This window comes from Bicyclus anynana, chromosome 7 (assembly GCF_947172395.1).
Source record: "Bicyclus anynana chromosome 7, ilBicAnyn1.1, whole genome shotgun sequence".
In the NCBI taxonomy this organism is placed as follows: domain Eukaryota; kingdom Metazoa; phylum Arthropoda; class Insecta; order Lepidoptera; family Nymphalidae; genus Bicyclus; species Bicyclus anynana.
In genome coordinates, this window is record NC_069089.1 from 397,463 (window position 1) to 509,593 (window position 112,131).

Sequence of the window (112,131 nt, forward strand, 5' to 3'; positions counted from 1 at the left end):
TATCAACTATGAATGTACATTTTGAAATTATCCTCTATACCAATAAAATAGTATGTTGCATAAGACGCGAGTCATCATAATTCATAATGAATAAATTCAATCTCCATTATTTATTGGAACGGTACTTGAGACTGGCAGCATTAAAATTAGTGACCCACGCATTGCGGTAAAGTCGCGAACGTTCGGCTAATGTATTATTGGCTAAAGTTTCCGTACCCTGTCCTTGTCTTACATATTCCTTCTGTATATTTCTGTTTTGCTTATGTGCTATGTGAATGCTTATTGGTCACAGACAATTGCGTTTCTAGAACGTTCCATTCAAACTGAAACGTTATTGGTTGATGCGAGGTATTTCAAAAAAATCTCGACTCTGGTTGGTCGACTATCTAATCGATAGGTTTGCGCGCCAAAACATGTGTTTATTCAAAATACAAAGCGAACTCGGTGGAAACACGACCTCCGTGGCGCAGTGGTATGTGCGATGGACTTACAAGACGGAGGTCCTGGGTTCTTTTATAATTTCTTAATTTGCCCAGGTCTTGCTGGTGGGACGCTTGGGCCGTGGCTAGTTACCACCCTACCAGCAAAGACGTACCGCCAACCGATTTAGCGTCCCGGTACGATATCGTGCAGAAACCGAAAGGGGTCCGCTTTCCATCTTAGATTATATCATCACTTTCAATCAGGTGAGATTGCAGTCAAGGGCTAACTTATAAAATACTAGCGGACGTCCGCGACTTCGTCCGCGTGAAAATCGATGTAAAAAAATAGGTAACAAAAAAGTGGTTTAGCCTAAGTATCGATCATAATATATTGCCATCCAACCAAAATCTTTCAAAATATATTCAATAGCGGACCCGGTCATGCTTCGGTTTTACTTATGTGCACTTTTTCCCTACCCCTACCCTAACCTACCCCTACCTTACCCTACTCCTACCCTTACCCTACCCTACCCAAACCATACCCCTGCCCTACCATACCCTACCCCTAACACTACCCCACAAATTGACTCTGAAATTCTGAACCTTAAAACACGATCGACGTCAAGTTTTTTTTTTAATTTTTTTTTATTGTTCACTAGTTAGCCCTTGACTACAATCTCACCTGATAGTAAGTGATGATGCAGTCTAAGATGGAAGCGGGCTAACTTGTTAGGAGGAGGATGAAAATCCACACCCCTTTTCGGTTTCTACACGACATCGTACCGGAACGCTAAATCGCTTGGCAGTACGTCTTTGTCTGTAGGGTGGTAACTAGCCATGGCCGAAGTCTCCCACCAGCCAGACCTTGACCAATTAAGAAATACGTTAGTTTATTATCTCATTCGTGATATATATAATATTCTACCATCATATTTTGAACTGAAAATACTGATTACACTTTTAACTTGTTATTTTTCGGTATATTATAATCTATTGGAAGTGAAACGGCCTGACTGACTGACAGACAAAAAATAACATAAAAGTGTTTTAGGCTTCAGCATCGATCACATTATAATGCTCTCCAACAAAAATTCTTAAAATATAGGTATTCAATAGCGGACCCGGTCAAGCTTCGGTATTATTACTTATTTGCACTTCTTACCTACCCCTACCCTACCCTACTCCCACCCTACATCTACCCTACCTCTACCCTACCCTAAGTATACCCTATGTCTATCCTACCCCTACGCTAACCTACCCAAACCCTACCCTACCCAAATCTTACCCCTACCCTACCCTACCCCTACACCCTACTCCTAACCCAAAATTCAAAATTCATTTATTTCAAGTAGGCTCAGTTTACAAGCACTTTTGACACGTCAGTTGACTATTTGTAAAGATTCTACCACCGGTTCGGAAGGCAGGTTCTGCTGAGAAGATACCGGCAAGAAACTCAACAGTTGCTCTTTTGAAACACCTACACCTAACCCTACCCTTACCCTACCCTATCCTACCCCTATCCTACCCTATCCTACCCCTACCCTATCTGGACCCTACCCCTACCCTAACGTCATTCAATTGTTTTGCCTTCACTAACTTTTAAACTTTATGATATGGTATTAAAGTGAGGGCCTTAGAGTAAGCCTTTTTACGCTACCTTTAGGACGTCTAACGGTGTCGAATTAAAAAATTCATCACTACTACATATTTTAAAATTAAAACAATACAGATGTAAACTTTCAACCAATATTTCACCACTTTAGAGGTTGAACTTTAAAAATTCTTGAATCACATTATATTTCGTATTTCTGTTATGATTTATGATCAAATTTTAAAAACTGTAACTCTTAAAATGAACGACTTACTATACAAACTTTCAACCCATATTTTACCACCTTCTATTTTTATTTCAGGGTCAAAAAGCCCTATGTTTGCTCCAAGGTCCCATTTACTATTATACTAAAATTCATCTTGATCAGTTCAGCCGTTTAGCTGTGAAAAGGTAACAGACATGCAGACAGAGTTACTTTCGCATTTATAATATTAGTAGGGAAGCAGGGATACAAGTTAGCCCTTGCTACGCTCACCTGATGGTAAGTGATGATGCAATCTAAGATGGAAGCGAGCTAACTTGTAAGGAGTAGGATGACAGTATATCTTCTCTCCGGGCCCGCAGGGCCCGGGGGGGAGACGCGACCAGAGCATATGCTCTCTGCGCGTGGTTCTCTACCGCGTTCTATATAGATAGAGCGGTCATTGGATTTGCCTCCGGTTGGGGGCATTTGTGGTTTCTTCTGCTATTTATTTTTTTAGTTTTGACCTCTTGGTTTTTCGTGGTGTGGTTGCCTAGGCGGCAACCTCGCCATGGGGCCTCATCTGGGCTATTGGGTTATTATATCCCTCGGGTATGCCCTTTTCTCAGGCGGGCGAGCATGATATGGCGCAATATCCCTGATGTGGGCCATTTGCGACGCGTCAGTTTTGGCAAAGACTCGGTTAGCTTGGGATTTTATTTCCGAGTCTATGTCCTCGATACGCAGGTCCCTGGCGATAGTGCGGTTCCTGACGTACCGACTGAGGGGCGTTCGCTATCTGTCTCAGGGCCTGGGATTGCTCTGAGGGTCCACCTGTTGCTCTCCTTCGCGAGCGAGTACCAGGCTGGTGCTGCGTAGGTCAGGATGGGGCGTATGTATGTCTTATACACCCCCAACTTCATCCGTAGCGGAAGGCACGAAGAGAGCGCTGGTCGAAGGACGTGTGTGGCCACTTTCGCTTTATTTGCAACATTTGGAGTAGGATGAAAATCCACAGCCCTTTTGGTTTCTACACGACATCGTACCGGAACGCTAAATCGCTTGGCGGTACGTCTTTGCCGGTAGGGTAACTAGCCACGGCCGAAGCCAGGGCCGGACCGTCCATACGGCGAACGGAGCGGTCGCTCCAGGCGCCAAACCCTAGGGGGCGCCGAAATGGTAAAGACAAGATCGAAAAGAAATTTATGTGATGAATTTACGTGCGCGAAAGGCGCCATAATTGGATCTCGCTCCATTCTAAAATTTACCTCGATCCGGCGCTGGCCGAAGCCTCTTACCAGCCAGACTTGGACCACTTAAGAAAATCTCTATCGGCCCAGCCGGAGATCAAACCCAGGACCATCGTATATACACCTCATACCTCTGCGCCACGAAGACCGTCATAAAAAACTGGTTGTTTATTTAAACTAAGTAGGTTAGTACTCAAACAACAATTCAAATTAATTAATATTTTATTGATGATTGAACATCCCCAATTATATGTACATACGACAGAATTTTTCAAACACGACGCGTGCGAATGAGAGCTAAGCATTTAGCACTCATTAGCACGCCTTGTGTTTTAAAATGTGCTGTATTGTTTTACTAATATAAAAAAAATCGAACGCAGAAAGAATCCGTGGGTTCCATTCCACATCTGGAAAATATATTATGTGTGCTAGGTAAGCAACGGTGTTTCCAGTGCCTGGGTCTAATTAATTAATTATAATATGTAGTATTTAAATTGATAATTTAAAAAAAGATATACCCATAACACAAGCTATACGCGTACTTTATGGCTAAGTAGTGAGTGGTAGTGATGTGTGTATTGTAGTATATATTTAAAAAAAATGGTTATTATAGTACGCGCGTTAACAACTGAGTCTTAGGGCCATAAATCATTTCTCTATATCTATCTCGCTTGCACTTATGGGTCTTATGGAGCCGTCTAGTGAAGGGTGTAACAATGAAAGACATATTATCGATAAGTAAAGTTTATTATCGTATCTTGTTCACAAAATTAAAAAAATTAACAATATTTGATTTAATATAATACATATTTCATATTATATAATTATTAACTAAATAAAATTAATCTTCATCTGAGTCTTCATCATCAGAATCTTCGTCTTCTGCCAAATTTATTATAAGCGGCGCGTGATCTCTAATTAGAGCTTTTTGTAAATCTTTGTTTTGAAGTTCTTCGGCATGCCTAACACATTTGGCCCAGTCTTCTCGTGTGACATTTTCTATGGCTCGGTGGAGGTGATTTTCGACATCTGCTATCTTGAAGGTATTATTATTCTTCGCAACTTCTCCCTTTACTTGTGCCCAAATTAATTCTATTGGGTTATATTGACAGTGATATGGAGGGAGCCTTATTACTTCATGACCTCGTTCATTTGCCAGATGGTCTAAAGCATAGACCTTCTGCGGGTTACTGGCTTTTACTTTTCTTATTAATTCTTCAATAATTTCGTTGCTGGAATATGGAATCTATTTCTTTGTCAACCATTCTTGAATTTCAGCTTTCCTCGTGTTTCTTGTGGGTATCTTTTCCAACTGTATCGAATGATAGCTTGCGTTATCGACAATTATAACTGAGGGCTCTTCAAGTAGATTCAGGAATTCGGAAAACCATGCCATATATGTTTCGCCATCCATTTCTGTGTGGTAATCAGCATCCTTTGATTTCACCGCTTTAAATATTAGCTTCGCATCTGGAACAGGAATACGTTGTGAATCAGTGTTCGAGCTTGAGGGCTAATATCGCCATGTAATTTCTTCAGATCAACGTTAGAAAATAAAGTATCCATAGTGCGCAACGAGTAACACATGAATGTATTTATTTAATTGCAGTAAACACATTTATAGCAAAAAAAATACGCAATGCAATTACATTAGAAACCGACCAATCAGAATCGTCCAAATCATTATTGACTCATCATTAGCACGTGCGCAGGTAGCCGTTTATCGATAATTAGGGTGCGCAGGTAGGCGCGCTGCACATTCCTATCTTTTTTGACTTTTATGACCGGACGACTCAGATGATAACGCGCATACTATAGCTAGCGGACGCCCTTAGCATTAATGGCATAGAGTAGTATAATACATGATTAATGGGTAGTATCTATTAATCGATCCGGCCCTATCGCAGAATCCGTATATATATATACTACCTTCCTATTCGTCTTTGTAAGTCCAGCGGTTTTCGAAATAGCGTGATGAGTGACCTTTCGCATTTATACATTATGATTTGTCATTATATATTTTTTTAGATAAAGATAGCATAAAGTGCATTTATTAACTCACCGTTTTGTATTTACATCTGCGCTAAAATGGACCTTAATTAATTTCGTTCAGTCTAGGATTGCAATGCAAATCTTTCAAGTAATAGAGCAAGGCAAGAAAATTTGTGGTCGTGAGCGTGTGATGGCTTAGTGGAACATAGCATAATAACTTTAACTGATCTATATTCTACTTCTATATCATTATAGGCTAAAAAAGCTAGAACTCAGAGCTATAAATTCAGTTTATAATATTTAAAAAAATAATTAAATAATTCTCTCTATTTTTATCTGTGCTCTTTTAAATATCTGTGCTGTGTTTCTCTGTCTGTTCTGTGGTTTCTCACTTAATTTGACGTTTGTGGTTTCTATGTTGAAATTGTAAAGACAAAATATATATTTTTAAAACAATCTTAATAATCTAACAATGCCAAATCTTCACGTATGAATTGAATTTCTGTGTTCATTTAGTTTCAGTGTTAACTAACGATCAATTACAATGGCGAGGTCGCCAACCGACGACCCGAGATTCAACGATAACACTTGGAATTACCATGTGGAAACCGGTGATAACTGTGCACCTGGTGGAATGAGTGAGATTAAGCCGACAGCGCTGCCGTCCAGCCCCAACGTGCCTGCGGAGAACATGTACGGAAGGAGCACTTTCAGCGGGGATGTTTACAACAAAAGTAGAGACGATAGTTCATTCAGCCAAATCCCGAACGCTAATCGTGTTAACCGTCAGGCCTACGGCAACGCTATGCTCAATTTGGGCAACGGACAGATGGTCAGAGTTTTTTACGACGAAAATAACCAACAGCTAATCTTCCCCATGTCTGGTCAGTATGAACTTTTCAATCACAACCAAGGTCTAGTCGACGTGCCTATACAAACTGCGCCGTCGCACCTCTTCACACTGAACCAGGAGTTCACTATAAACAACGCTCACGTGCAACCATCTGCGACCATACAACACAGTACTTTGAATCAGGAAAATATAAATCAGCAATCAAATGTACAGACGTCTAACTTCTTGAAGGAAGTTTTAGGTAACTGGGAGCCTAACTTGAGTGGTACATATTCCCCATTTGGTCAAAACTATCCATTAAATCATCCTGACGCTCCAACCATATCAAATAATAGTACTTTAGAAAATTTGACTCACATGAAGCCTGAAAACTCACCAAAGAGACATGAGAATGGTCCTCTTGCAGACACATGTACCAAGAAGCGCATAGTTGCTGAAGTTAAGCCCATGCGTCCCAGCTACTCTGATGTGTTAGCCAAAAACACAAAAAACACTCCCCCTGATACAAAAAAAGCCAAACCTCAAAATTCTGTTGAAAATAAAACTCCCACCAAACTTATCAAAACTGAGAAACCACTCAACACAAAACAGATTAACAATGATAGTAAAAAATCAGACAAAAAGTTACATGCAACAATTTCATCGGGAAGTGAATCGGGTGACTTCAATGGGGACGACTCAGAGAAGCAACAAAAGATTAGCAAAAAGTCCAAGAACAAACGTAACAACATGTCTCGTAAATGGTCATCACTGGACGATATAGCAACAGAAGAGGGCTTGAACCAGGATAATAGCCAATTTGTGTTCATTAAAAATGACGAGAAACAGAAGAAGGACAAAAAGATTGACAAACCAAAGAATGTTGAGAGTAACATAGAAGAAAATGAGTTTAATTTAGACGATGAAGATGAAGAGTCATCACAGTTTGTCCTACAGGAAGGTCAAATTGAAAGCACCAAGTCCAAGAAGAAAAAAGAAGCCAGACCCCATCACAAGAACTCCAAAAGTGTTCAGGACAAAAAGAAGAGCAACCAGACTAAAGCGAGGAGGAACAAGCCAGGATACATGGGTGTAGTGCAGACCTATGTGGAGCGATGGGGAGGCGCAAGCTGGAAGGCAGTTGTGTGGTTCTTATATCTACTGTCGGACATCTGCCGGATGAGTCTCCATTTATCCTTTGACTTGTAAGTATGTTTAAAATCATTTATATTAAACATAAAGGTCTTCAGTTGGGCCATAAGATAAAGTTACTGACTACCCAGCTTTCTCCATACCACAGCCAATATTTTTAGGTAACTGCACATTTATAATATTAAGAAAAATAGCTGATTGCCTATGACTCTATTTAATTGGATTTAAGATTTTTAATATCCTACAAATGTAGCCTAAGTGCATTCATTCCACATTTATTTATTACACTGTCTCTGTTCCAAATGTCATCAAATTAATATCCAGGACTGGGGTAGACTGTGCTTATAATACAAATGTGATTGCAGACTTTAAAATCTTAACCACTGTAGGGATTTTAAAAATCCCTTCACCACTTGATAAGTGGGTAAAACAGGCTATATTTTATCACTGTATTACCCACAGAAATGGTAACTGTGCAGGGTGAATCCCATGATATCTGATAGTCAATGTGATGTCACTTACAGGGCACCAGAGTTCAAAGTGGTTATCTACACCCTTATTTTAGGCCAATGTGGATCTATTGTATTACTTTGTTGTTATATTATTATTTTGTGTTTTATTATTCTTATCATTTGTTTTGGAATTGGTTAAAGAGCAAGCATGCAGGTCACCTGATGTAATGTGGTTATCCCAATTATACAGCATTGCTATTGCAGGGCTTAAACAAATATGTTTGTGACTATTATTATATAACAGCTTATTAAGGATTAAAATTAAGGTAAAACAGTAAAAGGAAAATGATTGTACAATTCACAGTAAACAATTAATAAATTTGTTGTATCTTACAAAAAACAAGTTTGAAGGAATTAGTAATAAACATTGTCTAACAGAAATAAGAATGGTTTCCAAACTTTCAAGATAAGGGAACTGATGTGAAATCAAAAGAGAGAGGATTATTACAACTAAAGTGTTTTTCAGATAGAATTGGTTCAGTTGCTTTATGACATTCATAATACATACTATTAATGAGAATTGCAGCAAACTTTCAAGAGTGAAACGAACTGTCACCATACCCATGCTATCTGAAAAACACTATACACTGCTATATTTTTTTTTAAAGAATGTTTGCCATGTTTTGAGCAAAATTCTCAATCCCCTCCAACTAGTTGAGTAAGACTGTATTAGGTCCATAGTCCAATGGGATGGGTATCGAACCACTACCCCTCAGTGATGAGCCCAGCCCCTTTGCCATTGAGGCTAAATTATACTGGTCGCAATTTGTTTTTCTCTTCACAACATATGCTGTTGATGCAAGCTAGGTCTACTAAAGAAGTGGGAAGTTTGTTTGAATTAGGCATTTATTTAGCTATACTATCAGATTTGTATTGAGAGGAAAATAGCAAAATAATCATTATATTGTTTTTCCTCTTTCCTTACTTCCTCATAGTGAAACATTCATCTATGAGTATCACAATCGGCAAGAGTATCACAATGTGTAATTTTCTTCTATTTTTTTCCTAGGCTGTTTCCGCACTTGGCCACTAAAGATTGGCCATTGGGCCATGAGATGCTGGTCCCCACTGGAGTCACTCCAGCCTAAAAACTGTGTAATGTTCCAGATGTACATCTGTGTTCACTCAGACCTACGTCAGTTCTCAAGCAGTGTGGCGCAGCAGTAAGGACTGGCTCACCAAGCTGGGGAGCAACAAATTCTTTGTGTATATTGACAAGAAATTCGGCAATACACGCTTTGCATTTTGGAGAAAACTTAAATGGTTTAAAAAAGGTATGGACGACTCAGTTTACATGAAGAGGCAGCAGTTATAATTGTCTCAACAAGTGAAATGCGTTGGTCAGACGAAATCCGCGCCACTCTCGACATTAAGGTACATGAGGCAAGTCGCGAAAAGCCGAGCCACATGGTGCGGGTCACGACCCTTAGTAACGAGGAGTACGATGTAAGGAGGACAAAACTGCACATTGTGTATTTTGCATGGTATAGAGGTATGATTTTAAGGGAACAGTGAATAGATATTCTCTAGGCAAGCACATTCCACCACTACATTCACATTTACCACCAGATAAGTGTGTGGTCAAATCCAATATTCATATAAAAAAGTGTTGCTCTGTGTATAGGCAATGGTTTTGTACTTACCATCATTAGGCCTAAAACGCGCATCGTAACATTTCGAGATGATAATAAGACAATTATTGACCAATAGCGGTGCAAACTATTGGTTGCAATGTCTTTTTTTCTTTTCACATGGTATATGTATCACTGATGGATGTTTGGCCTACATGTGGCCCACATGCATAGCTTACAATGTGGGCTATGTGCTTAATCTGAATTGTATTCCAGAAACTGAGTCGGACAGCGGCAATGACTCCACTAAGCTGAACGCAAACATACCACTGCCAGCCACTGGGGACGAAGCTATGAAGAGATTGTTAGCGTGCAAAGGAAAAGATCCATATAGGTAACTTTTCGTTTTTTTTATTCTTTGCAAGTTAGCCCTTGACTGTAATCTCAAATGATGATAAGTGAGGATGCAATCTAATGAAGCAGACGGACTTGTTAGGAATAGGATGAAAATTCACACCCCTTTCTAAAGGACATTGTACTGGAACGCTAAGTCGCTTGGCGGAATGTCTTTGTCGGTAGGGTGGTGACTAGCCACGGCCGAAGCATCCCACCAGGTTAAGTAGTTACTAACTAGGTTAAGCACTATACGTACAAATTATAACAGATTTGTTCCAAGTTGTCAGGGTAGGCAGTTTGTTTATGCATCTTCTTCTTCTTCTTCTTTTCTTCCTGGGCCTTATCCGCACTTGGCCACTAAGGTTTGGCCGTTGTACGTAGGTCCCTTCGGTGCTGGTCCCCGCCGGAGTCACTCCAGCCAACCGAGCTCGCTCCAGAAGCTTAGCAGGCCGCCCAGGTCGCCGAACGCCTCATGGAGTGTTGCTGGGGATCCAATGTGTGCTGCGCGTTGTTCAGATACACCTCTGCATCTAAGCATAACATGTATCGGGGTTTCCTCTTCCTCCATGCATGCTCTGCAAAGAGGGCTGTCGGTTATACCTAGAACCGAAAGGTGTTTGTTTAGTGAACAGTGTCCTGTCATTAGTTCAGTAACAGTTTTAAGTTTGCTACGGTTTAGTTTAAGTAGTTTTGTGGTCAAACGTGAGTCGAGTCTTGGAAGAACCTGTTTTGTGTGTTTGCATTCATTAGTGTCTGACCATGACTGATCGTGTGACATTCGTGTCTCCTTGCGGAGCCATGTTTTGTACTCACTGTAGGGTATTGGTACCATTGGAAGTGGTCCAGCAACCTTCAGTGTTGTGCCTTTGCGTGCCAGTTCGTCTGCCCTGTCATTACCTGTGTTGCCGTTGTGACCCTTCACCCATTTTAGTGTAACGTTGTTTGTTTTTGTTAAGTTGGTTAGTGCTAAATGACAGTCTGAGATAAGTTTTGAAGAGGTCGTGTGCTTTTTTAGAGCTTTTAGTACTGCCTGACTGTCACTGCAAATGTTAATGTTAAAGTTTGTTACCTTTCTTGCGTTCATTGCTATGGCCGCAATTGTGATTCCAACGCACTCCGCCTGGAAAACGGAGTTGTTCTTACCCAATGCTTGTGTGATGTTTATGTTGAATTCTGGGCAGTGGACTCCAGTACCTGTTCCTAAATTTGTTTTTGATCCATCTGTGTACACTTCTACTGTGTTCACATTCGGTCTTGTTTCCGCGTCATCTATGATGATTTTGTATTTCTTGTCCATCAGGTGTTGTTTTCCCGTTTTGTCGCATAACCACTCTAATTGTGGATGGTTTGCCTTTTCTTTCGTTAATAGGCTTGCGTGGCCTGTGTTTGTGTCTTTCCATTGCCCACTAGATTTTAGCCTGAGGGCTGTCAATACTGCTTCCTCTTTGATGCGGAGGTGAAGGGGTGGTATTCCCAGTATTACCTCTAATGCGGTTGTGGGTGTTGTGCTCATGCTGCCTGTTATTGCTAGACATGCTTGCCTCTGGAACTTTTGTAGTTCTTGCTGACTTGTTATTAGGAGTGTCCTAGGCCACCAGATTACGCAGGCATAGGTCATGGAGCTTCTTACAACTGTTTCGTAGAGCCATTTCACTATGTGAGGTTTAAGGCCCCAGGTCTTCCCTATCATGCGTTGGCATTGGGTCAGGATTGTAGTTGATCTTTGGATCTTTGTTTCTATGTGTTTTTTCCAGTTCAGTTTTTGATCCATTATTACCCCTAAATATTTTACCTCAGTGGATAGATTTAGGGTTGTATTGAATAGTTTTGGTAGTCTATTGAGGTCGGGCTTCCTCTTGTTTGTGAAAAGTATCAGTTCCGTTTTCTTAGGGTTTACAGATAGTTCGTTGTCTGTGCACCATTTTTCTATTAGTTTGAGTGCATTTTGCATTATGTTGCACAGTGTGTTTTCATGTTTTCCGCTGATAAGGATTGTTATATCATCAGCGTATCCTATCGTGGTGTACCCTTTGGCGTTTAATTTCCTTATCAGGTCGTCCACCACCATGTTCCACAGGAGCGGCGATAAGACGCCACCTTGGGGGCAGCCTTTGGCCACTAGGCCGTGTGTTTTGCCGTTTATGTCTATTTGTATAATTCTTTGTTTTAGGAGTGCGTTTATCCATCTCCTCAGAGTCAGAGGTACTTTGTATCTTTCCAAGGATTGGTCTATGCTCGTAAAAGTTGTTCTGTCGAAGGCGCCTTCTATGTCAATGAAGGTCGCCAGTGTCGCCACCCTGTTTTCTAGGTTATGTTCGATTTTGCTCACTACAGCATGTAGTGCTGTTTCCGTCGATTTTCCTGTGCTGTAGGCATGTTGGTTATTGTGAAGGGGCGTTGAGCTTAGCACCCCATCGCGTAAGTATCTGTCTCCCAGCCTTTCTAGGGTTTTCAGTAGAAACGATGTTAGGCTGATTGGTCTGAAGGATCTTGGGTTTGTGTAGTCAGTCTTACCTGGTTTAGGTAGGAAAATTACTTTAACCGTTCTCCATGTTTGTGGGATGTATCTGTATGCTAGGCATGCTTTAAATAGTGCCGCTAGCAATGGTATGAGGTGTTTTGACCCCCACTGTATGAGCGCAGGGAAGATTTCGTCCGTTCCTGGCGATTTAAAGGGGTGGAAGGAGTTAATTGCCCATTTTAACCTGTCGTTTGTGACAACGTTGTTAGCTAGGTCCCAGTCGTCATCTGTTGGTGGTGCTTGGTTTTCATCATTCCATGTTGGACTACTTATTATACTGCAGCCCGGGAAGTGTGTATCAATCAAGGTTCTACTTATTTCTTGATCTGTGTTTGTATATGTACCATCTGCTCTCTTTAGTGAGCCTAGTGTAAGTGAGTGGTCTTTTATTAAGATTTTCCTCACTTTATTTGTGTTGTCATAGGATTCGATGTTTGTGCAGAATTTCCGCCACGCTTTTGTGTCTTTCTGCCTTACGATGTGTTTGTATTCATTCTGGTTGTCTTTGAAAGAGTCCCAGTCTGTGGGTTTCCTAGTGTTTTTGGCTTTGTTGTATAATTTCCTCAAATGTTTCCTTCTGTTTTCCAGCTCTGGGCCCCACCAGCTGTGTAGTGGGGTTTGTTTCGTTGAGTGTATCTTCAGAGGGCACGCCTCTTCGAAACTGCTTCTCATTTGTTTCGTTACTTTGTCAACTAGGTTGTTTATTTCATTTGTACTGTTTAATTTTGCCAACGTCACGTTGGCTTGTGTGCCAGTTAAAAGGCGTTTGTAGGTATGTATGTTTGTCTTCCTTGGGTTTCTCCATGGGGTGTCTTGTTTTTTGTTAAGGTTTATTTCAAAGCTTATTCTGCGGTGGTCGCAGAGTGATAGCTCTTTACAAACGTGCCAATTGTTTACTCTGTCTTCAATGTTGTTTGATGCAAGGGTGATATCCACAATTGTTTGGTATCTGCTTGAGACGAAGGTTGGTTCCTTGCCCCTGTTTAGAATGTTAAGATTAGTGGTTAATAGGTATGAGATTAACTGCTCACCTCTCTTGTTGTTGTCTTCACTGCCCCATAGGGAGTGATGCGCGTTTGTATCCACAGCTATTATGAGGTCAATGTTGCTCTCTTCACAGTATTTGATGAGGTCCACGACCTGCTGTGGTGGTAGTTGTTCTTCTATTGGTAGGTATAGCGATGCCAGGACAAGCGGCCTGGCTGACGCCTGCGATGGTTGAGGCGTTCCATTTTGTATTCTTACTGTTGTTAGGTCTCTGTAACAGTATTGTGTTAGTAATGTCGCCGCAATGCAGCGAGGTATATATATGCATGTTCTAGGCTTTTCGCTTTGGCTGTTATAGAATAACTTACCGCTGCAGTTGCTGAGTCCGCATACAGTGTTTCCCCGGATCCACGGCTCTTGGATCAGGGCTATGGTGTCAGCGTTGACCTCCAGCTGTCGCCGTAGAGCCGCTACAGCCAGGTGTTTGTGCTGGAGGTTGGCCTGCAGCACTTGTATGGTACTGAAAATGAGATCAGTTATGGTGGGCCCCAGGGGCCCACTCTTGTAAAAGGATGTTTAAATGGCTCGTCAAGCTGTCCGAGTCATCGGAATGCACCTCCTCCGACCCTCGGCAGCCTTCCCATGGTGTCCCATCCGAGGGGGGTGGTGCACTAGGTCCGGGTGCCGCGAGGTCGGGTTCCGTGATCCTTGACCTGGGTTTATCAAGAGTTTCTGTAACAGAGGCTTCTGACTTCGTGTCAGTAGCCTCTGTTACAGTAGCTTCAGTGTCCATTTGGGGGGCAGGGGGGGGATCCCACCCTGGTGGTACCTCACTCAGTTCTTCATTTCTGAAGAACCGGAGGTAAATGGACCCTGTCATGTACGCAATCCTTCGTTCATTGGTCAGGATCGTCTTGATTTGCTCCTGAGGTATTCCTAGGACTAGGAACACTCCAGGAGGTCTACTGTTAGTTCTCTTGTAGTTATATAAAGACCATGACTTGACATCATAAGCCGGATTTTGACGGCTGAGGACACGGTGTAGTGTACCGATGTCCCCATCGTAGTCAGGCACAAAAAGTGCCGTCTTAATCCGACTTGGGATGTCGCACTGCCTTCGTATAACTACGGTGTGCTTCTCCCGTGGCGACCGCAGCCGTGGGACGACTGCATGTAACCACTGGAGTGATGGCTCGTCCTTACACCACAGTTTTAGGACGCCCTCACTTAAGAGGGCCTTTCCTGTGAAAACTGGGGCGTGTGTAAGAGGCAGACCCGGTATAGGGTCTCGGAGGCAGGTCTCAATTATCTCTTTCGAGATTTGACTTTGAATACCTGCCGCCTCTTGCGCTGTGAAATCCGTTTTAGGTTCCAGGGCAATTGCTACGCTAAGGTGCGGCTGCGCCGCACTCGCGTACGTTACCCCGGAACGTCTATCCGTTTTAAATCTTTTAGATTGTCCCCGCGGCGAGATCGTGTCGTCGAGCCTATCCCGCTTTTTGCCGGACTGGCTCGTTGACGACGATGTCGCAGGGTTCCCGCCCTTACCGGCCTCACTACCAGTTGGGTGTGGCCGACGTTGGGCGGGGATGTTTGGTCTAGATGCGTTTCTGTTTGTGGTGTCGAATTTTCCCTTGGCAGGTCCTGGCCGGGGCACACCTGTGGTTTGGCTCGTCCCCGGACGTGGGGCGACAGCCTCCGCGGGTGGGCAGCCACCGGATGTCGGCTGCTGCCCAGTCCCGCTTAGACTGTAAGGGCCCCCCGTTCGGTTATTTCCCGCCACCTGGGTGTCCCTGCCTGGACCTGTCAAAGGCCTATCCGACGCCTCCCCTACTGCTAATTCTGTTTGTCCGTCTGTCCGCTTTGTTTTTCTCTTCTTGTTTTTATTTTTCCGCCTTTTGTGCCTGGGCACCACTTGGGTCCAGGCGGAGTCAGGGATAGAAGACGGGAGAGCGACAGCCAGTGAGGAGGTGTTTATGGTCGTGTCCAATTTGTCGGTCGGGGTCTGTCGTGTGGGCTTAAATTGTGGGGTCCATTGTTCGGGTGTTTTGGTGGGTTCATTGAAAGCTTGTCCGTCGGTCCGTTGGGCATTACAGAGTTGTTGGGCGTGCAGAGCACGAGGCGGTACCTTGCCCCCCCCAGAGTACGTGGGGCAGACCGCAGCCGCACTTCCAGCCGAGGCCGGTTGTGACGGCGCGGTGAGGGACTCCCCGTTTCCGGGACCCTCCTGGGTAGGTTTATAAACATTGGGTGCCGTCTCCATTGTGGTTTTTTAGGGTGAGTAGATTGTGTAGTATATTGTGTGTAGCAGTGTGTGAGTAATAGCGAATGTGTTATGATGGGGACGTATAGATGGAAAGGATAGAGGTTATTTTTTTCGGCTTAGGTTTTAGTAGGATCATGGGATTGGGTTATGGGCACCTTGCCAGAGTTGGGGGTGTTCTCTGGCCCGACCGTTACGGATCAGTCTTTTAGAGGCGATTTAGACCTCACGGCCACTGGTTGCCGCTTCATTGGCTCGAGAGCCAATGGTGTGTCAGGTTATTTACCGCCGCCTGAGGATCGGCGTTGACCTTTTACAGCAGGTGGGTCTTCTCCTGCTAACCCTCCTCCTTTTGCATCCGGGCTTGGGACCGGCATCGGCGGAGTTTATGCATCTACAAATTGCCTGATTGTGAAGCCTCAATAGCTCAACGGTAAGGGCAGTGGGACTCATCATCGAAGGGTGGTGGTTCGATCCCGATGGTCTATTGTCGTACCCACTCCTGGTACAGTTTTTCTCGACTAGTTGGAGGGGAATGGGAACATTGGTCATATTCAAAAGATATGGCAAATATTCTTTATAAAAAACAAAAAATGCAAGACACTGTTTATATGGGGCTTCCTCTGCTGGGGGACAACCTGTCTTTTAAACATCACTTTCTCACAAAACTATGCTCATAGACGGACGACTGATCGCATGAGACAAATAGACAAAATAAATGTACAGATGCAAACTTCACGATTCCTTTCCAGCATCCTAGGAGTGAGCGTAACGTGCACGGACGAGGAGATCAAGCGCTACTACCGCAGGCAAGCGTTCCTGGTGCACCCCGACAAGAACCAGCAGCCTGGTGCAGAGGAGGCCTTCAAGATATTGCAGCATGCCTTCGACCTCATCGGAGAGCCGGTGACTAACTTACTCATATTTATATTAATAATAATAATAATAAAACATTTTTATGGAGGTACAAAACAATTTCCAGTGGTCTAACCCCCTATCCTTGGGTGCAGAAGGTTCGGTCGGTATTCATACTCACCATTCGGCCGTCTAATAAATAATAGGCTAGTTGACACTTTTTTAAAATGGTCTTAAATAGTTAATTATAGACTAAAAAAAAATTCATATTTTTTTGAGATGTGGTTTCATGAAAATTTTAATTTATAAATATGTTTTTGACTATACGAGCCAAAACGCCTGTCGGCCATGACAGTCAGACAGACAGATAGTATATTTCAACTGTTTCATGACGTCACTATAATATATCCCATACAAATGGAGCGTTTGACAAAAATATTAGTTAACAATTAACAATTAGTTCGACGTTTAGTACATCAAGTGTGTTAGTGACGTTACAAAATGGACGACAGCCTTTTTGACGTTTGGAAAATTTGAAAAAATACGTGATATTTAAATTAAGTTTTATATGAAATCCTTAACTTTTAGTAATTGATATAGATGTATTTTGTGCCCTTATTCCATGTACTACACGAAATTAATATTGTTTTTATATTAAATTTGATACGAGTCAACTACCCTATTTACTTCAAAATATAAGTGGAATGGAATCACAAAAGTCGTATTTTATGTAGGATTAAACAAAAAAAAGCATATTTATAATAGTAGTAGTAATGTACAGTAATGTTTGGTTGCTATACTTTAGAACCTAACCAATCTGGCACTTCATTAGCGTACGTATCTTCAGTAACGTTCAATACGTCCGACAAATCGGCACCTTACGTCGCGTTTGCGATGTGACGTCGTCAAGCAGGCGAGTATTGTACTCAACTTATCCTGTGCATGTGTGCACATATACAATGGTCTGGTTCAAGTCGAGTAAACGGAAAGACAAGACATAATAGGGATGGTGACTAGGTTAACTAATTTATACATAAAAAGCTAAAATTTACTGAAAGTAATTACTATTTTACTTACATTAGCATACTCCTAATTTATATACAATTTAAAAAACTGTCATCATCCCTATTATTAGATAATCCACCCTCTGGTATTGAGTGTCGTATGCAGTGTCGTACTAGCGAGACTCAGCTGTGTGTGTGGCAGGAGCGTCGCTCGGCGTACGAGCAGCGCGCGCGCGAGTCGCGCTCGGCGGAGGCGGCGTGGGGCGAGCTCAGCGTGCTGCTGGCGCAGCTGCACGACAAGATGGAGTACGCCGCCAACACCATCAGGTGCGCGCCGTCGATGCTCGTCTGCTGGACGACGACTTCGCTTTGGTTGTTTATCTGTACTAATAATGTAAAGAGGAAAATTTTGTTTGTTTGTTTGTAACGAATAGGCTCAAAAATTACTGGACCGATTTTAAAAATTCTTTTACCATTCTAAAGCTACATTATCCACAAGTAACGTAAGTTAAATTTTATTTAGAAAAAAATAGGGTCCTGTAAGGTGTAAAAAATCAACCAGAAAAGTTACTTATTTTGCGTACGCTACCTAAACTATAAAAGATAGAACCATAGAATGTTTTAATTAAAATATCTACAAAGAAGTCCGCAACACACTATATCTAATCTATAGTGAGGCACAACAAACATTCTTTTTATTTAAAAATCTTGGACTTTTTTGGACTACATTTAAACGTTTTTATTTTACTAATAGAGCAGTTATAGCCCAGTGGATATGACCTCTGCCTCCGATTCCGGAGGGTGTGGGTTCGAATCCGGTCCAGGGCATGCACCCCCAACTTTTCAGTTGTGTGCATATTAAGAACTTAAATATCACGTGTCTCAAACGCTGAAGGAAAACATCATGAAGAAACCTGCATACCAGAGAAATGTCGTCATTGGGCCAGCGTGGTGGACTAACCCCTCTCATTCTGAGAGGAGACTCGAGCTCAGCAGTGAGCCGTATATGGGTTGATGACGACGATTTTACTAATGCTATTAATCCTTATCATTCATCACTAAGTACAGCTTATATAAATAATATTTAGCCTGTGAATGATTAAAATTGGCCGTTTGGTTTTGAAGTTATAGCGAAATTAAAATACTATAATTTCTGCTGCACGGCCCAGAGGTAGGGTAGTTAAAAGTTTACATGTGAACGAAGTCGCGGGCGCCCGCTAGTATAACGAAATATTAACTGGATGACCCAACTGCAGATGCACCAACTGCGGGCGGCGCCACAAGCGCGTGCTGACGGAGCGGCCGTGCTACGCCGCGCGGTACTGCGCGCAGTGCAAGATACGACACTCCGCCAAGGAGGTACGCTCGACAATATTCAAAATCAAAATCAAAATTCATTTATTTCAAGTAGGCTCAATTTACAAGCACTTTTGACACGTCAGTTGACTATTTGTAAAGATTCTACCACCGGTTCGGAAGGCAGGTTCTGCTGAGAAGATACCGGCAAGAAAATCAACAGTTGCTCTTTTGAAATGAAAAAGTCATACAGTACTATAATTTACAATTGATAACAATTACAATTTCTTATAGTTTTACTTCCTGTGTGAAGGTGGAAGCTGATCCAATGGCCTCCAAGCACCTTTATCGTTAAGGAACTCATCAATAGTGTAACCTCGACTAAGTAAATGTTTTTTAACACATTGCTTAAAGTTGTGCATTGGCAAGTCCATCACAGTCTTGGGGATCTTGTTATAGAAAAATACACCCAAACCTACAAAAGATTTTTTAACTCTTTGGAGACGATACGCAGAAATAACTAATTTATGCCCGTGTCTAGTAAGACGTGGGTTTAAATCTCCTTTTCGTTTGTACAAATTAATATTTTGTCTATACTGCTAAATATATACTGACAGGCTACTGTTAATATGCCTATTTCTTTAAACTTTTGACGAAGGGACTCGCCTGATTTTAGTTGATATATTGCTCGAATTACTATTCTCAATTGTTGTTAGTAGTAAGTTGTTTAAATATAATGATGACATAAACGCCCCGTTTCAGGTAAATTCTTGTCAGTTGTCACCCCTTTCCTTTGCTTCATCACTCCTTTACAGCAGTTATTAAATATTTACATCTCTTATTTCTCTTATAACATGATGAGCCATGTAATCCAATCAACAATCAGTTATCTTCGTAATAAGTTTCTTGGTAAAGATTTTTTCAATGATAACTTTAAAGGTTTCTAATAAAGGGTTGCCACGAAGCTAACAGTCTGATAAAACTTGATTCCTCATAATACTGTTTGGTTTACATACATTCCTTTTGTAATCTGGTCTTGCTTTGGACAGTGTAATGTCCACGTTTAAAAACGTAAAGTTAGAAGGGACCAACCAAGTTCCCAAGGTGCTGGTATGGCGACCTCGCACTACAAAGCGCAGCAGCGTTGGTCGACCCCCACCAGGTGGACTGACCTATGTCCTGCAGTAGACGTCCACTGGCTGATGTGATGATGATGCTAATGCTGACGAGTGGGTGTTGTGCGCAGGGTGACATCTGGGCGGAGTCCAGCATGCTGGGGCTGTTGGTGATGTACTACGCGTGCATGGACGGCGCCGTGTACCAGATCACGCAGTGGGCCAGCTGTCAGGTGACTGTTCACATCTTAGGTGGTTGAGCTTTGCGGTCATTTATTGGCTAATCAGTCTAATTATACAAGGGTGGTATTCACAAACAAAATTGTTTGCCTGTCTGTCATTTTTTGAGGGAGACAAGCTTATATTGGGTATATTGTGATGTGACGGGTAGCAGCGATAGTGATTGAATCATTATTTTGTGGTAGAGGAAACATCTCGAGCAGGTCCTAGGACTTGTGACCTTGAGAGTCGGCTTAAAGGATTCCTTCCGACTTGCAAACACTCCCCTTTCCTGCCCAACATGTTCTCTATGCCCACACTAAACAATTTATGATAAAGAATTACAACACAAAACATTATCAATAATTACATTACAAAACATTATTGCACAAAATCACGCGATTGGCAGCGTGACGGCGACTACGCTGCCTAACAAACAAGTGACCTCAAGTTATCAAATACCCTCTTATTTATACCAACACTGATATATACTCCACCCTACAATAACAAAAATAGTTAATGTTAATACCAACTGTAATCGAGGAACTTGTAACATTGTCTTAGACTAAAGTAAGAGTTGGTGGCTATTTTTTATGCCGTTCAACTATACAAAAAGGCGTTTTTATGGAGTTCTTTACACGACGAACACGATAACAACTATCAAACATCTATTCTTTAAGGACAGTTTTTGTAAACGCATTATATCATTGATACATATACTTCGACAGAAAAGTAATGTCTAACGAAGCAGGTCCTTATGTAATTAGTCTGAGATTGGCTTAATCTACGTGTCATTATCAAGAGAATTCAATAAAAGTGATCGCAAACTTATTCGTTTATTTACTCCGATAAAAATTCTCAAGAGTTACGAAAGATGGTCCAAATGTGTATGGAGCCCAGCCCTGGTCAGTGTATAAATACTGATATAAATAACTAAATATTGAACCATTTTTGTTTATTCTCAAGTTATAGAGAAAGAATCAAGAAATCTATAAGTTTACTTTTTATTTAACAAACTTAACTCATCTTCTCCAAGAAATGAGACACTAATACAGGTAACAGAAGCAACAGAAAAAGTCAAAACTACATCCAGTTTTGATTTTTTCTGTTGTCAGATGTTAAAAATGACATTTAAGAAATAGAAGAGGAAAGGTGCCATCTTGTAATATATCGAAAACTGTATCTCGTTCTTATTATTTAGTGCGATTTACTGATTTATGTTATTTTTTATAAAATTATTTTTTTGGTATATTAATTTTCGTGATATATGGTATATAATACATAAATCTGGTCTGAAATTGACCACCTCTTTTAAATCTAGTTCAACACTTATGCACCTAACTAGTACGACCTAGTTCACAAAGCTATTGGGGATGGATTTACTGGTCTTTCCGCCTCTGCCTACTGCCTCAACAACAAGTGACGTATGGTGTCTATAGCGTGTAAGGAGGGAGATATTATCATTCCTGTGGGAACAGGGGAGTTTCCACTACGCTGCCCCAATGCGAATTGACCCAGAGTGACGATGGTCAATTTTTTAACGGACAACATCAGGTGTTAATGATAATGCCTGGCACCGACCACACAAGTGGACTAAACCATCTTCAGCTTTCCCTCTCAACGTCTGTTTGTCTCGGTCGATTACACTTTTCGTAACGCATCCACCAGCTTACTTAGATTTATATTTGTATTGGGTGCAGAAGAGGAACCTGAAGCAGCTGCGGCCGGACTGCCACGTGGTGCAGTACCGCATCGTGCTGGGCAGCAAGGCGGCGGCGGCCGACCCGCTGCCCGGACAGCGACCCGCCACCGGGTAACTATCACTCATCATCAGTAACACGTGGTGCAGTACCGCATCGTGCTGGGCAGCAAGGCGGCGGCGGCGGCGGCCGACCCGCTGCCCGGACAGCGACCCGCCACCGGGTAACTATCACTCATCATCAGTAACACGTGGTGCAGTACCGCATCGTGCTGGGCAGCAAGGCGGCGGCGGCCGACCCGCTGCCCGGACAGCGACCCGCCACCGGGTAACTATCACTCATCATCAGTAACACGTGGTGCAGTACCGCATCGTACTGGGCAGCAAGGCGGCGGCGGCGGCGGCCGACCCGCTGCCCGGACAGCGACCCGCCACCGGGTAACTATCACTCATCATCAGTAACACGTGGTGCAGTACCGCATCGTGCTGGGCAGCAAGGCGGCGGCGGCGGCGGCCGACCCGCTGCCCGGACAGCGACCCGCCACCGGGTAACTATCACTCATCATCAGTAACACGTGGTGCAGTACCGCATCGTGCTGGGCAGCAAGGCGGCGGCGGCCGACCCGCTGCCCGGACAGCGACCCGCCACCGGGTAACTATCACTCATCATCAGTAACACGTGGTGCAGTACCGCATCGTGCTGGGCAGCAAGGCGGCGGCGGCGGCGGCCGACCCGCTGCCCGGACAGCGACCCGCCACCGGGTAACTATCACTCATCATCAGTAACACGTGATGCAGTACCGCATCGTGCTGGGCAGCAAGGCGGCGGCGGCGGCGGCCGACCCGCTGCCCGGACAGCGACCCGCCACCGGGTAACTATCACTCATCATCAGTAACACGTGGTGCAGTACCGCATCGTGCTGGGCAGCAAGGCGGCGGCGGCGGCGGCCGACCCGCTGCCCGGACAGCGACCCGCCACCGGGTAACTATCACTCATCATCAGTAACACGTGGTGCAGTACCGCATCGTGCTGGGCAGCAAGGCGGCGGCGGCCGTCCCGCTGCCCGGACAGCGACCCGCCACCGGGTAACTATCACTCATCATCAGTAACACGTGGTGCAGTACCGCATCGTGCTGGGCAGCAAGGCGGCGGCGGCCGTCCCGCTGCCCGGACAGCGACCCGCCACCGGGTAACTATCACTCATCATCAGTAACACGTGGTGCAGTACCGCATCGTGCTGGGCAGCAAGGCGGCGGCGGCCGTCCCGCTGCCCGGACAGCGACCCGCCACCGGGTAACTATCACTCATCATCAGTAACACGTGGTGCAGTACCGCATCGTGCTGGGCAGCAAGGCGGCGGCGGCCGTCCCGCTGCCCGGACAGCGACCCGCCACCGGGTAACTATCACTCATCATCAGATTCACTGTTGAGCACGAGTCTCCTCTCACAATGAAGAGGGGTTAGTCTCCGACCACCACGCTGGCCCAATACAAATTGGTAGACTTCACACACCTAGAAATTTGAGAAAATTAAGGTTTCCTTATGTATTTTTTCCTTAGTTGTTTGAAGCACGTGATTTTTAATTGCTGATGGATATAACTAAACAATTGGAAGTATATACCCTGGTCTATGGTCTCTGAGTCAGGCTACATGTGCTAGCTGGTATTTACTTAAAAATAAACAATTTGTCCCCAGCCCCGACCCAAACCTCGAAGAGTTTCTGAACAACCTGTACAGCAAGGCGGGCGCGCCGCCCGCGCCGCCGCCCGCGGACAGCGCCGACGCTAAAAAGAGACGCAATAAAAAACCTAAAGCTTAAATAAATCTCTCGTTATCAAAAAAGAAATGTTTTGATTAAAAATCGATAGTCCTTTTCGTCATCACTAAAAGACGTCAGCCTCTCTGACCATGTTACATATGAATTCTCTTTTTATAATCGCTAACTCTTCGTAAAAAAGCGAACGTGTAGACCACATACTCGTAACTGAAGTAAACTTTTAGCTCCCTCTCAACGTCTGTTCGCCTCGCACGATTACATTTTTCGTAACGGACTCACCAGCGCACCCTCTAAGACAAGCGTGCTTAAAGAAGTTTTACTTCAAAAATGTATGGAAATGATAATAATATATGCGATTGATAACCTGACCTGAGTCATTCCCATACAGTTTTTTTAGTTGTCGAAGCATTAGCGATTGTAGAAATAGAATCGATGTGTCACAGATTCTTGAACGGCTGTAGGCATCTTAAATTTTAAAGGTGTCTATGTCACCTGCGTGGTGACAATTCGACGCAATTACTTTGTTATCTATGTTGTCTATGTTGTGTTGTTGGTATATAACAATGATTAACTTTAGTCCATAATATGTTAACTATCGATATTTAATCGACAATATACCTTCAGTATAATCATCTCAGTGAGCCACTTTTGACAGATCACAAAAATAATGCTCATGTAATTTTTAGATTTGATGTAAAACTAATTAAAAAAAATACAGTGCATATAACCCACTTCTTCCATAAAAAAGAATTGAATTGAACCTCCTTCTTTTTGGAAATCTTTGACAGGGATTTGACAGAAATATAGTGAAATGTCAAAAGTGGTCCTATTATAGCGTTGTACTGTTATAAAAAATCTCCCACATTGACTTGTTTTTGCGCGAAATCTGTAAATCGAACACTTGTTTCGTACTCTAATATCTGTGAAAAAATGCCTTCAATAAAATACTGTATTGTGTTATATATATTGACATAAATATAAAAAGGATGAGTAGTAAGTAAAAATCCAAAAGCATTTTACCTACAGTCTGCTTGGAAATATGAAAAGCCTGGATTGCGCTAAAAATACTTATGTAGTCATCTTTGCTATGTAAAAGCTATGGGCTCAAAATGGCTAGAACTCAGAGCCGTATAGCAAGTTAAAAAAATGGCGAGGGTTTTTATTTTTCTGGTCAGGATATACAGATAAATTGTGAAATAGCACTTATGAGAGCAATTATATTGAAAGGTAGGACATTGTAACTTTGAAGGATTTTTTATTAATTTTTTATTTTCTACGTATAGAAATGGAGGGTAGAAATACAGAGAATGATCTCTATTATGACAGCGTTTGTCGAAATGCTTTAAATTCGTGATCGCAACAGTAGCTAGAGGGTATACAATAAGTTGTTTGTTACTCAGCGCCACGTCGATTCTCTTTTTACAATCGCAAACGCTTCGAAAGTAAGAATGACATTTGTCATCAACAGGTCACGTGATTAAGTTATTAGTTTTCAAAGCGTTAGCGTTTGTAGAAAGAGAATTGACGTGCCACGTGGCTACAGGCCCTGACTGACGCTGACTCTATATTAAGCTCGTTACGAACTGGCTCGTCCGGCATCATTTGCCTGTGACAATCTCTTGCAATTACGGGCCTTGTGTAGTGTCTTAGTGAAGGACGTAACAATAAAATAAAGATGCCGATATGTAACGTGTAAATTATACCTTGTTTTTAAACTACAACAAGTCAACTGAGTTTTGATGTAAAATTATATTTACAGGTTTTATGTTCCTTGAAAAATCCATTATGGCACAAACTATATCAGTGTTCTGTCCTATTAACGTAATTCGGAATTTATCTTCTAGTTGAAACCAATTTTCTTGACGAGTTTCAATTTGAAGCATTTCAACATTAAAAATAGGTACTATGTTTCGCTACATTCAGACAAAAATATACCCTCTGACTACACTTGCGTTATTTCAGAGCGCTTTTAAATTGTTATTTACTATACATACTGAGCACATGAGATCGTTCTCTCAATCCATTCCGAAAACTTCCGTAGCTTTGTGCAATGCTGACACGACAGACCGAACGCGTTGGAGTGTTTAAACTGAAAGTACACTTTACCCGTGCATTCAAAGCCATACAGACTTTTCGGAATAGATTGACTATACCATCTTTACCCTGTTGACACAGACTAAAAGAAAAATAGACAGACGAAAATTCCATAAAGTGAAACTAGTACCTGTGTCGGTTTTTTTTTTTGTCAACGAATCGTTACAAAATTAATCGTACTATTTTTGGTTGTAGAAAATTAGCTATGAATTGAGATTTTTCTTACTTTTCAAACTTGAAAAATAAGTATGTTAACTCATAAAAGTAAGGCTATTAAGAGATTTCTCGTTTTTACTTCATTTCGAAGTCATTACATTTTCGCTCATATAAAGTGAAAAATGTATCTGAATGCTGTTGCTGATGTCACGTTTATTTAAAAACTTTCACTCATAGTACAGGTCTGTACAGATCAAAAGTAGAAAATATCCACCATATGCCTATATTTGTATCAGCAAATGTACCCTGCACAATCCACTGACTGAGCACTACTGTTTAGAAGCAGTTTTATGCATTTTACTTTTTGGACGAGAATTATTCTGGCTTTAATTTAATGTAAGACATTGTTAAAAGCTCAAGTAATTGACTCCTTCAACCACCTCTAATAGTATAAGTGTTTATAGAGTCTTCCACTTTTCAAATATTAAATAGAGAATGTAAAACGCGTGTTCGTCTAAATTTAATTTAGTCTGTGCGCACTGCAGTGTTACCTTCCGTCGATAATACTGTGCAGTTTATTCCAAACTATCCAAAATACAAAGCAAAGCTCATTGCATACGTTACGTGTTTTCTTGTGACAGGAATTTTCTGACATATCGTTTCCTACGAAATACACACGAAAGTATACCTGCACCAGAGCACGTATGTGTGGTGTTCAGATAATGTCGCTGCAAGACACTGCTCGAGTGGAAGTAGGCACTTAGTAGCGAGGAAAGTGAGCAGGAACGTTACTCGTCCTGCCTCATATCATGCCGCGAATATTCTTGAATATATTTCCACGAATATTCGCTGGAGTGTTTCCGCGAGTAGAGCAGTGTGTGGCCAGGCAGGATAACATCCCTTTTGTGGTCTAAACCCGTTCTGTATGCAGTGGCCTTTATTCCATCTTATACATGTGCAAAAAATGTACTAAGAAATATTTCAATATTTTCTCTCTATTTTTAAATTTAATACATTACCCGATAGTACAATATTGTTTGCATTGACTAAAATGAATTAATTAATAATATTTTATTTGTGCAGTTATTGTTTGCAAAACAACGCTTAATATGTTTTTTTTAAGTTAAGTATTTTTTTGTATAAAATGCTAAGTCATTTGCGATAAAACAAATTATGAAATACATTTTGTGACGATGGACCGTCATTGTGTGTGATGTGAGTGAGGAATATTTTTGTATATTGTTCTTTTTGTTATTATGAGTCGATAATATTGACACAATTAGTTGAACAAAATTTTATCAAGAAGATTACAGAAGTCATACAATGAAATATTCAAAATAATTATAACTTGAATTATTATATATTTCCGCGAGTGCTCGTCTTTAACACTTTAGAAGCGAAGGATTCTAAGATTTATAAAAGAATCACGAACGTAGCGAGAGAGTCAACAATACGATTTGTATTATTGTAATTATTGTTCAATTGATGGGAATTCGAAATGCTTTCTTGCCAGTAAAAAATACATTAGTTTGCGCGAGTAGGAGCGACAAAGAAACTTTTTCCGGTTTAACTAGATGGAAAAGACCCATTTTCCAAACATGTAAGAATTGTAACTAATTGCCAGCAATTGGTTCACAATTTTCATTTTCTCGAAAGTATCAATAAGGGTTTAAATAAAGCAGCACTCGTCAACGAGAATTGTCACGAAACATTTAGTGATGTCAATATTATCGAGTCCATAAGTAGAGATCGAAACTGCCTGTAACAGAGATTACCTATCGGTTAGATACGTTGTTGTTAAGCTAGACGAGGTGTCACGTTGGATGTGCGTACACATTCGAGCTTCATGTGTCAGTAAACACGTGGAAACTATGGTGTTGTTTTTATTTTAACTGTTCAAGTCCCTGGAGACTCGACCTTTTTTAGTCTGTGCAATTGTGCATGCACAAACTGATTAAATACTCTGTTTCGTATTTAATCAGTTTGTGCATCGTGATTAAATACAGATTACATACTCTGTCTCGGTCTCGGTAGCTGTTACGTATGCATTGTACGCAACAATTACTGATGACTGGTTAACTACCTTGGACAACATATATTAAAGAATATAAAAATCGGTTTAGCTTTAAACATAAATTATCTGTTTTCTCCGATTATATCCATCCATATCGAGACCTAAAAGTTTTGTGTGTGTTATTTCCGAAATTTTCTTACGTAAATAATAAATGTCTAATTGTAATATCTTACGTCTATTGGCATATGTCATAATTTTTGTTTTGTCAAGATTAATAATTAAATTGTTACATGACAACCAATTAATAATGTCTTAGCCTCCTTAATGTAAAAAATATGTCTCCATAATATACTTTTACACGGGGGTATACCTGGGACGTTGTACGAGCTGGTGGGTATTCCCGTTTACAAGAAACGACAGACAATTTTGTTGGTGAATTTGAGTTCGATGCTAATCCAAAAGGCTGTACCCATTCCTAAACCAGATATTTGACTAGTTCGAGGGGAACTAGAATATTGGTCATACTAATGTAAAAAATATGGCGAATATTCTTTAAAGAAAACCATTGAAATACATAGTAATCATTTATTGCTAGTGCATATATCAGTCCATGCGGTCGCTCTGTCGGTCGGGCTGCGTGACGACGCAGGGCTCGTAGCTCCACTTGGGGAACATGCGCTTGTACAGACTCAGCAGGATCGTGTCCTGCGACTTGAGTTGCCCGTCGAACACGCACTTCATGTGCCCGTGCGTGCCTGAGGAGCAAATTGAATTTATACAGGGTGCTCGGGAGTATTTCCCATAAGTTCAAGGTGAAGACAATTTTTGTTGGAAAAGGAAAAAGAAATTTTTAACAGACTCAGAAGTGATTACAAAAATAAGAAAACTAATGTCGAATAAAGGTTCATGATTCACAACACTTGTCAGGACAACTTAATTAACAAATCAAATTGTAACCAAAATAAGACCCTAGAATGGCAGAGAATGACCTTGAGTGAAGTCACGCACTTGTGAACGATGTGTGTAGGGTTAAAGGCAGATATCTAACACTTCCCTTTTCAACTCAAGTCACTCTCCCCGCCTATCCCAAGTAACCCATAAAGAATTACACAACAAGAGATGTGGACGGCTTGAACGCCACGAGTACACTGTAGCCGTCCGTACCGCAAGTCGTTGCAACGCGGCGATAACACAATTAAACAAGAGTTTGAGCAAAAGTCCTGTTCTTCGTACCTAAAGGCTCCTTGATGTGTCCACTTCGTCCGTACTTGGTGCGCAGCTTGCACGGCTTGAAGTACAGCACGTCGTCGCGGTTGAAGAACATGAACCGGATCACCGCCGACCGCTTGTTCACCTGACCAACACATTGTCAACATTTCACATCTAGCTATATGTATAACAGAAGTCGTGTTAGTTACGAGTATAACTCGAGAACGGCTGAAACGATTTGGCTAAAAATTGGTGCAGGTTGCTTGGAACCAGGAGACGGACATACTATACTTAAGGGTAGGGTTTCACGCAAACGAAGTCTCATGCGTCCGCTATTTGCTCATACATAAATAATTGAAGTGTCTTTAAAATTACTGTTTTCTAAAGTGCTTGGGATAGTTATTACACCGTACCAATACACAAAGCGTTTTTAAATTTTTCGTCTGTTTGTATTAATAACGGCTGTATCGATTTTAATGAATATCACTTGAAGATACGAGTTTATTGAGCAACATATAGGCTAGTTTCACCTCGGGAAAATTTATGGTTTCAGCGTGATTTATGAAAAACTAAATTTCTCGCAGATAAAGAATCTGACGTCCGCTAGTCTATCTATACTTATAATAAATCTGTAGAGAGGTCAATGCTGTACATGAAATGTATTTTCAAAATTACTATGGCAAAGATGCAATCAGTAAAATTTTTGTCTGTCTGTTCGTTATAGAAACAAAAACTACTCGACGGATTTTAACGAAACTTGGTACAATTATTCTTCATATTCCTGGGCAGGTTATAGTATAATTTTCATCACGCTCGGAAAACAGGATAAGTTACTCCATTTTTACAGCGATACTACTGTAAGGGCTGGAATAACGAGGTCTAAGGGCGGACGAAGTCGCGGGCGTCCGCTAGTAATAAAATAAAATAAAAAATATAAATTTATGAGGTTATCACTGGATCTACTAAACTGATTTTAAAAATTCGTTCACTAAGAGAGAGCGAGTTTACTATAGTAGCTTTATAGATACTTGGGTACTTTAAAGAGGAAAAATTTATTTGTTTGTTTGTTTAATAGGTTCTGAAATTACTGGATACTGGGCATGAGATTCTTTCACCATTCGAATCCTGTATTATCCCTGATGAATAATATATTTTTTTCCCGTACCTTATAAGGATGTCCGGAGAGCACTATCCGTTTGATGACAAGTCTGTCGGGGTTGCAAGACTGCAGCACCCCTGAAGCGACCAACTGCAACTTTGTGTTCTTCTTTTCCTGCAAAATGCGATATTTTTAAATCTTTTCATGTAAAACTACTGATATTACACTTTATCTTCTAATACAGTGTTTTGCAAAGATTTTGTACTATTAGATATGTCATTAGAGCTCAGACCAATTATAGAAGGACCTGTATCGCACTCATAGTCACGAACAAAATTGTCTGTCATTTTCTGAAGAAAACGAGCTTAGATTTGGTATATATCTTATACTAAACTAGAAGTTTTTGGCCGTTTTTTACACAATTCAATTACACAAAATGGTATTTTTACAGAGCTCTTTAACCGACATACACGATTACAACTATTTAACATCAATACTATATAGAGACAGTATCTATAATCGCATTAGATCGTTGATCATATACTTTGACAGAAAAGTAACGTCTAGCGAGGCAGGTCCTATACAATAATTGGTCTGAGCATTAGAGAGACAAAAGTAGCTGATTGTCTTAATTTCATTTAGTCGCATTGTAAACAACGAAAGTTATTTTAACAAAATAATACCTAAATATTGTCTAAAATGTCGAATTGTGTGTTCAGGAAGTGTAAAATCTATACATATATACATAAATATATAATGTAAGTAAACACAAAATGATGCTCAGTGGAGTAGCTAAATTCAGATCACATTTTGCGATAATTTTGTAGGCGTGTAACATGTCTATAGAAGAAAATCTTTGGTTTCTTGTGGTAACACCGACGAAAAAATTAAAATTTTCTTAAGATTTACTGACATAATTATGTATTAATAGTATACACCTGTATCTAGCAACTAATAGAGGACTAAAACAAGAAACCGCAAATTTTCGAAAATGGATGTCTTTAGACAGTGTTTTGTCAAGGTATCTTGATTGTGATGTAGTATCTCATGTTTTCAATAAAAATAATATTTCAATATATGTCATAATGAGGACTTTCAGCCAACACAATCTGAAGACTGAAGAAGCTGAAGAAGCGGAAGTGTCAGCAGACCAGGAGGAACAGACCTTGAAGCACAGCACCGTGGAGGGACTGAACTGTATCGGCGCGTAGAACGTCGCCACACACGTCGCGCCCGGCTGGAAGAACCTCTCGTACTGAAATGACAGAATAGGCTAGTTGACACTTTTTTTTTAAATGGTCTTAAATAGTTCAATTACGTTCTACTAGACTAAAAATTTTTTTTTTTATATTTTTTTGAGACATGATTACATGAAAATTTTAGTTTAAAAATATGTTTTTGACAATACGAGTCAAAACGCCTATCGGCCATCACAGTCTATATTCCAACTGTTTCACAGACTCGTAATAATAATAATAATAATTAACGTAAAACTTATAGCACACCTCTTTTTTATGTCAGTGGTATCAATAAAAAAGTGGATACACAATCAGCGAAAACAAAACGTCCCCACTGTATGAGTGCCAAACACAACTTCTTGGCACTCAAATCAAAAATTGCAAATTCAACCTTAAACTTAACTCAAGGTTAAGTTTGCTCTGAATCTGGGATTTTATTGAATATTGGATTGGACTATATTTAAAGGTCTCTATGTATAATTTTCTTTACCAATAACTAAACCTATCAAAGCAAAATTGGCCAGTTTTTAAGTGATGTTTTACATGAATATGCATCCTTTTATTATAAGTCAATGATCAGTGGTTAAAAAATTTTAAATACTCAAAGTATTTACATATAGATAGTAATTTCAATCAAAATGAATAAACAATATTTACCTTATGTTTAGTTCCATTAGTATGTTGACTAAAAATGGGGTTTACAATGAATCTTCTGTATCCAACTTGGAAGATCAAGCGCTCCTTGCTTTTGATTGGTTCGTCGCTGACACCCGTGCGTTTGAGCACAACATTCATTACTGACATCTTGTGTTCATGAGGCAACAGACCAAACACTGACATTGGAGCCTCAGAGTTGGCCTCGTGGTACGCCTTCCATAGGTCTTGCCTCACACCTTTCACGTGTATTGTTATATAAAACCCATACTGAAAATCACAAAATGATGAAATTAAATTTTAAAATCACATTGTGCTAAATGATTGCATGTCATTTTTTTTCTTTTTTAAAAAGAATATTTGCCATATCTTTTATAATATGACCAATATTTCTATTTCCCTCTAACTAGTCCAGGAAGGCTGTGCTAGGAGTGGGTATGACAATAGACCAACGGGGTGAGGATCGAACCACCACCCCTCGGTGATGCTTCCGATTGCTCTTACCGGTGAGGCTTTTTTAATTTGTTGTTTTTGTTATTGTAACTTTTTGGATGAGCACTGTTAACTCATCTGATGGTAAGTAACATTTCATGTAAGAAGGTAAAGCATATTTATGGAAGGGAAGTAGTTTATTTAACTATTAGATATATTACTATATATTATTAGTTGTTATTCAAGATTGTTACCATACTGTATACCAAATAGTATAAAATTTTTATATCAACACAAATAACTAAAACAGACGGACATTTTAAATTGATTTAATAAGTTAAGCAATTCATTTTATTGATTTGATTGTATTGGTACAATCAACTACAATATTAACAAAAAGTAATAGAAAATTTTAATAACAATTGCAAATTAGTACATACCATATTAATAAGACTATCTTCAAGTTCCTTGAAAACCCTCTTCCTTGTCCGTTCATAGTTTTCAAACTGAAATATCTTGGCATAATCTACAGGAAGATTTTCCTTGGGATCCCAAGCTGATGTCCTGAAGGACTCCAACCCTCTAAACCTCATGAACCTCTCTCTCGCAGGCACATCCTGTGGGGTGTCCACTTCATCAGGGAACTGCTGATCTTCTCTTGCTGCAGCGAGCTTTTTAAGCATTTCGTGTTCTTCGAAAGAGTCAATTGTTGCATCATACTTCTCATCTGTTGGCCCCATCTCTGATTCAGCGACTGATTCAAAGTCATTGTCGTCAGCATTCACTTCTTGGTCAGATTCATCCTCCTCACAGGACATGAACTCATCATTCTCTTCATCATCTTCACTATCATGGTCAGAACCATCCCCTTCACCTTCTGCATCAGACTCTACTATCCACGCTGCTTGGTATTCAGACCAGCCTTTAGGAACTTTTTTGACCTTAACAAAAAAATATAAATGTATAAAATATAATGTAAATTTTAGCCTAAGAGATATTTCCAGAGGTTTTTTCATGATTTCAGTGACTGTAATGTTAAATAATATTTTAATATTAATTTACACTTTCACATATATTTAGGTCTTTTAAATATACTGCTAAAACCATGATTTCTTGGATAAGAAGTAATCTATGCATGCAATCTTGGTGCCAAATTTTATTAAAAAAGATGAGCAGTTAAGTTGGTAATAAGCAATATCTGTGTCTTTGCTTAAGACAGATTTAGAACTGAATCTGAAACTGGAAAATAGTGGAGTTATCTTGGTTAAGAAGTACCTTCTTTTTAGTATCCAGATTAGCTTCTTTGATTTCCTCTTCTGTAGGCCAGGTCTGTTCAGCGTCCATAGGATCTGGTACATTCTCTGCCAATAAAGACTCTTGCTTGGCTGGATCGGCAACTTGTAAGACTGACACTTGAGTAACCTCTGCGTCCATTGTATCACTTTTAATATTCTCTTTGCCAGTATTCAAAGGGTGGGGATCATCTAATCCATCTATTCTAGTCATCTGAAAGTCTCCCAGACCTGTTATATGAACCAAACTGTTGACATTTAGTGGCATTCCCCGCAAGTAGCCACTCAGTTTTAAAGTACCACTATCACCTTCCTTGTCCGGTAAGTATTCAACCTCTTCGGCGAGCATGTATGGTCTTTTCTGCCTATGGTGTATGACTTTTCTTTTTTGATTGCCAATTCGACGTAAAACGTTTAAACCATCAGAGGATTTGTCTAGCTGCATGATCTTTTCATCTGGCAACCATTTAGATATTAGTTTTTGTACATTTTGCTTTTCTGTTGTTCTTTTTTTTGGATTCACCCCCTCTATGTCCATAGCTACTACCACTGGGGTAGGCATCCCCTGAGCCATAGACAACGCTAGAGCCTTCTCACCCCATTCGTCTACCGGTTCATCAAGTGCAGAACTGACGAATAGCACTGTGTCTGCAATTTTGAGTGCATCAATCAAACTAAAGTCATTGTCTATTTCAGGGCATATGAATGAAAAACGTTGCTTGAAATTGGGTAACCTAAAATTATTGACATTATTAATAATTATTATTTCTGATGTTTTTTAAATACTTAAAAAAAATTGAAAATCATTAGACTCTTGCACCAAAAGTTCTGTGCTTACATATTTCAACATAATCCATAAGTGCTTCAAATATTGATCTAAAGAGAAGATTTAAGGGGTAAACTTATATGCTAAACACTAAATTGCAGTCACATATACTGAGGCAGCTTATTACAGCCCACTGAAGTACCAGGTCTCCCTCCTGACCTCTATGGGGGGACTTCGAACAAAACCTGTCAATTTTTTTCAAGGGGAATAGAAGCTTACTCAGCTCTATTGCAAACTGGCAGGATATGGTGTTAAATTTTGTAAGTATTCGAATTAAAAATTGATTTGTTTCAATTAGACTTAGTTTACTTGACATAATGTCAAATTATGTCATGATTTAATGGTGGTAATTAAAGCTGAAAACTTAAAATTAAAGTTACAAGGGATCCAAATGTGACTTGGTCTGAGAAATATTACTATCAGATGATAATAAAACCAAGACTGGATCAACACCACCACCACACCACCAATTCCCAAAACTAGGTTTACAATTTATACTGCAAATTTCTTGGAAGAAAGAAATTATCAATGTTTCATTGTTCTAGACAGGTTCTTGTGATTCCAAGCTACATGGGCAAACAACTGAAACATGGAGACAATTGAAGCAAATCATATCATCTCATCATCATCATCTTACCCAATATGCAAGATCCCATTTGGAGATTGACTTACGACGGCACCTTCAGAACATGTCTTCAGTATGACCAGTGCGGACTGCACATCCAGTTGTGCGTTCAAAGGCACAACACACACAAGGAACGGTGGGTTGCGATTACCACCAAGTCCACGTTTCTTAGCGAGCACTTCCTCGCGTTTGTTCTTACGTATCTGCAAAGCCTGGTGCCGTCTTTCTTCCTTCTTTAATATATGACGGTTTCGGCGCACAAACTCCTTCACATTCACTTTACCTAAATAGTTTATTTTAATTGTTACAATATAATGCGACGAGTGGAGCTTCGTTTTGTTAGTTAGTTTAATTTTGTCAGATCACATATGATATTGGATGTAATTGCATAAAATTATGAACTTTTTATTAAATAACTTCAAATAATAGCAAACGATCGTAAGAAATACTTGTCAAAGTGTTATTATTTAGTATTACAACCGGCCTAAACCTAAACCAGACAGCAATTCTAAAATAATAAACGAACTAAACTATAACCTTACCTTTAACCGCTGCTGAAATTCCCCTTTTCGATCTATGACGAGATTTATGGGACTTATTACTCTGTTTGAGATTTCCAGCACGATGTGCCTGTTGCATTTTGAATCATAAAATTAAAATTTTTACGATTATTTATTTTTAAAATTTTTAAACACATGGGCTCCGCTCACCGCTCATGGGCTGTTTTGTGACAGTGACAGTTAGTGACAGTAAACGTCAATTTGAAGTTACCATTTCTTAAATTTGACTTGACTGCTTTGAGTTCTTGCTTTATTATCCGAGCAACTTTGAAAATATAACGAAACCATAGACTATGGATAAAGTTAGAGCGGAATTTATAGGAATTTATCGTCGATTAACTGCAAATAACACTATTTAGATTTACGAATACCAACAAACCGAAACCACAAATATTACTGTGAACAAGAAAGCAGAAGTAAAAATCAGTAATTTAGGTAAATCGCCGAAATGCCGCAGCCAGGGTACAAGACACAAGTATTTAAAAATAAAATAGGGTTTAATTTTTTGCAGATCGCTCTGGGATATACAATTAAATACTCATTTCTTTTGATTTCTGTAATAATTATCAGATAAACACAAATCCATTCTTATATAATAATATCATATTTTTTAAAATATCTATGGCGCATTTTATGATGGTAATGAGTTTTATTGACAGTTTGACGAAAAATTGAGCAAAGGTTATGGCAACATTTCGCACGCCAACATCACAGGTCACGTGACGTGACGTTGTGGACGTGTCATTTGTGGACGGCTCGTTGGTGGCGTTGCGCAGGTTCATTTTTGTAAAAGTCTTGTTGGAGTCTTATTATTGAACTAAAGTTGAATGGTTTCATGTGAATTGATCAGTTGATAATTAAGTTAGGGTAGTTAAATAACACTAAATCAAAATGGGAAGTGAGTATCTGTCGTATTTAAATGTTAAATCACGAGGGCACGTAAATGGAATACACGTATTTAGATTGCCCAGAAATTGTGTGTTGAAGATGAAATTGCTGTGTTAAAATGGTAAAGTAACTTGTGTTTTCTATTTTTCAGTCAAATTCCTGGAAGTTATAAAACCATTTTGCAGTATATTACCGGAAATAGCGAAACCGGAGCGAAAGGTAAGATGAATGTTATTTTACCCTCCTTATTTTACTTCTGAAAGCTTTTTACACTTCGTTAGAATAAAATAACGTTAATACAGAAGTAGATTAACGTACTAAATCATAATTCGAGTATTTCGATATAAGTGAAAGTATAACCTAAATGTTCATACAATGAGTAACTGTTAAATGCAACATTAACAAAATGGGTGTTTCCAGTGAAATCGATTTGGTCCTAATACAACTTATTTACCACCTTTCAGATACAATTCAGAGAGAAAGTATTATGGACAGCTATCACATTATTTATTTTCTTAGTATGCTGCCAGGTAAGTGAAGTTTATTTGTCTATATATTTCCATATGTTGTTAATATTACTTTAAAAATAGGTATAAATTAACAATAAATACCCTTTTTACTGTGACTATTATACATAAAAGTCAACATTTTTTTTATACTCAAATTCAGAAGTGAAAGTATTTACTTCCTTACATCATTTTAAAATCATATTATCTAATGTCCAGAGGGCTAAAGTTTCTTTCAAAGAGGAAGAGTGCAGCTTAAACCTACCACGCTGCTTGAATTGAATTGAATTGCTGCTTGAATTTTGACGGCCTCCGTGGCGCAGTGGTATGCACGGTGGCTTGCTTGGTGGGAGGCTTCGGCCGAGTCTAGTTACCAACCTACCAGCAAAGACTTACCGCCAAGCGATTTAGTGTTCCGGTACGATGCTGTGTAGAAACCGAAAGGGTTGTGGATTTTCATCCTCCTCCTAACAAGTTAGCCCGCTTCCATCTTAGACTGCATCATCACTTACCATCAGGCGAGATTGTAGTCAAGGGCTAACTTGTAAAGAATAAAAAAAAAAAATGCAGGTTGGCGTGGTTAAGGTCTGAATACTTGACTAACAATCATTATCAAATGTCAATGATACTGATTTAGTCTGTGAGGTTAATCTAGTGAGGTGTTGTGAGAGTATAACACCAATTTTCAAACTCTTGAGTTCAAAATTACATATCATGCCCAACCTTGTCTTGAAACCCAAAACATCATAATCAGAAGCTGCATTTGCATTTCTCTTGTTTTGTGATATGTTGTGGCACATCATAGGTCTATAAATCACATAATCCTCTGCAATTAACGACAAGTGATTCAAAGTATACCCTGTTTTCAGATCCCATTATTCGGCATAATGTCATCAGATAGTGCGGATCCGTTCTACTGGATCCGTGTGATCCTGGCCTCCAACAGAGGAACCTTAATGGAACTTGGCATCTCCCCCATCGTCACATCAGGCCTCATCATGCAACTGTTAGCCGGTGCAAAGATAATAGAAGTTGGTGACACTCCAAAAGACAGAGCACTATTTAATGGAGCTCAAAAATGTAAGGATAATATTTTAATACATTTATGTCACAGATTGGTCCTTTTACTTCACTACTGAAGAGTCTTTTTGCTTATGTATGTATACACATAGAGATAAACAATACTGAAGGGGAAAACCATTATATTACCTGCATAACTACTACTTTAAGAATACAAGGAAAGAATGCATACTTAATTCTACAACATGCTTCTCAACACCCAACGGTCAGAAGTCCTGGGTTCTGTTTGTTTTCCTCTCTGCCTCACACTGGCACTTTAGCCGGTAGGCCTAAAATGTCTCTCTGTCGTCCCATTTCTAGGAAATTTTATTATCTATTTAATTCAGTTAATACAAATGAGTGGACAATAGGTAAATTTTTAAATTTAGGCTGACTATATTCATTATTTTCCTCAAGTTGTTATAGTTTTTTATGCAGTCAGGTTTTTAATTAATTATTTAGAATTATTACAATTATTTTAATAGAATAGTAATTTTATTTTTACCTAAAATTATAGATCTGTTAAAGACTAGTGAACTATTATTTGCATGCCTTTCAGGAACTTTGCCAGTTTCATCAAACACTTTTGAATCTAGGCATATTGCCAAAAACCTGTTGTTATTCTTAATAATTGTCCTATAAGTTATGTTAATTTTAATGTGTATTTCATTTGCACTATTTATGTTAAAAATTGGCTCATATTTTGGATAAAAAGCAAAATTTTTGAATTCCCAATTTATTTTTAACAGCAAATTTACAAGCAAAATCATTATTTTTTGCTACATAAATACTGAATTTGAAATGAATGAAATGAATTTTATTCGCTTTATAAACATTACATTACATAGTAGGGCTGAGACCTTCTTTTAAGTGAAAACCTGTGTCAGAAGGTCTCGCAAAATGATGTAACATATTTAACATAAACTGAAAATAATGCCATTTCCAACTATGTGATTAGTTGATCTCATAGTTTTGCTAGAAAATGTCTATTTATTCTATACTTGAAGGCGCACAACTCATACATGGTAGGAGACACTGACACAGGATGGCTATTTCACATTTTAGCTGTCCAGATTAGACTATTTTTTTTTTTGTAAATAATGACTCTACAAAATCTTTTAATTCGTTAATAATCTTTTACTTTGTTGGCAGTGTTTGGCATGGTGATAACAGTGGGCCAGGCTATTGTGTATGTAATGACTGGCATGTATGGAGAGCCCAGTGAGATTGGTGCCGGCGTGTGTCTGCTCATCATCATACAGCTGTTTGTGGCGGGACTCATTGTGCTGCTGCTGGATGAACTGCTGCAGAAAGGTGATTAGTTTATTGATTCATCATCCTTAGGTTATTTTACACTCCAGGGTCCACTGCAGGGTTAGGCTACTCATAGGAGAGTAATTTGGAGCTTAGTTCTACCACAACATTCTAGTGTCTCAATGATATGACTCACTTTCGACTTTGTAAAAATGGCTATTTTGGGAGCAATGACGATGAAATGTATGATGATGAAACTGATTGGGAAGCTTAATATTATGAGCACCTCTCCTCCTCCCACCCTCGGTCTGGACAGAGATATCTTTTCTGTGCTCCACTTCGTCAAATCTCTTCTGGTGCGTCCACGTCGCGGGTGGGCATCACGGGAGTCAGTAGTAATGCACGAATACTGCGGTATCAGGAAAAAAAGAGATGAGATAAATAAATAAAAAAAAATTATGAGCAGAGAAGGGTCTCCCATTGGTCACAATACTAACATAGAAATAATTGATTGATAATGATTATGATTTTGATGCAGTTTATATTTGGATTTATACTATAATACTAACTAATAGTTTAGTTTGAAGTTTCAAAATTGCCTGTAATCTAACCCTACTGTAAAGAAACAAATTAGAATTTTATTTCAATTACATGTTTTCATTTAATAATTTCCAGGATATGGTCTGGGCTCTGGTATCTCCCTGTTCATTGCCACCAACATTTGTGAGACTATTGTATGGAAGGCGTTCTCACCTGCAACCGTTAACACTGGTAAGATTTGCTACTTTCATTGATAATTTATGGAAATGTGCTATGAATACTCATTTCATAATATAATCTTTAAACAATTTTGTCTGTCTGGTTGTTCCGGCTAACATTTCAAACGGCAGAACTGATTTTGACATTGATTAATATAAATTTCTTATAACTTTGGATCAAATGATACAGGGGTATAATTTAAAATCAAAAAATAATAATTCTAGTATAGGAATTGGATATAAGGATTGTAGTCAAGGGCTAACTTGTAAAGAATAAAAAAAAAAGAATATAAATTAATATAACAATATTTTACTTTTAGCGCCAAATTAAAAAAAATCTCAGTTTTAGTAAATAATTACTATTGCTTGTTTCCATATGTTTGAGTTTTTTCTGAATTGATTGATTGATTTATTTATTTGATGGGATTATTATTGGAAAACAAAATGGAACTTCATGCAGACAAAGTTGTGGACATCTTTATAATTGAATTATCATTATAATATTATTACTTATTACATTATTTATAAATAAATTAATATATTATTATGATTTATAAATATTATCGGTCTATTTGAGAGTTCAAAGACACTCAATCAATCAAAAGATTTGTTTATAGTCTTAGGACTGATTGCAAATTTGCTGTACAAAAAAAAAATATTTTAACTACACAGTTGTAACCTACTTCCCAACACCGAGCTTTAGTGAGAATTTATCGAAAGACAGAAAAAACTTTACTTAAAAATAAATCGTTTTTGTGCAGGTCGTGGTACAGAGTTCGAGGGCGCAGTGATAGCCCTGTTCCACCTGTTGGCCACCCGGCCGGACAAGGTCAGGGCTCTGCGTGAGGCATTCTACCGCCAGAACCTGCCCAACCTCATGAACTTGCTTGCCACCGTGCTCGTCTTCGCTATAGTTATATACTTCCAGGTTAGTACTAGCTATGTGTATCAGAAGTGGGATTGGAATTCACTAAATCAAGCCCATGAAAAACATGATTAAATTATTTTAGAATAATTTGAACACAGTGTGACATGTCTGAGGTATTTGGCCTACAATTTAAGATGCAGATGCTAAGAATCAAATGCATTTAACGTCTTAACAAGCTAAATGCTGTTTAAGCCTCATTCAGTTAAAGGATTCACAGAAAATTCTCTTATTGCCTGTAGAACAACTTTTGTACCCACTTTTAACACAATATTTACAGCACTAATCATATGGAAACTGCAAAATAGGTTATGTTTAAAAGATGTTGCGAATTTTTTTTTAAACTGCCAACCTATTCTCTCAAGTGCACCTAAGACTACATTTTATCAAAAAGATGTATACCACAATAATCTGATTTTGTTTCCAGGGCTTCCGAGTGGACCTACCCATCAAGTCAGCCCGCTACCGCGGCCAGTACTCCTCCTACCCCATCAAACTGTTCTACACCTCCAACATCCCCATCATCCTGCAGTCTGCGCTCGTCTCCAACCTCTACGTCATATCACAGGTAACACTCCTTTCTACTAACTCATGCGATGTGTGTTTTATCAACTCAATTCTAAAAGTAGTAGAAATCCAAACACAAAACTGAGAGTAGTGAAGAATCATAAGTAGTGATCTAAAATAGGAGACATAATGTGGTATAACTAAAAATATAATTTTAATTTTGTCATTTATAAAACATTTAGGATATTCATTTCAAGTTTGGAATCCATACTTAAAAAAGGATTATGGAAATGCTTAAAAAGTGCCAAAATTAGTTACTAAAATACTCAGAGAGTCAAAGAACATCACTTATCCTGCACTTGACTAAAAGATTTCTCGAGAAGCCATAAAATGTAGAGGAGTTGGAACAAATATTTTCCCAATAGTGTAAATAGTATCGACTGGGTTACAAGACCTCAGTGTTTGGATGTTCATTGGCTGAATTTGATGTGATGATATCTTTTATTACATAACGTATCACTCGTTAGATGTTGGCGGTGAAGTTCAGCGGCAACTTCCTGGTGAACCTGCTGGGCGTGTGGGCGGACGTGGGCGGCGGCGGGCCGGCGCGCGCCTACCCCGTGGGCGGCCTGTGCTACTACTTCAGCCCGCCCGAGTCGCTGGCGCACATCGCGCAGGACCCCGTGCACGCCGTGCTCTACATCTTCTTCATGCTGGGCTCGTGTGCCTTCTTCTCCAAGACGTGGATCGACGTGTCGGGCTCCTCGGCCAAGGATGTGAGTACTGCGCCACTCTAATGTGCATGGTCAAGCGCGCTTACCCCCAACACGGGGCTGTAAGACCACCAAACTCCCAACTGAAAATATCTTAGAAGAATGAAAACCAGTATCTCAGCCTAACCCAAGATAAAAAATGTTTCGTAATTACTAATAATATTTCTTAACTAATTCAACAATTAATCTTTCCAGGTCGCAAAACAGTTGAAGGAACAGCAAATGGTGATGCGTGGACACAGAGACAACTCAATGATCCATGAGCTCAACCGGTATATCCCTACCGCTGCTGCCTTTGGTGGTCTTTGCATCGGAGCCCTGTCAGTGCTGGCTGACTTCCTCGGAGCGATTGGCTCAGGCACGGGAATCCTGCTCGCTGTCACCATCATATACCAGTACTTTGAGATATTTGTCAAGGAGCAAGCGGAGATGGGAGGCATGAGTACACTTTTGTTCTAAGTCTAGGATTCAACGGTCATATCTGTACAATTAACTAAAGAATAGGCACAGACAAATTAAAATTATTTGTTGTAATTTTTATTTTTTATTGCACTTTAATAACATATAGCAACACTAAATAGTTCAAGAGGTGGTTTTTTCTAAAGCAACCTAGAGATTTCATAGACTAGAGAGTGGGATGATGTTAAAATATATAAATGATAAATAATAATTTTCATATATTATATTGTTATGTGTGAATATGACTGTTAGAAAAGTAATTTATATATATAGAAGCATACAGTTTTATGCACCTTATATTAAAAATAATGTTTAAAGACAAAACCACAGAGTGCATTAGGAAAGACCTTTAGCTGCACTTTTCTTTCACTTCGTCTTTTCTGCTCTTTCTCGTTTTAGAATAGATTTATCAATTCTATATTTTTCGTTGAGTTTTTAACAGTATATTTTGATATATTTATGAAAATTTCTATTAACTCTTTAAAAGGCTAAGTTTGTTTTGTTTTAGCTCACTTCTGGTTGTAAATTTTAGTATTTTAATTTTAGATGTTATACAGTAGGGCCAAAGAAACAAGATATATGAATAATATTATACTTTAATAACTAGAGCAAAAAGTACACTTTGTATCTTGTCTTTCTGGCTTTATTTAAGTATTTTAATTTTAAAGTTTTCTATTTTTTCATAGTTCGTTGTACAGGTATGATTGTGAAGGAATACTCTGATAGTCTCATGCCTGACGGAACGACCAAAGTTCCTGCTCTATGTTATTTATGCCATTAAAATCGTAAATGTATTTTTCATGTCCACTCATAAAGAAAAGTATTGGATTACATGCTTCCAAGTTTAGATTTTTTTTGTTACCTGGCAACACATTCACACTCTGTACTTGTGAGTGTCTATGAAAGACGTGACGTCACATTAAGATTACACGCATTAAATTTCTCTATTTTTGATGCAATGCGATTGATATTTTCTATTTCCTATCTGTACGCTAAAAAACAAAGTAACGTGACATAGTCACTTTTTATCCTTTAATGAATGAGTTGCCATGTAAAAATAAATAATTTATATTTGAAGTCATACAGATGAAAATACTACCGATTGATATGGACATAGACAAATATAAGCTGGTGTTGGTTTTTATATTACCTATTTATGTATATAAAAAACGTAGTCGTTCCATCTGGTTGCGCGTGATTGGAGTGCGTGGGTTATGTGCTATTTATATGATAAATTTTTAATAATAAAATAATTTACCGAGACAGACTTTTTATTCATCTTTATTCTTTTATAATACACCACTAACAGCATAAATTCTCAATTAAATGAACATGATCTAACTGTTATTATATTTTGTAATTAGTAAACCAAACCTCGCCATGTTATGCCAATCCAGGTTTTTTTTACCTCAGGACTATAGGCATAGAAGCAGATATTACTTTGTGAAAGTTCAAAAAAAAGTGAAAAATCGTTTATATTTTGCCACTTTTCGGAAAAAACTGAGGAATCAAAAGGAATTTAACTCGATGCGAAATGTATCAATTGAAATTCGTTTAGATAGCATCTCCAAGGAAGCTCTAGATTAGGTCCGTTTACTTTGATACAAAATACAAAATAAAAAAACGAAATACAGTTTTTGATTAGGTAACTTTATTCCCCTCACTAGACATGCAAAAATACAAGGACCAAGGAAACGAGACAGGCGATTTCATAAAACCCTGGAAAAAAAATATAAAATAAAGGATTTTTTAAATATAATTTTGGTAATAGGTACGCCAAAGAACGTAATATCTACAGATATTTTTGACTGAAAAACAAATTACGAAAATCTTAATCTCAAACATAAGCACAGAGCTGGTAAACGATTTTTACAGTGTAGTTAATAATCAACTAGTTATAGTGTTCTCAGAGTTGGTTGTGCACATTTCTTAAGAAAACTTTTACCTCGAAGGTTATGAAATGCCCTGAGCTCATCAATATCCTCATGATGTCGCTGTAATTTCCACAGCGAAAGCTCCCGTACCTAAAACTGGAACTCTGCGAAGTTATTTTGCGATAAAAAATGAAGACGGCAATTATCTTCGTAACAAGCGCTCACAAAATGCGCTTCTACACCTACTTATACCATTATTCATTTAAACTAACTTATACGGTCATGCAGCAATAACAAAACGCGGCTAACACAGGAAAAACGACAGTCTACAGCTAGTCATTTAAATGTTCGGTCAATCTATCGCCGCATCATTAGCTAGAACAGAACAGTGCAATAATGTTTACCAGCTCATTTACTATAATAATAAAAGTGCCACACACAAATTTAAAACAAGAAAATCCACATGGCACACCAAATACGTATATAATACAATAGCTACACATCAATAGGCACTTTGTCAACGGTTAGGTATAACATTATTGCTTTGTTAAAGAATTCAAGTCACGTATTGCTCTAATATTACTGATTTATGGCGATCAAGGCAACACTTAAAATTAGGTAGGTACTATGGGTACCTTCTCGTAATAGCTCAGTCGCAAGCCGTCTATCCAACAGTGCCCGAAAGATTTCAGAGCTCTAAGCTATGCGTCTTCATTAGATTAGATTAAGTACCCAAGTCGCTTCACCCAAGGCTTCCAGCCTTTTAGTACCTACTACTGAACGCTCGTGACTTCTACTTTAAGAGCGCGCAGCGCGTCAGTACGATATGGATAGAATTCGAAGCGCAAACTCACTCACGTGAGTGAAAAGCACGGAGCTTAGACCATTAATAACATGGTCTAAGGCACGGAGCGATTGACGCGCGATGCAAATTTTATGACGTGAGCGCCAAAACCATTTTTACCTAATTGCAAGTAAATTAAACAACATAACGAAAAACAAAATGGCCATGTTCAAGATATATACCTAATTTTCTATACAAAACAAAAATTTAAGAAAATAAGTTTGCTTTTCCTGAGATTGAAAGCAAAATGTGAGCAAAACATGTATTTTTCAAAAAAATAAACTATCGAGAAAAGTTTTACAAATTTTGTATTTTGTATAGTCATAACGAAGCTAACACTTTGAAATATCATTTACCCAAATATCAGGCTCCTAACTTTTCCAGAATCTGAGATCCAGAACTATTTGTAACCACCAAATTACACTCTTAATAGTGAACGCCCGTGATTTCATTCGCTTGGAAATTTAGGTATCAAGATAGTGATCATGTTTGACTTTGAATCCCTATTTAATGATGAAAGTCGAATTAAAATCGGTTGCGTAGTTTAAAATATTACAGCGACTGAAAGCGATTTTTTATAATATTACTTAGATAGATATATTACGATTGATCGTCACTAGTCGTAGCGATATAAATTATATTGCTATTTACTTAGGTTAATTAGGTACTCCTGGATAACACGGGTCTATGGTCTCTCTATGGCATGACTATTTTAAAACACTAATAGTAAAAGTTGAAGAGTTTGTTGCTTTGTAGAGTTTTGTGTAGAGCTTTGTACAGTGTGAGTTTCGAAAAACGAAGGTCCTGGGTTCGATCCCCAGTTGGGCAGATTGAGATTTTCTTATTTGGTCCAGGTCTGGCTGGTATCCACCAGCCAGACCTCCACGGCCGAAGCCATCCGGCTTCGACCGTGGCTAAACGATTTAGCGTTCCGGTACGATGTCGTGTAGAAACCGAAAGAGGTGAGGATTTTCATCCTCCTCTTAACAAGTTAGCCCGCTTCCATCTTAGACTGCATCATCACTTACCATCAGGTGAGATTGTAGTCAAATGCTAACTTCTAAAGAATAAAAAAAGAGAGAGATATACAAGAATCGAACTCACACTGTCAAGTTATAAAAACATCGCTACAGAATAGCTCCATAATTTCTCAACCATAATATATGTTTAACTAAAGTTACCCGAGTTTGACTGTTCTTCAGTTTTACAAATAATAATGAAAGCATTTCTGTATATCACTATTAGTTACATAGTTCATTAATTATTCTGTACAAAGCTGCAAGTATCTACTTACAACAATAAATATATAATATAGGATATTGGTTTATTGCGTGAGATATCGACTGGTGAATAGTATTCGCTATTTAGGTATATTTAGGGTAACAAATAAAAGGAAACTAAAGAATAAGGGTATAATGAGGAAAACGTTTATTTTAACAACTTTTTTTTTTCAATTAAAGGTAAAAAAAACAAAGAAAATATAAACTAAAAATAACAGTGCCAATTATTACTAAAAAAAACATGAAACCAAAATATAGTTAAATTAAATGTATATGTTAAGCTTCTTCTAACTATTGACATTGATTTTTCAGGTTGAAGAACAACCTTAATATATTATGAATTTATGGTGGATGGATGGATAAGGCCGTGTCTAGACAAGAGGATTTCGCGCAAAAATAGCATTCAGTAGACCAAGAGATGCGCGCAGAGATATAACGAGATAACTTTGGTTACATCTCTCTTGCATGTAGTACGAGAGCCGGCATGAGAAATATATCTTTCTAACGCCGAATCTTAAGACTAATGCCGTCGCAACGAAAGAAACATTAATTAGCTTATATTCGTTGCAACGGGACAAAAGACTCGCGATAAATTGGATAATCAACCAATGTTCTAGTAAAACATGGATGATTCTAACAGATGCTTCTGAAGTCTTCGTGCAAGATTTCCAGATATTTGGCACTCGCGAAATAGCCGTCTTCGACAGCGAATTGTGATTCTTAGAAAGTATATTTATAAAAAAAAAAAACTAGTTTTATAAATTTACACCAACAGTGATCTCAAAATTACCTAGTATACACAAGTGTTCAAAAAAAGTTGTCTGTCCCAATAAAATATAATCTAAAATAATATAACAACAAAACTCCACTCCGTACGCACCAGGCAACATCATCATAATACACCCTATGCGGTCAGGCCACGTGTTCACGAGCGGGCGCGCCGCAGCGTAAGCCTCTGTCCATCATAGACAAACAATACTAAATTTTTTTTTAATTCTTTACAAGCCCTTGACTACAATCTCACCTGATGGTAAGTGATGATGCAATCTAAGAAGGATGGGCTAACTTGTTAGGAGGTTGAAAATCCACACCCCTATCGGTTTCTACGGTACGTGTTTGCCGGTAGGGTGGTAACTAGCCACGGTCGAAGCCGCCCACCAGCCAGATAATGTACAAAATTGTAATCTAGAATAAGCAATATTTGTAATTACAATATTACTAATTAGTATTCAAGTGGTTCTTACAACCGAAATAAATGATTGTTATGTAGTAACTGTGGTCTGTATTGAAATTAATCTGTATAAACGTCTATTATGTATAATATTGTTGTACATATAGATTTGTAGATGACTGACGTTCATCACATTTCTGCATTTTACGATCCTTGTAATAACCATTTGCATATAAATTTTTCACTGTCGGCGGATGGATATCCCAATAACTTATATGGAAATAATTAATAATGTGCAGATGGTATTTAACCAATACCAATATACCACGATACAAGTTCTATAATCATTATAACTTCCGTCAAATTGTCTGTCGAAAAGGTGGTTACCTTTTAAATGCGACCTTAAATTTCAACATGACGTCACTTAGTCGTCCAAAGCCGTTGCGTCATACCCGCTCGTGAAGACGTCGCCTTACTTATAAACTATCAACTAGGATTTCGCTAATTTATATTCCGTTCATTTGTACATGCGTTAATAGCACTTAATTTTTAATGTCTACTCCTCGATACTATTAAATATGGTAATTTAGAATATATAACAAGTTGTCACACCAGCATTGTAGCGACGTGCTTGTCTGCCAGTGCGTTGTCAACTTAATAGAACGCTATCAGACGAACTGCATGTTTAGCTAATATGTGAAATTATTTTATTGTTATTCTATTTCAGGAAGCTTTGGAATTTGATGTAGTAGTAAGATAACAAGATCTCTAAAATCAAACTGAGACTTGCCAAGGTGAAGTGTTCGCAGTTGTCAACTGTTCTGAATTGTTGACCAAAGGCTCAAGTGCTCATGATTCGAATTAGTCAAAGTTATGGTTGTTCTGCAATAGGTATAGTTGACTTATATCAAATTTAATATAATAATATTAACTTTGAGTACTACATGGAATAAGGGTCTGGATTATATTGATATCAATTACTAAAAGTTAAGGATTTCATAGAAAACTTAATTTAAATATTACGTATTTTTTCATTTTGTGACGTCATAAACATACTTGATGTACTAAACGTCAAATTAATTGATAACCAATATTTTTGTCGAACACTCCATTTGTATGGGATTTATTATAGTGACGTCATGAAACAGTTGAAATATAGACTGTCATGGCCGACAAACGTATTGTCAAAAACATATTGAAAAACTTAAATTTTCATGTAATCAAAAAAATATGAAATATTTTTTTTAGTCTAGTAAAACGATAATGAACTATTTAAGACCATTTAGAAAAAAGTGTCAACTGTCGATATCATATTAGTGACGTCACAAAATGGACGACAGCGTTTTTGACGTTTGGAAAATTAAAAAAATACGTGATATTTAAATTAAGTTTTAAAAGAACTCCTAACTTTTATTAATTGATATCGATATATTTCGGACCCTTATTCCATGTACTACAAAAAATTAATATTGTTTATATTAAATTTCATATGAGTCGACTACCTTATTAATAACTCCATAGCTGAATTGATCTGGATGAAATTTTGCACTGCAAATATAGCCTGACATCGCACAAGATACTTGGTATCCTGACATTCCCACAGGATAGGACCCCCACAGCTCGCAACGCACTGACAAAACAACACAGCAGACACATTAGTGTTAGCCAACCGTCTCTATCTCCTCTTTGATGGCCCCCGGCTTCTCAGTGGGGGAGATACTCTGCGGAGTGGGGTACGGCAGAGACTTCAGCTTGCGCGCCTCCCTCCTCTGCTTCTTCTGCTGCATCACCAGCCTCAGCTGCTCCAACTTGCACTTTGTCTTGGTGTTCTCCAGAGCCAGGGTCTTGGCTGTGTCGCACTTCTTGCACATCTCAACGGTGGGCTTGTCCTGGCAGCTGGCGCAGAGGTCGGGGTCGAGTCGACTGCACTGGCAGCTGGTGTTCCTCGGGCAAGTGCACTTGCGCGAGGCGGCTGGGTGGCCTTCGCAGTGGCCGTATGAGCAGGACGGCTGGCTGCACGGGCACTTGGACTGTTCGTCGCTCGTTGAGCACGAGTGCTTCGGTTCCTTCTGGAAACACATTGGAATTCATTGTTAACCTTTTTTACCAGCAGCAGACTACTAGAGCACACAAACAGTCTTGCCAAATTGCTAATAACGCCTGGTAAGACGAAAAGGCTAAAGCGATCCACCGTGAAAGAGTTGTGTGGTGGACCAACCAATGTATGACTATAACACGAAGAGGCGCTTAATGTGGCGACCTCCAACCTAAAAAACATTCTCTTCTATCAATAAATCAGTTTATAGTCGACTGACTGATCACTGATGGTAAGTCCAAACTAAACAAAAAAAAAAACCTTTTTTACCAGCCCAGGCGTGGGATAACTCATCATGTGGGATGGTCGGCTTAATGTGTAATTTTGTAACAACCAGCTTAAATGAAAATATAAATGTTGGGAACAACATGCCAACGTCCCAACTCCAGTCTCACAATTTTTACTCTGAATTTTTCAGAATGAAAGAAGAGAAGGTAAATCACATTTGCTCGTAAAGTATCGTTAATTTCACCAATTTCAACATTGTAATGTAAAATGCACAAATTTTAAATCTAGGCAAGGAATTCAAAATTTACAAGCGTATAAAAATGTCACCATATGGAAAATAGGCAAAGATGAAGAAGAAAATCATTTTCAGTATTTAAAGTGTGTTTCCTCGCAAATGTGTTATACGTCGTATGACATACGTGCGCTTTGATAATTACAGCCTCTGCTTCCTTAAAGCTCTCGCCTTCGGCTTGAGCTTGGCAATATCGCCTCGGCTGTAATTTTCAACTTACCGCACTTATATCATAAGTACTATTACTGCTTGGCCTAGGACATAAATAATTCTATAAAATTCTCACAGTGTCACACCTATGTCTCTGAAAACACTGTCATGCTGATATTATCATTAACAATTGAAGGGTCAAGGCCTACCAACCTGCATTGGAGCCATGATGATTGGTGATGATGATGATGTGTAATGCAAATGTATTAGTGATACCTCTGGTGTTACAGTTCTTCATGGGAGGTGGTAATCACTTAACATCAGGTGACCAGCTTGTTCGTTTGCCTGCAATGTATACAAAGAGATACTCAAGTCAAGTGAAGACTCACCTGTGATATGGCAATGGGCGGCGCGGCGCAGAGCAAGTCGTTCAGTATGTGGATTATTGTCGATATATCCCGCTTGGGTCGCCCGAATCTGGAATCAATAACATCAAAGTTTTAAACAATAATATATATGTCGGCGCGAGTGTGTCATTCTATCTGTCGGTTCGTGTCGTCACGAGCCGATATAGTACGAAATGTCCCGTGAGTTAGGTGGGGAGTAGTGGGAGACCGCTCGGGCAGCCTGGTTCATTCTTGTTGGATCCTTCATGGATTATTTTGGGATAGGCGGGGAGAATGACTTGAGTGGAGAAAGGGAGTGTTAACTAGTTTTAAAAGACATCTTTAACCCTACATCCTTCGGTCACAAGTCCGGGACTTTAACGACACTCAAGGTTATTCTTTGCAATTCGAAGGGTTAATGATAAAATTCTTGGTGGAATTATTAGACCTGACAGACTTTCATTCAATAATAACTCTAGGTTGTAGCAAACTTTTTTTGATAAAGTAATGATTTCATTATTAAAGTAGAATTATCAAGATTTTTTAGATATAAGTAAACTACCGGGTGGTTAGGGTAGGTCTGGGCAGGGGATGGACATTCCCCTATAAATAATCGGAATCAATATTTATGACGTCTGCGACACAACAGCTGTCGCGCAGGTCATACAACAATAACGACGCGTGAGGCGACTTCAGAGATGGGTGGAAGGCGCGCGCGGGGTGGTGCCCTGCCGCCGCGCCCCTGCGCAACCGGAGTACCTAAAATCTACAGGCACGTATGATATACGGAAACGTCATAAAGATTGCATCCGAATATACTAATACTATAAAGAGGTAAAGTTTGTGGTGGTGTAGGCAGTGGCGTGCACAGGGTTTTAGCTAGGGTATGCACAATGGGTCAAAGTGGTAAGTTTATGCAGGGCAGGGCATTTTTGCATCTATGATGTGCACGCCACTGGGTGTAGGTGCTATCGCTATATCTACTGAACCTACTTTGAAAAATATTTTACACCACATTTTTTTTTAGCCACATTATTTGTGAGTGTCATAGAGTACCTAACACCGTGTTTTTACGGGAACTATGCGGGTGCAAACCACGGGGCGTGGATACCTCATACATAACAAATATACAAAAAAATCACGAAAATCGGTCGAGAATTGGAGGAGTGACAGTTAGAAATCAGTCAGTAACACATTCGAACTTAATAAATATGTAAATAGTGGACCTATGCAAGTGAAACTAGGGAGAAACACCTAGTTTATCCTTATCAACCCATATTCGGATCACTGCTGAGCTCGAGTCTCCTCTCAGAATGAGAGGGGTTAGGCCAATAGTCCACCACGTTGACCCAATGCGGATTAGCAGACTTCTTAATTCTCTGGTATGCAGGTTTCCTCACAATGTTTTCCTTCACTGTCTGAGACATGTGATATTTAATTTCTTAAAATGCACATAACTGAAAAGTTGGAGGTCATATCCACTGGACTATCACGTCTCTCCTCTGCTAGTTTATAGTATAGCAGTAAGTAGTATTTGAATAGTATGTATTTATAGACTAACAATAAAACTTCGTAATTCACTTAAGGAACTGATAAAACTGTATTGCGTTTTAATTGATTTTTTTCTAGCCATGATTTCAATAGAAAAAGCTAATAAGTAATATTATTTTTTATTAATTTCCATAGTGTGATTGCAACAGAATAATTGCTTTTATGTTTTATATCTAACAACTAGTTTATGGTTAATGTTTTTTACTTGGTTTCGCTTGCTGACAGTGTATTGTTAATTACGAAAAACATCTACTCGTAGCGAAATGGCGTAAACAAGAAAATTGTTAAATGGTGTAATTTTATATACTCCAACATTATTTTAGTTACAAATGCAGATTTAGCTGACTTCATAAATAATTCAATCATGTCTTGTTACTAAGGTAAAAACTATACATATATAAACTACTAGCGGACGCCCGCGACTTCGTCCGCGAAATTTCGATGTCAACTTTACTACTAACACTACCCTACCCTACCCCTACCCTACCACTAACCCAAACCCTACAATACCCAACCCCTACATCTACCCTACCCCTACCCTACAGTACAACTACCCCCACCCTAATAGCAAGTAATAAAGTAGCATTCTACTGGTGAAAGAATTTTTGAAATCGGACCAGTAGTTCCGAAGATTACCCCATTTAAAAAATGTGACAAACTTACAAACTTTACCTCTTTATAATATTATAGTATAGATAAATGTACAGTTATAAATCAATATAACTGTACATTTTATATATCAACATTATTTTTTACCCGACTGCAAGAAGGGTTAAGTTTTTCGCGCGTATCTTGTATGTATGTTTGTATGTATGTATGTAATATTATTTATTACCTAATATCTTCCAAACCGCTGGACGGATTTACGTAATTAAGATATCGTTAGATTTGTCTTAATAACCCAAGTGTTCTTAGATAGGTGAAATTAAAAAAAAAACCAACAAGACGACTGTGAGTCGCTATAGACTCGAGGTGATTTTTTTTTTTTTTTACTATTGCAACATGGGTATCAAAATCAAGGGTTTTTTGTGAGAAATTCAAAATGGTATATCACGGCTATGTTAAAAAAAAACTACAATTAGAAAAACGTTATTTATTAATTGTCTATACAAAATACGCGAGGTTAGTGACTATAAGGTGCGAGGTTTATGAAGTGAAGTTATAAGACGAAAATCATTCTATTCAATATAATAGGTCCCGACTGTTTTGTAATTGCTTTCTACACTTCTGGACTGAACTTGTTTTTTTTCTTTTCAGTTTTTGTATAATTTATGCAGTCGGGTTTTTTTATTTGTTTAATTAATTTATTTATTTATACTAACACAAATAGCGATTTTAATTACCTACACCATGCATGGGCATGCCTCATTCTTTATATTTTTAAATGGACCACACTTGACAGGTTTAGGGTTAAATTGTTTTTAATTCAAACTCTTTAACAATCACTATTTATGATATTGAACAGGACCGATGGTTTAACTTGCTCTCCAAGACACATGGGAACACCACTAACTAACTTCTCCACTCCAGGATTGGAATTCATTGAGAATTTCTTGGAAGAAAGCTTAACTCATCAAAGGCAGACCTAAACCGACAGACATGCAGGCTAACCACTGGGACTACGAGTATACCAACTACTTTTTATTTAGTTTTATTTATTTATTATTCTACAAAAAACATATTTAAATTAAGCCTAGCCATGTTCCACTTTCCAACTTAATCAATATTGAAAAAAATTCAGCACATTTTAGAAATCCCACAAAACAAAGAATTGGCACAAATAAAAGCTCTAAAGAAATATTGAATTGAAAAAAAGAGAACCTAAAAGATTTGTAAACAAAATTGAAAATTCATGCAAATGCAGGCATTTCCTAGTATTACTCATTTTTGAATTTTTGGTTCTGGTGAATATAGCTGACTCGATAAATAACTCAATGTCGTGTTGTTGCTAAGGTAAGAATTTAATGTTATAGGAGAAAATAGATCGCGCGATATCGATGTCGTAAGCTAATTCGTACAACATACAAATTATATGAAAACTGTTTTATTTAAATTTTTAACCACTTTTAGCTATGTGGTTGTTGTAGGCCTGAGTCCAAGTCCTCGATATAGCTATTAAAAACCTATATCTTCTTTTGATAGCCCAATGGATATGACCTCTACCTCTGAGGGTGTGGGTTCGAATCTGGTCTAGGGCATGCACCTCCAACTTTTCAGTTGTGTGCATTTTAAGAAATTAATTACATGTCTCAAATGGTGAACGAAAAAAAAATTCTTAATTCTCTGCGGGCGTGAAGTCTGCCAATCTGCATTGGGCTAGTGTGGTGGACTATTGGCCTAACCCCTCTCATTCTAAGAGAATATAGGTTGATAATGATGATGATGATGATGATGATATATTCTTTTAAGCAGTCATCTTTAATCAATTTAGGAATCAATTAAAGATGACTCTGCTCCAATATAGGTTAGCACAGATAAAACACCAGTCTATTCCGTTTTTTTAATTGGAGCTATCATAGGTATCAATTACTTAAAGATTCTCAAGAATTTTGTTGTAAGACTACATCCAATTTTAGGTAAAGTCTTACAACAAAAAATAGATGTATTAGAAATAGATCACTTGAACAAAGTGACACAAACTAAGAGCACTAAAATAGACATTAAATTACTATGCAGCCAAATAGATTAGATTATAATTAAACTGAGTACCTAATTGGTACTCTACAACACAAAAAATTTAAATAAAAAACAAGAAGTACCTGTCTTGAAGTGCTGGATTCAAAGTGCCGGAGAAGGTCCCAGAATATATCCCCTTGCCGTGGTGCTTCATTGTTTCGATAACAGCTCCCGGACCAACTTTTGCACGGGCGGTCTCTTCTGCGGCTCTCAGATCAATCTTATTGGTCAGGACCTCCTTAGATAATTTTTTCAACTTCTGCGTCAAGTTTTTCGAAGCTTCAATCAGAGCCTTGGTGTCTACTGGTGGGGTCGGAGATGCACGTTGTGGTTTCTTCGGAGCATCCGGAGCCTTGAAAGAAACCTGTTTAGATGTAGAAGGAGTCGAGTTATCTACACTTGCATCTTCTCGTTTTTGTTTCTTTGCACTCGTCATATATGGCTCGGTTCTAGATGTAGAAGGCTGAGGATTTGTTTCTGTTTGATTTGATGATTTTTTCTTTTGTTTGTTGACCACAGATTGAATAAAAGTCTTTTGTTTGTTAAGACCGATTGGATGCTTGAACTTAGAAGTTTTATGTAACATATATTGGAACCTTTTGCTTTTTAAAGGCTCGTTTAAGCTCTGGAAAGAAGGCAGAGGGCCAGAGGAGGACTCCTGACTCCCGTGGCTCGTTGTGGCAAGATTTGAAATCTCCCGGTCCATCATAGATTCATCCTGGTCGTCGAACAGACCTTTGTCCACTGCATTGTTAAACAGATTCTCCATCGGGTACTCATCTATTGTACTCTCTGCTAAAAAGGAGCTCTGGTCAGAGAAGTTGTCACTGTCGTCACTGACAGAACTGTCTGCGTGTGATGTAGTGGCGCATGCCTTGTCAGCCATAGCACTGGTGGAGGGCACCGCATCCGTAGATGACGCCAGAGTAGCCAATTTATTACATGATAACAAGTCTATTAAAGTATTCTTTACAGAAGTCCCCAGAGTTGTCTCTCGACCCTCAGACACATTGATAGGACTGGACACCAAGTTAGATAAAGATTTGATAGGGGACTGCTCACTCTCGAGGGACGCTTCAGATAAATCTAATAATGTACAGTTTGAAGTGTCCATTTCTTCTTTATCATCACTTGATGCAGGTTCTTCGGTAAATTTCTCTTCAGTCATTTTCTGATAGAGGCCGAGAGCGTTCTGTATCATCTCTATATCCTGCTGCTGCAGCACTCGCGGACTCTGCTGCTTCTCCTTATTGCTGGTGACGGGACTGTCACTCTGCGCCTTCTGTGGCGTCGCCTGCGGGCTGGGCGTGTCTTTGGATTCACACTTGTTGCGCGCTGCGTTCTTGGCCTGAGTGTTTCTCAGGTGCTGAGCTATAGAGGAGGCGGTGGTGTTCAGGGTGGACAGCTGCAACTGGATCAGCATCATGTGGTCACCGAGCCTCATGGTCAGATTCAATGGAGATTTCCCACTGAGGAAGTCATTAACTTGCGTATCATTGAGAGACTCTAATGCCTGCATCACGGAGTTTTCGGGTCTCTGACTCTGAAAGGGAAGGACACAATGAACGTGATATTAGTCAGACAGATAAACTATTATTGATTAGCTGCACATTGTTGTGAAACACGTGACAGCGACGGAGCACCGATCGAGTGAAGTGTCGACATGCGTGACGCACGACTCACCAGCAAGCCCGTCTCCACGCTGGGCAGCAGAATGACGCGCGAGCCGTCCAACAGACCGTTCTCTTCGAGGGTTCCGTCCCTCAGTTGTCTGCGAACACGAAATTATTTATCAATAATCGTGTCAAAGGACGCGGATGCGTCATCATATCGACGCAACTTATTTCCGTGATACCTATGTTTAACAATAGATGCTTGGCGTCGGACGCCTCCGTACTCACCTTTCGCGATGCAGAAGGCATATTCGATCCTTTGACACTTTAAGTTTCTTCGAAACGAGCTTCTTGAGGTGCTCCACTGTATTTTTACCGTTCAGACTGATGGAGAAATTGCCACCCGTCGTCGTTTGGATATTTAGCGTTATGTCCGTAGAATGGGGCGAGCCACACCCGTACACTTCTGTTCCAGTTGCACGTTCCATGTTTTACACATAAATTACACAACAATTTCCTTTATAACTATTTCAACTGAGCACAACTTATCTAGGATTACACAGCTATTTTATTGCAGGATAGAAATAACAGGGTCACACGCTAGACCCCCAGATTTGATGTGGCCGCGGTGTGACCAATCTCCATCGCCGATTTCCCGTTATTTTTTTTCTTCAACAGCTGATGCGAAGCGATGTTCATTATTGTTCAATTTACGTTCCGTTATAAATGATTTAAGTTTAATATTTTACGTTGCGAGTTTCATTATCTTGATTAAAGTACTGTTTAAATAATTTAAAATGGGTTTAATTGAAATGTATGTTTAATTAAAAATCTACAGTATAATAGATAATTATAAAAATTATTATTTCAAACTTTAATCTGCGTGCACAGGAGTAGGAACGTCAAAACTTGTTTGACATATCCCACCATTGTCATTCGAGCTTGGTGCGGGAGATTTAAAAATTGTTTAATTTACCTATTTCAAGGGTATTTATGAACCCATCGAAATACAATTCTCTCTGTCACATGTACTATTATCGCCATCTTAAGTACCTGTTGTATTACCTGTATATATCTGGTATGTTTTTCTTTTGTTAATAGTCCGTGAAAACCAATTTCTGATTATTTCATTGTAACTTGAAAGTATAGCATCATTCACAGCTTCCCATTTTTCGTAGATAACATCGATATTCTCTTTAGTCATTATCAGATTTTAGGTCAAAAACCAATGTTTAAATAATATTACTACATAATTATGCCCATTAACTTTAAAGTCTATAAATGTAGTCTTCGAGTGCAGATATTTTTTTTTTAGTTTTTAATTTCCCAATGATATTGCCACTATAAAATGAGAGGTATTGCTTTGTATAGAGTCTAAGGCATTAACAATAACAAAATAGCAAATCGCAGGCAAAAATCACAGGGAACAAAATAAAATGAAGATTTTTTCCTCAACCTCCTTTATTATACCAGCACCCACCGATTTTATATAAAAACAACATGAATTTTAAATCTATCACAGCAATTGTTTCAACTTTTAATAAATATAGACACAGAACATTTCATGATTAGTGAATAAATTGAAAATGTAACCCAACATTACTTACATGATTTAATAACACATCTGGGGTTAAAAAAATTAATATATTGCATTTTAATAAGTATTATATTTAAAAAAAAAAATTAAAAATTATAGTCTACGTGTAATCTAATATTGATAATATTTTGCCATATCAATGTTCAATGATAATTTTATTCTACAGATAGGTTAAGTGCCTACAAAATCACAAAAAATGATCTGAATTTAGCGATTCCTCTGAGCACACACCTCGACATTGTAGACGATATTTAGGTATTATTTTTTAAAAATATAATGTTCGTTGTTTAATGAGCAACTAAAAGAAATTAAGACAATTGTACACATTTGTCCGCCTCAGCTTTGATGCGCTGGTGCCCTATCTCTAGTATAAAAATACAGTATTCGACCATTTTGTTTAATATTTCCTCTGTTCGGATTATTAAATCTTTTTCTTTCATGATGATGTACAAGCAAATAATATATATCATCAGACCCCGAGCATTCGGAGGCGGAGGAACGTGGTCGGATATTCAGTGTACGACAAAAATTGCAATTATTGGCATCTCTTATCTCATCATAATTATTATAAACGGCAATAAGTTATGCAATATCATCATACAATACAATATAGAAAAAAAAAAGAAATATTGAAATATTATAATATTCCATATTGAAATAGTCAATATGAAAAAAAAAATAGAAAAACAACAAAGTGCTAAAAAACGATGTACCAATATAAAATGTATTATATTAATTGATTTACATTATTTAAATGTCAATATGATAAAAGATAGAAAGTTCATTAAATCTACAATAATAAGTATCAGGACGATTTTCTGTTGTTCCTTAAAATTACTTGTATCATTATGATTTTTCTATTCAAAATAATCATGTAATCATTTCAAATTACATTACATAATAACATGATTAAAATGTATTTATTTTTAAAAATTCACTTTATTAAGGAAACAAACTTATATAAAATTACCATCTTGGCATCGTGCCAAACCCAATCTTTCTAATACATACCCATTATATTTTATTTATAACTATATTTAACAATTGTAATATATTTTTGTGTTATCAATAAAAAAAATATCACAAACAATCACTATGAATGAAAACATTGGAAACTTACATATCATGTAAAATTATCTATATTGTATCAGTGAATATGTAACAACAATAATATGTATAATTAATATTAATATGATAATTTTGATTCCATGAAAATGTAATTATAAATATATTATTAAACCCTACACCATTACTGTATAAATGTATACGCAACATACGCCCAACGAGATATTAGTGTAGAGAAATGTCACCTAGTAAGCGGCGCAACCGGATATTCAGCTATCTCCTTCATTGTGTTGGGATGAAAGAGACAACTGCGCCGCCATTGGTCGACATTTATCTATTTCTCTAGACGAGATACGAGTATATCGTTGGTAGCATGTTATGCTTACCGGAACCATTACTATTCAGAGTGCCTACTGGGAGTTTTTAATGTTTTCATACTGTGACGATCGCCTAAACGTAAACGCGAATTTATAAGTAATTAAAACAGTTATGCAGTAGTGCCACTAGATGGCGCTGTTTCAATTCCATGAAGATTCGCGTTTACGTTTACGCGTCACATCGTCACAGTACGAAAACATTGAAAACTCTCACAAGGCACTCAGATTCGAAAAACTAGATTTCATCATAAGACACATATGGTTGCCTTAGGTCCCCCACACACGTAATATTGTCAAAAAGTAGAGTATAGTCGGCTGCCTATAGTCGAACCAATAAACTAACACTGGCAATATTAAATTCTTCTCATAAGAAAAATCGAAACAGTCCGCAGCTAGTCTATTCGCTGATTTGGTCTTTATTAACAATCTATTAAAATAAATCAACTGAGAAATGTCATCTACCTACTGTATGATATCCACGAAGAGTTGTCAGTAGGCATCGGTTGACATTTGTTATATAGAATCTCGATTTCGTATAAGTCAATTAACATAATCGTACGTCAAAGTTAGTAAATTAGCCTACAGGCGCACTGTTTCCATTTTTTTGATGTATAGTTTCTATCATTTAATTGTTATACATTTTTGTATTTTTTAATGCTTAAAATACATTTATTAACAACAACAAAAACAGTATTCTTTTTTTTTAAAAAAGAATATTTGCCATATCTTTTATCTATACTAATATAATAAAGCTGAAGAGTTTGTTTGTTTGTTTATTTGTTTGTTTGTTTGATTGAACGCGCTAATATCTGGAACTACTGGTCCGATTTGAAAAATTCTTTTGTGTTAGATAGCCCATTTATCGAGGAAGGCTATAGGCTATATAGTATCCCTGTATTCCTACGGGAACGGGAACCACGCGGGTGAAACCGCGCGGCGTCAGCTAGTTTATAATATGACCAATGAGTGGATACGATAATAGACCAACGGGGCGGGGCTCATTACATATTACAGAATTACCTTACAATTTAAGTAACTGTACCCACTTTATTGACAAATACATTTAAGCGTAAGAGAGAGTGGCGTGCACGAGGTATTCAAATAAAGCAGGTACTAAACATACAAATTGAATTTTTTCCCCTTTCAATATGTATCATTATGCGTATATAAAGTGAAGTGAGGGACCTATAGCAAGCAGTATAGATACAATAATATTGTCAATAAAATAAGATAAGGCTGCCTAATGTATTAAGGCTTAAGACATGCCTCGACAATATTCTTTCATACCTTTCTTGATTTCGACATTATAATAATAATTATTGTATTTATTTTAAATTTAACTATAGTTTAATCATACTTAAGACTCTGTGAATGCCTGTAAAAGATGGCCGCAGTAGAATAGGACTTTAGTAACTGATTTATGTTTAACGTTTTTCTGCTATCATTATTGGCATTTCCAATAAATAAATAAATATTACTGTTTTATTATCTTAGGTAATTATGACTTCATACAGCCTTACACTTTATTGACAATTATTATTATATGTGGTCCTCTATAGATTTTAAAAATTCTGCTATATAGATATATTCAATTATATATATATACCTGGAATAATAAAACTAGCGTGCGAGGCACTTGTTAGTATAATAAATATTTGATTTTTTAATTTTGTAGAAAAATGTATAGGTACATAATTTGTACATAATTCATATAACAATTAATGGCAAATTCAGTTATACATATAATTATATACATAAAAGAATATTTCCATGTCATGAATAATATTCTCATTTTCTACTAAGTGACAATATGTGTAGTCAGTCCATCGGGTGGGATCGAACCCTGGACCTCTCACGTTTGAGTCCGCGTTCGAATCGTGGAACAAGTGATGCTTCATATCCACTAGCTACATCAATAATAATTTGAGACATGAATAAATTGTGACCAATTTTATTTTAATAGGTGAGACTAACTAGCGGCTCTCTTTGACTTCGCTTGGGTCAATACGATTACATAAATATTGTATCGTTAGGATAAAGTGAACTATATAATTACATAAATACTTTATCGTTAGGAAATATCACAACTGAGCTATAAGAATGAAGTACAATAAATTACAATGCAATTGTCAATGTTGCAAAGAATTTCACAACTGAATATTGCAAAGAACTTCACAACAGAATATTGCAAAGAATTTCACAATTGAATATTGCAAAGAATTGCACAACTGATTATTAAATCAAATATCTAATTAAATATCGCTAAGTATTTCAAGAAAGGAAAGCTAAGTATGTCATATAGCCCAAGCCGGGACAATGATCTTATGAAGTATGAGTAAGATCTTCCTTCATAGGTTCATTTTTGTTTAAAATATGTCATCATGTTTAAATTATGTGTAATTTGTAAGAATCAGGAAAAACAGGGAACATTATCACCTATACTACATCCTTTCTTGGTGAATGCTGTTTACCAACAAACAAATTAAAAATGAGGGTATAAATCACTAGTCATTTCATACCTAATTATAATTAACTTATTCATAAATTAATGAAAATAAAATTTGATTAATAAGCTTAGAACAATTAGATATGGTTAATATATAATATTTAACATTTTATAAACAAACCATCCATAATTTAAATTAAATAAGTTATGAAATGACATGCGTTTTCAACCTTTCTTTCTAACTTCTTTGTTGGTAAACAGTACTCATCAAGAAAGGATGTAGCATAGTCACGCTTAAGGCAGTAGAACAAGATGATCTTTTTTAGCGGAAAGTTATTCAGAACCTAGCATATGACTTCTAGGTTCAGGTAACTCCATCTCCCAGTCAGGCTGCTGATGCCGAGGGTCTGGTCCAGGTCATCAGGAGCCGAACTCCTGCGTGTCGGTGTCGATCTCCTCGAACACGTAGCCGCCGCGGCCGTCCATCTGCAGGTAGTGGTCGTGGTGCTGCCACAGCGACTTGCGGTGCGACACCGTGAACAGGGAGATGCCCATCTGTAACGTAACGTAACGTAACGTAACGATACATATTCATCTATATTAATTGATTATGAAACACGACCAAACCACACGTCGGAGTATGCCTGACTAGTTTTGAACACATACGGGGTCCTTAGTCATGAGTTGGTTCTTGCAACGCGGCACGATTCCACCCTACAGCCCTCTCCCAATGCGCTGGCGAGCGGCCGCTCGCGCTGCCGTGTCGCAGTTTGGATCGTTCCGCGTTGGAAGAACCAGCTCATGACTAAGGGTCCCGTATGGGTTCGAAACTATTCGGGCACACTCCGACGTTGTATCACGTGAGTTATAGTGGTGTTTCATAGTCAATTAATATGAATAACACTCACGACAGTTTAAATTCTAAAATATTTATCTACCCTCATATTAAACAACTTCAATAAGTTGTAACAATCGAGTTCAAGCAAACAAACTCTTCAACTTTATAATAATAGTATAGATATTCAAACTATAAAATCATATTTGATGAATAGACCATAGAATTAGAACTCAGCATTTTTCGCTCTTGTTGTGCTTGGAGGTCCATGTAAGAGGCCTATGTCCAGCAGTGGACGTCCATCGGCTGATAAAAAAAAAACACTCAATTATGGAATAAAAAAAATAAAGATATGCACTTACCTCGCGACAGTACTGGTACATCTGCCCCTCCACGTCCACGGAGACAGCACTCGTGCACTCGTCCAGGATAGCGAACTGCGGCGCGTGGTAGAACAGGCGCGCCATCTGACCCACAGACATACATTATAACACATTGTATCTATGACGAGAGACGTGATAGCCCAGAGGATTTGACCTCTGCCTTCGATTTGGAAGGCATGCACTTCCAACTTTTCAGTTGTGTGCATTTTAAGAAATTAAATATCACATGTCTCAATCAGTGAAGAAAAAACAGAAACCAGAGATTTTTTTTAATTCTCTGCGTGTGTGAAGTCTGCCAATCCGCATTGGATCAGCGTGGTGGATTAAGGTCTAACCCCTTTTCTGAGCTTCAAATGTCGAGGTCAGGTCAAGTCGAGTATGTGTTTTTCAGATGCCTCGGACAAGAGTCAAGAGTCTTTGTTTTTTAGATTTTTTAGAAATTGCGACCCATTTCCTAAATTTCGTTAATCCTGGATCTGACAGCCGAAAATGACGTACAATCCGCAAATTTAAACTTGAAGTTGCAAATATTGCCAAAATTGGAATAATAAAATGGAATGGAATAGTAAAAAAAAGTGACATAGTAAAGTGAAGGTTTAAGATTTAAAAAAGCTGACAAACGAGGAAAAATTAAAAAATTCTTTAAACCCTTGTATTAGACTGAAGATAATAATGTGCTCAAAAACTTCAGTAAATTGATTTTTTTCATATATTTGTTTTTTATTTTGTCACCATTCCATTCACGGTTTCTATATTCGCGGCATATTTACAGAACGTATCTCCCGGGAACAAGGAGTTTTTACTTTACTTGAACGGTATATTCTCATGTAACTCACCGCTATCCTCTGCTTCTCCCCCCCGGAGAGTACGTCCATCCAGTCCTCGACGGCGTCCCAGCCCCCCTCCCGGTTGGTCAGGTACGACAGCTGCACGATCTCCAGGAAGCGGTTCAGCTCCTCGTCCGTGCGGCCGCGCCGGAGCATCTCCTCGCGCGTTTGAGGGTAGATCACCTGCCACCACATCAATATTGTGAACTAGAACCTTAATTATTTAGTACGTGTATCCAAATTACGAACACGGTCTGCCATGGATCGACTCAAAAGGATATGGAGAAACAGGAACCTCACAAAGGCCCGGTTGCAACGGTTTTGGTCAGTGTCAGGAGTTTAAGCGCGAGAGCAAACGGATGGCTTTTATGACATTATAACGAGTAACGAATTCCCTGCTGCCTTTGAGCTCCAATAGTATCCTGATTAATATGTTTGCGGAGAAACTAGATTCGTCAATCTTACAGAATTTCGAGACGAATGTCTTACCTTTCCATGAATTCACCGTGCGATATTGTGAGCGATTGGTGTAGGGTTAAGGACGCTCTTGACAGTTAACTACCACTCCCTTTTTCGCTTGTGTTGTTCTCCCTATCTAGCCAAAATCGATATGATCCTACTAGAGCGGCTTTGGATACCTGTCCTAATATAGAAGTTGTTGCAGTTCTAGAGAGGCCAAGGTCTTTAAGCAAGTTTTAGAGATTTTGCTGGTAATCCTCTCGCACCTACTTCTACAGGGAGGAAGAGAAACGGGCGGCAGGCGCAGTACATCATTACATTTAGTACCGCTCTACCACTCAGTCATGCAGTCTGCTTATGGTTATATATAGATGTCACCATTTAAGACGCAACCTCAACCTTTCTCATTAATCTATTGGTAATAATCCGTTCAGTAGTATCCGTAAACATACAGAAAAGGTGAAGGAAAACATCGTGAGGAAACCTCCATACCAGAGAATTTTCTTAATTCTCTGGTATGCAGGTATCTCAATCTGCATTGGGTCAGAGTGGTGAACTAAGGCCTAACCCCTTTCATTCTGGGAGGAGACTCAGCAGTGAGCCGAATATGGGTTGATAACATACAGAAAGGCGCAATGGACGGACTATGTTTTATAATATGTAGATGTTAAGTCTGTCTTTTTTAGATATTGTGAAAAATAGGTATAATTGTTAACATACCTGATCTCTGAATGTGCCGAGCGTCATGTAGGGGCGCTGCGGCACGTAGAACAGCTTGCCCTTGGGCGGCTTGGTGAGCGTGCCGCCGAACAGCGGCCACAGCTCGCCCAGCATGCGGAACATGGACGACTTGCCGCAGCCGTTGGGCCCGCACACCAGCACGTTGATGCCGGACCTGCGACCGACCGACTGCTGACGCTCTGTCTAACGCGACAGTAGCGATAGATACCAATTCGCCACTGTCATGTAGCGCGAGTGATTTTTGTGGAATAAGGCGGCGAATTGCACTATACATAGCAATAGTGCTACAATCACTAATTACGTGCAGTGGCATACAATACTTTTTCTACGAGGATGATAAAAGAAATAAATAAGTAAGCTTGATGAAACATAAATAAATGGCGATGACTTCCTCCATTTTATATCCACGTGACCTCCTAGATTTAGTTTCCGCATGGCCTCCTAGATTTTGTCTCTTATAAGGAAAATTTTTGAAGCCAATACCATGGAACTATTTAAAAATAAAAAAAATCATTGTAGCACGGTTTACTCGTGTGGTAATGAAATTACCAAACGACCTGTGGGATATTTTTTCGTGTTGAGTAAGTGCCGATGGCTCCATGTGTTACCACCGGGGGATTTGGGCGAGCGCGGAAGCATCGCCTGATGAAACTCAAAGGCTAAAATAAAGATAGAGGACGTAACGACTCTCTAAGGACGTATGAGACTCGGACCTCGGCTTAGAAGGCCATTCGGGAGGGGGTAACTGTGACCTGAATGAATCAGTCCGGACGCCCCCAAGATCGTGAGTTAGAAAACACACGTCCGGGTGACGTTAGCTATCGGGGACCTCGTCTTCGCCGGCGAAGACGCTGTGTAGCTTGTGATTATGTTGCCCGGGAAGCATTGTCGGTCGTCATGTCATCGTCTGGATTGTAAAGGACGAAGAAGGTTATTGGGACGCCTCTGCTTGAAGTTAGCGTTAAGGTTGGGTTGGGTTACTTGCAGGCTTCAACCACTAGTTGGTTGGGATGTATGGCAGCTCTGTGGAAATAGTTGCGAGAAAGCTGTTTCATGTAACTAGCTATTGAAGGTAAATCTAAGTCTCTATGGAGGTCGCCGGTTTCTGAAACCGGTTTTGCGATGTTTGTAGCGGCTTAAGGGTCGTTTGGGACGGTAGGCAAACACTACACTAGCGTAGGTTAAGATCGGAAGGATCGTGGTTTTATAAAGCGTTAGCTTTGAACGGAGGGACAATTTGGTTTTTTGTTAATCATAAAAAGCGTAAAAGTAGTTAAGCGTAAAGGCGGTGCATTACGTATGCATCCATACAAGAGGCCCATGTCCAGCAGTGGATATCATATGATGGCATAGGCAGCACTCACTTGACTTCGAAGGTGAGCTCCTTGATGAGCACGTCCCCGTTGGGCGTGACGAGCGGCACGCGCTCGAAGCGGATGATCTTGTCCTGGTAGATGATGCGGCCCGCGCCCGGCGTCAGCGCCAGCGGCGGGACTGCGTGACGGACAAACGGGTCATTTACGAGTAGCCAATCAAATCACTATCTATCTGCTAAAATGTATTGATCTTGAAACGGTGAAGGAAAAACATCGTGAGGAGACCTGCATATCAGAGAATTTTCTTAATTCCCTGCTTAATTCTCCCAATCCGCAGTGGACTATTGGCCTAACCCCTCTCATTCTGAGAGAAGACTCAAGCTCATCAGTGAGCCGAATATGGATTGATGATGATGATAATGATGTATTGATCATTGAGATGTAGCATGTTCTCTCTCTATTTTTATTTTACAATTACAAATAGTGTTTTATCCTAATAATAGTAAAGTCAGGTGCAATCTTTATGACGTCTCCGAAATAAGGTGCGGGTGACCTACGCGCAGGTCATACTTAAATCGGGGATACCTAAAATCTTGCATTGCGTTATAATATTAGAAGTTCCTCGATCACATTACAGGTGGTATTAACATTCATTATTTCCGTTATTGTAGAGGTATCTGTGTTTGTATAGATAAGAGGGTATTTGATGACTTGAACTCAGTTGTTTGTTAGGCAGCGTAAACACCGTCACGCTGCCAGCCGCGTTAGCGAGTTTGTGCTATAATGTTCTGTGTTGTAATTATTGTTTATCATAAATTGTTTAGTATGAACATGGAGAACATGTCAGGCAGGGATCCCTTAAACCTACACCCAAAGTCATAAGTCCTGGGACCTATTTTAGGTGTTTCCTCTACCACAAAATAGTCGCTGCTACCTGTCACATCACACTCACCGCCGCCGTTGCTGTGGCGGTCGACCATGGTGCGGCTGTAGTTGCCGCGGTTGACGTCCTCCAGTACGTCCTTGAGCTGCGTGACGCGCGCGGTGAGGCCGGCCAGCTTGCTGAGCTCCCGCCCGGAGAGCACCAGCCGCCCGATGCCCTCCGCCATCTTCACCAGCATGCGCCCGTACGTGTAGTAGTGCTGGGAGGGATTATATGGACTTAACACACACCACGATACTCTAATGCGGGTCTTTAAGTTAGAGAGAGAGATTTTATGGCACTCTCTCACCCACTTCTAAAATTCACTTCTATATCCAAACAATGTTATAAACGTGAAAGTTTGTATGGATGTTTGTTTGGATGTTTTTTGCTCTTTAACGCCGCTACTACTGAAACGATTTTTCTAAACGGATTAACACATAGGCTACATTTACATACCAGAAAAATCCACGATTTCTGAAAGATTTCTGAAAGACTAAATTCCATGCGGACTTCTACAGCAATATCTAACCACCTTACCAAATGAAAAAAAACGATGACGAATGAAGTTTTGAAAATTATGTTTATGTGTGTATTTGTCTTTATAAAATTAAATGTCATCATCATCATATCAGCCGATAGACGTCCACTGTAGGACATAGGCCTTTTATAAGGACTCCCTGCGACTCGCTTGATGTCGTCAGTCCACCTGGTGGGGGTCGACCAACACTGCGCTTTCTAGTGCGGGGTCGCCATTCCAGCATCTTGGGACCCCAACGTCCATCGGCTCTTTGAACTATGAGCTATAAGTTAATTTTTTTTTTATTTTTTTTTTTTTTATTTTATTGAGGGCTTACAAACAACATCATAGTACATAATCATATTATGATAATAGTAATATAAATAAAAATAATAACTATGACACCAGCTTCGGAAACCACAGATTACAATACTATAAAGTAGACTACTACGCACCTAAATATTTTATATAAAGTTATTACAAACAAATTTTGAAAAAATTAAAATAAAAAATAAAAAGTGAATAAAAAAAAATAGATGGAAGAAAAGACTAAAACTAAATTATTAATTAACTAATAGCTATAAACTCTTTAACCGTTTTATAACCAACCTCTTGAAGGTACCTACACGTGTAGAAAAAATATCAATATTATTGAAGAACTCATTGTAAGATTGCGTCATTCTATATAATGGAGAACGTTTGCCCGCATTTGTACGGCAGTTGGTGGTAGCAAAGAGCTGATGCGTTCGAACACTTCGCATTCGAGCCCTGAGTGGTACTTTGTAACAAATTTTGCGCGTTAGGGCTACACAATCGTACTTGTTATTACATAAATCATACAAGAGCATGACTTCGAGTTGCTTTCGTCTACACTTTAAGCCTAGTATATCATATTTTTCAAGAAGTTGGTTATAAGAAAGGTAACTCCGAGTACATTTATAGTGCATCCTGCGTAGAAATTTCTTTTGAACTGTCTCTAGGCTCTTTACATATTTATCATAAAACGGATTCCAAATACAAACACCGTATTCTAATTGAGAACGAATTAGTGATTTGTATAAATGTAAATACGTTGCAGTTCTTTTAAAACCATTACTTGCTCTCATTACAAAACCATACATTCTATATGCTTTATTAATTATGTTTTGAACATGTATATCAAAATGTAATTAATCGATCTAATTTCGCACATGGTTCGAAATTAAACGTGACGTCACGAAAAGGACCCCTTGTGACAATGCCACACTTCGTCGACACCATACTCTCCCCTTAACATATGAAGTAGTAAATGGCCCCTATTTCCCCTGCTTACCCTAAATCGATCTTGTTCAGTGCCCGTAGTCAGCAAGTTGTGGTCTTTGACGAAGAACGGTCGCGACACCGCGTAGAAACCGACTGTGATTGCAATATCTGTGGACGAATTGGGTAAAATAAGGATTGTTTATTAATTTTCAATCAATTACTTTGAGTAACTATGATGCAAGTTTTTTTTTTTAATATTTGCCATATCTTTTATAAAGTGACTAATATTCCCATTTCCCTCCAACTAGTCGGGAAATACTGTGCTAGGAGTGGGTACGATAATAGACTAATGGGGCGAGGTTCGAATATACCGTTGAGCTATTGAGGCAAGTTAATACCACATTATTTATACACAAATAGCCCGATTTTTAAATAATTCTTCAGCTAGTAACTTACTTAACCTTAATCTGATGTTCTTGGCGAGTACTTCTGATAATAAGCAAAGCAAAATAATATTATTTAAGCAGCCTGAATTAAAGAAGCTTTTAAAAACTGTCAAGCAAGAAAAAATTACAATTCTGTTTTTTTTTTCATATAATTGTTTTTTACTTTGTCACCCAAAAACGTATCCCCTATAATCCTACTATTCTACTAATATTATAAACGCGAAAGTTTGTATGGATGTTTGGATGTTTGTTACTCTATGACGCCGCTACTACTGTAGCGATTTGGCTGAAATTTGGAATGGAAATAGATTTTACTCTGGAATAACACAAAGGCTACTTTTTATCCCGAAAAATCCATGGTTTCCCGAGATTTGCGAAAACTGATGACTTTGATGGTATGAATGTTTGTTACTCTTTCACGCCTCGGCTACTAAACCGAATTAGCTGAAATTTGGTACTCAGATATATTATAGCATGTATTAACACATAGGCTACTTTTTATCCCGGAAAAATGGTTCCTGAGGGATTTTTGAAAAACTAAATTCCACGCGTGCGAAGTCCCATATAAATTACCATGCCATATTTACAGTTTCTGTATTCGCGGCATATTTTACAGAACGCATCCCCCGCGAATACGGAGCTTTCATTGAATATATCGAGGAGGATTTAATGGAGAACCACTTTACTGTTTTCCAAGTATGTTAAGAAACTGTGACTCACATTTGGCCACGATGTTGTCGACGAAGCCCATGCCGACGCGGAAGTTGAGGAAGTTGCGCAGGTGGCGCGTCAGCTTGTAGAAGCTGGCCAGCAGCGTCAGCTGCTCGCGGTGGTTGCCCTGCGGACAAGCGCACGGTCAGCACGCGCACCCGAATACGCCTGGAGCCAGGCGGTGGCAGTTCCTGTGTGGAGCTTTCATCTTCTCACAGGCCAGGAGACAATAATGTAAACAATATGTGACCCGCGAATGCCTCTTAGACTTAAGGGTAAAATATACAAAACGGTTGTAAGACCTGTCGTGCTGTATGGATCAGAATGTTGGGCGGTGAAAGGGATGGATAGTAAACGAATGCATGTGAACGAAATGCGTATGTTGAGATGGATGTGTGGTGTGACGAGAATAGATAAAATAAGGAATGAGTATATAAGAGGAAGTCTGAAGGTGGCGCCAGTGACAGAAAAATTGAGGAGTAGAAGGTTAGCTTGGTATGGACATGTAATGCGTAGAGAGGAAAGTCATATTACTAGAAAAATGTTGAACGTGCAAGTGGAAGGTCATAAGAGGAGAGGAAGGCCAAAGAAGAGATGGTTGGATTGTGTGAAAGAGGACATGTGTGTAAAAGGAGTGGATGATCAGTTGACGAGTAATTGAGACGAATGGAAAACATTGACATATTTTTCCGACCCCACTTAAGTAAGATAAGGGTAAGGAGATGATGATGAATAATGTAAACAATAATTATTATTTTAAAAGAGCAACTGTTGAGTTTCTTTGCGGTTTTTTTCAGCCGAACCTGCCTTCCGAACCGGTGGTAGAACCTTTATAAATAGTCAACTGACAATATACAAGTATCAAAAGTGCTTGTAAACTGAGCCTACTTGAAATAAATGAATTTTGAATTTGAATTTCTTGCCGTCACCCAGTGGTATAACTATGGAAGGGGCAGACAAAATGCCACAAGTCCGCAGTCTAGACTTTGACTTACTCGTATTAAGATTTGTTGTGGTGCACACACATCCTTACAAATAGTATAGTTACTACACTGCCGGTCCCTTTCAGTAGAATCTGCCCTCCAAACCGTGGTAGAGTCACTACGAACTGACAAAACTTGACAAACTCTGTGCCTCTAAATGTAAACTATAGGTCAATTTTCAAATTTTATTTTTTATTTTTACTAAACTGAACTGGTTCACTTACTTGGTAGAAGGCAATTTCTTCAGAGTTCGTAATGAGACGCGAATTGACGTACCGGAACTCGCCTTCTAGCTTCTGTTCTTGTACGGTCATACGAGCTGTGAAAAAGTTAACACTTGACAGCTTACAATTTTATCAACACTATAGTACTATTCCAAAAAAATTGAATTATTTATGGTTTTTGTGAATGATTTAGTTCGAAGCTGATATTCTATCAGATCTTATAGAAGGAAGGAAAAAACATAGATTCATCCATAATATAAAAATGCGTGTATGAAATGTGTTGTGGCATTCCCATCTGGTAGGATTGGAGCTTTAGGTAAAAAAAAATTACCTGTCGGTTTCCTGAGGTATGTGAGGAATATACCCGAGAAAAATAAATACGCCATCATGATGCCGGGAGTCTGCAAAAAAACCAGTTTGTCATAATGTTACTGCTTTTGACTTTATAATGCTTCATTAAATTATCAAAGCGACAAAAAGAAGTAATAGTAACTACAAATGCCTTGAAGTATGATGAATAACACTGCTTGCAATAGCAAACTCTTCATCATTGACAATCCATATTCGGCTCACTGTTGAGCTCGAGTCTCCTCACAGAATGAGAGGGGTTAGGCCTTAGTCCACCACGCTGGCCCAATACGGATTGGCAGACTTCACACACATAGAGATTTAAGAACCGGGGGTTATATATGAAAAATTGATTCTTAAGGAGTAAACTCAATTTCAAAGTGCTGTGTCGGCCAGACCTTCGGCGACCATCACTCACCGAGGGTCCCAGGTTCACCGTGAGCCTGTACAGATAGATGGAGATGTCGAGCATCGGCTTGCTGATGTTGCTGTAGAGGTCGATGACCGTGTCGCAGAACTTGTCGATGTCGGTCGTCAGCAGCTGGTCGGCGTTCGATATCCGGTTGTCCAAATTTGTTATTTGGTAATATGTGAAACCTCTGCAACGGCAAATCAAAATAAATAACTTATTCATTCATTCATTCATTCATTCATTCTTAGGGTCAGAAGCGCAAATTAAAAAAATAATTTATAAAACAGAAATCGATGATCGAGACATACGGAGCGCGTCTAGGCTAATTCCAGAGAACGAGAGAACATTAAGAACTCCTCTGGTTATATATCTTAGTAATTGTTCTTTGTTATCTATATTCGTAGAACTCTTGTTTGCATGTGTGTAAAATATTGCCTTAAGGTCAACGCACACTTATCGGAACCGAACGCGTCGAATTTTGAATACCTATGCAATGTGAAGCAGATTCGGACGATTCGACGCGGGGAAGTGCGTGGTTTCATAGATTTCAAAAATTTCATAGATTTCAAGTTTCGTTCGACTCGGATAAGTGTACATTTACCTTCAGCAAGAGTCGTATTATAAGGCCTACTGCACTGTGCCCTCTGCGGTACAAAATGTAGACAAGAGAAGTAAAACTTCTCATACTCACTTTAAATACTGTTGATAGAGATACAGAGAGAGATTGGTGCGCAGTCGCAGCTTCACCTCTCCGATGCTCCACTTCAAAACGTTATTCACTAGTGATATCTGCAATCGATAAAAGGCGAAATTAAAAATCTTGAAAAAGTCTATACTATGGTTAAAACTAAATTGCAAAAGGATATAATAATTAAAAATCTAGACAGGCTTCCACGGATTCACATCGAACACATCACATCAAACAGCTTAATAGCTCAACGGTAAGAGCGGTTGGACTCATCACCGGGGGTGGTGGTTCGATCCCTGCCCCGTTGGTCTTATGTCGAACCCACTCCTGACACAGTATTTCCCGACTAGTTTGAGGGGAATCGGAATATTCGTCATATTTAAAAAAAAATGATATGGCAAATATTCTTATTTATATAAAAAAAAAAAACAGATTTTAAATACAAAGTTAGATAATATTTGTTAGATGCGATCCGTACGATGCGGATCAGTGGACGCTTACCATGTGAAAGTGTAATAAATAATCAAAAGAACTTACATTCGAATTTTTAATATTAGTTGGGGATACATATGTACATTTAGTGTTTCAAAATAGAATTTTTTTTTTTTTTTAAATTACAAATGGCCACCTTCCAACTCTATCATTACAACAAATACACAAATTCTTAGACAAGTAAGACATACCAATGGCATGGCCATAAAAAGTTTCCCTAGTAGCATTTTGAAATCGCCGAGGTTCATTGTGATTATAGACCTGAAACAAACAATGAAGATTATATTAAAATTCATTTTTCCAACCCATATTCGGCTCACTGTTGAGTACGAGTCTCCTCTCAAAATGAGAGGTTAGGCTAATAGTCCACCACGATAGCCGATGCGAATGGGGATGATGACTAGATTTGAATATATTGATTTTTATGATACATTCGGGTAAATAGGGTCAATGTTAACTAATTTATACATAAAAAGCAAAGATTGTCTGGATATTTGCAAAATAAATGAGATTATAAAATTTCTAAATCTATTAAAAATATTTTATCGTAATTAGATGAAAATTCATACAGTTTTAGCTTCCTTACATTAAATGTGACATTTTTTAATATTTGAACTATAAGCATAAACGCAGAAATAACAAAGATATTAGTAATTTTGTTTGAACGCGCATACAAATCTAACGGTCATTACATTGGCTATGACGTCATTAGTTCGAGCCATTTTGTATGGGGCGTTTTTCAGGGATCCGCGGCAGCGCCGCAAATCTGACTCTTTAAATCCCTGTAGCTCCGAAAGTAATGATCGCAGATACCCTGTTCCTTTTACAAAATTGCTTTACTATTAGTATACTCTTAATTTATATACAATTCAAAAAACTGTCATCATCCCTATTGGCAAACTTCACACACGCAGAGAATTGAGAAAATTCTCATGTATGCAGGTTTCCTCACGATGTTTTCCCTACACCGTTTGAGACACCTGATATTTAATTTAAAATGCACTAAAAAATTTAGAGGAAAGTCGAACTTTCGTCTTTCTGAATCGAAGGTAGAGGTCATATCCACTGGGCTATGAGTTATGACGATTCAAATACAATGTATTATAATTAAATTACGTATAATCTATAAATACTTCTTCACGCGGACAAATGGAATTTAGTTTTTCATAATCCCACGGGAACCATGGATTTTTCCGGGATAAAAAGTAGCCTATGTGTTAATTTACCCTATAATCTATCTCTACTTCAAATTTCAGCCAAATCGGTTCAGTAGTTGCAGCGTTAAAGAGTAACATCCAAACATCCATACAAACTTTCGCGTTTAGTATTATGTACTAATATTATACAGGGTGATTCGGTCTTTAGTGCGGATATTTTTTTTCGTGGTTCTATATCATTAATAGAATATAAATCTACAAACAGTTCGATACATTTTATGTATTTTTTTTTTAAATTTATGTCTCTAAAATAACAAAATAATGTACATATTATTACTAAACAAGATATATTCAGCTTAAAAGTGATCTGGTGACGTTCTTTAGGTATCAAACGAAAATAAAATAAACGCACAATAGGGTGACCCTAAAATTCTGTTCAAAAGTAAATAACTTTAGCTAACGATAATTTTGTTATTTTTGAGTTAAAAAAAAAAAGAAAAAATACGTGATCATTAAATTTTGTTTATGTACAAAATATAAAAATATCCGCACTAAAAAAATTTTCTTCCTGTATTTATAAACACACCTAGATATTGGAAAATTTCCATGCGCATAATACAAATATTTTCAAGTTGTGAGAATTTAACTTAAGGCCTTGGGCGAGGACATACACAAAGCAGTGTCACTACCTACTGATAATAATACGTGATATTTAATTTCTTAAATTGCACACAACCGAAAGTTGGAGGTGCTTGCCCCAGACCGGACTCAAACCCACACTCTCCGGAATAAGAGGCAGAGGACATATCCACGGGGCTATCACGGCTATACAGATAATATATAAGTATAAATACGAGTACGTGGTGGGTAGCAATCTATTTTGGATATATAAATAACAATGGTGTGTTAGTTGTAGTAATCTAAATTTGGACTTTGGTACACGGCTGATGGCTAAGATATCACTTGACGCTTAACTATGTGCGAAGGAAATAAACTAAAAAATGTTTTAATGAATGTGTGAAATGAAGTTCTCGATTGATCAAAATGCAGTTAACTAATGTAAATATTTAACACACCAATCGGGCGTGATACAGGCACACAAATAAAATTGAATAAGATTATATTTATTTTCAAGACCATTTTTTTTATTTATTTGTTTATTATTCTACAAAATACATATTTAAATTAAGCCGAACCGCGGTGCAACACAAATCACAGTTGGTTTTAATGTGCATTCTGTAACTGTATCAGTAAATAAACTTAGGTTAAACTTAATTTTAGACTAGATACGTTACAAAATAATTTGCTTGAAAATAAAGTTAGGTAATCGTTGTACATAACGTTGGCTTACTAAAAAAAACTGAATTATCTTCTAATTAGTATAAAATTTCACTTTCAAGCTTATTTCAACGGTTTGTGACAGGGCCTGACATCCCTCCTTGTAGAAGGGTTATGAAGCTCAGACAAAAGTACTATAGCTTGGCAAATTCGTTCGTAACACTCCCGATGGTCCGCGCGGACCGAGAGGGAGGTAGCGATGCCCCGCGCGCACGACCTCATACCCGTGCAGTCCATCCCCTCCCGTCGCCCGCATATCATGGGAGTGTCTTGTACGAACTTGCCAAGCTATAGCTTTTGCTAGCACCAAGTTAATCACACCTCTTCCGCCGTAGTCGGGTAATAACATAGCAAACATTGCAAAGATATTACGATGCTGAGCTGTAGGTACTTTCATCAAGGCGTTACAATTTATTGGCGAGGCGGTAAAAATCGATCACGCCTTGACAATAATAGCATGCAAGTACCTACTCCTACCTATTTTCAAAGCATTAAAAATTAATGTTTTCTATGCAAGTATAAAACAAGTGCTGCTAATAAATAAGTAAGAAAAACCTACTTGATAGTAGTTTTGTATTTTACTTATTTTTACATGCCACAAAATAGTGGCAAGTCTTGTCGTCTCAGTATAAAACAACTGCTGCAAAGAAATAAGTAAGAAAAACCTACTTTGTAGTAGGTTTTTTTTACTTATTTTTATATGCCACAAACAATTATAAAATCATGCCAAGTCATGGCGTCTCTATCTTAACTAATGTAAGCGATTTATTCCGAGAAGTAATTTTTACTTTGGAGACCGATCCGTTTGGGTGTATCCACAGATCCGCATCGTCATCGCATCAAACGGATTTTACACTCCGCGCCACGAAACAAGTCCCGTAGACGCGGCGTTAATGTCTTAAGAGCACGCAGCACGTCGGTACGATATGGATAAAATTCGAAGCGCAAGCGAGACGCCGAATTACGACTTTCACGTGAGTGAAAAGCACGGAGCGATTGACGCGCGATGCAAATTTTATGACGTGAGCGCCATAACCACTTTTACCTAATTGCAAGTAAATTAAACAACATAACGAAAAACCAAATGGCCATGTTCAAGATATATACCTAATTTTCTATACAAAACAAAAATTTAAGAAAATAAGTTTGCTTTTCCTGAGATTGAAAGCAAAATGTGAGCAAAACATGTATTTTTCAAAAAAATAAACTATCGGGAAAAGTTTTACAAACTGTGTATTTTGTATAGTCATAACGAAGCTAACACTTTGAAATATCATTTACCTAAATATTAGGCTCCTAACTTTTCCAGAATCTGAGATCCAGAACCATTTGTAACCACCAAATTACATATTGCACACTCTTAATGGCGCTCATTGTCATTTGGTAATGGCGGTCTTATTGTTATTTGTGTAAGGCTAAGGCACTGATTTTAGTTCATGTTTTAGCCACGTTACATGTTTCGTTGCGCGGAGTCTAGTATTATTTGTATTGAAAGTCATAAAAGTGCGTCCACTGATCCGCATCATACGGATCGCATCAAACGGATTTTTACTGCCGATAAAAATCCGTTTGATGCAATGCGTCCGATACGTACAATGCGAATCAGAAGGTTCCCAAACATTTTTTTGCTCATAGACCTATTGCTGATTCAGAAGTATCCCCTGCAGCTACTTTTCTAAGATTTCCCAAAAGATTGAGATTTTCCTAATTGGTCCAGGTCTGGCTGGTGAGAGGCTTCGCTCGTGGCTAGTTACCACTCTACCGGCAAAGACGTACCGCCAAGCGATTTAGCGTTCCGGTGCGATGTCGTGTAGAAACCAAAAGCAGCAAAAGCGGGCAAACTCCTAACAAGTTAGCCCGCTTCCATCTTAGCATCATCACTTACCATCAGGTGAGATTGTAGTCAAGGGCTAACTTATATAGAATTAAAAAAAAAATCTACAAAATACTATGTCAAGATAAGATCGTTTCCAGAGTACTGATAAACCGAAAGTATTAACACAGAAATTCTGAGAGGAGACTCGAGCTCAGCAGTAAGCCGATATGGTTTGAAAATGATGATGATGATTAATACCGAGATTGGATATCTGCTGGTGAAACGCCAGTGTGAAGGCACTGTTAACTGGTGTTCGTTACGTCACCGTGTTACGTCACAAACGCGTTACTTTCGCGTGTAAAGGTGGTCAGACAACCGGAATCGCACGAGTGTGTTGTTCTTTAGCAATAAACTTTTAATCTCATGCTTTGGGCAAGTTAGGTAATCTGGTTAATTTCCAATTCGTTCCCAAACGAATGTGGGGTTTGGCAGTCCTCGGTATTCGCAGTGGCAAAAAAAAAACTACCTTTGGACTATAATTGCCGTACGTAGTTTTTTGTACATTCGAAGACGAGGTCTAGTAGCCCCAAGATGCGCGTAACGACGTATCTCCTAAAGAGAAAAATACACTAATACTATCGACTAATAGCGTCCGGGCCGGAAATATGAAAGTGGGCGATGTTACCGATCCACTTCCGTCGCTATTAGTAGAGAATAGATCTCTTCCGATATGACAGGACTAGCAGACGCCACGCGGGTTCACCCGCGTAGTTCCCGTTACCGTAGTAGTACGGGGATAAAATATAGCCTATAGTACTCGGGGATAGTGTAGCTTCCCAATAGTGAAAGAATTTTTCAAATCGGTTCAGTAGTTTCGCAGTCCATTCAACGCAAACACATTCAAATCTCTTGAATTAGCGGACGCCCGCAACTTTGTCTGCGTAAAAATCGATGTTTTCAACTTGAGTTTCTAAAGTAATCTTTTACTATTTGTAATTAAAAATGGTACATTTCGGACCCTTATTTTAAGTACTATACGAAATTATTAGATTTGATATAACTCAACTACTATACTAGTTATGATTATAGGTCAATCGTCGGGCAAGTTTTGATTTTTTTTTCAAAAGAATTAGATAGCGTTAATCGGTGATTTAAATCGTATGATTGGGCACGCTCGCTGCGTGTTAGTAATGTAATAAAACATAACGTATCAGGACTGATAGCCGCGAGTGTTATATAATATGGTTTGATAAGGAAACTAATTCTTATAGCTACGAATATAATGCTTAAAACAGCGCCGATGATGGGCTTTTTGATGTGAATAGTTCTTGAAACTGTCTCCATAGTGGGAACTCAGATTAAATTATTAAATACTGAATAATCGTCCCCCTCAAAAAACGACTTTTTTCTTGGTGAATTTGGGTGCGAAACAGGTCCATTGTCAAAGGTTTTCACTCTAAGAAATCTCTAATTAATGTAAGTTAAGGATTTCTTATAAAACTTAATTTCAAAATTATGTATTTATTCAATCTTTCCAAACGTCAAAAAGCTGTCGTTAATTTTGTGATCTCACGATGTTACTTGATGTCACTAGAGGAATAAACTGATGTCTGATCATCAGAATCAGACCGAGGGTTCCTTATAAATCATTCTTCTTCATAAACATGATAACAATAATTATAAAGCTTGTGCCAACGGTACTCTTTCATACATGACATGGTTAATTCGTCATAGACCAACCATAGAAACCCTTAAACAAAAGGTACTGACAGATAGAACGGGAAAGGACGAACATACAGACAGACAAATTACCAATGAATTAAAATTGGTAACCCAAAATTGATGACCCATAACCCAATTCCGGTTTTTTTTCTTTTCAGGTAGGTACAGAAATCTAACAATTAAAAGATTTATTGAAATAAGCGTCTACAAGTAGGTAATGAATAATGTTATTTGTTTTAAAAGTTAGCTTTCTGTATTCTCCGTTGAAAACAAAAAATACTCATGAAAAAATTATTTCGATACGTTAATTAATTCCCGTGATATAGAATTGTAAAGTGAGCGCGCGGTGATCAGCTCGCGTTTAACGCAGTGACGTCATCAAACAACACTTGCTCGCCCGTTATAAGCAATTTCGGACTTCTGCCTTACCTACCGACGAACTAATTGTTAAAATTGAAAAATTCTTGTTGTGTTAAAAAGCCCGTTTAAAGAAGAAGGCTATAAGCTACATATCATCACGCTACGACCAATAGCAACAAAAACTAGTGTATCTGTATATATAAAAATTCTAATGTAACGAAGTTTCAAATGATTTTGCGTACCTACCTAGTAACATTATTCATTATGAAATAAATTAAATAGGTATTTTTGACATTAAGTTTCAGCAAATCTAGTTTCCTTGTGTTGTGGTTATAATGTTCCGCAAACAAATGGAAATGTATTTGTAATGCCCTGTCTATTTATTAAGCTCTTTACCTTGAGTTACGTAGTGTGTTCATATGGCAGCAGGATATATGGTACGAACGGAGAATACCTACAGGGAAACTGTCTAAAGGACGAATAGGTCATACCAATATGAATAAGATTCCTTAGCACGGTTCGGCTATCGGTACTTAATAATATCCATAATTCATTTAAAAGGCGTGTGTTTGAAATAAGCGTAAAGTTTCGACTATTCGTAGAGACTCTACCGGTTCGGTTAGGTTCTGCTAAGAGCCAGTAATAAACTCAACAGTTGCTCTTTGAAAATAATCATATTTAGGGTTCCGTACCTAATAAGAAAAAACGAAACCCTTTAAAATTCAATTTGTTGTCTGTCTGTGAAGAACCTTTATTTCGAGAATGCGAAGAGGTGTCATATTGAAATCCCAATCATGTAGGTAGATACTTAAGTCTACGGTCTCATGATAAATCATTTCTAACTTGACGTAAAAAAAAGAAACGGCTGTTTATTCAGTAAAAAAACGCATGTCCTGACACTTTTAGTCTCAAGGGAATCAATATTTTGACCTACAACTACGAAAATTGTCAAGTAACAATTAATATCGTTATACACAAAATATATCAAAACTACATATTTGTAATTAAATCTTAAAAACAGGGGGTTAGGAATTGGGGGGGGAAAAACTCGGCAAAAACTAAGCAATTCGATTCCTGAATTAATTATTACTAGCGGACGCCCGCGACTTCGTCCGCGTGGAATTCAGTTTTACAAATCCCGCGGGAACCATGAATTTTTCCGGGATGAAAAGTAGCCTATGTGTTAATTCACACTATAATCTATCTCTACTTCAAATTTCAGCTAATTCGGTTCAGTAGCCGAGGCGTGAAAGAGTAACAAACATTCATACCATCAAAATCATCAGGTTTTCGCAAACCTCTGGAATCCATGGATTTTTTCGGGATAAAAATCTATTTTCATTGCAAAATTCAGCCAAATCGCTTCAGTAGTAGCGGCGTTAAAGAGTAACAAACATCCAAAAGAACATACATCCGTACAAACTTTTGCGTTTATAATATTAGAAGAATATTAGTAAGGATGACTCGCACTTGTCCGGTTTTTTACAATATTCAAATTGATCGTGAGTGGCTGGCGTTAGTGCAGCCCTTACGTTCTCAAGGTCCGGTCCTGAATCCTCTAAATTCAAAATTCAAAATTCAGTTCCGGTAAACCAATCTCCATGATATCATTAGTATGAATAGAAAGGTTGATTGTCGTCGTGGCTAAATTCTTACAAGTTTCACGCAATCAAAATAATTACAAATTTAATTACAAAAACGTCTCGACCTCTTAAAATAGCTTCGGAATATTACTCGGCCGTGAGTTGTTTATTTCCGGCCACAACAGTTAAATGCTATTTATTCAAATAGCCCTAAAAGGGCACGGAAATGTATAATAAATACTTGTGCACTTACACACATGAGTACTTACAAAGGAAAAAAAAATCAATGTTTACTTTGATTAATATTGATAACCTATTGGGAGAGCACGTAAACTTTGTAATTTTTTTTAAAACTCCTACCTTAATGTAAATACGGTAAATAGATGTTTATTGGAACGTTGGATCTTCAAGGGATAGCAGATTTTTAAAATTTTCTATGGGATATCATGACAAACTGTCGTCATATACTTATTTTAGTGGCAACCCTTCAAGGGTCTTCTTGAAGGAGATCGCCCATTTTTTATACATTGTTGGGCTTAAATTAATTCAGTGGCCGAGACGTTGGCTACTGCTGTCGACTGCCGTTGACTGCAGTCGTCGGTAGCAGTTGCTGCTTGTGTAAATGAACCCTAATAATAGATTATAAGTTATAGACTTTTTTTATGCATTTTATTCTTTACAATTTAGCCCTTGACTACGATCTCGTTATCAACCCATATTCGGCTCACTGTTGAGCTCGACTCTCCTTTCAGAATGAGAGCGGTTAGGCCAATAGTCCACCACGCTGGCCCAATGCGGATTGGCGTATTTCACACACACAGAGAATTAAGACAATTCTCTGGCATGCAGGTTTCCTCACGATGTTTTCCTTAACTGTATGAGACACGTGATAATCTGAAAAGTTGGAGGTGCATGCCCCAGACAGGATTCGAACTCACGGCTATACGATCGGACTGCGATCTCACCAACAAACGATCATCTTCTTTATAATTAGTGTAGATAAACTTAGATTCAAGTCTAAATTAGCTAGGTACTCAAAACACTAAATTATGAGGATCAAAAACCGCCAAATTAAAGATGTCCAAAATATGGTATTAATAGATTGAAACTTGAAAAATCATTTAACCATATCAATTTATTGATACCGCTAGGATTAGTGTTTTACATACAATGGCCACTCTACCACAGGGTGCACTTTGACCCATGATTAGCAATTTAAAGCGCTTTTTCAGTCAGTAAATGTGATATTATAAGTTGATAACTTGTAATTTTACTTGTTTCACAGTCTAGATGTAGTGAGAAAATAAATTTATTACAGAGAATTGAGAAAACTTCAGAAATTGACTCAGAACTGACTTATAGTAGGGGAGCCCGGGATGCTAAATTTGCAGTCACTAAAGCGTCATTGGAATTGATTTGGTAGTTTAGAAAATAGAAAGAATAAATGGTTATATACTTCTTTCGCTTTCAGCGGTGGGGAAAAAAACTACAGGCTTTAAAGACAATTTTTATTACTTTGGCTTACTGAAAACATCAGAAAACATGAGCAACATATTTAGCAGATTATTTCAATCATAATAAGTAAAAAGTTAATCACGCTCGAGGCTCAATAACAGAAATATAAGGGTTTTATTTCGTAACTTCGGAGCCCTCCTATTCCTTTACTTTACACTCAAATCGTCAGGTTTTTTTAAATGCACGCCTTTTAGCTATTAACTCACCTGCCTTATCTTAATCTGATGTGCTGGTTGAGTATTTCTGGAGTTAGTTTCATTTTTGGTTGCCTTAAACGTACCCATCAATAATAATGGTTTATACTTGGTGGAGCTACTGAACAACGTGCAAGGTATACTCCCGTATGTTCATCTGCCATGCTCGAGTAACTACAAAAATCCCCTCTTCAGCTCCCCTACTATTAAGGGTGTTCAGTAATAACAATAACTTACAATGGTAAGCAAAAAGAACCTTGTAGGTACAGTGCTTAGCCTACATGGTTTTGTAACATGGGATCCTGGGTCAGGTCTGAGGTTTTCTTTCTCCTAAGATATGCATACAATCTAGGGAAGTTTGTGCTGACTGGTGTTACATGGTGTGCCTTAGAGAGTATGTTGTCCTGATCATTATTATTAACATCTGAGTGTGAACGTTAATTTATGTTATCAGCCTGATCCCGCCAACCGGCATTGGAACAGTGGGTTTAAGGTCCATAAGCTGCAGGAAGCCTGTCTCAGATGGTATGGTCAATTTACACGACGTCCGTAGAGCTACGTGGGTAACAGATGTTAAGAAGTCGGAAGCTCAAGATCAGGCAAAGTGGGCGAGATTATACCGGAAAGCAGACCCCATGTAGTGGAACCACGCTAAGAAGAGAGGGGATATGGATATGGGCCTGGCCATTAAAGTAGGCTCATAATGATGAAATGATAAGCAGAAATCCAATTTCCAACTTAATATTCAGCATATATTTTACAATAGTTAGTTCATGTTAGATCACAATAACATATTATTTATTGAGTGGCCAGCCATGGCTGATGGATGGATAATGATAGTTTCATTTTTAAAGAGTAAAAATAATTTTTGTCCAACTTACCCTTCAACTAAAGTAGTATGTTGAATCAGCCAAAGGTCGCATAAGGTCCTTGAAATCAGCGACAAGGCAATGAGTACCATAAAGGCGCTTTCTTTCGTCCACAACCCTGGTACCATTATGTGCCATAGTGCTTTAAGTTCTGCAAAAAATCGAGCATCGACTTGCGCTTTTGGTCCCTTTCTATTTTTGTCTTTGATCATATATTGTACTCTTTCTTCTGGTGACAACTGGACTGGCCTGCCATGTTTTGGTTTCCTGTAAAATGAAAAACAATATTTCACTTGGTTAATAAGATTAAATGAAGTATATGAATTTAATCTTATTAACCAAATCTTTTTTTAATTATCCATATGCCCACCATAGATTTTATCTATGGTGGTCAATATTTATTTGCAAAATATAACTAATAGCAGACACACTGCATAGTTCCCGTTCCTGTGAGAATATGGGGATAAAATACAGCTCATGACACTCACAAATAATATGATAAAAGAATCTCCTTATAATATTAGTATAGAAGTTTATTAGGGTATTAATTTATTAGTTAAGCATGTTAAAGTGGTGTTCAGATAGCATGGGTGCGATGACAGTTTGTTTCACTCTGAAAAGTTTGCAGCAATTCATGATAATAGTAAGTATGATGAACATCATAAGACAACTGTCACTGTACACATGCTATCTGAAAAACACTTAAGACTTCAACTGTAATAAATTGTGTTTTTCATTATAAATATGCTTATTAAAGTTAGTCTAGGAAATAAAAACATAACAAACTTTACAATTTTTTGTTGTACAAGGTCTCTAAGATAAAGTGATTTTTTTTCAAGAGCTTTTTCTAATAGGAACATTAAATAATAATAAATCAATGTTATAATTTTAAGTTTCAAAACTGGTCACATTGATTCTAGAGGGCCTTCTGGTACCTCTACAACAATTTTTCATTTACTACTTATGTTTGGAAGTATGTAGAAACACAATTTTTTAAATTATCTAGCAAATGACCCAAAATTTGTGGGTAAATGTTTAGTATTTTGAAGCATCTAAATAAAACAATAACAGAGCCCTTTTGGTCCCTTGGTTAGCCTATAACTGCTCACAAGGCCTCAGGGTTTGAGTCCAGGATCAAGCCATGAAATACTGAGCTATTCTTTCTTTTAAGAAATTTTCAATAAATATTTTTAAGGAGTATCAAAAGACGCCAAAAAGGTTAAATCCATCATTTTCTCTAATGAGGCAACTAGTATCTAAACTTAACCAGAAGTTTTAGTTTACTAAACTATGCTATGCTATGTACGCTAGATTGTAATTCTATTATGAATTGGTTCTGTCATTGCAGTGAATACATTGTATACCACATATTAAGTATTTATTTTTATGGTTTCATAATCCAAAGGTTGCATGGAGTAAAAACGAAAAGCCCAACATTATTTTAATACATAAATGTTAAGTATTGTCACAAATAAAAACTTGATTGTAAATATCAATTTGATTTACTTAAGTAATTTGCCTGTAAATTCAGGTTTACCTTCTCTAAATAGTATAGTGCGTAAGATAAGCAGCTAGTTCTAATAAAATGATGTTCTATTAATTTTCATTGCAATTTAATTATAACTATTTCATAAATCGGTACATTGATACATATGTGGTCATCAACGTGTAGAATTTCAATAGATCAATGGAAAATTATAACGTTCTTCCATAAACTTACCTTGACTTTAAAGCATTACGAATTATCCAGGCACTTAGAGCCGCAGAAGCAGCTAGGCCGATTTTTACATCTGTCCTTGAGGTAAATTTACTAAAACTTGGTGCCATTTTAACAGTTTTTAGTTGGAAAACACCAGAAACAAGTTATAACTCTTAGCAATACCTCATTACACCATTATCAACAATTTGTACACCACCACTCACCACCACTCACTTCGCACAATTAAAAATCAGTAATCACATAGATAATATTTTAAAGGATTTGTAATTTTATATTTAACTTAGAAAAAAAGTAAGAATTATTAATTAAAAACACAATGGAGTGGACTTTTCTATGATTTTATGGAAAAGGAGAAAATCAATCGACAAGATTAAGAAAGAAAAAGTATCATTTAATTAATATTTATCACAAATTAATTTATTGATGATGATGACAAATTGACAATTGCCAACGACAAATTGACATTGACATTGACAATGACAAATCAAATGTGAAAAATCTACTGGCAACATTGGCATTTTTTGATGTTTGACTTTTGAGGCTTGAGACCACGGGGCCAAAAGTTCAGTACAAACATAGATATATAACTACCAGATGTAGCCCTAAAGTGACTTTGGATTCTTGGCTTATGTCACTCGGCTTTTATTAAAAAGGGACACGAGATTTTTTTTTGTCACTTTCAGCATGGTCGATTTTTTTGTTTGGCAAACGTCGAGTGTTTGATTGATGGTTGACAAACACAAAACGTATCCAAGCAGTTATTTAATTTTTAGTAAATTGAGTACTATGTGGTACAACATTGCGGTTACGATATTAATTTATTAGTTATTGTCCTATGGTGGGGTGTTGTATTTTAGGCTGCAAAAGCCGCAGTGAGCGGAAAATCTAAGGAATTACATTTCATTAGTAAAAAACCATAAACTTCATTGAATGATAATATATAGCCTAGATTTGGTGAAATTCGAAGCTAATTGAATGTGATAAGCGTTTACTAGAGTATCTTGAATGGCAATATTTCGTATTTCGCTATATTTCAAAACCTAACCTTCTCTTTATTTACTTCAAATGTGACCATGTCCCACCTATTAAACTACCACTAAAATAAAAGAATTAAGTAATTTTTGGTAAGACGCTGTAACTAATTCTTAATAAAGTAAAGATTACACTCTTTACCACGAGTCTAAGATGTATGGCAACATTTTGTTATGATGGCTAGACATGTGTTATTAGTATTTAATACTAGAGGATATACGCGATTTCCCCCGCATAAGTAGTTCCCGTTCCCGTAGGAATTTTGGGATAAAAAATAGCCTATGTGTTATTTCAGGTTATTTGTGTGCCAAAATTTGGGGAAATCTGTTTAGTAGTATTTGCTAAAAGATTACAACAAACACACACTCACAAACTTTCACATCTTTAGTATCAAAAAAGATCAGCTGAAAGTTTAAAAGCCTGTGCTCCTACTATAGGTAAGAATTGTAGGCAATGGACTGATATCATGTTATGATTTAAGTTATCACCGAAAACACAATTAAATAATACAAAGTTCTTTTATTATCTGAAAGAATCTCACTTTTTAATCTATCTGATCCTATTTATCGTAGTAGGACTTCATTTAATTATATTTGCAGATAACCCCAAAAACGTGTAAATAAATATGTATGGCAACATTTTGTTATGTAATTTATGAATGCAAGTGTAGTGTACATAATAATATAATACACACGCACACTTATAACCTTACATAAGGCTGTCTCACGGGCGGCCACGCTATGGCTACGTCTAGTTGTTCTAAGTCTATGAGTACAAACCTTTGGACATAGGACCAACAATTTATTTCCACAACCAACATATGCATGTGTTGGTTGCGGAAATAAAATAGTAGGTATCTATAACATAATAACCAGACAGTAAACGTACATTAATAGGCTACTTGCCTCTTTTGTAAACAGTGTTTAAACTGAATTATGGAAGTATTATAAGCTATATTTTATTTTGTCCCGTCAATAATAACCTGTAAAAAAATTATTATAAATGAAAAAATATTTACGTAAAATTATTTGCCGCCGAAACACAACACATTAGCAAGTGATGTGATTCAGAGAGATAACAGCGTGATTGGCGTTTGCGGTGAACTGATAACAATACAATTTTGTTTTATAAAAATATTACAATTACAAGATTATTTTCACAAATAAAAATGTGATTAGAGTTTCTAGGCATCTAAACTGCCTCTATGCAAAAAATCTTCTTAGTTTTGTACAGCAGGCGAGTAGCCTATTACTAATTCCTACACAGTCTAGTGGTGATAAAAACCAAGGTACGATGTACTGATACTGAATTTAGTCCCGGGTAATATTAGAAAATTATTGAAGTATACTCCTTATGAATCGATTTTTCATGTATAGCCCCCGGTATGAAAAAAAATATGGGCAGTAAAATTCGATGAACGAATGACAGCGTTAAGTTTAAAAATATTAATTAAAATCAAAAATCTCTATTTCAAATTGCTGCTGGCTTTTTTCAATAATATTTCGTATGCGGAATTAATGTCGCTGCTATGTCCGAGGTTTTCGTATATGTAGATTCACTTCTTCACCTAGTTCGGACTACTTTAGTATTTTTAACCGACGTCAAAAAGAAGGAGGTTCTCAATTCGGTCGGTATATTTTTTTTTAGGCGAGTACGAACGATTTTTGGGCGGTAACAAGTGGTCTAATATGCTACTCTGCTACTTGACTAAAATGCTAAAGTAGTCCGAACTAGGCATAAAGACATATTTTGACAATTCAATTTTTTAACTGGTTTTACGACTCTGAGAGGCCGTACAGACTACATTATTATGACTTTATTATTTTAGCCGATAATTTTTTAATTTAATGCCCATAAATCAGTCGTACTCGATTTTATTACTATGAAAAACGAACTAGGCCTCAGCATAAGTTTTTTATGCTCTGAGTTTCCCTTTTTTGATCCTTTACAACTGCAGTTTTATTCATTCGCTTTACGGTTCTAAGTTCTAGATTTTTTGAGCCTTAAACCTTAGACGAACTATATAAGACGTTACCCCTCTGTCAAAAGATTAAAAAAAGGATCAACGATGTAACGCGATCCGATTCGGGTCGATGACGCAGTCATTTAATTTTCACCTTTTTTAGTTGTTTAAACCCATAGAATTATAGGTACTTGTGCTGACTCGTAAACCTATATATAGCACGCTCTAACTTACATTACATGTAGTAAAAAGAACTAGGATGGCTTATTTATCTATATCTATATCTATATCTATACTAATATTATAAAGAGGTAAAGTTTGTAAGTTTGTAAGTTTGTCACATTTTTTAAATGGGGTAATCTTCGGAACTACTGGTCCGAAATTCTTTCACCAGTACAATGCTACATTATCGAGGAGTGCTATAGGCTATATTTTATATTGGTATCATATATATTAGCCGAGTTATCACAGTTTTTGTCATACAGGTCGGACTGAAAATCCTCTTAAACAGACTTATTCGCATGCGCTGCCTTAACTATTGTGTAAAATTGAAATTGATGTATGGAGACTTTATGTACCTTTAAAAGTTCTACAAAAAAGTCCGTGACACCATATATCTATCTTCTATATATTAGCAGATATAGTACCTTTTGTGTTTTAAAAATTATTAATTTTATATACTTAGGTTTACGTCATTATTTATACAACTAAACTTTAATCCTTATTAAAATAAATTATTTAATAATCACAAGGATATTATGGAGATAAGATTTGCCCTTTACAGTATGTTAATTACTTAAATAGTTTCGGAGATAATACAAAATTTCTAAAAGACGCAGAAATTCCGCTATATGACGCCCGGGAACTACGGAAATGAAAGCGTCATTTCCGTAGTTCCCGTTCCCGTGTGAATATGGGGATTAAACATAGCATATGACACTCGCAAATAACGTAGCTTTCTATTGATAAAACAATTTTCCAAATCGGTCCAGTAGATCCAGAGATTACCTCCTACAACCACACGAACTTTACCTCTTTATATTATTAGCATAGAAGTCTCTATTTCTCTTGGTCATACCACCACTCTCGAAGTACTGGACCGATTTTGCTAAGGGTAGGAGTAAGATAGAGAAGTTACAGGGTAGGGTAGGGTACGGGTAGGGAAGCGTAGGGATAGTGTAGGGGTAGGGTAGGTTTAGGGCCGGGTTTAGGGTAGTGGTAGGGTAGGGGTAGAGGTAGGGTAGTGGTAGGGTAGAGGTACGTGTAGGATAGGGAAGTGGTAGGGTAGGAGTAGGATAGGCTTGAGATAGGGGTACGGTGGGATAGGGGTAGGAAAGGGATAGGGTACGGGGAGGGTAGGGGTAGGATGCGGGTAGGGTGTAGGTAGGGTAGGGGTAGGTTTGGGGTAGGATGGGGGTAGTTGTAGGGTAGGGTAGGGTAGGGTAGATGTAGGGGTTGGGTAGTGGTAGGGTAGGGGTAGGGTAGGGTAGGGGTAGTAGTAAAGTTGACATCGAAATTTACGCGGACGAAGTCGCGGGCGTCCGCTAGTCATGTATAAGACGATTACTGACAGTTTTAAAATTCGCGCTCTAGGAGCGCGTTCGACAGCTAAGGACTTTGTAAAGCTATTTTATTGAAATTAATATAAGTTATGAGGGTTTTCTTTTTTTTAAAGTAAAATAATGTATAAACAATGTAAAAATAAACAAAATAATCTAGAAATAATGGTATTCTATTTAAATTATAACGAGTGTTGTGCGATAGGCGGGAAACAGTCGTTCGTTCTGATTTCAAAATTAAATTAAGAATACGTAATTTTTTAAAACCAATTACATTTATTGTCAACTACTTCTTTCTAGTTTACTAAGAATCATTTGTGAGTAACTACATATTTCTAACTTATTTATTTGAAATGTCACCTCAGTGGTTCCGTAGGTATACGGGGATAAGTATAGCCTTTAGCAAACTTTAGTGTAGTTTCCCAACAGTGAAATAAATTTTCTAGATCTGGTTAGTACTTAGTTTTCGTTTTCAATGCAAACGAATAAACATATATTCTTTCCTCTGTCTAATAGTATCGAAAAACTGCACCTCATTCAGTTTTGTACTAATTATTAGTTCTAACTTTAATGTAAAATACAAATATATAATAGAAAATAATAGCCGGCTAACAATACAATAGTACCTATTGGTTTGTAGGTTATCAGCTAGAAATTGATACAGTTAATTTGGTGAAAGTAGGTTTGTGATCATTTGTAATAATGATTAATGTAGGTAATTTTAAGAATTTCATAATAATGTACGTGTGTTTGTTGTTAATTCACATTCAAACAGACTTTTTCTTTTTTTTCTGTTATTAAGAAAGAATGACAGTCACATCCAATCTAGGTACAAAATATACAAATTAATCAAGCCCAAACAAGGTTGCTACCGTAAACCGTTAAGGACTTCCCTTAATTGTCCTTGGTCTTCATCACCAGACCCCTAATAACCATCACAACCTATTTATGTGGAAAGTTCTCATTAATAAAAATTAATCAAGCCCAAACACAAGGTAACTGGTGTAAATCGTTGAGGAGTACCCTTGTAAATATTATGGCTCCATCATCAGATCGATTCCAAACCTTCATGAAATTGAAGTGGTTTAAATGGATATATGAACACACATATGCACAAATAGGTGCATAACCTATATAATTTTTGAAAGTTTTCCTCAATTTCTCCAGGATTCCATCATCAGATCTTGACATGATGGCAATGGGACCAAATGGGGAGTATACCATTTAAAACAAAAAACGAATTTCCAAAATCGATCAAATTGAGGACCACCTTCTTGTTGAAGTCGGTCGGAAAGGAGGTTTTATTCGTAACAGGAATAATCATAGATGGGTACGACGGTACAAGTATATGTAAGGCCCTGATTGTTTGATTAAAAATTTAAATTTGAACGAAATGCAACGTTCTTGTCTGTGAAATGCGTATTTTTTTTTTATTGAGTTGCGAGTTGCGTCTGCCAAAAGAATTTTAAGATTGAATGAGTTATTTTATTTTCTAGCAACCCTAGTGAAAAGTGTAGTGTAACCCGCGGGGCTAAACCCATTACAAACTCGGTTTCTATTTACCTCGTATGTAATGGGTCTTTTTAGCCCCTTGTCTAATTTCTTTGTATTTGTTCTTATGTTTTAACGTAGCGCCTAAACTACAGAGCCGAGTTTCGGAAAACTGCTAAACTGCGATGTGTAGCCAATGTGTAGCTAAGTTTAATATATCCGCAATAAAACCCATATGCATGCGAACGAAACGGGCTTCGACTACATACTCGTACATGCATACTTCTATATGTAGACAGATGTAACTAAATATGCTATCAAACTTATTTAGTTACTTATTAAAAATACTCATTTTATGTAGATAAAAATAAACATTTTACAATGAACTACAAACATACTTTTAACAATATAATTTAATTGGTAGTCGACATAAATAATTTTTACATTATAAAAACGACTCGGCAGTATATAAGCCATTACATTACATTACTTTCGTTTTAAAATAATATGTTCAATATAATATGAACATTAAGAAACAAAGTATCTTAGGGTATCCACTAAGAATGCTCATCTTAGTTCTAATAATGGCGGTATCAGTGGTGGCGATGGGAAATGTATGGGAAGATGGCGCAAGGGATCCGGTTCTAGATCAAATACAAATTTTCAAAGAAAATACCGAGGTAGGTACGGTTTTTACAAAAACTTATACCTAACTTATAATTTATTATTTTTTAAATTTTATAACAACACTCACATCTTTATTGTACAAGTACTTTAATGTGGATTAATAATAACTAATTAAAGTGATCAACATTTTGATTAGTTCCATAATATAAATGATCCTTTCTGAAAATACCGCCATGGTAAACTACTTAATTTTCTAAACTTTCAGGGTCCTGTAGGAGTTTTAACTACCAGTACCGGGAAGCCTGTTTCATACTGTGAAGCTATCAGCACACTCAACACCCCGCTGGTGCACAATGAATTCTTCATGGAAATGTTGACTCACCTCAATAGAGAGAGAATTCCTGAGCGCATCGTACACGCTAAAGGCACTGGAGCTTTCGGTTACTTCGAAGCGACACATGACATATCGCATATTTGCAAAGCTGACTTTCTAAAAAAGGGAAAAAAAACGCCGGTTGCTATGAGATTTTCAACATCGAGAGGGTCCAGAGGAAGTTCTGATCTAGACTTAAATGTTAGAGGGCTTGCAGTGAAATTTTATACTCGTGAAGGAAATTTTGACATAGTTGGATTCAACACGCCTGTCTATTTATACAAAGATCCTCTTCATGTTCTACCAGTAATTCGTGCATCAAGAAAAAGTCCAGTGACAAATGCTCTTGATTTGAATATGATATGGGACATGATAACATCAATTCCTGAATCATTGCAAATGCAAATGATTGTTTTAAGCGGTCGTGGTCTTCCAAAAAGTTACGTGAATATGCCCGGTTTTGGAATTCATACATACCAGGTTGAAAACAAATACAAGGAATCATACTTTACGAGATTTCACATTTTGCCAGATGCTGGCATTAAGAATTTACCTTCCGAGGAAGCCATAAGAATTGGAGGTTTGAATCCTGACGCGTTAACTGTAGATTTGTACGGAAAGATTGCCAATGGAACCTGTCCTAGTTGGACAGTTAGCGTACAGATTTTAACTTTAGACGACGTAAAAAAAGAAGGGGCTAAAATATTTGATGTTACAAGATCGATTCCTCTAAAAAAGTATCCATTACATAAAATCGGAAAAATTGTTTTAGATAGAAATCATAAAAACTTTTTTGCGGAAATAGAGCAGTTAGCATTTTGTCCTGGTAATTTAGTACCTGGTATAGTCGGTGCGCCTGACAAATTATTTGAGTCACGTCGACTCGCTTACAGAGATACGCAATCGTACCGTTTGGGAGGAAGCTTTAACAACATCCCTGTTAACTGTCCGTTCCAAGTGGAAACACACACGTATAATAGAGACGGCGTGCCTCCAACTGGAGACAATCAAAGAGACGTTCCTAACTACTATCCTAACTCTTTTCATGGTCCTGCTCCAGTTATGACAAAGCATTGTTCAAGTCTAATTAGTATTATAGAAACGAAGGCAGACAACTTCGACCAAGCTGGTGAGCTATACGCCGAAGAGTTTACAGATAGCGAGCGAGTTGAATTAATTAAAAATGTTGTTTCTTCGCTGAAAACAGTGACTGACGTTATTAAATTTAGAGCGATCAAATTATTTACACAGATTAATAGAGAATTAGGTTCTCGCATAGCACAGGGAATGAATATCACGACGTATGACTTAACTGTAAAAAAATACTAAATACTTATATCTCTAATGTAAATAACTAAAATTTCTATATACGAGCAGTTTATATGTCCTATATGGTCATATACTAACATTAGCAGTGATCATATGATGATTTGTGTCATTAGACTTATTGTCAGACTTATTTTGAATTTTGAATTTGGATAAGCATTTATCTAACAAACACCAAAATTGTTTTGGAGGTTGTTAACGTAAGGTTGGACGCAAGTTATTATGTATTTTTATACACAAAGCATAGCTTATTTTTGTGAAAAAATGCCGTATTATAAATTTATCCTTATTTCTAATAGATCTTTGATTTATATCACCTGCTTTCAAGAAGATGCCACTATGTTCATTTTAACAAAAATTGTGTTAAAAATGGAAGTGCATGTATGGAAGTGGCAAAATACATAAATGTACAAATAGTGGCCTGCTAGAATCTAAGTATATAGGTATATAGCTTCTGTTATTGCCTGTACACACCTTTTTGGGCTTTTTCGGATTCAGTGGAGTTTCCCCCATAGGATAAGTCCATACTGAAGCACTGATACTACATAGTCATGGTACGCCGTATTTTTTTTTAACACTCGTAAAATATCTCTTATTTTACCAATTTTAATATCGTAATGTATCTCATTACGCATATGCGCCGTCGTACATTGTACATTGAAGATATTTTTAAATTTATTTTTGGAGGGCATTAAACAATAGATTCTGAAGCCAAAAATATTTAATTTTATTTTTTGTCTGTTTGTCCGTTTTTCTATTTGACAGGGCACGCGCTGAAACTACTGAATGAATTAATTTTTTTTTTGTTGTGAAAATAAAATCAGAAGAAATTAGTATAGGGGTTGAAAGCTTGTATGGAAAGTCCTTTTTCAGGTTAGATTAATTGTAAGAGTTGGTGTGTGTTCATGTATCAGAAAAATACTAAAAGTATTTTACAAGATTTATTATACAAGATTTTTTCAAAATTCCACCCCTAAAATGAATTTTGAAATAACTTATAAGTAAGGTTTTGTTTATTCGTATAAGTTTTTTTTCAATACAAGCCGTTCATGTTTTGAGTTTAATATTTTTGTAAAGTGATTAGTCGCATAATAAAACATGTGACAATATGGCACTTGGCTCTACCAAAAAATAGCACCTATAACGCTAATCGACGTATCACTTGGCTAGCGGGCTGAGAAGTTAGCCCGCTTCCATCTTTTCGATTCTAGGATTCATGTAACGTATTGGAATGACAGATCTTGATCACGTGACCTGTCGATAGCAAATGTCATTCCCATACATCTTTCTAGTTTTCGAAGCGTTAGCGATTGTAGAAAGAGAATCTACGTGCCACTTGGCTAATGGGGTTTCTACACGACATCGTACCGGAACTATAAATCGCATGGCGGTAAGTCGTTGCCGGTGGGGTGTTGACTAGCCATGGCTGAAACCTCCCACCAGCCAGATTTGGACTTCAATCGGCCAAGCCGTGGGATCGAACCCAGGACCTCCGTTTTGTAATTTCACCGAGCATACCACAGCGCCACGGAGGCCGTCATATCTTTTAAACAACAAAGACGGTCAGACAGACAGACATGGCGAAATTATGAGGGTTCCTTGTGGACTACGAAACCCTAAAAACAGAAACAACAATATTGTGCAATCAATAATTATATAACGATTTATTTATTTTGCTATCATCCGCGAAAATTCGGCGAACCCATGCGACAACGTCACCCAGGTCCGACAAAATACTCTCTACGTACGCACGTTGTAGATGCACGTTGTAGAGTCAACATCTCCTGAGGATGCTCCGGTTTCGGGGTGAAACGTACGTAGAGAGTATTTTGTCGGACCTGGGTGACGTTGTCGCATGGGTTCGCCGAATTTTCGCGGATGATAGCAAAATAAATAAATCGTTATATAATCATGATGAACTTCCGCAAAGTAACGCCTGCTTCTATCCAATATTCAATCAATAATTGACGTAAAATGATAAATAAATGATAATAATATGTTAATTTGACAAAAATACCTGTTTCTTTTAGGCAGATATATTATAAAAGCGATTCAGATGTTTATGAGGCATTTTTTTCATTATCTCCTCCCGAATTATGTTCAGTGTAGTGTAATAATAATTAAAAAGATAATATCTTGACATAATGAAAATGCTTATTTTAGTTCTAATACTGGCGTTTTCAGCGGTAGCGAGGGAAGATATACGGAAAAATAGGCGAAGGGATCCGGTTATAGATCAATTACAAATATTCAAAGAAAAAACTAAGGTACGGTGTATTAAAATACAGTTGCTAAATAAAATTAAAATATATTTATATAAGAGTGTCATTGACTACGTAAAAGGTGGTCTATTCCTACCTAAAACCTTGTCTGAGGTGTCAAAAACCACCTCAGAAAACATCGAACTCATGACAGACAACCATATAAAACCAGTCAAACCGTTGTCGGGATAAATGGGTAAATGTTTATAGTAGCGCCTGCAGTGGTGCTAAAATGGGATTAACGAGATAATTTCGTAACCAGAAAATGACAAATTCTACCAATGGCGATGCAACTAGAAATACTGCTATCCCTTTCACTTTTTGTTGAACACAGTTGTATCATTTGACTGAGATAGTTGTATTCCTGAACAACTTCGACGCTGGTATTATCAACAATTATGGGCTTCGTGATGATGTGCGCATAAAGCGTTATCCAAGAATTATCGTAAATAAATATAACAGGAGTCGGTCAAACTCTTGACTGGGAACTGGGTAAGAATTGGCATCATTTATGGGAAAATGTTTGATTTAGTACCTTCCATTGGAATAAAATTAACACTATACTTACCATCTGTCTACGAATTATTATCGTAGTTTAACTTGTAATCTACTCGAAAACCGCATCTAAATTGGTCAATCTGACCTGCGTCGCATGATAGCGCCACTGGAGATCTGACTCTAAACATATACGCATTTATAATTATCTTCTACGTTCTGACGTGTAAAAAAGACGTATTTATGATATGCGACGTTTGCGAAATATTTGGAATTCAGCATTGGAAAAATTTAAGTGAAATTTTTATTTGATTTTGTATACAATTCAGGTAAATTGAAAATTTTTTCTTTGTCAACTTTTCAGGGCCCTCTAGGAGTTTTAACTACCAGTGCCGGGAAGCCTGTTTCCTACTGTGAAGCTATCAGCACACTCAACACCCCGCTGGTGCACAATGAATTCTTCATGGAAATGTTGACTCACCTCAATAGAGAGAGAATTCCTGAGCGCATCGTACACGCTAAAGGCACCGGAGCTTTCGGTTACTTCGAAGCGACACATGACTTATCGCATATTTGCAAAGCTGACTTTCTAAAGAAGGGAACGAAGACGCCAGTTGCTATAAGATTTTCAACAACGAGAGGGTCCAAAGGAAGTTCCGATCTAGACCTCGTTGTTAGAGGATTTGCGGTGAAGTTTTATACTCGCGAAGGGAATTTTGACATAGTTGGATTCAACACGCCTGTCTATTTATACAAAGATCCTATTCATGTTCTACCAGTAATTCATGCAACAAGAACAAGTCCAGTGACAAATGTTCTTGATTTCAATATGATATGGGACATGTTAACATCAATTCCTGAGGGATTGCATGTACAAATGATTGTACTCAGTGGTCGTGGTCTTCCAAAAAGTTACGTGAATATGCCCGGTTTTGGAATTCATACATACCAGGTTGAAGACAAACACAATAATCCATGTTTTATAAGAATTCACATTTTGCCAGATGCTGGCATTAAAAATATACCGTCCGAGGAAGCCGCTAGAATTAGAGGTTTGAATCCCGATGCGTTAACTGTAGATTTGTATGGAAAGATTGCTAACGGGACCTGTCCTAGTTGGACAGTTAGTGTACAGATTTTAACTTTAGACGACGTAAAAAAAGAAGGGGCTAAAATATTTGATGTTACAAGATCGATTCCTCTAAAAAAGTATCCATTACATAAAATTGGTAAAATAGTTTTAGATAGAAATCCTAAAAATTTCTTTGCAGAAATAGAGCAGTTAGCGTTTTGTCCTGGTAATTTAGTACCTGGTATAGTCGGAGCGCCTGACCAATTATTTGAGTCACGTCGACTCGCCTACAGAGATACGCAATTGTACCGTTTGGGAGCAAACTTTAACAGCATCCCTGTTAACTGTCCGTTCCAAGTGGAAACACATACGTATAATAGAGACGGTGTGCCTCCAACTGGAGACAATCAAAGAGACGTTCCTAACTACTATCCTAATTCTTTTCATGGTCCTGCTCCAGTTATGACAAAGCATTGTTCAAGTCTAATTAGTATTATAGAAACGAAGGCAGACAACTTCGACCAAGCTGGTGAGCTATACGCCGAAGAGTTTACAGATAGCGAGCGAGTTGAATTAATTAAAAATGTTGTTTTTTCGCTGAAAACAGTGACTGACGTTATTAAATTTAGAGCCATAAAATTATTTACACAGATTAATAAAGAATTAGGCTCTCGCGTAGCACAGGGACTAAATATGACGACGTACGACTTAACTATAAAAAATACTAAATACTAATATCTCTAATATACATATAACTAAAATTTCTATATACATAGGAGTAATCTATGTCCTATACTACTATATTATCAGTAAAATGATGATGTTTTTTGTCATTAGACATAAGAAAGGGCCACATTCATTCGTCTGTATTGTATGTCTACCTTCCATACAGAAAACAACGTAGATACCTGTGATTATGACGTAATTTTTTTCGAGGTACCTTTAATGTTTGCGCTCACCCTGGTGTTCAGTTAATCACTCGGTTAATCACTTCCACTCGGTTGAACACTGTATCTACTTAGTACCATCGTGGAACGTACTGTAGCACCCAAGTGCAACTAACCCCCTCTACTAGTTACTTCTTTCGGGCACGCAGGGGGGGAGACGCGACCACAGCAAAGCCTTCCACGCGTGGGCTCTCTCGCCAGATACTCGAATATGTGCTAGGTCCTTCGGTCGGGTATAGTCTTTGAAATTGAGCCTGAGTAGCTCGGAGATAAAAAGGTTCTGCCGACAACTTTACAGGGTTAAACCAGCTTGTGTGAGGCCCCGCGAAGGTGTGTGTGAACTTAAAAACGATAATGGTTCGTTATTATATGTATTGTCATACGACGTCACTGCGCACTTAATTCAAGACGATTTTTGGGCAGAGACAACAGTGTAAAGTGGAACTCTGCCCGCTTGGCTATTTAATGTGTTTATCAATTATCTTTGATCTTTGATTTTTATTACAAAGTACATGTATGCGTAAAGAAATTCGTTATTTTTATTCAATTCTCCTTCTGTTTCCTAAGATCCAGAAGTGGTATAAAGAACGCACTGTGGGTAGTGCGTTCTTTATCCCACTTCTTTTTTATCACTTCATAAAGTGATAAAAAACGCTTTACCAACATAAGTAAAGTGAACAGTAACCAAAATGAAACGGGTTTTTTTTTTGTTAGTTAAAGTCAAAATTGGCCGAGCTGTAATGAGTCTCTTAAGTTATGTAGCCTCGATAGTTTGGTTATTATGTTCGTTACATGTACGAGTATGTGTATAGTTTACGGCATAAAAAGTTTGAACCCAAGACTTCAAACAGTTTATAAACTGAAAGGTAAGATTTTATTTGATTTTTTCAACTTCAAAAAGAAATGGTTATAGTTGTAATTTAATCCTCCAATAATAAACAATTTTTCCATGTAGTATTCAAAAATGGAGATTTCCAGGTTAAATATGACCGATCTCTTTTGTAGTATTAGTATGACTAAGCCAAACCTAGAAGGAGCTTAAATTACAAACGAATTGTCTCAGAGCTGGCATAGTTCCCAGGAACTTGGCGGACAACTTTTAAATCAGCTCCGTTAGGTACTTGAAGATCACTCATGATAGGATACCCCGGTCTGCTATCTGTGCTGCCTGCTGTGAAATGAAATTTCAACTTCTCTCCATTCATCATTGGAATACTGTCCTGAAACAATCTAAAATTATGATTCTTTCGAGTCTTTGGTTTAGGGCACAACAACAGAGATCCGTCGCATTTTAGTCAGATATAATTATTTTTCAAATTAAACCTGTCAAGTGGAATTAGGTGAGTGTTTTTTGCTGTAAATTTTAAAAATTACCAATTCAAATACTAATTTCATCATAGAAAAAGTATTAGAACCCATTAATCCATCTCATCCACTCGAGAACAACTTCAGCATTGATTGTAAAAAGTAATGATGGGTGGTGCCTGACAAGTTATTACATAGTTAATGGTATTTTTGAATATTTTTGTCGATAACGACACACCGATTGATCCCTCCACGAATTGTGTCATGGGCATAATTCAATCAAATGTAATTTCAGTATATTGCACTATAATATTATATTTATTTGGCTTATTTAGAGAGCCGTGATAGCCCAGTGGATATGGCCTCTGCCTCCAATTCTGGAGGGTGTGGGTTCGAATCCGGTCCGGGGCATGCACCTCCAACTTTTCAGTTGTGTGCATTTTAAGAATAGTAGATTGTTAACCGAGGGTGGAAAGAATCAATTCCCAAAGTATTAAGACGCACGAGCGTCGCGAGGGCGACTATAGTCTTGTCGGTCGGTCAATTGATTTTTTCCACCCTCGGTTAACACTCTACTATTGATGTCATAGAGACACATACAGGATCATTCATATTTATTTATTGTACTACGGTACTAAGAGTTTCTTTAACCTCTCTTTTGTCAGTTAATTACTAGTTACTAGAAACTACTTACTAGAAAACGGAGGTACTCGCAATATCACAAGTTGATAGCAATTACTTCATTTACAAGTTATGCTAGAGATGGAAATTTTTATTAGATAATTGAAATTCAACTAAAAGCATTTTCATTATGTAAGGCCAAAGCTTGTACTTACTGTAAGAAAGTTATTAGATCTCAAGAAGAACCAAAGCTGGTAATCATTAACTATTCACGCACTTACTACGACTGGGGGTTTACTCGCAATATCACAAGTTGATAGCAATTACTTAATTTACAAGTTATGCTAAGAAGGATGGAAATTTTATTAGATAATTATTGAAATTCAACTAAAACTTTTGCAGTATGTTAAGCTTACTCTATAAGAAAGTTATTAGATCTCAAGAAGAGCTCAAGCAAAGCTTTTAATCATTATCTTTCACGAATGGGAATAATTAGGGTTCCGAGGCCTTTTTAAAAAAGAAATAATTGACAAATTAATTTAAAACAACCGTCTGGCATGGAATCCGGGATGAGACTGAGGGCTAGTCTGGCGGGCGGAAGCTAGTTCGGTTAGGAAGAGGCTTAGGTGGTGAAAAGGTCAGCAGGAAGGGTTGCAGGGAACAGTTATAACACCTCCCTGGGGTAGACTAAACTTCGGGGATGAAAATGCGAAGTTTGGGAAGGTGGTGTGCAGGAGGTCAGATGTGTCTCCTGATGTTAGGGGATGGTATATCTTCTGGAGTTTGGCAGATCTTGTTGGCCTTAGTAGGGACAACGGGATCAGGTTTTGGTGTTTGACTGATAGGGATGTCCACAGGGGATGATCGGGAAAACAGTATTGGAAAGCTGCGGGAAGGACGGTTGCGTGTTTTAATATAAAAGAACAACTTAACTATAATAAACAAGAAGATTATACATGTTATTAAAATTAAAACGATAGAATAGTGGGCCTCGTATTTGATAAAAGAGTGTTGGTTAATTATTTTGTCCGCTTCAACGGATATTGATTTTAATTTCGATTTAGTTTCAGGGGTGAAAATGTCTAAGTCAACGTTTTGTAATTTGATACGAGGTTCATTATTCAATTGATTCTTAAATTTATTTAGTTTACAGCAAGAGTCATTTATAATATTGAAATCGCTATGGAAATTGGATACATTAATTCTTATATTATTAAACTTAGGTATTAATCTAGTACTTTTACAATAGGCATTACAATTATTAGGTAGGTTTACAATTCCTGTACCAATTATATTAATTTCTACGATTCTTTTAGAAATACACTCTATGTATAATTTATTACTTTCCGATTGTACATAAATCCAATTGTTATTGTAAAGTTGGTTCCAAATGTCTAAATGTCCATATAGGAGGTCGGTTTGACAATGAGTGGGTAATGAGCTGACAACACTAGAAATAAGTTCACTTTCACAACTCGGGTTTGCACTTGTTGAGTAAACTGTCTTGACGTCACATAAGAATTCCTGGGGGGTTATTACTTTGCACTCTTTCAAAGACTCGAGGTTACAGTATTCGGTTTTATCCTTGGTCAATGCGATATACTTACTACTAGGTACAATGAAAATAAAGGAATCTGGCTTAAAACTATCATGGGGTGTAGGTAATGCTATACTATGATACAAACTAAATTCTTTAGAAGATACTAAAGGTATTCTTAATACAAATATAATCTTATTATTTAAACTATAACAAATAATATTCGATACATTCATTAGTAGATGGATACGACTTAATTCTAAGGCTACGGGTAATTTAAGATCGGTAGGCAAGTACCTATAATTATCAACCAATTCTTGATACAGTTGCGTAGGAGTTAAAATAGATGGGTGTAGAATGTTTTGACTACTAAGCATGATAGCATTCATTATATCTTCTAATTGAAATGATACAGTTAGGACAGAGGTTTCCAAACTGTGGAGGATAGAGTCAATATTTGATTTTACTAATAATTTGTTATAATTTTTTGTTACATTTTTTAATTTAAATGAAAGTACGTCCAGACCTTCGTTGAGCCTGGCTTCGTTAATTGTTATTGATCGAATTGAATTGTTGAATTTGGAAAAGATAGAGGCTGTGACTAGGATGTTTTCTTTTACTAATGAGCTTAATTTCTTTTCATTGTTATGTAAATTTTGTATGGCGTTATCGTACTTAATAGCATCATCTTCATCTAAAGTTCCGAAAATAGTTTTGGATAGAGTACCTATTCCACCAATCCAAGCACTACGTTTATATTTATTATTACCCATAAGGTGAGCAATAGAAGAATACATGGATGATATATCATTATACCTGACAATCAGTGGTTCTAATGCATTATGGCATTCTAACTGGCTTGTAGTTTCGATCTCAATCTGATTACATAGGAAACGTGTTGTACCCAAAACAGAGTTAATATTTTTTAAATGAGGCTCGATGTGTGAGATGTCGAAAGGAGTGACCACATCTAAATGGCCATTATTAATTTTGAGTTCGCCCATAGGATCGAAATATATACCGGCGCTTGCGTTGATAGGATGAACATATTGTTGTCCTTGGGCCAGTATGCTGTAAGGAAGAAATTGAACTTAACAGTCAAATTATTCTACTAATATCCTAAATACTTAACTAAATTTAACCTTAAAAATTAGGAAGGGTTCGCGTCCGCGACATTGTTTTCGACGCGTTTTACCTCATCATAATGATGTTTAACATGCCGTCTATTTATAAGTAACGACAATGTGTGATTACCGTGTATTTTTACAACTTTGAATGGTCCTTTCCACACAGGAGACAGGGCTTTACGCATTCTAAGATGGTTTTTCAACAGGACGTAATCACCTACTCTATATTCAACTGGACGAGTTCTAGCGTCATAATATCTTTTAGAGGTTTCTTTGGATTTTTGTAAGTATTCTAATGCTTTATCGCGTGCATGTTTTAATCGATGTTGTAGAAGTTTTACATAGTCGGGATAAGTGGCTGTAGAATTGTCATTATATACTGAATCTGGTATATGGGGTTTATGGCCAAATAATAATTCATATGGGGAATAGTGTGTTGTTGTATGTATCGCGGTATTGTATGCTAACATGGATGTATATACATACTGAGGCCAGTTATCCTGATTCTCGTTTACATAAGATTTCAAGTATTCCTTTAATGTAGAATGTGATCTTTCCAATGCGCCTTGTGTTTGCGGATGGTACGGCGTTGACCATAGTTGTTTTATTTTGAGGAAATCACACGTTCTTTTAAAGAGATCGGATGTAAAGTTTGTACCTTGATCTGTGAGGATATGTTTAGGTATTCCAAATAGAGATATGAAGTGAAGAAGGCAGTCACTGGATTCTGCAGCTGTGTTACTGCGAAGGGGATATGCTAGTGAGAATTTGGTAAGGTCGTCTTGCATAGTTAGGATATATTTGAGCTTAGCTGTACCAGATTCTGGGAGAGGACCGACAATATCGATTGCTAATCTTTCAAAAGGTGACGTAGAAGTTGATGTTATTACCATAGGTGCTCTATTGGCTTTACGTAGGGCTTTATTAGTTTGGCATGATTGACAGTTTTTAACATAATTTTCTATATCGTTGCGCATATTCTTCCATGAATATCTTTCTTTAATGCGATTAAGCATTCTAGATGCTCCTAAATGTCCAGCAATGGGAATGTCGTGGTTTTCTTTTAGTATTTTGGGAATTTCACTAGGTGATGGGTATATGATGTTGTCATGATAAAAATGGATGTTGATATTGTTACCATCGAACAGATAGGCTATTATATTATAAATTTTTGTAAACGAATGTTTGTCAAAAGGGTTTTTGAAGTCAGATATGCTTATTTCATTTACTGTAGGATAGGACATAATTATTTCATCACGGGCGTATTTTAAACTTTTGAATATGTCAGGATAAGGGTTATCGTCGAAATGGTGTACTTTTATATAAAGGAACAAGTAAGTTTTATCTTGAACAGTAAGTGGTAGAAAGGTGTATAATATTCTTTCTTTTTGTAGGAATTCATCGAGTTCGCTTTGTGTACAGTTGCCAAGAACATCCTGTACGTAGGGCATGGATTCGTCCATGTCTATTGAGGTTGGTATTATTATTAACTTTTGTGTTCCTTTTAGTAGACTTTCATTATGTTCTGTAATATGGGTATTGTAAAGTGCTTTTGTAGATTTTAAGAATTTGTTATAGTTCTCGTCGGATACAGGTAAACCTTCGGATATTGGAGAGGGAAGTGGAGAAGATAAATTCTCAGGTATTGGAATTGGAGAAACTGGATCGCGTTGTTCTGGTATGGTTGTAGGTAAGTTATCTAAATTTTGCCAGCTAGTCGAAGGTTGGGTATCTGGTTGAAATTCATTTAATATTGAAAGGGGGTCTACAGCAGGAGAGGAATTTAAATTGGGCGGACTTACAGGTTGAATGGGTTCTGTAGGAGTAGGAAGATCTAGGGGAATAAAATCTAAGTTAGTGTTATCAAGTGGGCTGATGGCTGTTCCTAACATTTCCTCAAGGCTTTCTTGAGCGATTATAGGCATTTCAGTGTCGGAATCATGGTGGATATTATCTGTAGTGTTGGGATTTAGATTTTCCCTGTTTTCAGGAAGAATAGGATTTACTGGATATCTGGAAAGAGCGTCTGCTGCTGAATTTAATTTCCCTGTACGGTAAATAATTTCGTAATCATACTCCTCGAGCTTTAATCGCCAGCGTTGTAATTTACTGCTTGGGTCCTTGTGGTTGAAGAGCCATTTTAATGGCCTATGGTCGGTAACAATTTGGAATTTATTGCCATAAAGATAAGGACGGAACGTTTTGCAACCATGCAATATTGCTAATAACTCTTTTTCGGTTGTGCTGTAATTAATTTCGCTTTTATTAAGTGTGCGTGATGCAAATGCCACTGGTTGATCTTTGCCGATTTGTCCTTGAGAGAGGACAGCACCTATTGCATGATTCGATGCGTCACATGTTAATATAAATGGTTTGCTGAAATCGGGGTAAATTAGTAGAGGAGCAGTTGTTAGTTTATGTTTAAGGGTGTCGAATGCGAGCTGCTGTTGGTTTTCCCATTTAAATGGTGTTTCTTTTTTGAGGAGGTTGGTAAGGGATTTAGAAATTTTTGAGAAATCTGGAATAAAGCGGCGGTAGTATGAGACCAAACCAAGGAAAGATTTTATGTCTTTGGGGGTCTCTGGTGTTGGGAATTCAATGACTGCTTTAATTTTATCAGGATTTGGTTTTACGCCTTGTTCTGTGATAATGTGACCTAAATAACATACTTCTCGCCTTAGGAATTCACATTTATCAGGTTGTAGTTTTAATTTGAAGTCTCTAATTCTTTGGAAGATGGATCTTAGATTGAAAATATGTGACTGGAGATCATGAGCATAACAAACTATGTCGTCTAGGTAGACGAAACACCGGATACCTTGGAGTCCCGATAAGGCTGAATTCATAAGCCTTTGGAATGTCGAAGGTGCATTTTTTAATCCAAACGGCATCTTTAAGAATTGGAAATGACCTTCGGGAACTGAAAACGCAGACTTGGCTTTATCGGCTTCGTTTAGCAGAATTTGGTGAAATCCAGACGCTAGGTCCAGAGTAGAAAAATATTTGCTGTTCCCAAGTTGGTCCAGGATTTCTGTGATTTGGGGAATAGGATAGGTATCGCCTATCGTGACGTCATTAAGTTTTCTGTAGTCGATTACAACTCGCCATTTTTGTGTATTAGAGGCATCTAGTTTTTTTGGGACTACCCATATTGGTGACGACCATGGGGAGTTTGATGGTTCTATGATGTTTTGATCTAGCATTTTATTGACTTGATTTCGTACTTCAGCTTTATGGATCTCTGGGAAACGATAGGTTTTTGTATGTATTGGAGTTTCTGACGTTGTTTTTATCTCGTGTTTCAGAGCGTCAGTGTGTGTTAGTTTTTCACCTGGAAGATGAAATATGTCGGAAAATTCGGAACATAATTGCAAAAGAGCTTCTGCTTCTTCGTTGTTTAAGTGAGAAATACGTAATTGTCCGAGTACCTCTTCGGTTCGGGTAAAAGAGTCGCGTGAGGTGTTAACGTGGTTTACAGGAATATAAGGATATTTATTGAGTTCAGATGAGTCGATAGGAGTCAGCGTTAAGTTAAGGTCTGATTTCAGAGTTACGGGTTCTTCCGAAGTATTTACTACTGATATGTTTATCCTATTATTTTTCTTCACACGAACTACACTATTGGCTATCAAAAGACTTTCAGAGATTTTCTGATCTAGTATTACTCCTTCTCTTACTTGAGGGTTACGAACTGAGCATTCAATTATGAATTCGGACCTTGGAGGAATCAGATATGATGGTTCATGAAAATGTAATTTTAAGGATGATTTACCGAGGTGAAGTAAATTATTGGAGTAGTCAATGTTGCAATTATGTGTATTGAGCATGTCGGAACCTATAATTCCATCATAGGGTAAGTGTATTTTATCAATGACATGGAATCGGTGTGTGATGTTGGATTTGGGTAATTGTAGTTTCAACTGGAAGTGACCTCGAGTTGCTAAGGATTCTTGGGATGAGTCGATACCTTTTAGTTGGATTATTTCCTTCACAAGTTTGGGATGTCCTTGCAATAGGCAGGAGTTTTTAATTAAGCTTACTGATGATCCTGAGTCTACTAGCAGGGACAGTGGTATGTCGGATATTGGAGATTCTACGAGCACATGAGGTAATAACATTATTGCAGGATCGTTAGAGATTTCGAATACTTCAGCTGGTCTTTTTGAAGGCTGTATGGATACAGTGGGTACAGTGGATACAGCGGATACAGTGGATACAGCGGATACAGTGGATACAGCGGATACAGTGGATACAGCGGATACAGTGGATACAGCGGATACAGCGGATACAGCGTTAAGTCCATGTAGCGGACTCGTTTTTGATTTTGGGACACAGTGTTTGGTGCCATTTACTCCATGGTGAAGTCCCGTCCGACACCGAGGCGGGATGGTTGATCGTTTTTTTGTTCGGTTGTTGCATCGACAGTGTCGTAACCTTGCTCTACTAGGTTTTCATCTTCGGGGGACATAAAGTGGACTCGTTGAGGTGGTCTTGTTGGATTTTGTTCGGCTGTGTAACGAGAGTTGTTGTACTGTCTTTTACGACATTGCTCTAGAGTGTGTCCAGGAGCTCTGCAATACCGGCAAATAATAGGAGAAGAGCCAACGGTTACATTTGGCCTAGGTTGATAGTTGAGAAACGGGCGCGGACCTTGTTCGCGGCGGTTCAAATTTGAAAAGGGCGGTTGATTTGGTCCACGGCGTACAAATTGTTGATTCGGCCTTGGGAAATTGGGTTTATCGCGCATGTTGAGTGTATTTTGTTTATTTAGGAACTGTTGGATTTTTTCTTCGGATATGGCAATATTGATCGCTTCATTAAGGGTCTTTGGAGATTTACACCTGACTATGTTGGAAATTCGGGCATTTAGCCCCATTTGGAAATGATGGAGTGCTAATTCTTCCATTGCTGCCGTTCGACCTATCATTTCTCTACTTTTATGTCCGTGGGAGATAGAAATTTCGGTTAGTAATTTGGATAAGTACGTTTCGATCCTTAAAGCATATTGGCTCACGGATTCGTTGTTTATTTGTTTACATTCCTGCAGATCTGTTAATAAATGAGTGTAATGTTTTCTTTCACTAAACTGGGTCTTTAGGAATTCTTTCAGTTGGAGCCAGTTTGTGAACTCTTTTACTGAGCAGGCTGTTTGTGCTTTACCTTGTAATTGGCAGAGAATGTATTTGAAGAGGATATCTTTTTGAACCTCAGAAGCTAACTCGTAAGCATTGTTGCAATTTACGAGGAATGAATTTAGGGTTTCCCTAGAGCCATCGAATGGTTTTATGAACTGTAATAAAGTTGACAAATCTATTTCTGTTTTAGCAACTGCGGCAACTTTCTTTTTTGAAATTGATCTTGTGGTAGGCCCTGGGGCACAAAAGGTTTCTTCTTCTGTATCAGTTACAGTGACTTCGGGTCTTTCTAATTTAGGACTTTGCGACCTACTTTCTGCCATTTTATTAGATATTAATATTGAATAATTAAAATTAGAAACGAATTACAAAGACCTTATAAAATAACACAATACAACTTTGAGAAGCGCAATGACCAAGGGTTACTCACATGAGTGCTGACAAGACTAGTATTATCATTGTACACGGTGTGCAAGACGTTTCACGGAAGTAGTTATTTGTTGCTAACCGGCGCTATGCCAGCTGCAATGGAGAAAGGCCGGCTACAGCACGAGCAGTGCGCAGCAAAGGGCCTTTAGCAAGGCACAGGATCTTGCAGAAGTTTCACTCACAGTTTCACTCACAAAATACAAAACACAAAACACATATAGGTACACAATTTTGTTTTACAGATTTTTCACAAAACGATTTACAGATACGGAGACGGTACCGGGGACTTTCCAAGAAATCCCTTTACGCTGCCACCAAATGTTAGAGGGGACCTGGGTTAGGCCTTTTTAAAAAAGAAATAATTGACAAATTAATTTAAAACAACCGTCTGGCATGGAATCCGGGATGAGACTGAGGGCTAGTCTGGCGGGCGGAAGCTAGTTCGGTTAGGAAGAGGCTTAGGTGGTGAAAAGGTCAGCAGGAAGGGTTGCAGGGAACAGTTATAACAGTACAGGGAAATTAAATTCAGCAGCAGACGCTCTTTCCAGATATCCAGTAAATCCTATTCTTCCTGAAAACAGGGAAAATCTAAATCCCAACACTACAGATAATATCCACCATGATTCCGACACTGAAATGCCTATAATCGCTCAAGAAAGCCTTGAAGAAATGTTAGGAACAGCCATCAGCCCACTTGATAACACTAACTTAGATTTTATTCCCCTAGATCTTCCTACTCCTACAGAACCCATTCAACCTGTAAGTCCGCCCAATTTAAATTCCTCTCCTGTTGTAGACCCCCTTTCAATATTAAATGAATTTCAAACAGATACTCAACCTTCGACTAGCTGGCAAAATTTAGATAACTTACCTACAACCATACCAGAACAACGCGATCCAGTTTCCCCAATTCCAACACCTGAGAATTTATCTTCTCCACTTCCCTCTCCAATATCCGAAGGTTTACCTGTATCCGACGGGAACTATAACAAATTCTTAAAATCTACAAAAGCACTTTACAATACCCATATTACAGAACATAATGAAAGTCTCCTAAAAGGAACACAAAAGTTAATAATAATACCAACCTCAATAGACATGGACGAATCCATGCCCTACGTACAGGATGTTCTTGGCAACTGTACACAAAACGAACTCGACGATTTCCTACAAAAAGAAAGAATATTATACACCTTTCTACCACTTACTGTTCAAGATAAAACTTACCTGTTCCTTTATATAAAAGTACACCATTTCGACGATAACCCTTATCCTGACATATTCAAAAGTTTAAAATACGCCCGTGATGAAATAATTATGTCCTATCCTACAGTAAATGAAATAAGCATATCTGACTTCAAAAACCCTTTTGACAGACATTCGTTTACAAAAATTTATAATATAATAGCCTATCTGTTCGATGGTAACAATATTAACATCCATATTTATCATGACAACATCATATACCCATCACCTAGTGAAATTCCCAAAATACTAAAAGAAAACCATGACATTCCTATTGCTGGACATTTAGGAGCATCTAGAATGCTTAATCGCATTAAAGAAAGATATTCATGGAAGAATATGCGCAACGATATAGAAAATTATGTTAAAAACTGTCAATCATGCCAAACTAATAAAGCCCTACGTAAAGCCAATAGAGCACCTATGGTAATAACATCAACTTCTACGTCACCTTTTGAAAGATTAGCAATCGATATTGTCGGTCCTCTCCCAGAATCCGGTACAGCTAAGCTCAAATATATCCTAACTATGCAAGACGACCTTACCAAATTCTCACTAGCATATCCCCTTCGCAGTAACACAGCTGCAGAATCCAGTGACTGCCTTCTTCACTTCATATCTCTATTTGGAATACCTAAACATATCCTCACAGATCAAGGTACAAACTTTACATCCGATCTCTTTAAAAGAACGTGTGATTTCCTCAAAATAAAACAACTATGGTCAACGCCGTACCACCCGCAAACACAAGGCGCATTGGAAAGATCACATTCTACATTAAAAGAATACTTGAAATCTTATGTAAACGAGAATCAGGATAACTGGCCTCAGTACGTATATACATCCATGTTAGCATACAATACCGCGATACATACAACAACACACTATTCCCCATATGAATTATTATTTGGCCATAAACCCCATATACCAGATTCAATATATAATGACAATTCTACAGCCACTTATCCCGACTATGTAAAACTTCTACAACATCGATTAAAACATGCACGTGATAAAGCATTAGAATATTTACAAAAATCCAAAGAAACCTCTAAAAGATATTATGACGCTAGAACTCGTCCAGTTGAATATAGAGTAGGTGATTACGTCCTGTTGAAAAACCATCTTAGAAT

At 37.9% G+C, this 112,131-nt stretch overlaps 6 protein-coding genes across 6 annotated transcripts; 3 read left to right on the top strand and 3 right to left on the bottom strand.

Annotated features, from left to right (window-relative positions):
• The first annotated feature begins 5,831 nt into the window (after positions 1–5,831).
• LOC112045073 (dnaJ homolog dnj-5) lies at positions 5,832–27,779 on the top strand. Its single transcript, XM_024081139.2, has 9 exons — positions 5,832–7,494; positions 9,061–9,227; positions 9,801–9,918; positions 16,444–16,597; positions 17,753–17,877; positions 18,807–18,909; positions 20,093–20,194; positions 21,881–21,993; positions 23,576–27,779. Exons 1-9 carry the CDS (start codon positions 6,002–6,004, stop codon positions 23,697–23,699), a joined length of 2,499 nt encoding a protein of 832 aa, XP_023936907.2. The 5' UTR covers positions 5,832–6,001; the 3' UTR covers positions 23,700–27,779.
• A 713-nt stretch (positions 27,780–28,492) lies between these two features.
• LOC112045095 (pre-rRNA-processing protein TSR1 homolog) lies at positions 28,493–36,031 on the bottom strand. Its single transcript, XM_024081165.2, has 9 exons — positions 35,839–36,031; positions 35,309–35,579; positions 33,829–34,579; positions 32,994–33,494; positions 32,125–32,391; positions 31,395–31,484; positions 30,296–30,403; positions 29,155–29,275; positions 28,493–28,676 (listed from the first exon to the last, which is right to left on the bottom strand). The coding sequence occupies exons 1-9, from the start codon at positions 35,933–35,935 to the stop codon at positions 28,525–28,527; spliced, it is 2,358 nt and encodes a 785-aa protein (XP_023936933.2). The 5' UTR covers positions 35,936–36,031; the 3' UTR covers positions 28,493–28,524.
• Positions 36,032–36,580: 549 nt separating this feature from the next.
• LOC112045096 (protein transport protein Sec61 subunit alpha) lies at positions 36,581–44,248 on the top strand. The gene is made up of 10 exons (XM_024081166.2): positions 36,581–36,754; positions 36,896–36,963; positions 37,209–37,274; positions 38,120–38,330; positions 39,462–39,623; positions 40,239–40,334; positions 41,083–41,249; positions 41,674–41,814; positions 42,281–42,529; positions 42,722–44,248. Exons 1-10 carry the CDS (start codon positions 36,748–36,750, stop codon positions 42,983–42,985), a joined length of 1,431 nt encoding a protein of 476 aa, XP_023936934.1. The 5' UTR covers positions 36,581–36,747; the 3' UTR covers positions 42,986–44,248.
• Positions 44,249–44,616: 368 nt separating this feature from the next.
• LOC112045069 (midnolin homolog) lies at positions 44,617–57,808 on the bottom strand. Its single transcript, XM_024081133.2, has 5 exons — positions 57,434–57,808; positions 57,216–57,303; positions 55,616–57,075; positions 51,309–51,396; positions 44,617–50,223 (listed from the first exon to the last, which is right to left on the bottom strand). The coding sequence occupies exons 1-5, from the start codon at positions 57,631–57,633 to the stop codon at positions 49,816–49,818; spliced, it is 2,244 nt and encodes a 747-aa protein (XP_023936901.2). The 5' UTR covers positions 57,634–57,808; the 3' UTR covers positions 44,617–49,815.
• Positions 57,809–58,569: 761 nt separating this feature from the next.
• Positions 58,570–86,898, bottom strand: LOC112045068 (ATP-binding cassette sub-family D member 3). Its single transcript, XM_024081132.2, has 15 exons — positions 86,454–86,898; positions 84,746–85,000; positions 74,371–74,440; positions 73,691–73,788; positions 73,006–73,186; positions 72,571–72,640; positions 72,240–72,334; positions 71,042–71,159; positions 69,946–70,043; positions 68,144–68,333; positions 67,240–67,369; positions 65,855–66,029; positions 64,685–64,858; positions 63,828–63,932; positions 58,570–63,185 (listed from the first exon to the last, which is right to left on the bottom strand). Exons 1-15 carry the CDS (start codon positions 86,558–86,560, stop codon positions 63,051–63,053), a joined length of 2,001 nt encoding a protein of 666 aa, XP_023936900.2. The 5' UTR covers positions 86,561–86,898; the 3' UTR covers positions 58,570–63,050.
• Positions 86,899–93,082: 6,184 nt separating this feature from the next.
• On the top strand, positions 93,083–108,496 carry LOC112045077 (catalase-A-like). The gene is made up of 6 exons (XM_052882610.1): positions 93,083–93,178; positions 93,391–94,812; positions 97,945–98,703; positions 105,768–105,879; positions 106,180–106,243; positions 108,358–108,496. The coding sequence occupies exons 1-6, from the start codon at positions 93,083–93,085 to the stop codon at positions 108,494–108,496; spliced, it is 2,592 nt and encodes an 863-aa protein (XP_052738570.1).
• Positions 108,497–112,131: the final 3,635 nt, after the last annotated feature.

Bases quoted from the DNA above. Each gene is read 5' to 3' on its own strand.
- LOC112045073 (XM_024081139.2), top strand. From the start codon at position 6,002: ATGGCGAGGTCGCCAACCGACGACCCGAGATTCAACGATAACACTTGG. The intron at 9,228-9,800 runs GTATGGACGACT...ATTGTATTCCAG, and splicing joins ACTTAAATGGTTTAAAAAAG to AAACTGAGTCGGACAGCGGC. The intron at 21,994-23,575 runs GTAACTATCACT...ATTTGTCCCCAG, and splicing joins GGACAGCGACCCGCCACCGG to CCCCGACCCAAACCTCGAAG.
- LOC112045095 (XM_024081165.2), bottom strand. From the start codon at position 35,935: ATGCAACAGGCACATCGTGCTGGAAATCTCAAACAGAGTAATAAGTCC. The intron at 34,580-35,308 runs GTAAGATGATGA...CAATAATTTTAG, and splicing joins AATGGGATCTTGCATATTGG to GTTACCCAATTTCAAGCAAC. The intron at 33,495-33,828 runs GTACTTCTTAAC...TTTTTTGTTAAG, and splicing joins ATCTGGATACTAAAAAGAAG to GTCAAAAAAGTTCCTAAAGG.
- LOC112045096 (XM_024081166.2), top strand. The intron at 36,964-37,208 runs GTAAGATGAATG...ACCACCTTTCAG, and splicing joins TAGCGAAACCGGAGCGAAAG to ATACAATTCAGAGAGAAAGT. The intron at 41,815-42,280 runs GTAACACTCCTT...ATCACTCGTTAG, and splicing joins ACCTCTACGTCATATCACAG to ATGTTGGCGGTGAAGTTCAG.
- LOC112045069 (XM_024081133.2), bottom strand. From the start codon at position 57,633: ATGGAACGTGCAACTGGAACAGAAGTGTACGGGTGTGGCTCGCCCCAT. The intron at 57,076-57,215 runs GTGAGTCGTGCG...CTTCCCTTTCAG, and splicing joins GCGTGGAGACGGGCTTGCTG to AGTCAGAGACCCGAAAACTC. The intron at 51,397-55,615 runs GTACTTCTTGTT...TATTGATTCCAG, and splicing joins AATCCAGCACTTCAAGACAG to ATTCGGGCGACCCAAGCGGG.
- LOC112045068 (XM_024081132.2), bottom strand. From the start codon at position 86,560: ATGGCACCAAGTTTTAGTAAATTTACCTCAAGGACAGATGTAAAAATC. The intron at 67,370-68,143 runs GTGAGTGTGATG...TCCGTCACGCAG, and splicing joins CCGCCACAGCAACGGCGGCG to TCCCGCCGCTGGCGCTGACG. The intron at 63,186-63,827 runs GTAAGTGCATAT...GTTACGTTACAG, and splicing joins TGTACCAGTACTGTCGCGAG to ATGGGCATCTCCCTGTTCAC.
- LOC112045077 (XM_052882610.1), top strand. From the start codon at position 93,083: ATGGCGGTATCAGTGGTGGCGATGGGAAATGTATGGGAAGATGGCGCA. The intron at 94,813-97,944 runs GTAAAAAAATAC...TCAACTTTTCAG, and splicing joins TCACGACGTATGACTTAACT to GGCCCTCTAGGAGTTTTAAC. The intron at 98,704-105,767 runs GTTAGTGTACAG...AATTTGTTATAG, and splicing joins GGACCTGTCCTAGTTGGACA to TTCTCGTCGGATACAGGTAA.